Raw genomic sequence first — 144,179 nt, 5'->3', positions numbered from 1 at the left:
TCTTCCTAAGCTCCTGCCCCGTGCAGATCGCCAATAGGAAATAGCTGCCGTGAGCTCCCGTAGTCTCTCGAGACTACGAAGGGACTCCTCACAGCCATTTCCTATTGGCAATCTACACGGGGCAGGAGTGTAGGAAGATCGCTCCTGCCCCAAAAGCCTGCTAGACCACCAGGGGTTTGGGGGGCTTTACTATCTATTAATGCACTTCTTCCCTTTTTTCCCGCACATTCATGTTGTGTTTTTTTATACACTCCACATTTTTTATAATTTTTATAATTATATTGTAAGTCTCTTACCCACTCCCCACCCCCTTTTTACAAAAGAGTAGCACATTTTTTAGTGTCGGCAACGGCGGTAACAACTCGGACGCTCATAGGAATTGTATGACCGTCTGAGCTGTTACGATGGCGGCCATCACTAAAAATGATAGCGTGGCTTTGTAAAGGAATGGGTTAGATATTTTTATGATTGGTGGGATAACAAATTTTAATAAAACTTGGAAACTTCTGGTAGACATATTGGGAATGGAGATAATTGGAATTGTTGCAGGCTCTGATGCCTTTCACTGAAGTAGCAGAGGATGTTCTAACACACTATCATTCAAACAGTCATACTATGATTTTAACAAACAATAATCATTTGGATACTATAAAATATTGGTCATCACACAAAAATAAAAACACAGCTGTTCTAAGGACTATTAATTTGAACAGAAGAATAAGATGGAGGCAAAACCTAAATGTCTCAGTAAATGTTAAAACTAAATTTAAAGACTAGCTATATGTGCTTATTTGACATGTAATTCTTTGTTGTAAGTTACTAAAGAAATGTATCATATTCAATTTTAGTTACCTCCTTTTATCAAGCCGCGTTAGGGGTTTTTTTTATCACTGGCCGCTGCAGTAAAAGCTCCGACACTCATAGGAATTCTTTGAGCGTCTGAGCTTTTACCGCAGCAGCTGGCAATATCAAAACCCTAACGCGGCTTGATAGAAGGGGGCCTAAGAGAGATAAACATTTTGATTTGTATTTGTTAATCTATCCTACATAAAGCAAATAGCTCTAATGTGGTTGGCTAAACTACCAGTTTCATATTGTTGGAAAAAAATGTTTTGACTCTAGGATACGATAGTAGGCAATTGTTCTAATATCTGGGGTGAAAAATCGCAACATAACCAAACACAAAGCGGTGACTGCTTGTTCAGTTCTACATGTCTTCCCTCATCACTACTGAGCTCTGTAGGGATAGAGCAAAAGGTGATTTAGCTGGAACTCTATCAGGATCAGAAGATAACTGTATTCAGGGAAAGCAAATGAAACATGTACTAATTGCATTTCATAGGTTCTTCAGAAAGAGGAAGACAGGCAACAATATCTGGAAAAAGTAAAATAAGCTGGGAAAAGTTATCAGAAAAGCATAGATGCAAACGGAAGAGAAAATAGCCAAAATAGTAAAATGAAGCAAAAGATTTTTTTTGATGGAAAGAAGTGCAAACATAGTATAAGATTCAAAGTTAAAAGGATGAGATGAAAAAAGAATTGCTTAATAAATGTTTCTGTTTGGTGTTCACTGAAAAGGCCCGAAAATATGATCACAGAAGACAAGACACAGTACGAACAGATAAAAGGCACAACTCAAAAGTTTTTCAGAAGACTGTGCTCATGAAGAACTAGCTAAATTAAAAGTAGACAAAACCATGGGGCTAAATTGGATATATTCAAGGGTACTGATGGAACTCAAGGAAATACTGGCAGCTCCACTGTGTGACCTTATCAAGGTTACTCACCACAGAAGCTGGGAACTATAGAGTAGTCAGCCTGATGTCAGGTAATAAGGATAGTGCAGTTTCTGGAATCCAATAGATTACAGGATCCGTATGGGTGTCCCCTGTGTTTCACTGTTTGTAGGCCTGAGGCCTAACCAGGCCAGAAACCATCTTTTCTGAACAATACTGTCATGGCTGCTACAAGACTTCCTGCATCATTAATCTGACTGATATGTCCCAAAGACATGCTAAACATCTGTGTTTTCTCTCTTATATGAAGCCTGTAGGAGATTTACACAGACACAGTAATGAGGTAATTCTTGTTAGCCACCTCATTTAAGAGCCATCCATACCAGCTGTGATAAGAAGCACCATCTGCAAGTGCATGGGCCTCATTATCCAAGACTGTATAATCATCTGTTAGACAAGGAGATATATGGGACCTGATTGGTCCAGAAAAGTCACCTGAGGACCATTGGGGCAGAGCCAATACTGGGCTTTCTGAAAAATTTTCAGGAAGTTAAAAAAAAAAAAAACTTTGTTCAGATGGGGGATTACATCAAGAAATTGTTGTCTGGATGGGAACGTCTGGAAAGAGTAGCACTACAGTGGGCAAAACTGAAAGAACTTATTGTAAGGATGACAAACCTTTTTGTGAGGCAAGTAAGTAAAAGTAAGGAGAGGAAAGCCATTTTGGTTCTCAAAAGTAGTAGCTGAGAAGGTAAAGAATAAGTTAGCTTTCATAAACTACAAAAGATCGTAGAAAGAAGAAGACAGGCAAAAATATTTGGTATAGTTAAGAGAAACTGGTCGAGTAGTCAGGAAAGCAAAGATACAAATGGAAGAAAAAATAGTTGACATGGTAAAACGGGGAGACAAGACATTTTTTTTAGACATATCAGTACTAGAAAGAAGTGCAAAAGTGGCATTGTGAGACTCAAATGTGAAGGGAAGAAATATGTTGAAGCTGATAAAGGCTGAATTGCTTAACAAATATTTTTGTTCTGTGTTCACGGCTGAAGCGCCAGGTGCGGTACTGCAGAAGACAAAAGTGAATAGGGATGGAGGAGTGGTAGACCCTGATCAATTTTCAGAGGGTTGTGTTCATGAGGAGCTAGCTAAATTAAAGGTAGACAAAGTGATGGGGCCGGATGGTGTACATTTCAAATGTTCCCTCCTACCAATCCTAAATTTCTCTGACTCCTTGCTACCTTGCTATATCACTGAAATACATGCTGCATCTCTTTCTTTTTCCATTTTTACCAAACCTCTCTCGGCATTCTAATGTAATTCCTTTTCGGTTCTTACCAACCCTCTCTCAGCACTCTATGTAATTGATATTTGTTACCAATGTACTTGACAATATTTTTCTGTAACATCGCTGTATATGTACAGTCTCTTCACCTGTAAACCACTCTGAACTGCTTGTGGTATTTGCGGTATACAAAAAAAAAATAAAGTTATTATTATTACATCCAAGGGTGCTGATGGAATTTAGGGAAGTTCTGGTGGCTCCGCTGACTGACCTATTCAGTGCTTTTCTAGAGTAAGGAGTGGTACCAGAGGACTGAAGAAGGGAGGATGTAATCCCTCTACACAACAGTGGAAGTAAGGAAGAAGTAGGGAATTACAGGCCAGTAAGTCTGACTTCTCTGGTAATCAAATTAATGGAAACGCTTTTAAAACAAAGAATGGTGAAGTTTCTGGAATCCGATGAATTACAGGGCTGGAGGCAACATGGATTCACTAGAGTAGGTCTTGTCAGACAAATCTGATCAATTTCTTTGACTGGGTGACCAGAGAATTGGATAGATGGAGTGCTCTAGATGTGATATATTTAGATTTTAGCAAAGTCTTTGACATCTAATAAATAAACTGAGTGTACTATTTTAATAACCTTCCTCTGGACCGACTCCTTCCTTTTTTATATCTTTTTGAAGATGCGGCCTCAAGAATTGTACACAATATTCTAAATGAGGTCTCACCAAAGTCTTATTCAGGGACATCAATACCTCCTTTTTCCTACTGGCCATACCTCTCTCTATGCACCCTAGCCTTCACCGTCTCCTTTTCAACCTGTTTGGCCACCTTAAGATCATCACAATCACACCCAAGTACCGCTCTTTGGTCATGCACATAAGTACCGTTCCCTTGGATATTTGCAGCCCAAATACATGACCTTGCATTTCATAGCATTAAATTTTAGCTGCCAAATTCCAGACCATTCTTCAAGCTTCGCCAGGTCTTTCTTCATGTTATTCACACCATCCAGGGTGTCTATTCTATTGGAGATTTTGGCATCATCTGCATAGAGGCAAATCTTACCAGTCTGCTTCTCAGCAATATCGCTTACAAAAATGTTAAAAAGAAAAGGGCCCAAGAACCAAACCTTGAGGCACACCACTGGTAACATCCCTTTCCTTAGCGTGCTCTCTATTGATCACTACTCTCTGTTGTCTTCCACTCAATCAGTTCTTGACCCAGCCATCATTTTGGGACCCATCCCGAGGGCACTCAGTTTATTTATTAGATGTCTGTGTGGAACACTGTCAAAGGCTTTGCTAAAATCTAAATAAACCACATCTAGCGCACTTCCCTCTATCCAATTCTCTGGTCACCCAGTCAAAGAAATTGATCAGATTTGCTAATTATTATTATTCTATAATAAATGATGTATATTTCCACCTTTTGCATATTCCCTCTTTTTGGACAGCCTTGCTGAAGCATTATGACCAAGAAGTACATGTCATACCTCTAGCTAAATGAGACCAGAGTAATTATAGATCTGAGTGATTTTCTGTTAGGATTCATGCACCACTGCATATCCAATGTAGCATGGTATTACGAGAGATAAGCCTTGTCAGTCAAATATGCTCAATTACTTTGAGTGGGTGATGAGAAAGTACGATCAGGAGAGAGCATTAGATGTGGTATAGATTTCAGCAAGACTTTCTATACCATTCTTCATAGGCGACTTAAATGTAAACTGAACACCTTTGGTATAGGCCCTAAAATGATTTGCTAAGTTAGGAGCTGGTTGAGTGGAATATAACAAAAGTGTGATAAATGGAGGTCCTTCTAAGTACAGGGGTGTTACAAGTGATGTGCCAAAGGGATCGGACCTGGTTCTTTTCAACAGTAATGTTAAGTAATATCGGGGATTATGCCAAAATTTGCAACAGAGTAATACCTTGAAGGGTGTGGAAAACATGAAAAGAGATCACCGATACTTGAAGAATGGTCTAAACTTGCAGCTAAGATTTAATACCAAATCATGCAGGGTCATGTATTTGGGCTACAAAAACAAGACAACAGTAAAGGATTAATGTTGGGTTTTACTAAGATGGTGATTTTGAACCAGTCAGGGCCTTCGGCTCCTCCCACTGTATCCCAAGATGCAATGAGAGGGGGAAGCCCTGTCATTTGCAGCACGCAGCCCTGCAGGCAGGAGGGAGTTAGCTTCCATCCTGCCGTTTGCTCTTCTGAAGGTACGGTGGGAGGGGGTTCTGGGAATGTGGGGGGGCAGGAATATTGGGGGATGTGGGGTGGCTGAGATGGGGGAGTTATGGGGATATCAAGGGAATGTGGTGGATGTCAGGAGGCGAGGTGTAGGGCTCCGCGGCTCAGCTGACTCTGGTAGGGGGAATCTCCATTAGCTGAGCCACCAGGAATCCCCGAAACCAGCTCAGCTGATGGGGATTCCTCTGTCTCGATCAGCTGATGGGAAGCCTACAGGTTTTGGTGGGGTTTCTCACTCTTTGGGTGGTAGGAGGGGATTGTAACCACTGGAAGCGTAAGGGAGGGGGTCATGCCTTAAATCTTCCAGTGGTCTTCTTGTCAATTTGGGCATCTTTGTGGAACTTAGACACAACTCAAACATGTCTAACTGCTGGTATCTAAGTTCCTTCTAGGAAAGCTTTGATTATGGCTGGGGTATGACCAGGTTGAAGCCCGATTCCTGCCCATAACACACCTCCCAACATGCCCCTTTGCTCTCTGGAAGCAGAGCAGCTTCGAAGTGCTGCTGCATGTCCAGAAAGTTGTTTTTGATAATCGACACTTGGACATCCCTGCTATTAGGACGTCCAAGTGCCGATTTAGGCTGGTTTTTGGACGTTTTAAAGTTTTGATTATGAGCCCCATAATGTTCACAACTTTAGAGAATAAGACCCAACCAGTGCTGAAGAGCAAAACCTAGAGACCAGTTTTAGTATCTATGATTCCAGGGTTCCAGACGTAGCTCTGGAGCATAGCTTCACCTGAATACTGTTGCCACAAATACACCACAAAAGTAAATTGGAAGGGAACGTAAAGTAGAAGGAAAATCCCTGTGCCATCGCAAATGGAATGCTCATGATGCTACATCTTATCCCTGGTTACAACTCAGTTGAAGGTTCAAAGGAAGAGGAGGAGGAGGAAAGAGCTGAATTAAAACAATACACAGCACTATTTAGGTGGGTTCTGTTTCTATATACTGAAAGAATGGACATTAATATACAAGACTGAATTATGAATACAGAAATAAAATAATCATAACTTGGAACCCAGCATAATTTTTTTCCGCTGCTTTCATAAGCAAATAGAGACAAATTAGATGAGGCTGCACTCATTCGGTAAAACTGACTTGGCTTAAGTAGGGAGTTTTTAAGAGCCATTTTTCCCGTCTTCATGACTTGGCCCTTATGGCTTAATAACACACTATATATAAAAGTGTGTCAGTTCCCTTTGCTCTATCAATGACAACCTCCCTGTTGGTGTTAGCCTACAAAGGTGAAGTAATTGCAAACACTGTAAGCCTGCTGAGAAGTGTATCAGGACCACAGAAAATAATATGCACAGGCACATCACATACAGCTGACTACGTGCTGAGTCGTTGCCTCAGGAAATATTTTCCTACTGAAAGCAAGCTCTTTTGGTGCACCTTCTGATTCAGCACATTTCGCTTAACTGTAAAACTTTAACGTTTATAATGCGTTCCTTGATCATACACTAGGGAATCAAACATTAAAATTGTAAAGATCAAAGTCAAAGCTTTACGAGTACAGCAGTCCATTTCTAAGTCAGGTCTTTCAGGAAAAACAAATGTCTTCCCGTTTCAGAAGTATATTTTCTTGAACTCTATATAACGTGGCTTAAAAGCTGGGTTACAAATGAATGTGGAAAAATATTCAGATGCGTTTCTCTAATGTCTCTCCTGAGTTTTGGGAAAGAAAGACTTGCTTAAACAGTTTAGGTGGAGCTGACCTTGCAGCTTACAAAATGCCAGTGGAGCAGTGGCGTACCTAGCATGTGTGACACCCGGGGCCCATCATTTTTTGGCACCCCCCCCATCTGTACGAAAAACATGATTTTTAGTAACAAGCCACATATCACACATGAGTACCTAGGAAAAGGCAGCATCTTACATACTGCAGTGAGAAGTACAACAGCAATACACCCATTGTAAAACTAAACAAGCCAGACTAGTACAGATCAATCCTGCAGTCAATCCTAACAGAAAACCATGTCTTTCGAACACACAGAACACAGAAAACACCTTCGCCTAGTATGGAATGTCATCACAAAATTACCCCTCCCCCTTTTACAAAACTGTAGTGTGGATTTTAGCCACAGTGGTAACAGTTCTGACGCTCATAAAATTCTGAGCATCAGAGCTGCTACCACCACGGCTGGCGCTAAAAAACGCTCCACAGTTTTGTAAAAGGGGGGGGGGGGGGATAAAATAGAAATACATAGACAAAGGTTAAATTGAACCAGCAAGAAGCTGGACTCTGCATACAGTGCACCACAGAAACAGTGACACATATCTCCTAAAGCAATAAATAAATACAAAATTTTTTCCTACCTTTGTCTTCTCTGGTTTCTGCTTTCCTCATCTTCTTGTTAGTCTCTTCCTTCCATCCACTGTCTGCCATCCCTCTGCCCTTATATGGCATCTTCTCTCCTTCTATGCCCCTTCCAGAAGCTGTATGCCTCCCCCTTCCATCTCTCCTTTCACCCCCATTGGTCTGGTATCTGTCTCCTCTCCTTCCCCCCTGCTCTGGCATTTCTCTCTCCGCTCTCTTCCTCCTGTTCTTCCCTGGTCTTCCTTCTCAATTTATTTTCTGTCTCTGTCTAAATTCTTTTTTACTATTCAGTCCTCAATTTCCCTCTTTCACTGTGTCTACCTATAGCTTGCCACCTCTTTCCCTCACCCCTTCCAGTAACTAACTCTATCCTCTTCCCTCAATCCTGCATGTGCCCTTTTTTTCTTTCTCCTCCCCACTTCCTTCCAGCATCTGCTCCCCCTTTCACTCACATTTCCATTCAGCAGCTGTCCTTCCTCTCCCCTACACTTCCATTCAGTGTCTGTTTCCCTCTCTCTACCCCTTCCATCTACTGTTCACCCTCTATCTCGCCCCTTCCATTCACTGCCCTCTGTGCTTTTTCTATCCAGTGAGCACCCTCTCTCTCTCTCTTCCATATGGCATCTTCCCTCTTTATATGCTCCTTCCATAAACTATCTATCCCATGCCCCTTCTCTCCTTTGTACATGATTGATTTCAACTCTGTCACCTCTCCGTTTTTCTCTCTCTGTCACCATCCCCTCCCCTATGCTCTGGCATCTCTCTCTCTTCTCCTTTCTTTCCTTCCCACCTCACAGTCTGGCATCATCCCTTCCCTGATTCCCTGCATCTCTCTCATTTCCTTTTCTTCCATCTCTCTCTCCCGCTCCATGCTCTGACATCACTTCCTTCCTTTCCCCCTTCCTTTTCCGTTGATCTGGCATACCTTCCTCCTTCCTTCCATGACCTTGCATCTCTTCTTCCCTCCAAGCCCTGGCATCTCCTTTCATTCCCTCCAATTGGGTACAGCAACACTCTCCCCAATTCTCTTCCCCTCTGCTCCCTTTCCTCCTTCTGTCACCCAGGGCTTGGTGTCCTGAACTTCATCGGGCAGCAGCAGCATTCACAATTCACTGCTGTTGCCCGCTTCAGGCCTTCCTCTCTGTCGGGTCCTGTCTTCATGAAAACAGGAAGTAGGCAGGACCCGGCAGTGATGAAGGCCTGAAGCCGGCAACATCAGCGAATTGTAAAAGCTGCTGCTGCCTGAAGAAGGTAATGGCGCCAGGCCTTGGAGCACTGAGGCAGACCGCTTCTCCCCCTCCCAGTTGAACCCCTGCTGACCCTCCTATCTCTCCCCCCCAAGTGAACCTTTCCTACCCTCCCAGCGAGAGCAGCAAACCTCCCTCCAGTGGCTGCTTTGCGGCTTTCTCTTGCCGGTGAAGCGTCACTGATGATGTCATCAGTGACGCGGCAGAGGGAGGAGAAAGCCATGAAGCAGCCGACGCTACTGGAGGGAGGTTTGCTGCTCTTGCTGGGAGGGTGGGAGCGCGATAGGGACCCGGCTGGCTGTGCACCCCCCTAAGGCTGCTCCCTGGGCGGAATTCCCCCCCCCCTTGGTATGCCACTGCAGTGGAGAAAGACTCATGTTTGAATATACTGGGGCTCTAATGTGTAAAAGCTTTCCATGGTAGTAAGAATCGTTAAAGCACTCTTTCTGGCACAGAAATCTGCCCTGCTGATGCACTAAAGAATTCTCCGTTACTGCTACCAATCATCATAGCAGCCACCGAGAATCCTATGTTAATGCATTACAAGGAGCTCATTAGTATTCTAATGAACACTCCCTGTAAAGCACAGCAGGGAAATGTGCTGTTTGCCATAAAAACTTTAACGGCAGTGTTTGAGCTGTCATAGTCTTACTTTCCTGTCAGTGTCTGAGTGCTGATTGGCTCAGGCACTGGCAAGAAAGCAAAGCTATGGCAGCAAACCCTGCCGTTAAATGCTCCAATGCCCTGTAAAAAAATAAAAAAAAGACTCCCACCCACCATCTCCCCTGTCTATGCCCCCCACCCATCTCCCCTTCTGCTGAACCTCCCAACATAAAAAGGCCACCTAATGGTCCAATGGGAACCCCCCCCACACACACACACACGGTCTTATGGGCTGGGACCCCCTCGAGACAATCAGGGCCTTAGGCCCCTCTCAGTGCATCCCAGGAAGCACTGGGAAGGGGGAGGGCCACAATTTTTAAGAGGCGGCCCAAGGCAGGAGGGAATGGGCATTCCTCATGCCATATGGGGGGGGATCCCACTGGACCACCAGGTGGTTTTTTGCTGTTTTGGGGAGTTGGGGATTCAGGGAAGTGGAGTCTTTTTTAATAGACTTAACTGTTGTGCATGCACAATAGCTGCGCCCATTAAAAAAACAAACAGCTGATCGGGGATTTCCTTGCCAGCTCCAAAGCAGCAGGGGAAGATCAGCTGCACCACTGCTTTCCCCTCTGCCAACTGAGAATGGCTGGAGCTGCCATCAGCTGGGCAGAGGGAGAGAATGGCGGAGTTCCTCCCCCTTTTATTCTCTTATGTCAGTCTCCCAGAAATTACTTGCAATTCCATCTTCAGGACATATTTATACTTTACCCGCTTATATTTTCACGGTCACTGCTCTGTCTCTGTGGAACTCTACTCCTAACCATTTACGAGAAGCTGCATCCTTAAAGTATTTCAAATCCAACTTAAAAGCATTCTTGTTTAAAGCTGTCTTTGGGCTCTAACCGTCCTCTTAAGGATGATCTCTCCCTGATTCTTCTCTTTTCTTATAGAATTTAAGTCCCCCCTACCAACTGTGTTTCCCTTTTCTGGTCCTTCCTTTCCTATTAATAATGTAGTTCTACCCTAATTCCTTCTGTCCTGTTACGAGTCTGCTGGTTTTATTTTATGTTTTTAGCCTTGTTACTTACATTGTGTAATCCCTTTTTAGTGTTTTGTAAACCGCTAAGAAGTTATGATTTGGCGGTATAACAAATTTTTAATTAACTTGGAAAGCATAATTTGCATGCTATTATGCAGAGCATTGCCAGTAAAAAAAAAAAAAAATTTGCTCCCACCATGGTATTTTTTTAGTGTGGTGTCGGAGCTTTGTGCATCCTGCCCTGAGTGTTTTTCCTGTTGATGTTTTGCTTTTTCTTTCCTTCCTTAGTGCTGTTCATTTTGGAGTCCTTTGACTAAAGCGCGCTAAGGGCTAATGTGCCTATTATATTCTATGGGTGCGTTAGCGTTCAGTGTGCACTAATATTTAAAGCGTGCTAAAACGGCTGGTGCGCCTGAGTAAAAGGACCCCTTTTTGAACTATTTTTTTCTACTAATTGACTACCTACTCAAAAGTTTTTATTTGGTATTTCAAGTACTGCAATATGTCTCTCCAAGGTGTAAATTCACATTTCACTACAGTTTCACAAATATTGTTGGCAAAAAAAAAATAAAAAATTCTCTGTTTGATGAATCATTCTTAGTGCTAAATTCTAATCATCACTTACATTTTTATCATACTTTCAGTTGTTAATATTACAATATTTAAGTCATCCTTTGGTGTTAATATCATCATATATTACTACAGCCTGTCTGGACCTGTGAAAGCAATGAATATTTTCTATTCTAAAGCAAACAAAAATTACCCTAATGAAATTTCTTGTATGAAAACCTCTGCAAAAGAATTAGTGCAAACAACACATTCCAGACCAATCAGATATTTAAAGTGAAATATAAAAGCATCCCTAAATACTTCCAGTTGCAGTTAATTACACATAGAGCCTATCTGATTCCCTAAGCTTTTTTCTACAGATACAGAATAGGATAAAATCTTTAGTGATTTGGACCCATAGAACACAAAATATGACACACATATTCCCAGTCTAGCATGTAATAAAATTCCAAAAAATTATTACACATAGTAGAACGAATTCATACCTTGAGGACTAACAAGTTGTGTTGCCACCATGGGCATCCTAACCTGCACAGGCTGAAAAGTGGCTTGATGTTTCACAGTACGAGATGTTGATTAGGTTATTTGCTACCATTGGAAAAAAATCAGGAACCTGTTATATTCTGTATTTTCTATGTATAAATATGCCTTGAGGCCCAAATTCTACAAACGGCCTCCTGATTGTAGGCAGCTGTGGGCATCCTACAGCTGTCTAACCAGCCAAACAGGACGCATATTTTCTAAAAAAATGCTCCCCAGGCAGGCCACCTACATTGGAAGCACCTCCAGGAGCCTAGGGAGGTCCGCATGGCTGTCTAAAGCTAGCCGTGGGCATGGTTTGCCCTGGAAGTCGACTTCGGCGAACCTAGGTGGCTGTACACTAGAGAATGACATGGGGAAAAAATCTGTCCCCGTCACTGCACCGTCCCCGGCCCACCATCCTCTGCACCGCCCCATCACCGCCGTTCCCTTAACCGCCCCGTCACCGTCACCGCCATCCCTTTCACCGCCCCGTCACTGCCACTGCCATCCCATTCACCGCCCCGTCACCGTCCCCGTCTAGCACCCATCTTCTTCCCTCCGCTCCCCCATAGTCTGGCATCTGTCTTCTTCCCTTCCAGCGTCTTCTCCCCACTCTGCCTTCCACATTTCCTTTCAGGGTCTGTTCCTCTCTACCCTCTTTCAATGTCTGTTCTATTCCTTTCTACCACCACCCTTCCCTCCCTCCTTTACCATCTGTTCCTTTCTACCACCCTTCTTTCATATCTTCTATCAGCCCCCCCACCATCACTAGCAGTCTCTCTTCTCCCTTACCATGAGCAAATAGAACTTCTGAAAATTGTATTGCTGAGGCATTATTTCTAATACGCCTTTTTTTCCAGATGGATAATGACATCAATTTTATAATTCTTACTGTCTGCTCTGATTTCATTCACAATTTGGTTTGTGTTTTGTACCTGAGGATTCCATGAGGCATTTAACCTTTTCCTGTCTCTTCTGTGATTTCAAGTTGATTCCTTCAATAATGGAGTCTCAAGGCAGTAGCAGTTTTCTATTTTGGGCTCTTTTGACATTGTTTAAGGGATTTCTTGTACATTTGGTGCTGGTCTTCTTTGATGAGGTCACTTCAGAATCTATTTCCAAGGAAGAGAAACTTTTTCCCTTTCACCCCCTCCTTCCTTGTGTGAGCCGGAACACACGGTCCCCGCAAGCAAGTAATTTTATATCATTTTCATTCTATTCATTCATAGAAATTAAAGTCTAGATAATGCCAGTCACATAACAAAACATGATTTTACAAAAATAATTCCCTGCACAGTCAAGCCTGCAAGGATTACTAGATGTCTTTCAGCAGCTCCCCTCCCTCCCTCCCCCTTACCTTTGTGGCCAAGTCAAAATGATCTACCAACAATAAAATTTTAAAAACACAAAGCACGCTGTACGCAGAGAAAATGTTAATTATCATTTATATTCTGCGGGTTTTCAAAGAGGTCAAGGCAGATGACTTTATGCAATGTCACCTCAGTAACAACTATACAAAAATAGACAAATATTCCCCCTCCCTTTTTACTAAACTGCGATAGCGGTTTTTAGTGCAGGGAGCTGCGCTGAATGCCCCACGCTGCTCTCGACGCTCATAGGCTCCCTGCGCTAAAAACCGCTATTGCGTTTTAGTAAAAGGGGGCCATAGTGCAAAATATAGACAGCAGATATAAATTCTCAAAACGGACACATTTTCATCATTAAGTTGAAAATAAAATCATTTTTCCTACCTTTTTGTCTGGTGATTTCATGAGTCTCTGGTCCTTCTGATCCTTCTTCTTTCTTCTCCTGCCCCCCCCCCTCTTTCTTTCTCTCTCCCCTGGCTCCCCTCTTTATTTCTGCCTTTCTTTCTCTCTCCCCCTGGCCTCCCTCTTTATTTCTCTCTCCCCCTGGCCCTCCTCTTTCTTTCTGCCTTTCTTTCTCTCCCCCTTGACCCCCTCTTTATTTCTGCCTTTCTTTCTCTCTCCCCCTGGTCCCCCTCTTTATTTCTGCCTTTCTTTCTCTCTCCCCCTGGCCTCCCTCTTTAATTCTCTCTCCCCCTGGCCCTCCTCTTTCTTTCTGCCTTTCTTTCTCTCCCCCTTGACCCCCTCTTTATTTCTGCCTTTCTTTCTCTCTCCCCCTGGTCCCCCCTCTTTCTTTCTGCCTTTCTTTCTCTCTCCCCTTGACCCCCTCTTTATTTCTGCCTTTCTTTCTCTCTCCCTCTGGCCCCCCTCTTTATTTCTGCCTTTCTTTCTCTCTTCCCCTGGCCTCCCTCTTTATTTCTCTCTCCCCCTCGCCCTCCTCTTTCTTTCTGCCTTTCTCTCCCTCTTGACCCCCTCTTTATTTCTGCCTTTCTTTCTCTCTCTCCCTGCCCCCCCTCTTTATTTTTTCCTTTCTTTCTCTCTCCCCCTAGCCCCCACAAAGCCATCGTGCCAATTTCTCCACTTCCACGATTCTTTCCCTACCCTCACCCCCAAGCCAGCAGCCGATTTCTCCCTGCTCCTTCCCCGATGTCCTGAACTTCATCGGGCAGCAGCAACATTCACAATTCACTGCTGTTGCCCGCTTCAGGCCTTCCTCTCTGTCGGGTCCTGTCTTCATGAAAACAGGAAGTAGGCAGGACCCGGCAGAGAACAAGGCCTGAAGCCGGCAACAGCAGCGAATTGTAAACGCTGCTGCTGCCCGAAGAAGGTAATGGAGCACCGAGGCAGACCGCTTCTCCCCCCTCCCAGCCGAACCCCCGCTGACCCTCCTATCTCCCCCCCCCGTGAACCTTTCCGACCCTCCCAGCGAGAGCAGTAAACCTCCTTCGCGGCTTTCTCCTCCCTCTGCCGCGTCACTGTGACATCATCAGTGATGCGGCAGAGGGAGGAGAAAGCCGATGCTACTAGAGGGAGGTTTGCTGCTTTCGCTGGGAGGGTCGGAAAGGTTCATGGGGGGAGATAGGAGGGTCAGCGGGGGTTCGGCTGGGAGGGGGAGAAGCGGTCTGCCTCGGTGCTTCAAGGCCTGGCGCCATTACCTTTTTCGCCCCCCCCCCCCCCCCCCCCCCCCTTGGTACGCTACTGCTCTCCAGCTCTCCTTAGTTTGCCGGTTTTCTTTTTCGGCGACCGGCACGCTTTTAAAGAGCCGCGCATGCGCGGCTGCTCAAAGTTCAATCTTTTGCTCTGCTGCAACTTCCTGTTTCCAGTTGGGTTAGAGCAGAAGATTGAATACTGAGCAGCCGCGCATGCACGGCTCTTTTGAAAGCATTCCAGTCGCTGAAAAAGAAAGCCGGCAAACTAAGGTGAGGTGGAGAGAGGAAGCTGGTTAAACGATCGAGCCGACGTGCGGGTGGGCGCTGCGGGGACTGCACGATCCTTTATGCCTCACTGCGGTGACAAGACCATTCACCGCTCCACGGGGCGGTGATGGCCTTGTCCCCGTCCCCGCAGAGGCTGCTAATTTTCATTCCCCGTTTTTGGCGGGTTACCCGCGGCTAAACGCAGTAGCCGCGGGTAAACCGCCACCGTGTCATTCTCTACTGTACACGTCTCCCTAGTAGAGTGGAGACACTTACAATGTAGGCCAGCAAAATGCTGGCCTACATTGTAAGTAGACGCGGCCGCTATACTTATCGCGGCAAGGGATGCACCGGGCAGGGGCGTAGGCCTGATTGGCCCATGTGCCTAAGGCCCCACCCATAGGAGGGGTCTTAGGTGCCTGGGCCAATCAGGCCTAGGCCCCTCCCCTACATCCCACAATGCACCGGGAAGTGGCAGGCCCACCTCATTTCGATGGAGACGGGCCTGCCGGCTGGACGGTAGGAAGACCTGTCTGTCCGTCCATCCAACTTTTAAGGTTAGTGGGGATGTTAGCGGGTGGGGGTCATTGCAGGGGGGGAGGTGTTAGCAGGGAGTTCTTTGCAAGGGGGTCTTCCGACAGGCGGGGTTGGGCACCCTACTGTCGGTGATCATCAGGGGCAGGTGGGAGGTCTTCCAAGCAGGAGGGGTTGGGCACCCTCCTGCTGGCGATCATCGGGAAGGGGGGCATCTTCCGGGCAAAAGGGACTGGGCATCCCTCTGCCTCATTCATTGGGGGGGGAGACTGGCAAACGCAGCTGTGGCTGCTATACTTATCACGGCAGGGAGATCCCTTGCCGCGATGTGTAGTGGCCATGTCTACAATAACCTGGTTCTGTAACCGGCGCCTGTACCATGGACATTGGTTACAGAATCTGGTTTATTTTAGGCCCAATACTGTATAGGACGCCTATCAGCTTTTGAGATGGACGTCCTATACAGAATCCAGGCTTATATGTTTATACTGTATATCTGTGCTCTAAATACCATGTGTAGCAATATGTGTAACAGAAAATAGATTTTTGCTTTGTGCTGTAACACGTTTTATTAAACTTCCTCAGATATAAGGAACATTGTTTACACTTACTTTCTGCAAACTTTGTTGTCAATTAAGATGTTTCTTGCATTCATATCTCCTTTAATAGGAATAAACTTATCTGCCAGCAAAGTCTAAATCAAGCTCACCATAACTTAGTTTCTGCTTTGGTATTTATTGCCTAAAAGCCGGATTCTGTAACCGGTGTCTGTCCAAAAGAACACAGGTTACAGAATCCCCCCACCCCACCCCAGCAACTATTGCAGCAGGAGAGATGGCTCATCTCCCCTGCTGTGATCGCCCCCATCCCAAACTGCTGCAATTGACCCCCCCAAACTGCCGTAACAGGAGAGATGTCCAATCTCTCCTGCCGCGATCCACCCCTTCCCCCCCCACACCCAAACCGATATGGGCAGGAGGGAGCCCAACCCCTCCTGCACCGGCAACTCTCCCATGCAATTTGGGCAGGAGGGAGCCCAACCCCTCCTGTCCATTACAAACCCCCCCACGACCGCCCTCCCCCCGACTGGTCCCCACGAACCCAGCGACACCCCCCCCAACCTGCAACGCCCCACCCCTCACCCCCGACACCCCCCTTATCTAAAATCCGTTGGACGGACGGACGGGTCCCAAGCCCGTCCACCCGGCAGGCCTGCCAACCACCGAATGGCGGGCCTTAGGGCCTGATTGGGCCAGGCACCTAAGGCCCTGCCCACATGAGGGGCCTAAGACATCTGGGCCAATTCCTCATAGAGCCCTGAAGAAATGATCCTTACATCATGAAATGTTGGCCATCATCGGGAACATACAACAGAGGTTACTTCCACAAGCTGTGCTGCCGAATTTAAAATCATTAAGCAGCCGAAGCAACCAACAATATCAAAGCCTTTGAAAGTTAAGTCTAATCTAATCTAATCTAATCTAAACCTTAAATTTATATACCACATCATCTCCATGAGTATGGAGCTCGACACGGTTTACAAGAACTTAAAATAGTAGGTAGAGAGGAAGAAAAAAGGATTACATGAACTTATGTGAAGAAGGGGGGGGAAGGATAGTCCAGCTTGCTTTTTTCTGAAGAGAATGTTACTATACTCAACACAGTTGTTAAGAATACATTAGATTAACAAGGGTTTTTGGCTGATGATAGAAGCCTGAGAGAGAGCCAATAGCTCTATCCAGCTTTCTCTCTTAGCCCTGGTGCAGTATTAGCACACTGGGGCTTCTGAGGCCTTTTCCCATAAGCTAACATTTACTTTTTTTAGTTATGTTAAGGTGAAATTCTGGTAAAAAAATATTCAGCAGATCAATCACTAGAGGTTTTTGTGATTTTGAGATAGTTTTCATTGACTCCAGTTCCTCTTTTGTTACAAAGTATCTAAAAGTTTACACACAACTGTATACTGCAGCCGTTTCAGTTGTGAAATAAATTACATTTGCCCTCATTGTACTAATAAGCCTGTAGTAGGTGTTCTCCCAAGGGTAGCAGAAGGAATATTTAGCGATAGGTGATGTCATCAACAGAGTCCCGCATGGCAAGCACTCCCCAGCGTTCTTCTGGAAGTCGCTGGAAGCAGCCTACGACACATGCATGCATCTTTTCACCTGCCATTATCACCCAGGACCAGCTCAGTCCAATGCAATACTATTAGCCAGTAGTTTTACCACTGGTATTACTAGTATTATTAACAAACTCACATAGAAGATAAAGCTTTCATTTGCCAGAGTGAGTCCCTTGCACTGACGCAGCTATACGGCGAAACGCTAGCTAGCTATCGTCGGCAGTGGACCGGAGCATAGTAGAGATGGCACACAGTGATTGAGATCAACAGAGATTTGAATAATTTGACTTGAGCAAAATGTTTATTTAGTTACTTTATTAAGCTACAATTGAAGTGAAAGTAAATATTGCTAGTACACTAAATTAACAGATACAATAAAACCTTGGTTTGCGAGCATAATTCGTTCCAGAAGCATGCTTTGTAATCCAAAGCACTTGAATATCAAAGCGAATTTCCCCATAGGAAATAATGGAAACTCAGATGATTCGTTCCACAACCCAAAAAACTTCAATACAAAATACTATACGCACTTGTATTGCAAGACCTCGCTCATATAGAACAGTCACTACACTCCTGCAGCGTCAAAGGGAGAAGAACCATCGGCTCAGTTGTGATGATGTGATGCGTATATCCTGTATGTGCTCGTATTTTAAGACTTTGCTTGTTTAGAACAGTCACTATACTCTTGCAGTCAGAGAGAGAACCATCGGCTCAGTTGTGATGATGTGATGCGTGTATCCTGTATGTGCTCGTATTTTAAGACTTTGCTTGTTTAGAACAGTCACTATACTCTTGCAGTCAGAGAGAGAACCATCGGCTCAGTTGTGATATGTGTATACTGTAAGTAATTGTATTGCAAGACATTACTTGTATATCAAGTTTAAATTTAATAAAATGTTTTGCTTGTCTTGCAAAACACTTGCAAACCAAGTTACTTGCAATCCAAGGTTTTACTGTATATTGACACAGATAATTGCAAGCGCTAAAATAATTTGTTACTTTGTGTGTTACTGAGACTTGCTTATAATAAGTATTAAGTATATAAAAAGGGGGGTACAAGTGCTGGAAGCCAATGCTTGCCCTGGATTGGTAGCATGGAATGTTGTTGCTATTTGGGTTTTTGCCAGGTACTAGTGACCTGGATTAGCCACCATGAAGACGGGTTACTGAGCTAGATGGACCATTGGTGTGACCCAGTATGGCTATTCTTATGTACTTATAACTTGCCTTTTGAAAATTCAGGACCATTCAACATGGTGGTTATTTCTGCACCTCCTGAAAAAGTCAGCACCATAAAGCCAAGTCCAGACCAAGGGTATTTGATACCCTAAGCCAGGGGTCAGAAACCTTTTTAAAGCAAAGAGCCATTTTATCCTGAATGTTTGATCCAAAGAGCCACAATGGGTAGAGAAGGGGGGGGGGGAGTTTGAGATACGATGTTTAATACTATATGGGTATATATTCATTTAGCACATATAAAATGTGGACAATGTTCAATGTGTGCCATTATGCTAAAGACTGATCAATTTATTCATCCAACCAGGTCTCATTTTGTGACTTCACAATTTTTGACGGACTGTCCATCTTCTTATGTTCTTTATGCGTTAGTTTGCCCTTGTCATCTGGGCAAGATGACATCTCTTTTGATTTCCCACTATATGGCTGCCCATCATAAATTTATGGACTTGTGCTGCTGGGTTCTTGATCATATCCCAATTTCAATTCAGAAAGGAAATACACAAACGTGTTTGTGGCAAATGGAACAAAGATGGATTTTTGATTGGAATACTGTTTCTCCATGGGGGTCTTAATGGTAGCATAGAATGGAATGTTTTTTTTATTAAATAGTCTTTTTTTTTAATTTATTTATAACTTTTCATTGTTACATACCAAGTAAAACACTTGTACAGAAAGTGAAATCGTAAGAATACAACTTTATAATGTGTAAAACACCATTACACCTTAATACAATTACAAAAAGAATATAAGAAAGCCATTTTTTTAAACTAATTCACTCAAGTCTTCAACCTGTGATTCCAAGATTACACAAAGGCAAAGAAATAAAGGGGAAAATACAATAATATAGCAAGATAAGCTATGGATAGTACTGAGGTAGGAACGGCTTCATTAACTATTGAGCACTTGATTTTCCTTCATCTAGTCGAGACTTTGCCAAAAAAGCACTTAATTGTTGAGGTTCAAAGAAAACATATTTAACTGAGCGGTGGCAAATAATACACTTGCAAGGATGTCTTAAGTAAAATGTTGCCCCCAGTGAGGTGACCCCTTGTCTCAAAAGAAGAAATTCTCTACGACGCTTTTGAGTTTCTCTTGAAAGATCTGGAAACTTTTGAATTTTACATCCAAGAAACTTTCTGTTTATTTTTAAAGAAAAGCCTCAACAACCACATTTTATCAATTGAGAGAGCTACTGTTATTATCATCGTAGATGGTATAGCAATGTCTTTAGCTGACATTTCCAAGATTTCTGATACATTTAATGGTGCTTGATCAGTCATTTTTTTCTGTAATTGACTCCCTTCTTTATTAGGCAAATAATACACTTGGGGAAAAGGTGGCAAATTTTCCTCTGGAACTTGCAAAATTTCAACCAGGTATCTCCTAAGCATTTCCCTAGGAGTTACCATTGCTAATCTTGGAAAAATAATTAATCTTGAATTATTATTCTACTAGTCTTATAGCCCGTTACATTAACGGGTTCTAGAATATATGTGTGTGTGTCTCTCTTTATTTCTTTCTCTCTCTCTCTCCTTAGCCGCTTTCTTTCTTTCTGTCTTTCTTTTTCCTTGGCTGTCCATCACCACCCCTTGCCTGCTCCCCCTGTCCATTCTCCCTTCCTTTTACCTCTCCTGTGTCCACCACCACCCCTTCACTGCTCTCCTTATGCAGCAGCAGCCCTTCTCCCTTTGTTTTACCTCCCCCCTGTCAGCACCTCTTTCCTTCTCCCCTTGTCCAGCAGTAGGCGTCCCTTCCTTTTTCTCCCACCCTCCTCCTTCTTATCCCTATGATACACTTACCTTGCTCTGCCCCTGATCAGAGGTTCCCGACAGTCGCCCAGTTGCACCCATTGGAAAAGTTCCTTCTGCCGCATCCCGCACCCCTCCTGACACGACTCCCGCTGTCTTTTCTTTCTGTCTGTCTCTGTCCCTGGCCCCCTTTGTCTGTTTGTCTTTCTGTATATCTCCCTGCCCCTGTGTCTTTCTTCTTTTCTTTCTGTCTCCCTTCCTCCCTCTGTCTGTCCGAAGCAGCATTCCTTCCCCCTCCATTTCCCTTCCCCCACACCAGTTCCCTGTGCACCTGCCCCTGTGTCTTCTTTTCTTTCTCCCTTCCTCCCTCTGTCTGTCTGTCCAAAGCAGCATTCCCTCCTCCTCCATTTTTCTCCCCCCACACCAGTTCCCTGTGCACCTGCCCGTGTCTTTCTTCTTTTCTTTCTGTCTCCCTTCCTCCCTCCGTCTGTCTGTCCAAAGCAGCATTTCCTCCCCCTTCCATTTCCCTCCCCCCACACCAGTTCCCTGTGCCTGTATTAGTGTTTCCTCTACCCCCTTTCCCTTCCTGCAGGCCCGACTACACATGGCGATTTAAGCAGCGTGTCAGCAGTCTTCACATGCTGCTTCGGGTCCTTCTACTGCCCTGATTTACTCTGGCACGTCCGGAGCAAATCAGGGCAGTAGAAGGGCCCGAAGCAGCGTGTGAAGACTGCTGGACACGCTGCTTAAATCGCCAGTCGGGCCCGCGGTAAGGGAAGAGGGGAGGGGCGGCAAATGAGTCGGGTCCTGGGCAGCGGAAAGTTGCTGGGCTCCTCGGTGGGGGCGCTGAGTGGCCGCGATCTCTCTCCTCCCAAACACCCCCCCTCCGCTGGAAGAACGGATATCGGCGGTTACAGCCGCTGGCTTCGGCGTCTTCTATCCACTGCGGCCAACCCTAGCGGAAAGAGGAAGTAGTCAGAGAGGGCGGGCCGCAGTGGACAGAAGACAGCAAAGCCAGCGTTCTCTTGATTTAAAAGCGGGTGAGCCGGCGAGAAGGAGGAGGTGGTGGTTTTGGCAGTGAGTGAGGGCGGGAGGGGGGAGTCGCCGGCTGTGCTGTGCTTTCCCGATCGCAGTGGCGCTGCTGTTGGTGTCAGAGCTCGCCGCCTTTGTGAGGTAATACGCGCGCATGCGCACTCGTGCGGCCACATCCCGACAGAAAAGGGATCAGGGAATACGTTTCGCTACTGCGCATGCGCGGGCTAGCATTTTATTATTTAAGATGCATTATTCTCAAGTGATTCTAGCTTCTTCCTAAGACTCACATTATCCTTAACTGGGGAGTGTTGTACTTGTTTAATAGATGATAAATCCTGGTCAAGCTTTTGAACTAAGGATTTTGAATCAGTCAGGTCCTCTTTTAAAGCCTTGAGCTCCTTAGTATGTTGAATCAATTTAGCTTCAACATATTGGGAATTGGGGCTAATAGTTTTTGTGAAATTTGTAATTAAGCTCCATAAAGACTCCAGAGTCACTTGTGCTGGCTTATCCAAAATTAAAAGTCTTTGCTGAGTATAGAAATGCTCACCCTCAGATGAATCAAGTTTTTGGCTTTGCTCCAGCTGGATGTCTTCACCTCCCATAGCTGAATCTACCTCGGTTTGTTCTGCAGAGACACCCTGAACCAGGGGCTCTGTCTCCAAGCTCTCCAGTGGTAAGCTTCTTGCCTCAGGGAAAGGTTCCTCCCCCATCTCCGGGGTTTCCTCTTCCCCTGGAGAACTGGTAACTCGGGGTAGCGGGGGTGGGGCTGAGCGTAGTATCCGACCCAGGAGAAGCGACTCTGGTCTCGCCATGCCTAGGTGCTCCCAGTGGACTACCTTCCGGCGTCACGGCTGCCGCTCCCTGCATCCATCGCAACAGCTCATCTATGTTGACAAAGGTCGGCATTTTGGGGCGCCGTAAGGCGTTAGCAGCACTCCTGCCTCTCCTCTTCGACATCGGTTAAGGTAAGGCACAGAGGCCTTCAATAGTGGAGCGGCTCAGATGCGTTCCTCTCAGCACTTCTGTGCCGCAGCCATCTTGGTATTAAATAGTCTTTAAGCCCAGTCTTTAAGGTGCTAGAATAGATGTGTGTGTCTGTCTTTCTTTCTTTCTGTCTCTCGCTTTCCTCGGCTGTCCACCACCACTCCTTGCCTGCTCCCCCTGTCCAGCAGCATCTCTTCCCTGTTCCCCCCTGTCCAGCAGCACTTTTTACCTGCTCCTCCTGTCCCTCTTCCCTGGTCCCCCTGTCCAGCAGCACCTCTTCCCGGCTCCCCCGTCCAGCAGCAGTCCTTACCTGCTCCCCCTTTTTGCCGGCTTTCTGGTGTCTTTGAACCGCTGGTGCTCCTCTTCAAAGCAGCCTGCTGAGGTTCGCGGTCGGCTGTAGCGAACCTCGCAGGCCGCTCTGCACGGTCGGTAGCACGTTCCCTCTGATGCAATCTCGTGTGTCAGAGGGAACGTGTTACGGAGGTGCAGAGCGGCCTGCGAAGTTCGCTACAGCCAGCCGTGAATCTCGGAAGGCTGCTTTGAAGAGGAGCAGCGGCGGCGGCAGCGGTTGGTAAGTGAAGGCAGGAGGGGGGAGTCGCTGGCGTGTTCCCTGCCTTCGTGTTCAAAAATGGAATTCGGCACGGACCCAGAGACCACGGTGGCAGGGATCACGCCGTCCTAAGTGTGCATGCGCGCGTAGGATTTTATTATAGAGGATGTTGCATTGATGTGTGCTGGCGTTGCTGGCTTGAAGTTCAAAGATAGGATATAACATACTAAATAATTAAAGGAAGCTGCAAGCTGCTGATTTTGTATTTTATTATTAGTGACATCATCACATTGTAACATAGTAAATGATGGCAGATAAAGACCTGAATGGTCCATCCAGTCTGCCCATTAATTATTCTCATTACAAATACATGATTAAATTAACTTGTCTCTTCTTTGATATTTCTAGGCCATAGACTAAAGTCCACTAGGTATTGTTCTAGGTTCCAACTGCTGAAGTTGCCATCTAAGCTCACTCTAGCCTATCCAACCATCCTGCTGTTTGCAGGATATCTACTGTAAAGTCTGGCTAGTAACGTCCTCATGTGGTACATGCTGACATCACGTTGGAACGCTGCGTCGATGTGTGCAGCGATGGGCATTTCTGGCTTGAAGTTTGAAGAGAAGATACAATATGCTGAACAACTGAAAAAGCTGCAAGCTGCTGATGAGCCTTATGTGGGACATTTTCTTATTCTTTTTTGATTTTGATAAGTTGGTGGTTTGGAGAAAGATATTTGCCAGTGCCCTTGAAACAGCTATATGTGAAACAGGGCCACCGTTGGGTCTGGCTGATGGATCCTTTCTTGGATTAGTAATTGTTCTCCTGTATTTTGAACCTATTTTGGATTAGTTACCATAAACCGAGACCATTGGAATTCCAAGGTTGCTGCGAGAACTCATGGCAGCCATTCAAATAGTGGCTCTGCTCGGGCCACGAATATAGGAAGATCACTCCTGACACAGTTCACTGCTGGACCACCAGGAATTTTAAAGTACGCTTCTTACTAATTGTGGAGGCAGGTGGGAGATTTTAGATCCTTCCATCTTTCTATCTGATGGTACTTGGTGTCATGATATCTGGTCTGATCATTTTACTTATTATTTTAATTTAACCTGGACTCATTTAAAATCTAAACACACGAAAAAAGTAAAAGGTGGGGATTACCGTGACACCAGGCGTGGGCCTTTCTTGTACTTAATGATGATGGCATGTATCGTGGGTTCTCGTATTCTGGCTTGCTTTGAATATGTCATCTGCTCTTGTATAACTTGTGGTATATGTTTTTGTGTTCTTGTATTGTTGACTCCTGGTTGTTTGTGTTCCCTCATTGTTAATCTATAATAATAAAATGCTAGCCGCACATGCGCACTCTCGCCACGTGTTCCCTGAGATCTGATCTGTCGCGCTAAGCGAGAGTGCACATGCGCATTGTACGTCACCAGGCAACAATCGCCTCCACAAGCCCGCTCCCAGCCAGCTGACGATCGCCTCCACAAGCCGGGACTGGGGCACAAAGAGAGCCTCCTGCCACCCCCCCCCCCCCCCCAGAACGAACCGAAAAACGGAGTTGAGAGGAGTCCAGCAACTTGCGATGACCCCGCCGCCCTGGACCCGAGTCCTTTGCCGCCCCACCCTTCCCTTCCCTTCCCACGGACCCGACTATGAACCTGGCGATTCCAGCGTGTGCAGCAGTCTTCACACGCTGCTTCGGGCCCTTCTACTGCCCTGATTTGCTCTGCCGCATCTCTGATGATGTCATCAGGGACGTGCCAGAGTAAATTAGGGCAGTAGAAGAACCCAAAGCAGCGTGTAAAGACTGCTGCACACGCTGGAATCGCCAGGTTCATAGTCGGGACTGTGGGAAGGGAAAGGGGGGGTAGAGGAAACGCTAATGCTGCTGCACAGGGAAGTGGTGCGGGGGGGAGGGAAATGGAGGGGGAGGGAATGCTGCTTTAGACAGACAGACAGACAGAGGGAGGAAGGGAGACAGAAAGAAAAGAAGAAAGACACAGGGGCAGGGAGATACACAGAAAGACAGACAAAGGGGGCCAGGGACAGAGACAGACAGAAAGAAAGACAGCGGGAGGAAGAGAGAGACAGAAATAAAGACAGACAGACATATATTTTAGCCCGTTAATGTAACGGGCTAAAATACTAGTAAACATATTATTATTATTTTTTTTAAAAAAGAACATCTCATAAGGGGTCATATTAATCCAGAGGAATATTGGTCACATTATGAACTGCGAGCAGAGGTAAGAGAAGGGGTTGATTTTTGGGATCACTGGATGAAAACAAGTACATCCATTTTAGATAAAATTGACCCTAAACGAAATAGTAAAAGCTGTTCAAATAAATATAATAAATGGTTTGACATTGAACTTTTAAAAATGAAACAATTAGTAAGACAATTGGAAAGGATCTGGAAAAAAAACGGGAAAATTGCCAGACTGGAACAATTGGAGATCCAATAAAAATCTACAAACAATTGATAAAAGAAAAATGTCAAGCATTTTACTCATCCAAAATTGACTCATCTAATACTAGCTCAAAAGGCATCAATACAAAAGAACTGTTCAACTTGGTTACGGATTTATTTGACACCACATGCTACACTCAGTTTATGCATCATATTAAGCTACTTTAAGCAAATGATTTGGCACAGCATTTTGATTCTAAAATAAAAAATTTAAGAAATAACTGATCGACAAATGACATGCATGAACATCAAATATTTAACATGCAAGGAAATGAAATACCAGCGGATATGATTTGGAGTTCCTTTCAAGATTTAGAATGGAATAATTATATCAAATTATATAACAAGTATATAATGGCCTCTTTTACAAAGCCGCAAGGCAACAGCCCCAAAGCCCTTTAAATCTCTAAGGGCTTCGGGGCCGTTACCGCAGCACAACTGCTAGCGTGGCTTTGTAAAAAACGGCCGTAACTCATATTGCGTTTTGGACTCCTGTCCCCCAGAAATTATGAAAGCAACTCCATTAGATTTTAAACTAAATTTGCTGAATTATTTGATTGATAATTTAATGAATGGAAAATTCCTTACTAATAATGGTCACATTATAATAACTCCAATTAGAGAATGACACGGGGAAAAAATCTGTCCCCGTCACCGCCCCGTCCCCGGCCCACCATCCTCTGCACCGCCCCGTCACCGCCATTCCATTCACCGCCCCGTCACCGTCACTGCCATCCCTTTCACCGCCCCGTCACCGCCACTGCCATCCCATTCACCGCCCCGTCACCGTCCCCGCAGCATCCATATAAGCCTTAGTACTCTAATATTTAGCGTATTCCATTCTTATAAATCAAAGTTCCTGCTGCTGAACTAGAGAAAGAGATGTTCAGCTGGCAGGGCTTTGTTTATAAATTTTTATTAACACAACTAATATACCACCATAATGTTTGCGACAGAGGACAAGTATGCAATAAATGCATTTTGCTGTTTCAATGCCAGTGCTCAGCAGAACAACAGACAGCAATATGGACATTCACCTTATGTAGTACTTTTTTAATATATAAAAATAGGCAAAATTAGTTGCTGTTTTATCATTATATTTTCTTGCCATTATAGTATTCTTCATTGATCATTTTTCTTTTTAAATTCAAAACAAATTCAACCTATCTTGTGTCCCAGCATGAATTCATGTTTCACTCAATTGGCTGTTTCAAGGGAATTAACCCTCCAACTTCCATTTGCAAAAATACCCAATGTTGTTCCTTCTATGAGCAATATTTAAATTATGAGGAACAACATTGGGTATTTTTGCTGAATTGTGTGACACCATTTGGGCTGAACATGAAGATTGAAAATGCCTGGTTAGCCCTGGACAGATGATTTGAACAGCCAGGAGCCTGTCCTGGCCATTTAAATCATTTTGAATATCTAGTCCAATGATAACAGAATTAGGGTGATTATAGAAACATAGAACTTTGTTGATCACTAAAAACAGTGGAGACTAAGGGTCTATCAAGCTCAGCATCCTGTCTTTGACACTGGCCAGTCTTGGTCTTTGGAACTGCCCATTGTGTCAGAAGCAATAGGGATTAAGTGACTTGCCCAGGGTCACAAGGAGTGTAGTGTAGCTCTAACCACTGGATTTAGAAGTTGGCTTCTTTTGGGATCTTTAACTCATCATCGCTAGGACTCGAATCTGAGTCCGTGGCACCTAACATAGAATGGAATTAGTATGGCAAAGTAATGAAGAATGGTCCAGCAGCCCCCACCCTCCCTCCACCTCACCTTATATTCGTTCCGAGTTTGCCGGCTTCCTTTTTCCCTAGCCGCACGCGTTCAAAAAGCCGTGCATTTAGCCAGCTCCCTCCCTCCACCTCACCTTAAATTTCGAGTTTTCCGGCTTCCTTTTTTCCGAGCCGCACGTGTTCAAAAATCCGTGCACGCGCGGCTGCGCGAGTCAATCAAACTTCTCCTCTCCTGCAACTTCCTGTTTCCGGTTGCGTCAGAGGAGAAGATTGATTGACTCACGCAGCCGCGCGTGCACGGATTTTTGAACACGTGCGGCTCGGAAAAAAGGAAGCCGGAAAACTCGAAATTTAAGGTGAGGTGGAGGGAGGGAGCTGGCTAAATGCTACGGGCGGGCGGGCTGCGGGGACCGCGCGATCTTTGATACCTCACTGCAGAGACAAGACCATTCACCGCCCCGCGGGCGGTGAATGGCCTTGTCCCCGTCGCCGCAGCGACTGCTAGTTTTCTTCCCCGTTTTCGGTGGGTGACCCGCGGCTAAAATGCGGTGGCCGCGGGTAAACCGCCACCGTGTCATTCTCTAACTCCAATTCCAAAAAATCGTAAAGAATCATATACTGTAGACCAGTAGCATCCATTCCATTTTTTGTAAAAATCTTGGAAGGATTGGTACATACCCAACTGATTCTTCAAACTTTCGAAAAATAAAAGAACAAGAGGACACTTGGAAAAGTTGAAAGGGGACAGATTCAAAACAAATGTTAGGAAGTTCTTCTTTACCCAACGAGTGGTGGACACCTGGAATGCGCTTCCAGAGGGCGTAATAGGGCAGAGTACAGTACAGGGGTTTAAGAAAGGATTGGACAATTTCCTGCTGGAAAAGGGGATAGAAGGGTATAGATAGAGGATTACTGCACAGGTCCTGGACCTGTTGGGCCACCGCGTGTGCGGACTGCTGGGCACGATGGACCTCTGGTCTGACCCAGCAGAGGCATTGCTTATGTTCTTATGATGGAATATCTTGATCAGCTCTCTCTTTTACATGAAATCTGGTTTTAGACCTTTGTTTAGCACTGAGACAGTAATTGTGGCCATTTTGGATAATTTAGGTTTCTTGTTTAGTAATAATAATAATAATAACTTTATTTTTGTATACCGCAGTACCAGAATAGTTCAGAGCAGTTTACATGACAAGAGACTGTACATCTACAGCGAAATTTACAAATAAGTCAATCAATCAATATAACTTAGCGAGTCGGGAGCAGGCAAGAAGGAGATAGAGAGGTTATAAACAAGTCAATCGGCGTGGCTTAGGAAGTCGGGGCCTTAATGCCCTTATTACACAATTTGATATGAGTTCTGCCTTTGACTTAGGGCTCCTTTTACAAAGGTGCGCTAGCAGTTTTAGCGCATGCTAGAAAGCCATGCGCGCTAGTCGCTACTGCCTTATTATAAGCAGGCAGTAGTTTTTCAGCTAGCGTGTGCTAAAAACGCTAGCGCACCTTTGTAAAAGGAGCCCTTAGTGGACCTTGGGAAACTGTTACAATGCTTGGACGCAATTGGTATCAGAGGAGAGGTGTTAGACTGGTTTTGAGGTTTCCTTATGTCTCGCACCTATCAAGTATGTTTTAACTACGAACTTTCTGATACTTGGAGCAATCCATCTGACGTTCCGCAAGGGTCACCATTATCCCCATTGCTTTTCAACGTTTATGTCATCATTAGGTGTGCAATTGTCCCAGCTGGGGAAAAAATTATTTAGTTACGCAGATGACTTTACAATCATTATCCCATTCGCTACCTCTCTCTCTGAAGTTATTCCTAAGGCAACAGAAGTACTAAATTTGATGGAGCAATGGATAACTGAATTTAGACTGAAGCTTAATTCAGAAAAAACAAAATTTTTTGTAGCTTCGTCACTCCCACTTGATACTAAAACATCACTGTGCATCAATAAACTTGATTACTGTAATATTGCCTATTTAGCAATTTCCCAGAAGAATATGCAGCGATTACAACTGTGCAAAACGCAGCAGTCAGACTAATTTTGGGGTTCAAGAAATTCGATCATGTAACACCTTCCTACCGATTTCTGCACTGGTTGCCAATAGAGGTGTGTGTGAAGTTTAAGTTTGGATGTTTTTGCTTTAAGGTGCTATTTGGTTTAGTCCCTAAATACATAACTGACCTTTTCTCTTTCTCAACCAATAGACATAAGAGAAGCTCACACTTGAATTTTGTTTCTCCACCGGTTAGAGGATGTAAATTTAAAAACCATCATCAACATCTTTTCTCATATCAGGCAGCATTATGGGGTATCTAGGACAATTACTTATGCTTACTAATACTTATGGGGAATTTAGGAGACACCTAAAAACATATCTGTTCCTGAAGTACTTAGATAGCTGATTTGTACAATCTTATTCCACAATAACTGATCTCTAGAGCTGTTAATCACTAGCTTTTACTTTGTTAGTTTTACTTAATTTGTAGCATTTTTAACCATTGTAACCACATAGAACTTCACGGTCCTGCGGTATATAAACTGTTATTATTATTATTAGAGTTGTTAAGAGTCGGCCAGGACAGGAAATGGGAGACATCCCTACTGTCCTGGCCCACCACTTAGACCACCAGGTCTTACAGCAGGCCCAGTGGAGGCCTGCATCAGGTCTGGGAGGGGGGGCGGATGGGCGCTGACCCCCATTTTCGGGCCAATTATTTTTAACTGTAACATTCTGTTACTTTTGTAAGTTACATCTAGCTGTACCAATTGGTACCCATCTGAAGAGCTTACCCAACGCGCTCCTTCTCTCTCTATTTAATAAATTTTACAATTCTTTTTCTTGTTGAATTCCTTGGTTGTGTGGAGTTATTTGGGGACCCTTCTAAGCACTGTGACATTTCCATCAATTTATATTTAGAGGTAATTGTACCACTCCACCACCAGAGGGTCCACAGAGCATCTTTATAGTGAATCTATTTTGTAGATATCTGCTTTCCAGACTTCTTGTCTATCCACAAAGCATAACAATCAAGCAGGGATGTCCCATTGCTTATTGTTGGGCAGTTTGCCAATTGCTTTGAAAGGCTCAAATGTCTAATTACTGCTATTGGTGTATGTGAAGGCTGCAGCTGAGCTCTTTGCTACTGCTTGATGAAAAGTACTACTTCTGCTACCACTCCAGCTCTGTGTGGCCTTAACAGTTTCTCTAATAGGTGTACTGAGGTTCTAGGTTTCACTGCAACATTAACAGTGTCTTTTACTAGGTAGGGTCCTTGTGTGAGTTTTGGAAGTTAGTGCTGTACAGGCAAATTTGCTGTAGGTCCTGAGTGACTTTGTTTTATACAAGTTTGTATTATTTCTAGGGCTTCAAATTTATCATGTTGATAGTGCGATTAATGTGCTGTTTCAATGTGCAACAACATTTTTTTTTTAATCTCAATTAACTCGATTAGTCTTGATTTGCCTGGTCTCCTGCTCCTGTACCAGACCTGCTGCTTTTCTGGGTCTGAAAGGCAGTTGCTGTGTTAGTGGCAGGCAGAAGCTGCCTCTACCAGATCCAGAAATGGGAAGTTACATCAGAGCTTGATGTAACTTCCTGTTTCTGGGTCTGGAAGAGCCAGCCTTCTGCCTATAGCTAATGCTATTTATTTGCTTGGCACAGCAGAAGACTTAAGTAGATCTATTGTCTTTTCCTCCGTTCCAACCCTCCCAACCCCACCCAACCATAAGCATCACTGAGGTATGGCAAGAGCACCCGCCTAAAAATGGCTTGCCAGCCTAGTAGAGAGCAATGGTACTCTTGTCTTCTTCCCATGCAGAGCAGTTCAATGTGGTTTGAGCCATGCATACATTTGTGATTCAAACAACACCCTAAACTGAAACAAAGCCCACATGGCAGGAAGAAGCATCTGCACAGTCTACAAACAAGGCCAGCTTAACAGGCACTGGCTCCACAACTCTGTAAAAGGTGAAAGCTAGCCTTCTGTGCTTTTGCTGTTGTGCATTCTTCCTCTGACTGCCTGTGCTGCAAGAGAACTGCAAAACACGAGAATAGGCACTTCTTGCGAGAAACAGGATGAGCTTGTTCTCATATTTTCCAGTTCTCACATGGCAGAGGCAAAGCCAGAGGAAGGAGCATAGAGCCATGTTTCTCACCTTCTTCAAGCCAAATACCCTCTAAGTCTAACAAATATCATCCAAGTATCCCGGCCTAGGTTCCGCCCCAGACCCCACCCCCATAATAATAGTACTAATTGTAATGCAATTTCTTCCACCCATTTTTCATATACACACAAAATAATCTTAATATATTATGTTTAGCACACTGTATGCACAGAAAATGAAAATTATCATTTATATTCTTTTTTTTTCCAAAGATGTCAAGGTAGATGACATTAAAATATGCAATGCCACCTCAATAACTATAGAAAAATAGACAAATATAGTGCAAGATATAGATAGCAGATATAAATTCTCAAAACTGACACATTTTGATTACTAAATTGAAAATAAAATCATTTTTCCTACTTTTGTTATCTGGCGATTTCATGAGTCTCTGGTTGCACTTCCTTCTGACTGCATTCAATATTTCTTTCTTTCTGCCTTCTGCATGCTTTCTCTCCTCCAGACCTCATTCCCTTCCCCAACCAACATCTGTCTCTGTCACTCCATGAGTCCAACTTTTCTTTCTATCTCCTCATAGAAACATAGAAAGATGACGGCAGATAAGGGCTACAGCTCATCAAGTCTGCCCACACCATTGACTGGCCCCCTTAACTCTACTGACCTGCTCTATCAAGTCAATATCCTAGCGACCCTATTCATTGGTATGACCCTCGCAGTGATCCCACATAGGTATCCCATTTATTCTTGAAGTCTGGGATACTTTATTCTTGAAGTCTTAGCAACATGTTTCCCTCTCTCTCTCTCAATCTCTCTTGAGAGATCCAAGCATCTCTCCCACCCCCTCTACTGCCACATCCAACATGTCTCCCTCTCTCATCTCCTGGATCATGTGCATTTTTCACCACTGCCCAATAGCCTCATGCCCATTTCGCCTTCTATCACCCCTCTCCAGCACAATGCCACATCTCTCCCTCCGTCACTATGTCCAACATTCCTCCCCCTTGCATCCCCTTCAATCTGTCCCTCTGTTCCCTCTCCACCACCATATCCAACATTTCTCCTTCTCATCCTTCTATTCACCATGTATCTCTACCTCACTCCTCTCTATGCCCAATTTTCCTCTTTCTTCCTTTCCCTATGTACACCATCTTTTTCCCTCTCACTCACAAGATTCATGCCCAACAATTCTCCCTTTCTATTCCCTCCCTCCTATGCCCCAAGTTAGTGCCCCCTTCCTCCCTCCTGTACCCCATGTTCATGCCCCCTTCTTTTCTTCTGTGTCTTCAATTTGTGCCCCCCTCCTTGCCTTTGACCCAAAATCATGCTCCTCCCATGTCCCAACGTGCTCCTCCCCCTTTTTCCCTTTGTCCCACATCAAGTCATCTCTCTCCCTTACTTGCTCGAGCTGCACTTGCTCTTTCTGCCTTCAGTGGTATTCGTAGTAGGGGCATGCAGGCAGTAATTCACATGCTGCACGTGGCTGATCCACAAGCCTTCCCTCTGACATCAGAGAGAAGGTTTCCAGGTCAGCTATATGGAGCATGTGAACTGCTGCCTGCGCATCTCTGCAAAGAGAGCCACTGAAGGCAGAAGGAGGTAACTGGGACAACCCCCCCCCCTTCGGCAGATCCAGATGGCTCTGCTCTGACATCGGAGGGAAGCCCTCTAGGTTAGCTTTGGTAGAGGGCGGCAAGGAGGGATCCCCGGCAGCAGCTTGACAGGAGGGTGGAAGGCAGGAAGGAGGGATCCCGGCAGCAGCTTCAACAGGAGAGTGGAGGGCAGGAAAGAGGGATCCCCTGCGGCGGACAGGCAAGCAATATCCTCGATGGTGACCAGTGTTGCATAACCCCAAGCGGCTCCCATACCCCTACGGGTATGCGTACCACATGTTGAGAAACACTAGGATAGAGGGCTAGCTCTTATTCCTGCGAATATCCCCATCTTAGAAACATGACAGCAGATAAAGGCCAAATGGCCCATCTAGTCTGCCCATCCACAGTAACCATTATCTCTTTCTCTCTGCGAGAGATCTCACGTGCCTATCCCAGGCCCTCTTGAATTCAGACACAGTCTCTGCAGAAAGGTGAAACAGGAAGGGCTGGAGTGGTGGTACTGAAAGTGATGTTGAAAGAATTGGGGAGCAGGAATGCTGAGAAAGGCATGCTGGAGCTAGAAGAATATAGGGGGGTTGTATTAAAGGTGATGCAAGGATTGAGAGAATGTGGGCGGTTGAGTACTGAAGGCATGTTGCAACTGAGGAGGGGAGATCTTTTGAAGGACCTGGTTAAAGGGGAAGAGAGATAAGATCACAGAGAGCAGAAAGATAATACTGGAAAAGGGAGGAGGGGCACAGAGGGAGCAATGCTGGTAAACAGCCACAGAGAGGGACAGTGCTGGCAAAGGAGGGAAAGAGAGAGGGGCACACAAGAGCAATGCTGACAATGGGAGAAAGAGAGGGAAAGGCAGAAAAAAAAGATGGCAGGCTTTTTAATTGCATAATTAATCATGAATCAAAATTTGTAATCATGATATTAATTCTGATTACATTTTTAAATCTTTCTGCAGCCCTAATTATATGCCTTTCATTGGATCTAAGAGGGTGCCCTTCAATGAGCAAATTAAAATGTTAGGCTTTACTGTATTTTTGACAATAAACTGAGTTTTTGCATTGATTTGTGGGCATAAACTCAGTTTATTATCAATATATATATTGCTTTTAACTCCTAACCCCCACTCATTTGTAAAGTACCCATGCTTGTGAAACTCCCTAACCCTAACTCCCTAACTTGTCCTGTTTGTGTTTCATTAGACTGTAAACTCTACTGAGCAGGAACTGTCTCTTGAATGTTTTAATGTACAGCGCTGCATGTGAGAAAGGGAGAGAGATTGGGACTTATATACTGCCTTTTTGTAGTTTTACAATCACACTCAAAGTGGTTTACATACAAGTACTTCAAGCATTTTCCCTATCTGTCCCAGTGGGCTCACAATCTATCTAATGTACCTGGGATAGTGGAGGATTAAGTGACTTGGCCAAGGTCACAGGGAGCAGCACAGGGTTTGAACCCACAACCTCAGGATGCTAAGGCTGTAGCTCTAACTACTATACCACACTCTCATCTCTCTAGCACTACAGAAATAAATAGTAGTTTGATCATCTTTTTTGTGCTATATTGTATCAGAGCACTGAGTTATAGTCTCCCTCTTAACATGATTCGCTGTCTTCTCTTTCGTTATTTCCCATCTTAACTATTACTACAGTATATGTCAGTCTTCCTCTCTCATCTCTAAAGTAACTTCAATTAATTCAATCAACTGCAGTCAAATTGCTTCCCAAAGGGATTGCCTTCCTTCCCAAAGGGATTGCCGCGGCGCAGCAGCGGCGCCGATGACTCCGCCCACTCCCCACCACCGGTAGCGTTGACTATAAACTCTCCTGCTTTGCGGCGCACGCCATTCTGTTTTGCACCCTGCTGCCTGCTGCTCTGCCTTCGGCGCGCGCCAAAGGAGCGCACCTAAGGAGCAGGTCCTGCTCCTTTATGCGCTCCTTCATGCAGCTACTTCAAACCCTTGCCCATACCTTCGTTCATTCTCTCCCTTCATACAATACTCCTTTCATCAAAACCTCTTTTAACACACTATCTCAAGTTAGAATCTCTCTTTTTCTATGCTACCTCCTTATTTACTTTTCATCACCCCAAACATCTATCCACCCCAATTCATCATTACCTCTATATTCCAGCCCTAAATTAATGGCTTCCATTCCCACTATATGGGGCCACAGACCCCTAAAATCTTCCCCTCCCCCTAACTTTACTAAAATCCAGCCCAGAAACTATATCACTGTTCCAATTTTCTCTAATTCCAACCTTCTTTCTACTTCACATCACTTCCCCTCCAAATTAAATATAGGTTTGGTTAACGTACGATCCATTAAAAATAAACACCACCTAATACATGATACCATTATCCAATACAACTTTCATATCCTATGTCTTACAGAAATCTGGCTTACTCAGGGAGAGGAGGCATATCTAACCCAAGCATGTCCTATTAATTTCAAGGCAATTTTCCAACCCCGCCCAAATAAAAAGGGAGGAGGAATAGCTATTATTTTCCATACCTCTATTCCTCTTCAGCCTAACACCATCACCTCCTATTCAGACGTTCCTGTAGAATCCCTTCATTTCAATATAAAATACTCCCCCTCTCTTAACTTCCTTCTTATATACCTCCCCCCTCCAGTAACTAGAACTTCGCTTTCTACTCTTATTTCCACTATTTCAGACTTTAATATCTCTTATCCTGATTCTATCATTCTAGGCGACTTCAACATCCACTTTAATATCCCCAACCACCCTAACACTGCAGAACTCTTAACGCTAATCTCTGATCTATCATTATCTCCTCTCATCTCAATGCCCACCCACTCTGCTGGTAATACCATTGACATGATCTTCTGCCCTATTTCCTTATGCAACCTCTTTAAAAACTTTCAATCTTATTCTCTACCTTGGACTGATCACATCTTAATTAACTGGCAAATGGACCTCCCAGAACTTTCATCCTATTCCCAACAAAAAACAAATAAAAATCACTATATCACCAGGAACATTAATAAAATAACTCTTTCCTCTATCCAAAACTCTTTTAATTTAAACCTCAACGACTTTTCTTTACTTTCTATTGACAAACAGTTCTCTCATTGGGAAACCTCAACAAAATCTTTAATTGACTCCCTAGCACCTCAACAAGAAATAAAAATCCATCTCAAACCAGATTCAAAAAAACAACAACCTTGGTATAACAATAAACTTACCCTTCTTCGATCTGTCGAACATAAATGGCGTAAAACACGCCAAAACAACTTTCTCATTCTCTACAAGGAAAAAGCTTCTCAGTACAAAATAACTATACAACAAACCAAAAAAGAATACTATTCCAAGTTAATCTCCTCCACCCGTAATTCTTCATCTCTCTTCAATCTAGTCCAATCTCTTTCAAAATACTCTAAAAAGAAATCCACTCCCTCAACTACACAACCATCTGCCAATGAGTTAGCTCTCTTCTTTGATTCTAAAATCAAAAACATTAGATCATATCTAGGACCTTCCCCCTCTGCTTCTCTTTCTCACACTCCCGACGATTCCTCCCATCTCTCATTCAGCACTTGCTCAAATTTCAAAATGCCGTCTTTAGCTACTCTTCTCCTAATCTTTCAATCTCTAAATACTTCTAATACTCTTATGGAGAGCATTCCCCCTCTACTCCTTAAAAAATACTTTTCCTTTTTTGGTCCATTTATCTGGGAAATGATTTCTAAATCTCTCTCTGATCACCTAGTACCGACTTCCTGGAAAACAGCACTCGTTATTCCAAAATTGAAACAGCACAACCTAGACCCTTCGCTGCCAGAAAATTATCGTCCTATTGCTATCCCCTTATTTCTAAACTTACAGAAAAAATCATTCATACTCAACTTACTGAATTCATTGAAAATACCAATGCCCTTCATCCTTGTCAAACAGGTTTTCGTTCCTCACACTCCACCGAACTGTCACTGCTAGGCCTCATCTCAACTATTCATTACTATCATGAGCACCAAAAATCGGTTCTTCTTATCTCTCTCGACCTCTCCGCAGCCTTCGATACTATTGATCACTCACTTCTTCTTAATAGACTCAAAGACTGCGGTATTATAGGTCCAGCTTTTCAATGGTTCATTTCATACTTTACTGATCGAAGCTTTACAGTGCAGGTAAAGAATGAAATTTCTCAATCCATATCACCGACCTATGGAGTTCCACAAGGATCTATTCTATCCCCACTACTTTTTAACATTTTTCTCTCTCCTCTTCTTACGCTAGCTCAATCTATTGGTTTCACAATCTTTGCCTATGCTGATGACATACAATTACTCCACCCAATCAATACCTCAAATACTTCAGATGTAACAGACATAAACCATAAACTTGACACTATAAATGACTGGTTATATACTAACAAACTTTCTCTCAACATTGATAAATCTTCTGCTTTACTACTCCCAATCAAAAATAGTGAATCTTTACCAGGTAAAATTTCTATCAAATCCACTCCAATACAAATGGAAACAAAAATAAAACTATTAGGAGTCATAATCGATAAATATCTCACCTTTCATGACCAAATCAGTTCAGTCGTACGAATCTGCTTTTTCAAACTTCGTCTAATCCGTTCATTAACCTCAATCTTAGGAATAGAAGCAATTATAATTCTAGTTCACTCCCTCGTTATCTCTCATTTAGATTACTGTAATTCTCTTTATAATGGCCTCCCACAAAAAGAAACCCGTCGTTTACAATTAATACAAAATACGGCAATAAAAATCATTTATAAAATAGGCAAATATGATCACGTCACCCCGCTACTGAAAGAGGCACACTGGTTGACACATCGCATAACCTATAAAATCATTCTGCTTACTTTCAAAATAAACCTCTCACACCAGCCTTTATATCTTTATAAGAAACTCATCCCCCATTATTCTCCACGTACTCTGAGGTCAACAGACCAAAAACTTTTACAAATTCCTTCAATCAAAGAATTCTATTATACCCGGAAAACAAACTTTACAGTTGTCGCCCCAACGCTATGGAATGCTTTACCACAACAACTTAGAGAAGAACAACATCTAGATAATTTCAAGACCAATTTGAAGACATTTTTATTTCGAGATGCTTTTGTCTGTTCTTAGTTCCACCTTTTTCTTCTTCCCTTTTTTTTTTTCTAAATTCTTTCTTTTTCTTCCCCTAATCTTTCGATCTCTTCCTACCTTTTTCCTCTCTATTTCACCCTTTTCCTTATCTTTTCTCTTCTTCATCTGATTGGTTCCAACTTATTTAACCAACCGCTTTAATAAAAGCGATCCTACCCAATATGTTTTTCCCTATCCCCACTATTTCCCTCTCTTCTCCAAAATATGTAACTTCCCCCCCCCCCTTTCCCTCATATCCTCACTTTCATGTTAGTCAAGTTATGTCTTTAATGTTCACCCACTACATTTTATATTTTAAATTTTTTTTTTCTTTTTTCCTCTGTATAAATTTTATTGTGAACCGGCCAGATACTTGGTGATGGTCGGTATATTAAAAAGTTAATAAACTTGAAACTTGCTCTGTAATTCCACTTTGTTCATGTTACCCCTTTATAATGAAAGGATGTTGGCTCCCAGTTTCAGTGTATATAAAATTTAAACTTCTTAGAATGGTCTTCAAACAAAAGACTTCAGACAGCTCCAGATTATATCTCTATATTCATTATGTCCCCACTTTTCTATGCACCTTCCAAAAAGTATGCCTATCTCTTCCCCCTTTCTGTTTTTTTTTGACTAGACATAAATAATTGTTTTTGCATATATTGGTTTTCTTCCCACTGATCTCAAACTTTTGAATCTTCCTTTCCCACTTTAAAAAAAACCCCACCAGACATGGTTTTGTACTTAATTATTACTAGCCTTCTCCTTTATTCACTTTTTGGATTATGTGTTCTATTTTACTTGATGATTTTACCTATTTTAACCTTCCCCTTCCTTTTTTTTTTGTTTTTAATCAAGGCATGGTAGAGGTTTCTACCGCAGCCCGAAGCATTAACTAAATGCTTCAATGTTCACATTTCTATGAACGTGAGAGCAGGGGCTTAGTAAAATGAGGGTTTATTTTGTCTCTTGTCAATTATTTTATTTATTTATCTATACATACAGACTAGAATCCTTAACCCTACTCCTCTGCCCTCCAACCCAGCCAGCAGATTAACCGTTCCCCTTAACTGTATCTATGACATCCTGTTTGTCTGTCTTGGTTGTTTAGATTGTAAGCTCTTTCAAGCAGGGGCTGTTTTCTTCTTCTTTGTGACTCTGTACAACGCTGCGTAGGTCTGGTAGTAGTAGAAGAAACTTTAAACATCCTGGGTTAATAAACCAATCAAAGACAACCTAGGGCACCACGCGCTCTCCCAGAAACGAAAGGATCCGTCAAACACCTCCAAGTTCCAACGTGCGAGACGCCCGGGTTGAAAAAAACAACCCAAGTCTCGCGAGAGGAGGAGGAGCGGCGTATCCCGGCTGCCATTTCGTTCGCGTAAAGAAACATGAAGACGGCCATGTTGGCGTAAGGGAGCGAGCGAGGCAGGAGCGAGAGCGTCGGCGGCCGGTAGCTTGTCCGGATCGCAATCCAGCTCCATCGGCTGGCGGAGCGCCCGGGGACTCTCCAGTCCCCACGCCGGAGGTCGCTATGAGCGGAGGGACGCCTTACATCGGCAGTAAGATCAGCCTGATTTCCAAGGCGGAGATCCGATATGAGGGGATTTTGTACACTATCGACACGGAGAACTCCACCGTGGCGCTGGCCAAAGGTACTGGGCAGAGCGGGGGCTTTTAACGAGGCAATGGCGATACGCGCGTATTGCACACCAATCTTTCTGTGGGACGGGAGGCGGTAGAGAGGGGGCTTCCTCTTGCCCCTTCCCCGGGCAGACCCCCCCCCCCTTTCCACTGTCGCTGTTGTTGAGGGGACATCAAAGGACAGAGGTTGGGTGCGATTTTGCTGAGAGTCCGGGTATTAAAGCTCGAGTTGGGGGGAAGGTGGCCGTGGACTAAAATGTTCTTCGGGCGGGGAGGGTGTATTTGGGCGCGCTCTAACTTTAAATGCGTTGGCGCTTTGGAGCTTGTTCTGTGCGATGCTTCGGTTAAAAAAAGTACGTAGTTTAGGCAGAGCAACCTTGATGCACTTAGGAATTGATGTGTCTGGATGGTGTGCTGCTGATTCGACTTTGGGAAAATATGTTTTAGCGTTCTTCATCTTGGCTATGACGTTGGTACCTATTTTTGTTTCTTTAATGAAGAGGAGCGTCAGTTACACCCCAAAATCGAGGGAAATTAATTAATTAGTACTGTAAGTTTTTTTCATCCTTACCTTCTAGTTCTGTTTGTTTTAACCTTTTCTTTCGTCATCTCCCTTCTGCTTTGCAACCAATTAGAAACATTGTTTTGATTTTCTGGGCTGAAGGTGGCTTGCAATTTCAGTTGAGTTGTTGATAATTTTAGAACAGGTATTTAAGCTGAATCATTCCTTAGTCTGCCAATGTATATTATTTTATTGACGTTAACTTTATTCAGTCCTGCAACTCTATGTTGCTGTACCACTGTTTTGCTGTTCTTAAATATTTGTGCAGCAAGAAGGGCCATTAAAATCAAAATAGGATATTCTGTACGAAGGTTAACTTCATGGGTCCTCAGGTTGCCTAGGATAGTCCAACTCAATGAAAGAACTTAGTTTTGCTGGCTCTTCTGATGATTTTTAAAGGTGGATGTTTGGGGCAGAGATTTTAGAGCGTACCATACTCTCAGAAAGCTTGACCACTAAGAGATGGGATGGGGGATATGTGCCATGCACATCTGCCTCCTTCCCTGCAGCAGCACTGTTTCATTGGCAGTATCTGTTTGCCTTGGGTCCAAACATCTCCTTTGGTGCTGTGGGGCTTATTTGCCAGTGATGCTTTCCATCAATGTAGATCCAACTGGTTCCTATGGGGCCTAGCCTTTGTCACTATAGTATTTTTATTTCCATTGAGTTGGAGGATACCTTGTCTGCTGTTATTTCTCTGCCACAAATGGAACTGGGGTTGGATTCAGCTACCGGAAGGAAAAGTATAGTGAGTTGACATTTGGGGATCCCTATCCTAATGCTTTACTAAATAGAGTACTGACTATAGACATAGTCAGTCATATGATACAACTATCTTTACTTGGTTTTATATCCAGTCCTCCCAGGATAGTTCAGAACGGGTTACAAGTTTACATACATATTAAAGTGATTTATACAAAGTGACAACAAACATGACATGGCAGGACATTGACCAAGATAGCAAAAAAAATATGGTTAACAAAGCATGGTAAAACATAACATGACAAAACATGGTATGGTGAGACATAGCATAATGAGGATAGCATGGCAAACATATAAGTGGGCTAAGTTACTTTATCGAGGTATTGGGAATACCAGAGAATTCATTACCTTCCCTAACAAGGGCTTATTATTTAACTTTAAAGTCTCAAGAAACTCAAAATCAGCATCATAACCATCAGGAAGGTCCCTTAGATGTTACTGCAGTCTTGGAGGAATCCGTCACTGAAACAGCTGTTTCAGCTACTTTACTGATGACTGTTGCTTTATCCCCAGACAAAGATTGGATCCTTAAATTGTTCTTCAAAAATAGATCAAAGGACTTCTTGGGGTTCAAAATACAGATTTTTCCTGATGTTTCGAGAGAAACGCATAAGAAAAGACGAGAGTTTCTAATTTTGAAACCAGGAGTAACCCAATTAGGGGTTGTTTTCTTTTTACGTTACCCCTGCAAGTGTATTATAAGATACCACTATTTAAAATATGTTTTTGTAGACCCTTCTCATTTAGGTAGTTTTCTCTCCCTAAAACGCTTGGAGAATGAAGGTATAACAGCTCCTGCATAATTAAACACGCTTTTTGTTTTAGCAGCAGATATACATATCTTAATTATATTATTATGACTTAGTAATTACTCTTGTCTTACTTCTTGGATCATTTATGAGGACTTGAGTGTATTAAAGAAATGCTTTTCTTACTTTGATGATTTTTGTTTAAAATCTTATGTCTTGGATTACACTTTCTGTACAAGATGTTTAAGCTTGGAAAATAATTTTGAAAATTTAATAAAGAATTAAATGTAAGTAGGCTTCTACACAGAATTTAAATTAGGGGTGACAAATTTTTTAAATTTTATATGGCAAATCCCCTCTATATGATGGAATCAGTTTATTATTAGGTCACGGGTCAGGTTGATAGTATTTCCCAGTATGAAAAATGTTAAAATACATGAAATATTGATTATCCTCATTTTCTTTATCAAGCAGCCTTTTTTTAAATTATTCATTATCTCTAGAAATTCAAAGGAATAAGAATTACCAGGAGTTTAGACAGCTGCTTACAGCACTTATGCATTTGCTGGTCAGTTTTGTATGGCTGAAGTACTTTATTCTGGACTATTGGTCAGATCAGGTGATGCTTTGCACAGTGGGTTCCCTTCACTCCACAGAAGATACATAAGGATGTATCCTAATCTAGTATGTATCAAACCTTTTGTAGGATCTAGCTAGGTACCTGGGTTGGCCACTGTTGGAAACAGAATACTGGGCTTGTTAGACCTTCGGTCTATCCCAGTATTGCAATTCTTATAGTATTTGAAACTGGATTGGTTATAATATTTTTTGGGTTGCTCAATATACAGCCGCCAATCCACGGTGTAATCGATGCGGTGTTGTCTTCTAGCCGACTTCCTCTTCCTCAGTGCTGCAGTGCACAAAGCCTTGGGCAGAGGCTACTATGTGCATCCTGCGCCTGAACCGGAAGCCTTCTCTCTGAAGTTGCAATGTCAGAGGGAAGGCTTCCAGATGAGGCGCAAGGAGCCGCTGCCCACAGCTTTGTGCACTGCAGTAGAGAATGACACAGGGGGAACATCTGTCCCCGTCACCGGACCACCATCCCCTTCACATCCCCTTCACCGCCCCATCCCCACGGTCCCCTTCACGTCCCCATCCCTGCAGCATCCACCCTTTCGCCGCCTCACTGCCCTTCGGCACCCTTCGCGCGTACCGTGCATCTCCCTCCCCCTTACCGTCTCGGCGCGTTTTAAGGTTTCAGACTTGTTAAAAGCCACCGGAGTATTCATGTAGTCGTATGTGTGGCCGGAAGCTTCTCCTCCGACACAACCAGAAGTTGCGTCAGAAGAGATGCTTCTGCCCACGCACGCGTCTGAAACCTTAGAACACGCCGCGAAGGTAAGGGGGAGGGAGGGAGATAGATTCGGGTAGGAAGGAGGGAGGGGGTTGCACGCAATCGGTGACCATGCATGTTCCCTCCCTTAACTGCGGAGACAAGGCCATTTACCGCTCCACAGGGCGGTGGATGGCCTTGTCCCTGTACCTGCAGTGAGCATCTTTCCCCCTCCACCGTTTTGGCAGGTTACCCGCGGCTACTCACGGCTAGCCGTGGGTAACTTTCACCGTGTCATTCTCTACTCTGCAGCACCGAGGAAGAGGGAGCTGATGCAAAAATAAAACAGCCAGGAGGGAGCAGGCCAGAAGGCAAGGCACAACATGGAGGGAGGGAGACAACAATGGTAGGGGAATGATTTTAATTTTTGAATTTAGTGATTGATTTATATTTGCTGTCTGTATTTTGCACTGTTTAGGAAGAAATGCATTTTTCTTTTCTTCTGGGGTTGTACTGCATGCAGAGTCTTGCATCTTAGGGTTTGTTTGTACACTTCTCCCTTTGAATCTGCGGTTTCAGTATTCGGTTATTCGCGATTTTTATTTTTTTAAACAGGAAATGCTGCATTCTGGACCTCCCCGCCTTCCCCCAGGAAGGGCGCCTCTTCGCTCTGTTTTACGAAAGCATCTTTCTAGCGGTGATGTTCTCCGAACCCAGCCAATGAAAAGCTGCACTTCTGCTGCTCACCTTCTCATCCCCTTTTATGCATGTGAAGCTGCGGTGCGCATGCGCTTCTGCTTTCAACCTGCCCTCCCCCACTCCCTTCTATCTTAGCCTATCCAGCATGGAGGATGTCAAGGTTCACGCAAACTGGGAACGAAATACCGGGCTGAGAGCTGAGGCCGAAGACTGCCAGTACTTGTTTGGGAGTTCTCAGTGGCTTTTTCATGTCCAGGTTTATCTCTCTTTCCTTCCTCGGTTTCTTCCTGGTCCACTGCCGATAATCAGCGGCGCGTCTGTTCTTACCGAGTCCAGCGCTGGGATGGGCGAGCCAATGGGCATCTTCAATCAGATAAGGTCCGGGACGCTGGGGGGAAGGCAGGAAGGAGGTGGGGGTGGATCAGAATTGGCCCAAAAGTTATTTTTAAATTTTAAACATTCGTGGGCCGGCTCTGCCCCTAACCCCCGCAAATATTGAGGGATAAGTGTATGTTAGTACTTTTAGTTTTTGGTCCTGTATTTGCATGGGAATATCTGTGTTCTGGTAGGAATGAATATTGAGAAGCATACAGTGTGCTTTGTGTAGTTTAATTTTGTGGTTAACCATTATGCGTTGTTGATTATATTGTGTTTGTGTGTATATGAAAAATGAATGGAAAAAATGGAGTTACAATTAGTACTATTATGTGGGCGGGGTCTGGAGCGGAGATTGGGTGGAGATGGGCGGGGTCTGGCCCATGACCTAGCCCAGTGTACAACTGCCAGTCCGCCGACCAGTGTCGGTCCACAAAATAATTATTTTATTTCCGCCGGTCCATAGGTGTCAAAATGTTGAAGAACACTGCTCTAAAGAGTCTATTAAAAAGAGATATAGGATTACATAAATTTGTAGTTCAAGGGCACAGTCTGATAGTTACAGGCATAGGCAATGCTAAATACATACAGACAACCTGCCTCCATGCAGACAGGGGCAGAACACTTATGCTATGTAGATTATAAGTCCAAGTATCCAGATGCTCAGGGATTGGCTAAGCTAGAATCTTCTGGATTCTCAATCAATACCTTTTTAGAATCTCTCTCTTCCCTATCCAGTGTCTCTGCAGCTTGAGAAAATGTCAGACACCAAAGGCCCCACACACAGTCTGATGTCTCACCCTGCCCACAGCTCTCTGTCACTCTCCAGCCCATTCCTAGGTGTAACTTCAGTAATGGAACAAAGAAAAAGGCAAGAGAGAGGTCCTAACATAGAAACATGATGGCAGATAAAGGCCAAATGGCCCATCTAGTCTGCCCATCCACAGTAACCATTATCTCTCGCTCTTATTAGTCCTTTAAAAATCCGTCCCAACACCGTCCAAGTTTTGGCATGTATATGCCTTCAACAGGGGACACTTGCACTTTCTGCATTGTGTTAAAAGGTTGGGATTAGAGAATGACATGGCGACAGATTTTTTTTCCCCGTCCCATCTCCACGAGTTCTTTTCCTGACTACCCCATTCCTGCAAGCTCCACTCTCATGTGTTTGAGGCTTGTGTGGTTAAGGCAAAGCTTACAGGAATTGGACAGGGACAGCAACGAAACTCACAAGGACGGAGGGAAATTGAGTTCCTGCGGGGATGGGGAAAAATTTGTCCCCGTTTCATTCTGTAGTTGGGATGTTTTCAAATAAAGCCATTTAGAAATGATGGCAGTAAACAAGTCTTCTAAGCTGCAGTGGCAAGCTGCCATCAGCTTGCACTGAGTTTTTACCTGTGACCCCCCCCTCCTGCCCGGGAGTATGTGGCGCAATGGTTGGAGCTACAGGCTCAGCACCCTGGGGTTGTGGGTTCAAACCCCATGCTGCTCCCTGTGACCCTGGGCAAGTCACTTAGTCCTCCATAGCCCCAGGTACGTTAGATCGATTGTGAGCCCTCCATGACAGATAGGGAAAATGTTTGAATACCTGATTATAAAAATAATCTTGCTAGGCGGTATATAAAAACCTAATAAACTTGAAACTTTTGAAAATAGTTACATAAGAACATAAGAATAGCCTTACTGGGTTGGAACATTGGTCCATCTAGTCCAGTAGCCTGTCCTCACAGTGGCCAATCCAGGTTACTAGTACTTGGCGAAACCCCCAAAAGTAGCAACAGTTCATGCTACCGATCCAGGGTAAGCAGTAGTTTTCCCTATGTCTGTCTCAATAACAAACTATGGACTTTTCCTCCAGGAAATTGTCCAAACCTTTCTTAAAACCAGCTTTGTTAACCACTATTATCTTCAGAAGGGACAGGGTGAGACAGAGGGAAAGGTCCAGTGCAGGTCAGAGGTAGCCTGTGTGTAAGACTGCAGTTGGCAATGAAGTAAAGAGAGCGTACTTCTGAAAAGGTACATGGTGGGGAGAAGGAGGCAAGATAAGAGATGCCAGACCATGAGTAGGGAGGCATGGAGAAGGTGTACAGTAGAGAATGACACGGTGATAAAATTCATCACCATTCCCGTCCCCGCGGATAACCGCGGTAAACCATCTTCATGTCATTTTTTAAGGAGAGAGGGAAGAATCAGAGTATGAATGGCCACAACCACTGACCCTTAAGCTTTGCTTTGAAGAATGCTGGTGTAGAAGGACTGAGGCTGAAATAGACACTAAAAAATGACAATTATTTCCCGCGGTTATCCGTGGGGAAGGGAACAGTGATGAATTTTGTCACCGTGTCATTCTCTATGTACAGCATGTCTGTGTTCTTGGGCAGTCCGGATGGAGTGGAGCAGTAGCCTAGTGATTAGTGCAGTAGGCTTTGATCCTGGCAAACTGGGTTCAATTCCAATTGCAGCTCCTTGTGACCTTGGGCAAGACACTTAACCTATTGCCCCAGATACATAACTTAGATTGTGAGCCTACTCAAAATGAATTCTGCTTTAGTTTTAACATTTCCAAGCAAACAGTAGCTTATAAGGAGGGAGTGCATTTTTTCTGATAGTGGGGTGCATGTATGAATCATTAGGAGAGGAGTACATTCCTTTTTTATGTAATTCATACTGTTTAAGAAGAGTGCATATTGCTATGGAAAGAGTGCACACTCTTGACAAATCATTTCAAAAATAAAAAACAGAGCTTAGGGAAAAAAACATACAGCTCTTTGGCCGCCCATCACTAATAGCTTATACACCCCCCCCCCTTTTTTTTTTTTTTTTTAAATTAACCTGTGGTAGAGGTTTTTACTGCAGCCCGGAGTGCTAAATGCTCCTACGCTCATAGGAGCAGTGTCTGAGCATTTAGCACTCCGAGCCGTGGTAGAAACCTCTACCATGGGTTAGTAAAAGGGGAGGGTTTTATTTAGTGACCTTTTATTTTTATGGTTCTTATGTTCTGCTTCCTGCAGTCCCATGAGGGTTCTCTTGACCTGTCATAATTTGGAGCTAAGGCTCTTTGGCTCAGCAGGATGTAACCAAGAATAAACCATTTAAAAATGTGCTGGTTCCTGAAAGAAGAGAATTTGCTAATTGAAAGATTTTATTATTCAGAAAGCTGCATAACATAATGTGACAGTGCTACCTGCCCTTAAGGACACAGACTTGTTCTTTTACTAAAATGTTAGCTTATGTTTATTAAGATTTATAGACTGCACTTCGCTATAACATCAATGTGGTTTACAAAAAATATATAGAAAGGAAAAGAACGCAGTTATAATAAGTAAAAAGATTAAAAACTAAAATAACATTAAAAAAATTAAATAGGACTTCCCATAAATGAAGGAGCTATTATATAGGAGTTAATTGTTTTGCTTTAGTTCAAACCTTTTATCAAACATAAAATAGCTTGCTTTTTGATTTTTTTTTTTTACTGTAAAAAAAAAATCAACATTGAATACAAGTTATATGATTGCATCTTTGGAGCTACTGTATAAACATTATTAAATTATTATAGATTATTTTGTATATGGGGATCGTATTATAGGAAATGATTGAATCACATAATCTCAACAAGATGTAAAGAAATTACAAACTCCTTGGATGAGTGAGTACCGTATTTTCGCGGATATAACGCGCACCTGTGTAAAACGCGCACAGGGGTATAGCGCGCAGAAATCACGATGATATGTACCAAAACTTTTCTATACCGCGCTCAGGCATATAACGCGCATGATGCCCGACGCTCCTTTCGCCCGCCCTGACTTTCCGTGCGCTGTCCCGACTCTCCGTTCACCCCCCTGACTTCCGTGCACTGCCCTGACTTTCCGTGCGCTGTCCCGACTCTCCGTTCACCCCCCCTGACTTTCCGTGCACTGTCCCCCCTTGAAGTCCTGTCCCCCCTTGAAGGTCTGTCCCCATCCTGAAAGCCTGATGCCCCCCCCCGACGTCCGATACATCCCCCCCCCCCCCCGGCAGGACCACTCGCACCCTCACCCCGAAGAACCGCCGACTCCCCAACAATATCGGGCCAGGAGGGAGCCCAAACCCTCCTGGCCACGGCGACCCCCTAACCCCACCCCGCACTACATTACCGGCAGGAGGGATCCCAGGCCCCCCTGCCCCCGACGCAAACCCCCCCCCCCCCCCCCCCCCCCCCCAAGAACCTCCGCCCGTCCCCCAGCCGACCCGCGACCCCCCTGGCCGACCCCCACGACACCCCCACCCCCCTTCCTCGTACCTTTGTGTAGTTGGGCCAGAAGGGAGCCCAAACCCTCCTGGCCACGGCGACCCCCTAACCCCACCCCGCACTACATTACGGGCAGGAGGGATCCCAGGCCCTCCTGCCCTCGACGCAAACCCCCCCCCCCCAACGACCGCCCCCCCCAAGTACCTCCGCCCGTCCCCCAGCCGACCCGCGACCCCCCTGGCCGACCCCCCCACCCCCCTTCCCCGTACCTTTGGAAGTTGGCCGGACAGACGGGAGCCAAACCCGCCTGTCCGGCAGGCAGCCAACGAAGGAATGAGGCCGGATTGGCCCATCCGTCCTAAAGCTCCGCCTACTGGTGGGGCCTAAGGCGCGTGGGCCAATCAGAATAGGCCCTGGAGCCTTAGGTCCCACCTGGGGGCGCGGCCTGAGGCACATGGGCCAAACCCGACCATGTGTCTCAGGCCGCGCCCCCAGGTGGGACCTAAGGCTCCAGGGCCTATTCTGATTGGCCCACGCGCCTTAGGCCCCACCAGTAGGCGGAGCTTTAGGACGGATGGGCCAATCCGGCCTCATTTCTTCGTTGGCTGCCTGCCGGACAGGCGGGTTTGGCTCCCGTCTGTCCGGCCAACTTCCAAAGGTACGGGGAAGGGGGGTGGGGGGTCGTGGGGGTCGGCCAGGGGGGTCGCGGGTCGGCTGGGGGGGCGGTCGGAGGTTCTTGGGGGGGGCGGTCGTTGGAGGGAGGGGGGTTTGCGTCGAGGGCAGGAGGGCCTGGGATCCCTCCTGCCCGTAATGTAGTGCGGGGTGGGGTTAGGGGGTCGCCGTGGCCAGGAGGGTTTGGGCTCCCTTCTGGCCCAACTACACAAAGGTACGGGGAAGGCGGGTGGGGGTGTCGTGGGGGTCGGCCAGGGGGGTCGCGGGTCGGCTGGGGGACGGGCGGAGGTTCTTGGGGGGGGCGGTCGTTGGAGGGAGGGGGGTTTGCGTCGAGGGCAGGAGGGCCTGGGATCCCTCCTGCCCGTAATGTAGTGCGGGGTGGGGGTAGGGGGTCGCCGTGGCCAGGAGGGTTTGGGCTCCCTCCTGGCCCGATATTGTCGGGAAGTCGGCGGTCCTTCGGGGTGGGGGTGCGAGTGGTCCTGCCGGGGGGGGGGATGTATCGGACGTCGGGGAGTCGGCCGGGCAAGAGGGCTTGGGCTCCCTCTTGCTCCGATCGTGGATGCGGGTGGGAGCGCGTGCGAGCGGTCGTTCGGGGTGGGGGTGCGAGCGGTCCTGCTGGGGGGGTGAATCGGGCGTCGGGCGGGGTGGGAACTATGTTTAAAAACTTTTCTATACCGCGCTCAGGCATATAACGCGCGAGGGGTATGCGCGGTACGTAAAATCACGTATAACGCGCGCGTTATATCCGCGAAAATACGGTAAATTGGCACATTTTACTATTCCACTTTGCTTTAAAAATTTTTTACTTGTTAACAGGGATGCACATCGGATGCCCAGATGTGGTAATTTTGTAGTTGCATGTTCTAAACCAGTGATTCTCAAACCTGTCCTGGTAGACCCCCAGCCAGTCAGGTTTTGAGGATATCCGTAGTGAATATACATGAGAGAGATTTGAATATAATGGAAGTGGCAAGTATGCTAATCTGAGAGAGGAGGTGGCAAGACTGAGAAGCATTTGTGACAATGAGGAGGTACATTGATATAAATCAAAATTTATTTTATTGCATAAGCCTTGTGGTTCTATGTGGTTTGCAAAAGAGAAAAACCTGACCAATGTCAGTGAGCTACAATAAGACTGAGGAAGGAGGTAGCAGTGGAATTACAAAGGTGGTTGACGGTATGTTTTTTACAAAGAGGTAGAAAGATTAATGACAAGGGGCTGCCATATAGGTTGGCAACATTGGTAAACTGTAAAGTACAGAGCCTTACAAAGGAGGTATAGCAGATCAGAATCAGTGAGCTATGTCATAGTGACAAGCTAAGTTAGCATTTGAGGTAGTTTCTGAGAATATGTAAGAAGGTCTGCTGAATTTCGGGTAAAGGTGTGTTTTTGGGAACTTCCTAAAGTGCGTGTAAGAGGTAGATGTTTTGACCAGTTGACTCAGTTCTGGATCTTTGGTGGCAGCTTGGTAAGATAGTAGTCTGCTGAGGAATCTTTTTTTGAGTGCAGCCTTTCATTGAGGGGAAGGTGAAGAATGATTGATGTGTGGATCAACCAGGTCCAATGAATTGATTGGTGAGGTAGTTAGGCAGTAGTGGATCATCGGACCTCCCCATTTTTCATTGTAGTTAGGCAGTAGACCATATAGTACTTTGTAAAGAGGCATCCGAATTTGATTAACCGTTCCCCTTAACTGTATCCATGACATCTTGTTTGTCTGTCTTGCCTGTTTAGATTGTAAGCTCTTTCGAGCAAGGACTGTTTTCTTACTCTTTGTGACTCTGTACAGCACTGCATGCGTCTGGTAGCGCTATAGAAATAATTAATAGTAGTAGTAGCAGCACTTGGCCTTCAATTGTCAGCCAATGCAGCTTTTGATAGAACAGAGTTATGTGGTAGAAATTTTTTTAGGTGGGAAATAGAGACAAATTTTTTTCCCCGTCCCCGCGGAAACTAATTTTCCTGTCCCGGCAAGTTCTTTACCTGTCCCTACCATGTTCCCTGCAAGCTCTGTCCTCATCAGCACAAGCCTCAAACACTTTAAAATCATAAGTGTTCGAGGCTTTAAAATAAGTGTTAAGGCAGAGCTTATTACAGGAATGGCACAGTGACAAATCTCACGGGAGCGGGGAAATTGAGTTCTTGCGGGAATGGGGACAAATTTGTCCCTGTGTCATTCTCTAGTTGGAGATTAGTCTGATTGCAGTGTTTTGGATGACACTTAGTTTCCGGAAGTGTCTGCATAGTCCTGCTAGGTAAACAATGTTGGAGTAGTCAAAGATGCTTAGCACTAATGCCTGGACTAAGAGTTGGAATGGTGCCAGTTCAAAGTATTTCCTTATGGACCTGAGTTTCCATAATGTGTTGAAGTCTTTACATACAACATTATCTACTTGGGCTGACATGGATAATTGTCTAGGTGGACACCCAGGATTTTAATTGTAGAGGAGATTGGAAAGTTGGTTCCCCCTCAAGTTGAGGGAGTCCGTTGTGCAGTTGGTGGACAAGGTTATGAAGAATTTTGTTTTATCAGTATTTAGTTTTAGTTTGCAGTGGGCCATCCACTCTTCTATCGTGGACAAAGGTCTTTGATGATTGGGAAGGAAGGAATAGACATTCTAGTTTTTCTTCCAAAAGCCATTCTGATGAGGTTGGCTTTATTCCTGATGGGTTGTATATTGGCTTATGAACATGAGATGGAGAGGTAGTTGATCGCTTGGTAGTCCGTTGATCGTGGCAGAGTGTATATGGTTCTGCCTTTCTGGGTCTAGAGTATGTGATTTTGTTTCTCTGGTTGTGTATAGTATGGTTTGAACTGGTTTTGCGATGACCTCATGACAGTCTATGATGGTTCTGAATGTTGGTGTTGTCCAGTATATATGTTGGGTCTTGTGATCGTGCAGTGGACTGGTATTTGCTTGACAAAAGGTAGTCCATCCCAAGCTGCCATACCAAGTGAGGTAGAGCAGGATAATAGTCAGCCACCCCATGCTTGAGGATTGGTTGGATGGTTCCTTTCAGGGATGATGGGGAGTGGAGTTCTACTCCTTGGTCCTCCCAGTGTCCAGTTGTCTCTTGGTGAATATGGATAGCCCTAGTTTGAAATTTGAAAAGTTTTTGATAGAGTTGCCTATTCTTCAGGAGGGTTGGTGTGAGGGATTTCCATGTTGGCCCAATTCCATGGCTCTCCCAGCTTCCAGCAGTGTCCTTTGAGATTGCTCCTGATTTGTAGCGGAATTGCTGTAGTGGCTTTTTTGTGGCTCTATCAGTAAACTATAATTTTATATGTACACACTTTCTCTCTTTCAGAATGCTCTTCAGTTACCGAATTGCTGACTTAAACCTAAAAATGTCATGTAGTCATCTCGGAAACACTAATAACATATCTTAATCTAAGTACAGTAGTTTGTATTACTCACTGTTGTCTTGGTCCATACAAAGGGGCCTGCCTGTCATGCGGCCCTGTAAGGCCGTTGAGAGGCCTGAAGAAGGTAGGCGGGGCCTCATCTGTGTGGTGCTCTGCTCCGGTGGGGAGAGAAGAGATGAGCCGGTTCCTTTCTCTTCTTTCTGCTGGGGCTTGTGTGTGTTGGGTGCCTGGTGCAATTTTAGTTTGCTGGGCCGTTAGGAGGCCTGAAGAAATGGTTCATGAGGCATCAAAGATTTCCAGCAGTGGGGGAAGAAGAGACTGTGCTGAGGGAAGACAGCTGGACTCAGATTATGGAACCCTGCAAGATTGGTACTGTGACTCCATGCGCCCTTGAACTGAAGAACCGGTATGCAGCCCTGGATGTGGAGGAGATGAGAGCACCCCAGGGAGAGGAAGGACCAAAGCTTGAAATTCCAAAATTTACTGGATCCATGACCACTAGGAGGCGTAAGGCTATTATGTTCTTATGAAGGGATCTGTACTGGGACTAGTGCTATTTAACTTATTTATAAATGATCTGAAAATTGGAACAACGAGTGAGGTGATTAAATTTGCAGATGACACTAAACTGTTCAAAGTTGTTAAAACGCATGTGGATTGTGAAAACTTGCAGGCAGACCTTAGGAAATTGGAAGACTGGGCATCCAAGTGGCAGATGAAATTTAATGTGGACAAATGTAAAGTGATGCACATTGGGAAGGATAATCTGAATCACAGTTACTGGATGCTAAGGTCCACCTTGGGGGTTAGTGCCCAAGAAAAGGATCTGGGTATCATTGTAGACAATACGATGAAACCTTCCGCCTAATGTGTGGCGGCAGCCAATAAAGCAAACAGGATGCTGGGAATTATTAAAAAGGGATGGTTAACAAGACCAAGAATGTCATAATGCTCCTGTATTGCTCCATGGTGCGACCTCATTTGGAGTATTGCATTTAATTCTGGTCTTCTTATCTCAAGAAAGATATAGTGGCGCTAGAAAAGGTTCAAAGAAGAGCGACCAAGATGGTAAAGGGGATGGAACTCTTCTCGTATGAGGAAAAACTAAAATGATTAGGGCTCTTCAGCTTTGAAAAGAGACGACTGAGAGGAGATATAATTGAAGTCTACAAAATCCTGAGTGGAGTAGAATGGGTACAAGTGGATCGATTTTTTTTCACTGTCAAAAATTACAAAAACTAGGGGACACTCGATGAAGTTACAGGGAAATACTTTTAAAACCAATAGGAAGAAATTTTTTTTCACTCGAAGAATAGTTAAGCTCTGGAACGCGTTGCCTGAGGATGTGGTAAGAGCCAGAATAGTGTAGCTGGTTTTAAGAAAGGTTTGGAAGAGTTCCTGGAGGAAAATTCCATAGTCTGTTATTGACAAAGACATAGGGGAAGCCACTGTTTGCCCTGTATTGGTAGTATGGAATATTGCTACACCTTAGGTTTTGGCCAGTTACTAGTGACCTGGATTGGCCACCGTGAGAACGGGCTACTGGGCTTGATGGACCATTGGTCTGAGCCAGTAAGGCTGTTCTTATGTTCTAAGGTAGTGATAGTTGGCGATCCCTTCTATGGGGTACAGAAGCGTCCATCCGCAGACCAAACATGATGACCCAGGCGGTATGCTTGATGCCAGAATCCGAGATGTTATGGAGAGCGTCAAGACTCTTCAAGCCTGATGGCTATTATCTGATGCTGCTCATCCATGTTGGCACTAATTATACTGCTAGGTACCCCGTGAACGTATTAAAAGTGACTTTGTGACTCTGGGAGAGACGGTGAAGTAGTCGGGTGCACAGATGGTATTCTTGTCCATCCTTCCTGTCGAGAGTATAGGCCAGAGCAGAGAAGCTCGCATCCTGGAGACAAATACGCGGATGATGTCATCGAGAGCGTTTTGGCTTCCTGGATCATGGGCTGATTTTCCAAGGGCTGCTGAGCAGGGATGGTATGCATCTATCAAAGAAGGGAAGAAGTGTCTTTGGAAACAGGCTGGCTAATCTACTGAAGAGGGCTTTAAACTAGAGCATGTTGATCAAAGCCCCTGGGTGAGTATAAGCCCTCGGGTAAGTAAATCACTGAATACATCTATATGGATGGGAAAAGGAAGCAGTGTCTGCAAAGCAGTATACACTTCCCCCTCACCATTTGTGGTTTCGGCAATCGCGATTTCACATATTCGCGATTTTTTGGGGCGGGGGAAAAAAAGAAAAAAAACCCCACAGTTTAGCCTTCTCCCCGGCGTCCCGGCCTTACCTAGTGGTCTAGCAGGCTTTCGGGGCAGGAGCGATCTTCCTACACTCCTGCCCCGTGTAGATCGCCAATAGGAAATGGCTGTGGGGAGTTCCCGTCGTAGTCTCGAGAGACTATGGGAACTCATGGCAGCTATTTCCTATTTGCGATCTGCACGGGGCAGGAGCGTAGGAAGATCGCTCCTGCCCCAAAAGCCCGCTAGACCACCAGATAAGGCCGGGAGGGAGGCGGGGGTGGGTCAGAGCCGGACCAGAAGATATTCGCGGTATTTCACCATTCGCGGTCCGGCTCTCCCCTATCCCCCGCGAATCCGGAGGGAGAAGTGTATACTAATTCTCAAAGTATGGATCTAGAAGCTGTGATGGAAGAAGAGGAGTTGGATATAGTTGTGATCACGGAGACCTATGACTGGGATGTAGTTATTCCGGGCTATAATCTGTTCAGGAAAAACAGGGTAGGAAGAAAAGGAGGGGGGAGGGAGTAGCGTTATATGTTAAAGATCTTATTAAAGACACACAATTGCCAGATCTACTGGGCAAGGAAGGAACACCTACACACATTGCATAGAAGTGCTATGCATCTGTATACCTACTTTTTATGTGCACATACCCCCAGACAATTTTTTTATAAGTTCTCACTTGAAATTAAGAAGCAATATTTTACAAGCTTGTGTCACTTCATGTAATTATCCCTGATGCCACAATTCTAACACCTTAATTAAACATTTTTTACTTAGTTCGTTCCTTTGGAACAGAAGATCGACCAACAGATAGACCTATACCACCTCGTGATGAAGTCTTTGAATACATTATATTCCGTGGCAGTGACATCAAAGATTTAACTGTTTGTGAGCCACCAAAACCACAATGTTCCCTGCCGCAGGACCCAGCCATTGTTCAGGTAAGATGGGATAGAACACTAGTCTACCTTTCTGGTATGTTGCTGTTCTCACTTCCATTTTAACAGGAATGTATTTATAAGTGGGAAAATGCCAATTACACGGAAGATTCTTCTTATATTAGCAAAGAAGCTCATGTGGTCTTCAGATTGTGAAATAAAAAACAGAGGATGGCTCTTGACATAAGGGAGCCTGAACTAGTTGAAATCCAAAGAGCCTTCACAATGTAAGATGAAAGACTTTAATTACAAATAAAAATAATAATGAATTAATTATAATAATATTAAAAACCCAACACTGCCATGTTTCAGGTAAACTGCCTGCATCGGGGGGTTCATAAAACTTCATAAAATCCATGAATCTTCAATCAAAAGGAATACATCAGGGGTGTCCAATGTCAGTCCTCGAGGGCCGCAATCCAGTCGGGTTTTCAGGATTTCCCCAATGAATATGCATGAGATCTATTAGCATACAATGAAAGCAGTGCATGCAAATAGATCTCATGAATATTCATTAGGGAAATCTTGAAAACCCGACTGGACTGCGGCCCTCGAGGACCGACATTGGACACCCCTGGAATACATGAACAATAAATGTATACAGGCAGTCCCCAGGTTAAGAACAAGTCAAGTTTTTTTTAAACCGTTCTTAAGTTAAATTTGTATGTAACTCGGGTCCTGTACAATACACAGTCTATAAAAACATTAAAAGAAACAGTTTTCAAAATAAAATACTGTAGTTTAAATAGAAAAGATAGGTTTACACTTTTTGTTCTTCATCAGTCCCACTGTTTCCTCTCTACCACCACATTCAACATTCTCCCTCTCATCACTCTCCCCCGTGCATCTGTACCTTATGCCTCTCCCACCACAATGTCCAATATTTCTGTCTCCCTCCTGATGCCCAACAATTCACCTACTTTCTTCATTTCCCCATGTGCACCATCTCTTTCCCTCTCACTCAGACACCCATGCCCAACAGTTCTTCCTTTCTATTCCCTCCCCACCTCAGCATCTTTCCCTCACTTTCTCCATTCTTCCATTCTGTGTCCCATGTTCATGCTCCCTCCCTCCTTTCTTCCATCTTGTCTGAAGCTTGTGCCCCCTCTCTTCCTTCTGTTTCCCAACGTGACCCTGCTTCTCCATTCCTATGCCAATGCAGTCCCTCTTCCTTCCTGTCCCAACGTAACCCTCTTCCTCCCTTCTGTGTTTCAACGTGTGCCCCTTGTCATCCCCCCTCCATTCCACATCCCAAATTTGTGCCTCCCGCACTTACCTCCTCTTGCTGGCTCCCTCCTCCCATCCGCACTTCTGTTGTCAAAGCCGCAAGCAGTAGCTCCAGTATGTGGTCTCCTGGCCTTGCAAAGCTCGTGCATGCAGCCTGCTGACCCGGAAGCCTTCCTGCTGACTGACTGTCAGAGGAAAGGCTTCCGGGTAAGCGAGCCTTATGCATGAGCCTTGCAAGGCCAGGGGACCACGTGCTGGAGCCACCGCTTGCATCTTAGAGAATTGCACAGGGGACAGAAATCCCACCCGTCCCGGCGAGGAATTCCTCCGTCCCTGTCCATCCCCCCATAAAAGTTACCTGTCCCCCATAAAAAGCAGCAATTACTTCAGAATGTTTTGATTTTTTTTTATAAAGCTTATCATACATACAGAACGCAACCTCCCTACCCCTCACACTGGCCCACTTGCTTCCTTGTCACCATCACCACACTCTCCCTACCTCTGATCCTGTCACCATCATCTCTGTACCCCCTTATGCCTGTTCCTGTCACCAGATTCTCTCCCTTCCCCTTCACCCCATCCAGCCTGCCACTTCACTCTCCCTACCTCTCTCTGCCCAAGGTGGAAGGCTTTCAAGTTGGCTGGCCTGTCTGCCACCTTATTCTCTAGCCACCTGTCAACCCATGCTCCATGTCACCATTGCCTCATTCTCTCTACCCCTCATGATGGTCGTCACCTATTCTTTATGCTAGTTCTCATATTAGCCATACTGCCTGGTTACTTGTCTCTATCTTGTGCCCCCCCCCCCCGCCCTCCTCTCCCTGTCACCTCACTCTCCCTTCATGCTAGCTCTCACTCTTTCTTCTCTTCACCCTGGCCTGCTTGTCACTTCCTCTCCCTTCCCCCTAGCTGTCCCGCACAAGCCCACCCCTGCCTAACCTGTGGGCCAAATTGACTCTCCTCTTTTTCCTCCCCCACCTGTCACATGCATGCCAAGTCCCAGCACCCACCAAGCCTTTCCCCCTCCCCCACCCCACTTACCTGACCTTAGCAGCACCAGTAAGCTCCTGCCAAGTGGTTTGGCAGGGGGAGTAGGCCCTCTCCCAGCCAGCCACCCCAGTGCCCAGGAGCTGCAGCTAGAGAATGACATGGGGAAAAAAATCTGTCCCCGTCCTCGTCCCACCATCCTCTGCACCGCCCCATCACCGCCACTGCCATCCTATTCACTGCCCCGTCACCATCCCCGCAGCATCCATATAAGCCTTAGTACTGTAATATTTAGCTTATTCCTTTCTTATAAATCAAAGTTCCTGCTGCTGAACTAGAGAAAGAGATGTTCAGCTGGCAGGGCTTTGTTTATAAATTTTTACCAACACAGCTAATATACTACTTTATCCTAAAATAAATATAATTTTTTTTTTCTACCTTTGTTGTCTAGTTTCTGCTTTCCACATCTTCTCATTCAATTCCTTCCATCCACTGTGTGTCTTCTCTCTGCGTCTTCCATTTGCTGTTACTGTGCCTCTTCCTTCACCCCCCCCCCTCGTCTAGCACTCATCTTCTTCCCTCCGCTCCCCCATAGTCTGGCATCTGTCTTCTTCCCTTCCAGCATCTTCTCCCCACTCTGTCTTCCACATTTCCCTTCACCCTCCTTCAATGTCTGTTCTATTCCTTTCCACCACCACCCTTCCCTCCCTCCTTTACCATCTGTTCCTTTCTACCACCCTTCAGCTCCTCTCGCGTGGCCTATCTATCTACCTTCCTCACCTTGAAGCTTCTTTGGTATGAGTGCGATAAATAAATTGAAGGAGATATCATCCACAGCTAAGACCAGGGCTAGTTGATGAGGAGTAGATAGGGAGAAAGCACCCAAGGTGGTTGTGGACGAAGGCTTAGGATGCCATTGTCTAAGGAAGTTTACTTGCAAATGAGCCCCAGAAAGCAGAAGGGACCCTCTACTTCCTGTGCCAGCATTTCCTGTTCCAGCATTTCCTTCACCAGCCCAAACTCAAAGGAGCTTCTTGAGCTCCCTCCGGAGTTTTCACCCATTGAAAATCCATCATTCCCCCCACTCTCTACTTCCTAGCACTGATTTCTCACACAGAAGGAAGGGGCCAAAAGCCTCACCTTGAATTGGACTTGAGAGCAAGGAAGCGGGGCGAGGCTGCTCCTTGGCCAACCTGCCCTCTTTTTCCGCGCTCTTTCTTCTCGGTTGCACTTTGCCGCCCTCCTCTTCGTTTGCGCAACTGAACACGACTTTGCTGCCAGAAGCGTTGATGACGATGAGCAGACCGGCTTTCCTCGACTCGTCCTCTCCTCTCCTTTAGGCCGGTGCAGGGTCTTTGCTGGAGGCCGCGTCCGGCTCCTCCTTCGGGGCGCCCTCGTGCAGGTGCATTATGTCGGTGATGTGGTTCAAGAAGAGCCTGAAGCGGGGGCTGTGGTGCTGCTGCACGAGCCGGGCGTAGGCATTCTTCTGGGGAGGGGGCGGTGGATCCATGGGGGAGGGGCGCCCGTCACTCTCACACCAATGAGGCCATTTTCCTCGGGCGCTTGGACCTGAACCCATCGGCCTCCCGGGCCAGAACCTGCCTGTCGCCGGCTGCTCAGTGTTCAATCTTCTGCTCTACTGCAACTTCCTGTTTCCGGTTGCGTCAGAGCAAAAGATTGAACACTGAACAGCCACGCGTGCGCGGCTCTTTGAAAGCGTGCAGGTTGCCGAAAAGGAAAGCCTGCAAACTAAGGTGAGGTGAAGGGATGGAGCTGGCTAAACGCTACGATCGATCGACGGGGCGGTGAATGGCCTTGTCCCCGTCCCCGCAGCGACTGCTATTTTTCTTTCCCCGTTTCGGCGGGTTACCTGCGGCTAAATGTGGTTAGCCGCAGGGAACCGCCACCGTGTCATTCTCTAGCTGCAGCCACCTTCACCATGCCAGCGGGGAGCTATGGAGGGGGAGGTTCAAGGTTCTGGCCTGACCCGTCCTGCCTCACCGAGATCCTTCCCTTCTCCAGACCCAGTGCCCACACTTACCCCGGCGCAACTTTGGCCAGCTCAGGGCAGAACGAAACTGGGAGCCAGAGAGCCATCCCGCTCCTCGCTCGGGTGGCTGCAGAAAGGCAACAGAAAGTGAAGCGCCGCAGCTCCCCAGCAGCAGCAACTCAGTCGCAGGCTCTCCCTCCTCTGGAGCTCATCATGTAGGCCAGGGGTGCCCACACTTTTTGGTCTTGTGAGCTACTTTTAAAATGACCAAGTCAAAATGATCTACCAACAATAAAATTTAAAAAAACACAAAGCACACTGTATGCAGAGAAAATGTTAAATTATTTATATTCTGGGTTTTTTTTCAAAGAGGTCACGGCAGATGACTTTATGCAATGTCGCCTCAGTAACAACTATACAAAATTAGACAAATATACCCCCTCCTTTTTTACTAATCCACAATAGTGTTTTTTATCGCAGGAAGCTTCGCTGAATGCCCGTCGCTGCTCCCGATGCTCATAGGCTCCCTGCGCTAAAAACGCTATTGCAAAATATAGATAGCAGATATAAATTCTTAAAACGGACACATTTTGATCACTAAATTGAAAATAAAATCATTTTTCCTACCTTTGTTGCCTCGTGATTTCATGAGTGGTTGCACTTTCTTCTTCTGACTGTCCAACTTTTTCTTCCTCTCTCCCTGCCCCTCCCCTTTCTTTTTATTTATTTCTTTTTCTTTCTCTCTCCCTGTCCCCCCTGTCTGTCTTTCTGTCCCCGTCTTTCTTTCTTTGTCTTTTTTTTTTCTCCCTAAGCCGAGGCTAAATTGGAGCTTCCACCACAGTCATTTACAATAAACTTTTTTTCCTTCTTTTTTTATTTTTTCCAAACCAATAGAAGTTGGAAAGAATTGTACAAAAGAGGTTGAGAAATGTCTCTCTCTTTGCCTGTCTGACTGAGGGCAAAATAACAGAAAATTTAACAGAATAAGGTGAAACTGGCATGTGGGAAAAATGATAAAAAGATACATTGATTTTGAAAATGGGCCAAAACAGACGTAGGGTTCCAAAGAAATAAGCCCTCCCTCCCTTAAAAAAAAAGGTTCAGTGCATTTCAAAGGGAGAAGCAGTTCCAGGTCCTATAGCACAGACACTTGCATACATACTGTACATAGCAGTTAGGCAAGTCCTCCTTTCTGCTGTTTCTCCCTATTTTCTAATCTACCAACGCTCCAAACTGCCCTTACTTTGAAATTATTCCCCACCGCTGCCCTACCTCCATCAAAATGCCCCACCTGATAAAATGAAGCCCCAGTAACTGACTCATCACTCCCAAAACTTCCCTTTCAACCCAACAAATACTTCCCTCTACAACAGCCGCAAACACAAAAAATATCCCCCACTGCACTATCGCTCAGCAACTTAAACTCAGCCTGCTAAACAACCTCCCCGCCGTTGTCTGTGAACAGGCCCTCACAAGCTACCATTGCCGCTGAGTTCTCCCTGTTCCCCGACGCTGTAACAGACCAGCAGCCTTCCTCCCGACGTCAATTCTGACGTCTGAGAGGAAGTTCCGGGCCAACTAGGCAGCGATTGGCTGGCCTGGAACTTCCTCTCTGAAGGCTGGTGTGCCTGGCACTTCTGCAGTCTGGCCTGTTACCGCGTTGGGGAACGGGGAGAATGCAATCGCGGAGCCCAGGATGGGCTCCGCGATTGACTCGTGTTGCCTTTAGAAACATAGAAAGGTGATGGCAGAAAAGGGCTACAGCCCCATCAAGTCTGCCCACTCTACTGACCCACCCCATTAAGTCTGAGTGCTGCTCAACCCACGTAGGGATCCCACGTGGATGTCCCATTTATTCTTCAAGTCGAGCACGCTTGTGGCCTTGATTACCTGCACCGGAAGTTTGTTCCAGTGATCAAACCAGCGATCTACTGGTCTATCAACCTTTTAGGCACCCCTGACTTAGGCAGTAAGCTCAGCACAGGCACATATTGGTTCAGCGGCAGCATAATGGGTCAATCACAAACAACCTTAGAACTCTGAGTTCGTTAGCCCATTGTGCTGCAACTGAACCAATGTGTGCCTGTGTTGAGCTTACTGCCTACGTGATGAGCTTCATGCCTACATGACATGCTGCTGATTTGTCGTGACTCGGAGCTCAGCGTGGCGCCGGATTGGAAATAAGGTAGGCCTCCTGTCGGGAAGATAGGAACCCCAGTTCCATCCTTGTGGGAGTCCCATGGACCTTAGAGGGATCCCCATGGGAGTCCTATGGACCTATGGGGATCCCCGTTCCCATGCAGATCTCTATTGCAGCTTTGACAACAGAAGTGCGGTTAGGAGGAGGGAGCTGGCAAGGGGAGGTAAACACAGGAGACATGAATTTGGGGTGTGGAACAGAGGGGGACGACAAGGGGTGCATTGGAACACAGAAGGGAAGAGGTGAGTCGCATTTGGACAGGAAGGGCGGGACAAGGGGCGCGTTGACACAGGAAGGGAGAAGCAGTACCCTGGTTTGTAAGTACGAGTTTGACGTAAGTTGAGTGTTCTTAAACCGGGGGCTGCCTGTACCTTATAATGCTTATTTCCTTGTCATCGGCAGCAGATGAATCCAGAGACTTGTGGATTATGACCATCTACCAGCAGGTGGAGATAGCATTAAAATGAGCCTTAAAACACTTTCTAAAAAAAGAATACATATCCCTTTTTTAAATATTCATAAAGTCCCATAATTGTTAAGAGAGATCAGAAATGATTATCAGTTTAGCTCAGTGATATTTACTGAACTATGTAATATCTGTTAAATGTAAATCTGTACACAGCAGGCCCCTTGAGTTTGGGACTGCTTCTGGCTGCTATAGTCCACGACAGGACTCTGGTAATGGTACCATGGCTGAGTGCCCACATGAACTTTTCAGAAAGCAATTTTGTCTTGATGGGCTCCTTCCTTTCAGGACTTTGAAGTGTGGCTTGCCCTTCTTGATTCCCTTCTGAGCAGCCTGCTATTCATGGGACAAACCAGTTCATCTCAGTGGAGAGTCATGCTGGACTATCCCAACTGGGTGGTAGGGAGCACAGATAATGTGTCTGGTTTGCAGGAGGGCTTCCATTTCCTCGTGTAATTTGCTCAGATCTCTGGTCAACAATGAAGGCATCCTTGCCCATTAATCCTCTGGAGAGTAGATCCATTCACTTAGTGAACTTCCTCACCTTGTTGAAGGCCAAGGCAATCCCAGGTCTGGACAGTAGCTTATATCAACAAGCAAAAAGGAACCTGGAGAGTGGCAGTAATGTAGGCCAATTGGGCAAAATTGTGCAGATGGGTAGAATGGAATCTTGTGCTCTTGGTAGTGTACATTGCAGGGTTAGCTAGCATGCAAGCAAACTTTCTCAGCTTGGAATATTTTCTTCAGGAGTAAGACCTTCATGAAAATTTAGGTGACGACCCCTTCTCAACTCCCCATTGGCGTCTCAGGGCCCTTCTGTAGGTGGCAAAATGGAAGGTGTAATTGAGAACTCGGGAAGCCATCATCGAGTTCTGGTAGATGCGCCTCCCGAACTTATCCATGGTCCTCCCTTCTCGGCCCGGGGGCACCGAGGCATATACCTGGGACGGATGAGATCGCTTGAGGGAGGACTCGACCAACAGTGACTGATGGGAGAGCTGGGAGCCCTCAAATCCCTTATGGTGCACTGTGCGATACCTGGTATCCAGTTTGGCAGGAATGGAGTACGGTGTTTCAAAACAGCGCATGAACGTCTGGTCGAGGAGCTTGTGTAGAGGCAGGCGAAGAGACTCAGCAGGAGGATGAGGCAGATGCATGGTATCAAGGTACTCCTTGGAGTAGCGGGAACCCGAGTCCAAGGTGATGTCGATCATCCGCCGCAGAAAAGATGAAAAAGACAGCTGGTCCGCCAACACAGGACGCTGAGACGGACTCGATGAAGTCAAGGCCTCCTGATCCAAGGAGAAATGGGATCTACAAGGAGAGAACGACCTGATGGTATCCTCGAACTCCGGGCCCGGAGGAGGCGAGACATCTGAAGATGAATACACCATACGAGGAAGCTTCTTCTGAGGCGAGACGGTAGAATGTCTGGACGAATGCCTTGAAGAATGCCTGGAGCGGCGCCCCTCACTCCGTCTCGAAGGAGATCTGGAACGACGATGTGAAGATGGCTCCGCAGAGGCCTCCAACGAGTAGATGGAGCTGGAGGCTGTAGAGCGAAGGAGGATGGGTCGACGCCTCTCGAGCAGCATTCCACGGGTCGAGAGACGGCTTGGCAGGCAAGGGGCTCCGGAAGAAATCCTCCTGATGACGCACAGGGCTTCGGCTCCTCGGAGGCAAATCCTAATTGTCTCCGTCCGAGGCGGGGATGGGTTCCAGAGGCGGCATCTCACCAAGCGAAGCGCGCCTCGATGAACTTGCAGCCAAACGCCGAGCCTCCTCGCCTAGCTCGGAGAGACATGCAGTCACTGTCTCACCAGACATCACTCGATTTTTGAGGGGGGTGCTCAGACTGTGTCTCCCACTGCGTAGGCTGTTCCTGTCTTGGGACCTTAATGTTATTCTGAAGGATCTGTCTTGGGCTCCTTGTGAACCCCTTCCAGATGCAACCCTTTTGGGGACCATGTTTGTGGTTGGAATTGTCTGGGCAAGGCAGATATCAGAGTTACAGGCCATCCTGTAGAGCACTTTTTCCTCAGATTCACGAAGTCTGGTGTTTCTCTATGGATGGTACCGTCTTTTCTACCAAATGTCATTTCTGCCTTACATGTCATTCAGGAAATAGGACAGAATTTTGTGGAAGCTGGATATGCAGAGAGTCCTTCTGGAAAGGACTAATGATTCCCGGCTAGCTGACCACCTTTTTTGTACTAACCAGCCAATTAAGATGAGACAAACCAGTTTCAAAGGCTTTGTTTGCCAGATGGATTTGCATGGCAATTTCGTCCTCCTACATTGCCTGCGGTAAACAGCCCCCTTTCTCGATTACAGCACATTCAACTAGAGTGTGGCTGCTTCTAGTTGAATGTGCTGTAATCGAGATAGTGTGGCTGCTTCTTGAGCAGAGTCCCAATCTGTTTCATCTGTTTCCGCCTTGAACCGCAAGGTAATGGCGGAATAGAAATCTCTAATGTAATGTAATCTGATTAAATTTGTAGAGCAGCTACTTGGTCTATTCTTCACACCCCTATGAGGTCCTACAAAGTGGATGTGGCGACTCAAGAGGATGCTGCTTTTGGGTCCTCGGTACTCCCTTCCTGGCACTGCTTTGATAAATCAGCTGTGGTTCAGAATCCTATGTCTTTGCTACAGAATGAAAGATTAGGTTCTTACCTTGCTAACTTCTTTTTGTTAGAAGACATAGGATTCTGTACGGCCCACCCTGTGCAGACCTTTGATTCGCCTGATTTCTGCTTTTGACATTGCTGCTGTCTGTCTTGGGGATCTCTTCTCTTGTTTCTAAGATATAGCAGAGACAAAACTACAGGAATGAGTGCTCCTATTCCCTTTCTCCTTTTGAGTTTTGTTGTTTTTTTTTCTGGTTCCTTCTAGTTGCACTTAGCAGGTTGGTTCCTAACTACTCGTGCTAACATTATTGTTCAGTGTTGATTGTTGTTAATCATTGTTCCTTTGTCATAAGTTACAGAGCAAGACAGAATAGTGGTTTGTTGCCAGGCAAGTTCCCCGTACCCCTCCTTCTAATTTCTTTTGTTTAAGTGAAGTTCAAATGCTTTGGGACTAACTGAAGAGGGAGTTGTTCTCCACTGCAGAAGGGGAGGAGTTCAGAATTTTTGATCGACACCCTTCTGCAGATTCACGAGTAATGGGAAAAAAAACAGCTATTTTACAGAATCCTATGTCTTCTAACAGAAAGAAGATTAGCAAAGTTAGAACCTAATCTTTCATTCCTTGAATTATGTCAAGGTCAAGATGGTTCTGTACTTGGGTAGTCTTCCCTTGTTGAACAGATATTCCAGCCATTTTGGCCTTTTTGCAAGGTTCAAGCGGCAGCACTGGCCAGCCGAAGGAAGGTGGATAGTTCTCAGTTGTGGTCCACCTGGATGTAATGTAGTTTTATGTACAGTCAAATTGATCCATTCCCAAATCTGAATTATCCATTTTGCTTTCTATCCTCCTTCAGTCCTGTATGAATCAGCATCTCTCTGAACCCCCCCTCCCCCCACCCACCCAATGGTCCTCCAGTTGAATCTGGTAGCTCTTCCTTTTTCTTCCTTTCCTACACACCCTTCCTCACTGCAGTCCTTGCTTTGTTTTCTGTTCACACAGTGAGCTTTTCCTCTGGGATGTCACAGGAAGTTGCATCAGAAGAGGTGGCAGGACACACCAGAGGAAAGGCTCCCGATGCAGCTCAAGGTTGCCTTTGTGAATCAGAAACAAAGATGAGAGAAAAGAGTGGTAGCTGAGGATATTTGTTAGGCTACAACATGGTTGTCTCTCTCTTTTAGTGCCTCAAGCTTGTGTCTGGGCCAGTCGAATGGGCGACCTTGAAGGAGGACTGTTTCTTTCTCTACCCTGTGGGATAAGAGATTTGATAAGTCCTATAGATCTTAGCAGGTCTAGAAAGATAAAGAATGTGAAATTTTATTCTTACCTATTAATATCCTGCTAGATTGGTCCTTGACAGTTGTCTGCTGGACATTCTCTGATCCTCTTCCCTGTGGAATGGTGTTTAGTTTTATGCTTAATTCTTTTCTGTTATGTGTGCTGCCTTGGCATACAGCCAAAAACCTTCCAGTATACTAATTTTTCCTTATAGTGAAGATGTCATAAGAATCTTCAAGTTCTTTTCTGGTAAGGGGATGTGACACACAGATCTGAACAGGTTTAGCAGCATTCAAGAAAAGGAAATTTACAGGTAGGGTAAACTTCACTTTGTATGCTTTTGGAATATGAGGTATATATTGTAGACCTTTTTTATTACTATATCACTTCACTGCTCTGACTCATGAGTAGGAGTATCTCAGGGGTGTCACTTGATTTATGTAGCTTGAGGGTGATAACTGAGAAATATCCAAAGATTTCATAAAACCTGAAATGAATGGAGCTAGTTTTAAATGCATGAAATGGTTTGCTAGTCCTACTTTAGGAAGTATTACTGTGCATTTTCTAACATATACCTTCTGAGGCTTGAGGGACAAAACATTTTCTCATGATTGACTAGTATCATGTCTTGCTAGTGAATTTATATTGGTTAAAGCTTGGGAAATCTTTGATTGCTCCTCCTTTCTTTTTTTTCTTTCTTCCAGTCTTCTCTAGGATCCTCTTCGTCTTCCTCCTTCCAGTCTGTGGGTTCCTACGGTCCTTTTGGAAGAATGCCTGCATACAGCCAGTTCAGTCCCAGCCCGCTAGTGGGGCAGCAATTTGGTGCCGTGGGAGTTGGTATGTGTGTGTGTACTTATGACTTTATTTTTTGCTTTCATTTAAATTACAGTGGATAAACAAGGTTTCTAAAACTCAACAACTGTTCTTCCAGGAGCTTTCTTTGTTGAAAACTATAGGCTAGTAGTGGTAGTAGTATATACGGGTGATTATAAACTGTGCCTGTATTGATGACGAACTTTTGCCTCTGGCGACTAGAAGATTCTATACTGCTAGAGGAGCAAGGTTTGATATTTTATGTGTTGGGTCTCGGAGTTGTTATTCTAATCATCTGTACTTTTGTCTTGAAGCTCTTCAAAGCAGTACTGTCATCTAAAATAAAACCCTGCATACCTAGGGGAAAGCTCATTAATGCAAAAGTCATACAGACACGCAAGCTTGTTTGCTTTTGTTTCACAGAAGTGCAGAGTATTTTTATAAGGGAATCTTGTACATTGGTATCTGTCACCTGGAAGACTTTCTTACCCTGCTATAGAAATAATTGTTACAGCACCTTAGCTAGAATAGATTTTTAATACTTCAAACCCTTTTAATTCCATAGTTATAGAAACATGACGGCAGATAAAGGCCAAATGGCCTATCTAGTCTGCCCATCCACAGTAACCATTATCTCTTTCCCCCTCTCTCAGAGATCCCACGTGCTTATCCCAGGCCCTCTTGAATTCGGACACACTCTGTTTCCACCACCTCTTCCCTCTTCTGGAAGATTGTTCCACGCATCTACCACCCTTTCTGTAAAAAAAGCATTTCCTCAGATTACTCTGAAGCCTATCACCTCTGAACTTCATCCTATGCCCTCTCATTGCAGAATTTCCTTTCAAATGAAAGAGACTCGACTCGTGCACATTTATATTATGTAGGTATTTAAACCGTCTTATCATATCTCCCCTCTCCCGCCTTTCCTCCAAAGTATACAAATTGAGATCTTTAAGTCTGTCCCCATACTCCTTATCACGAAGACCACACACCATTTTAGTAGCCATCTCTGGACCGACTCCATCCTTTTTATATCTTTTTGAAGGTACGGCCTCCAGAATTGTACACAATTTTCTAAATGAGGTCTCACCAGAGTCTTTTTCCTACTGGCCATACCTCTCCCTATGCAACCAAGCATCCTTCTAGCTTTTGCTGTCATCTTTTCAACCTGTTTGGCCACCTCAGATCATCACATACAATCACATCCAAGTCCCGCTCTTCCATCGTGCACATAACCTCTTCACCCCCTATACTGTGCCGTTTTCTCTGGATTTTGCAGCCCAAATGCATGACCTTGCATTTCTTAGTATTAAATTTTAGCTGCCAAATTTCAGACTATTTCTTCAAGCTTCGCCAGATCTTTCTTCATGTTATTCACACCATCTGGCGTGTCTACTCTATTGCAGATTTTGGTATCATCCGCAAAGAGGCAAATCTTACCCGACAACCCTTCAGCAATATCATTTTGTAAAAATGTTAAAAAGAACAGACCCAAGAACAGAACCTTGAGGCACACCACTGGTAACACCCCTTTCCTCAGAGTGCTCTCCATTGATCACTACCCTCTGTCGCATTCCACTCAATCAGTTCCTGACCCAGCCTGTCACTTTGGAACCCATCCCAAGGGCACTCAGTTTATTTATCGGACGTCTATGTGGAACACTGTCAAAGGCTTTGCTAAAATCTAAATGCACCACATCTAGCGCACATCCTCTATCCAATTCTCTGGTCACCCAGTCAAAGAAATTGATCAGATTTGTCTGACAAGACCTACCTCTAGTCAATCCATGTTGCCTCCAGTCCTGTAATCCACAGGATTCCAGAAACTTGACCATTCTCTGTTTTAAAAGCGTTTCCATTAATTTGCTTACCACAGAAGTCAGACTTACCAGCCTGTAATTCCCTACTTCTTCCTTACTTCCATTTTTGTGGAGAGGGATCACAGAAAAATAGTTTGCATGGGTGTACCTTGGAGTTAAGCAAGTGACCCTTCTCATCCTGATAGACTAGTCTAGACTAGTGCTTCCCAATTCAGGAAAAAAAATTTCAATTCGATTTTCCTGACGTCAGAGGAGGGGTGGGACCCCAGTAGAGAGAAGACAGCTTGGAAGATCCGACGGCAGCTTGCAAAGATCGCTAATGCTAGCGATCTTATGCAGGCTGATTAAATGAGGTAAATCGATGCCGGGAGGCCAGGGGGAAAGCTGGACAGAAGCACTGACATTCCCCACTCCCCCTCTAAAGAAGGAGCAGCAGCAGCAGCCGGCTAGCAAGAGGCAGCGCTGCCGATCCTGCTTTAGGGGGCAAGGGAGGAGGGTCAGATACCAAAACAGGAGGCCAATTTTTTTTTTGGGGGGGGGGGGCTTTTGAATCGATTCGAGCCAATTCACCCGAAATGAATCGGTGAATCTATTCGAATCGGGCAGCACTAGTCTAGACTAATGAGCTATGTTTCTCTATTGGTAAATGGAGGTAGAGGACCTGGAACTTTTTCCAGTGATTACAGCAGCAGTATAAGGAGGAATGGTTGTAGCCCTGAAATTTGCTGCCATTCTCTGCTTCCAGCAGATGGATGTAGCAAGGACTGGTGGTACAGATTTCTTTTCCTCAGTTCTTTCTGCAGCTGCAGCTTATGTTTTGGCTGTGGCTTGCTTGCCAATGAGGTCACTTGTCATTTTGGATGCCCTGGGTCTTTTCTATCCCTCTCTTCCTCATCCCCACACTGGCCTTCCTTAAAGTTGTCTTTCACTGCCAGTGGCAGTTGTGCACATAAGCTGCCCAGAGCCTTCCCTCTCATGCAGCTTACTGTTCTGCAATGTCAGGATGTGTTGGAGGGCTGGCCACAGACAGCTTATGTGCATGGCTGCTGCTGCTGCTAGTATAAGTTTAGGGAATCAGGAGGGGTTGAGGGGGGTGCAAGACCACAGGGGGACATTTGACCACATCTTAAGAAAATGGAGCAAATTTTGGACAGTGTGGAATACCATACTTGGACTTTTATGGTAATATGTATTCTATTTGCGAAGCATAGTGTACTCCATCAGACTGAGGTTCTACTCTGGATCAGGTTTTATGTCCTTTAGAAGGTGCTGAAAAGCTCAGCGGGGTTTAAAAAAGGCTTGAATAATTTCCTGAAAGAGAAGACCATGGGCCATTATTGAGATGGCTTGGGGAAATCCACTTCTTATTCCTAGGATAAGCAGCATGAAATCTGTTTTACTACTTGGGATCTAGCTAGGTACTTGAGACCTGGGTTGGCCACTGTTGGAAACAGAATACTGGGCTTGATGGACCTCCTTCATCTGTCCCAATATGGCAGTTCTTACACTTTTATACTCCTAACACTTTCCCTGGATATCTGTAGTGTCTTAGCAGTTGTTTGGGTTTTTTGTGTTTTGGTTTTTTTTAGCATTCACCGATCTGCCAAAATCAGGTCATGGACATGGTCAACAATTTCAGGAGTTGACACCGTTTGAGGCTTCCCAGACCTTGCTGCATCTTTGACCTCAAAATCCCCACCCTAAAAGTTTGCAATCACTTCACTGTGGAGTATGATGGGCATTTGTCATTCAGTTTTTGCATCAGTGTTTGCATCATACATTCATGGATTTCCTTTGGGGTTTTCTTCTTCAGAATAGGAACTTCATGACAGCTCAGAGTTCCACACTTGAAAATTCCACACTTTTCATTGACATGGTTCAATTAGTGATCTGAAATGTCAAGACATACCACTGCGATTCTGCAAATTGACTCTTTGTAAAATAAAATAGCACACTTTTCAGCTGCAGTGGCAAAATAATGCTCAGAATTTAGGAAGTTGGTTGGGCTGAGAACTTTTCACCACCCCCTTGTAATTGATACTAGCATATGTATTTTAATTTCAGCTCTTTCAGATGTAAATGGTAACTATTTTTTTGTTGAGCTTTATAGCATAACAATGTATTCCTGTCCTTAATCATTGAATTATTAAATTTTATAAGAGCAATTTAATTCTTACTGGGAAAAGCTTTCAAGACTAAATTAGTGTATTATATGGATAGAGTGCAGATAATTTCATTTAAGTTCTACCTCCTTTTTTTTTTTTTTTTTTTTTTTTTTTTAAAGCAGGTAGTTCTTTGACATCCTTTGGAACAGAAACATCAAGCAGTGCTGCAATGTCCCAAAGTAGTACAGTTGTTTCAAATTTTACCCCTGATGCACGGTCTTTAAAAACACAGTTATCTCAAGGTATGTTTTTCTTCAACTCCTTGCATGCTACAAAAGCAATTTTTGCTACAAGTAAAAGCATGTGTTGGTGGGAGGAGGGCCATGTTATGAGACACGAAAACCTTTTCCCATTTTTAAAAGATGCCAGAAATGAATCACTAGTTAGTGATCTGATACTGCTGCAAGAAAATGTTGTGGCGGCCATGTCATTTCATATCTCTTAACTTTTTTCCTCCTGAGGAGATATAAAGGAGGGTCTTAGGAGGGTAGGGTTTTGAGCCATTGCTTGCTTTTTTATTTTATTTTTTTCAGATTCACGTCACTTTTTAAAATACAAGTGGGATGCGACTCTTCATTCCTGTCTATTCCCAACTTGTTTTCCGCAAAAGCTTATAGGAATTAGGTTGTGAGAAATGGAAAGAATGAGTAAGGAATATCTTGTTAACAGCCTAATACAGCTGCCTAGATCATTCAGCAAAATTGCTGTTGCCTGTTGCTTAATTTACATAATTTATCTGGTAAAATGTTGGTCATTACATTTTGACACACCAAGCCTGAAACCTGACCATTTTCACTGAAAAGTTTAATTTGCAGGGTGTTAGTTACAAAGTGGCAATGAGTAATTTGGGGGTTAGTGAACTTACCATGTAAAGGTGGTTTAAGTCCTACATGTCAATCCTGATAACTTTATGTACAGTTTTCCTTGCAGGTTGATGATACATTCTGTCAGCTAGTACAAAGATAGGCTGGAACTACATTATGAATATATGCTATAAGTATAATGGAACTAATTTAAACTATAAAATACCCAAATGTCTCAGGCTCTTTGAGGCCCTGCTAGTTGAATGTAAGAGCAGCAATAAACACACAACATCAGTTATGGCTTGGAAAAGTGGAAATGGCTCACTCTAGGGCAGGGGTGTCAAACTCAATCACATAAGGGACCGGGAGTCGTGGGCCGAATTGTTTTATTAAGATACTTATGGGTCCTTTTATTAAGGTATGCTAACCGATTTAGCGCATGCTAAATGCACACCTTAATAAAAGGACCCCTTAGTTTTAGTAGAATTATAAGGTTACAACTTCTCCAACCCCACACCAGCTCTGTGATGTAAACAAAATAAATTTTAAAAATACTTCCTCTCTCTTTTAGGTCCTAGTTCACGCGTGCTGTCTAACACCAGCTCTGGCAGGATACACATTTCAAATCTGACATATTATAATCACAAAACAGAAAATAAATTTTTTTTTCTACCTTTGTTGTCTGATCATTATTCAAATCCATGTTGGTCCCAGGCTCTGGTTGTCGCTTGTCAGAGTCTTCTTCCCATTTGTCTTTTTCTTCTTTCTCTGTTAACCATCCGTCTTCCATCTCTGTCCTCCCCTTTCGATTCCCTTCCCTCCCCCAGAGGTCTTGCATCCCCAGATCCACCATCTCTCCTTTTCTGAATTACCCTTTCATCCAGCATCTCTCCCTCCTCCTCCACCCCAGGGTCCATGATCTCTCCCTTTCTCTTCCCAACTACCCTCCTATCCATTATCTCTGTCCCCCCTTCCACACTATCCCTTGTGTCAAATTTCTCTCCCTTTCTGTTCCTTCCCTCCCTCCATCCCATAGTCCACCATCTCTCTCCCTCTCCTCTGTTTTTAGACTCATTATTTCTCCCCCTCTCCCACCCTCAGCCTGGCATATGCACGCCTGTTTGGACCCCTTCTTCCCTCACTCTGTGTACTTCTACACCAGGGCCCACTGCCGCCTCCCTCCCTCTGTATTTCTACACCAGGGCCGGTCCAGCCCCTGCCCCGAAGGTCTGCATCTTCTTTCTAACGCGGTCTCACCGTCAAACAGCCTGCAGAGGATCACTAGTGCTGTAGAGATCCTAAGCAGGCTGCAGAGGTCGACGGCAATCTTCTTAGGATTGCTACAGCACCGACAATCCTCTGCAGGCTGTTTGAAGGTGAGACCATGAGGGAGGGAAGGACAGAGGGCCAAATCACTGGCCACGTTTGACACCTCTGTTCTAGGGCAATGGTCTTCATTGCAAGGCCTGCAAACTGATGGCACACTCTTTGGGCCACAGGCAGCGTGAGTGAAGTAAACATACTGCCTTTGTTAGCCCCAGAAGCTTTCCCTTTGCTAAAGCTTCCTACCACAGAGGCAGCTTGTTTACTTCACTCATGCTGCCTACAGCACTAGGAAAAAAGGGTAGAAAAAAGTGTCTGACTCCACTGGGGGGAGGGAGAGGGTACAACAGAGATACTGGACTCTGGAGATGGGGAGGAAAGGTTAAGAAAATGCTAGACCTCTGTGGAAAGAAAGGACAGGGGAGGACAGCAGTGCAAGATCATGGGAGGGGGATGGGAAGGAAAGGGGAGAGAGATGACAGATTGCAAGGAGAGGGGGGAGAGATGGGACCACTGGGCAGGAAGGAGGGAGATGGACCCCTGGACCACGAGAAGGGGGAAGGGAAGGAGGTGAGCTTTAGAGCTAAATTCTTGTACAATCCCACTTTATTCTTGGACAAGTTGGGTTATGTACCCCATCTTGTAGAAGCTTCATTTATATATGTTTGAACCTCCTCTCTTATCTCAAGACTGCCCTCTGAATTCCAGTTATCTAACTATAAGTAAGACTGTAGGAGCTAGTCTTTTCTGCTCATGTTTATTTTTTCTCTAACTTCAGTATTTTTGTGGCTTCATGTTCTCGTGCTGAAGAGGTTCCCCTGCAGGGACAGCTCTGGCTGCGGGAGATTGGAAACTTTACTGGAAAAGTCTCTCTTTCCAGGGGGCTGGCTGTTTTTTGCAGTGCACCCACCTCGACAGCCTGCATTCATAGATCAGGGCTCGAGGACCGTTCCCTTGAGAATGTTGCTCACCCCAGGTTTGTCCGCTGGTGGGTTTGAACACAGGCTGTGTAGTTCCGTGGAGGTGTATCCGGGATTGGAGCCGACTGCGTTCCTCCACCTGATCACATGCATGGCGTTTACGGGTGTGGTGCCTAAAGTCCTCAAATCCTCTGAGAGCTCCAAGACTGAGACTGCCTGTTCACGTGCGTGGCATTTCCAGGTGTGGTGGAGGTCTCCGTCTTAAGTGTTGTGCCCAAGAGGCTGTCCAGGTTCCAAAGCTTGTTGAGGCAGAGGATCTCCCTGTAAACTGTTACAGCTTCTGTCTTGCAGCTCCCAGTACATAGCATTGCACAGTGAGTATAAGGCTTGACAACCTGTGAGATTATTTGGGGGGGAGGGGGAAACCTCTGCTTTTTAAGTTTAAGGGTTTGGGGAATAAGCCCTAGGTCCCACCACCCCCAAAATCCTAAAATCGCTGTGTTTGTTTTGTTTATGGTTTTTTTTTTTGGGGGGGGGGGTTCTCAGGCAGTTATATTAGTAAAATAGCTCCTGCAGCAACAAGCTTTGTTTTTGCAAGAAAACACATCAGATAGACCCCTTGGGGCAGGATACTTTGGATTCATTCCTAATTTGCGGTGTATAGCTGACGGGCGAGGATCTGTGTTTCACATGCAATGCGTGGGGGAAGTGGCATTGACTTTAGATGCCCATCCCCCCCGGTCCCTTTGGGGGGTTCTACCACTCGGGCCATCCATGGGTAGTCCAAAAAAACAAAAATGGGCCTGGAGCGCAGCACAAGTGCATTCCTAGTGAAACGTAGCCACGATTCTGCACCTAAAGCCCGCAAATACTCAAAGAGCTGTAGCCATCCCTCAGGATCTGGGTTTCCCCCCCAGAATTTATTAGTATGCTCTTTTAGGCTTACTTAGTAAAGAAAAGTTTGCCAAATCTGCCTCATTGAAGAAGGTACTTGTTTCACGAGTCCATTTAGCTTGTCTACATAAAGGGCTGTGTGTCCAGATAGAGCTTGTATAATAAAGCTGACTTTGTGTGTTCTATCTCCACCTGTTGGTTGATGGACATAATTATCCCGCTTGTTCTGGGATAATGTGAAGAACTAATAGAAAGAAAATTTATCAGGTAAGACCTAATTTCTCCTTGGCCAAGGTCCTACTTGGAAGGGGATACAGGAGGGAAGAATGTGTACACCCTTTCAGAGGTTTGTTTGTTTGTTGTTGTTGTTGTTTCAGCCCAGGTACTGACCCCAGTTCCTCTTCTGGAGAATGCATCCAGACAATAATGAGAAGTAAAAGTATAAACTGAAGACCAAGTAACAGCTTTGCAGATTTCCTCAATAGATGTAGATCTCAGGAAAGCCACAGAGGCTGCCATAGCTCGAACCTTATGGGCCGTGACAGAACCTTCCAGTGACAGTCCAGTCTGAGCATAACAAAACGAGATGAAGGCGGCAAGCCAGTTGGAAATCTTTCATTTAGAAACAGGATGACCCAACTTATTGGGATCAAAAGAGAGAAAAAGTTGGGAAGAAGAGCGGTGAGGCTTGGTGCGGTCTAAATAGTAAGCCAAAGTACGCTTACAGTCCAAAAGAATGTAAAGCCTGTTCTCTGAAATGAGAATGAGGTTTAGGAAAAAAGACAGGTAAGACAATGGACTGATTAAGATGAAAGTCAGAGACTACTTTAGGGAGAAACTTCGGATGAATACGAAGAACTACCTTGTCATGATGAAAAACAGTGAAAGGGGGGTCTGCCACTAGTGCATGCAACTCACTGACCCTCCTGGCAGGTGAGAGCAATAAGGAAGACCACTTTCCAAGTAAGAAATTTGAGATGAGCTGTAGCCATAGGTTCAAACGGAGGCTTCATCAAAGAAGAAAGGACCACATTGAGGTCCCAAACAGGAGGAGGCTTAAGGGGTGGTTTCACATTAAAGAGTCCCCGCATGCACCTAGAAACCAAAGGATGAGCCGTGAGAGGTTTTTCGTGAACTGGCTCGTGAAAAGCTGTAATCGCACTAAGGTGGACCCTGATGGATGAAGATTTGAGACCAGAGTCGGATAAAGAGAGCAGATAATCCACCACAAGCTCTACTGCGAAGGAAGATGGATCACGATGATGCAGTGAGCACCAGGAAGAAAACAGAGTCCACTTCTGTTGATAACACTGGAGAGTGGTCGGTTTCCTGGAAGCATCAAGAATATGACGAACAGGCTGAGAAAGAAGTGTTTGAGCTGAGCTCAGCCTGAGAGAAACCAAGCTGTCAGGTGTAGAGATTGCAGGTTGGGATGTAGAAGGGATTGCTGATGCTGAGTAAGTAGAGTAGGAAATACTGGAAGAAGGATGGGCTCCCTGGAACTGAGTCGAAGAAGGGAGAACCAATGTTGCCTGGGCCACCGTGGAGCTATGAGAATCATGGTGGCTGAGTCCCTCTTGAGATTGAACAGGGTTCTCAAGAGGAGAGGCAGAGGAGGAAAGGCATATAGGAACCGATCTGTCCAATCGAGGAGAAACGCATCTGCCGCCAGGCAGTGAGGGAAGTAAAGCCTGGAGCAAAATAGGGGCAGTTGATGATTGTGAGGGGTTGCAAAGCGGTCCACTTGAGGAGTGCTCCACTGAGCAAAGACGGACTGGAGAGTGGCAGGATCGAGCGTCCATTCGTGAGGTAGAAGGATTCTGCTGAGGTTGTCCGCTAACTAATTCTGCTCTCCTTGAATATAGACAGCTTTCAGGAACAGATTGCGAGCTGTCGCCCAAGACCAAATCCTCTGGGCCTCCTGACATAACAGGAGAGAGCCTGTCCCTTCCTGTTTGTTGATGTAGTACATGGCTACCTGATTGTCTGTGCAAAGAAGGAGTACTTGGGAGCAGAGAAGATGCTGAAACGCTTTGAGGGCATAAAACCATCGCTCTGAGTTCCAGGAAATTGATGTGATGTTTCCGTTCTTGGGCAGTCCAAAGACCCTGAGTTTGAAGATGGTCTATATGTGCTCCCCAGGCATACGGGGAAGTATCTATGGTAATGACCTTGTGATGAGGAGGCAGGTGAAACAGAAGGCCTCTGGAAAGATTGGAGGATTGAGCCACCAATGTAGAGACTGTCGAAGAGACAATGTTACAGATATGTGTCGTGAACATGGATCTGTCGCCTGGGACCACTGAGTGGCTAAGGTCCACTGAGGAGTATGCAGGTGAAGACGTGCCAGGGGGGTAACATGAACCGTCGAAGCCATGTGACCTAAGAGAACCATCATGTGTTTGGCAGAGATGGTATAGAGTTGGCACCTGTTGACAGAGATGACGGAGGGTCTGGAGACGATCGGATGGAAGGAATGCCCTCATGAGAATGGTGTCCAGAAGTGCTCCAATGAACTGAAGTCGTTGAGTGGGGATGAGATGCGACTTTGGATAATTGATCTCGAACCCCAGAAGTTGAAGAAAAGAGATTGTCTGGTGGAAAAGAGATTGTCTGGTTCGTTGCATGGACCACTTGCCGAGATGACTGAGCTGTGATCAACCAGTCGTCCAGGTAAGGAAAAACCTGGAGACCGCAGACAAGCGGCCACCACAATGAGACACTTGGTGAATACCCTGGGTGAGGATGCTAGTCCGAAAGGAAGTACCTTGTATTGGTAATGACGGCGGTTGATCAAGAATCTGAGGTACCGTCTGGAAGTCAGATGAATAGGGATATGTGTGTATGCCTCCTTGAGGTCTAGGGAGCATAGCCAGTCACCCTGAGTGAGAAGAGGATAAAGGGTGGCCAGGGAGAGCATTTTGAATTTCTGCTTGACCAAACATTTGTTGAGATCCCTGAGATCCAAGATGGGTCTGAGATCTCCGGTCTTTTTGGGGACTAGAAAATACCGGGAGTAAAATCCCTGTTATCTCTGATCTAGAGGAACTTCCTCGATAGCATTCAGTAGAAGAAGAGATTGGACTTCCTGTAACAGTAGAGAGGACTGAGAAGGGTGCAAAGCAGACTCTTTTGGAGGACTGTCTGGAGGAAGAGTCTCTGAAAATGGAGAGAGAACCGTGACGAATGATGGTGAGAACCCAATAGTCTGAGGTGATGAGTTCCTAACGGTTGAGAAAAAATTGAAGACGTCCCCCTATGGGCTGAGGAAGAGGAGAAGAAGGGGGAAGACTGGCTATGTCCGTAGAAGCATGTCAAAAAGGCTGAGCAGCTTTAGGCTGAACAGCTGGCTTTATGGGTTACTGGCTGCTGCTGATGTTGGCGTTGCCTGCGAGGCTGGGGACGGGAAGGCTGGAGAGGACGAGCAGTATAACGGCATTGATAAGAAGACTGCTGTCTAAAAGGACGAATAGGCGGGGGTTTCTTCTTGTTCTTAAGTAAAGTGTCCCACCGAGTCTCATGAGCAGATCATTTCTGTGTAGTAGAATCGAGAGATTCGCCAAACAGTTCATCACCCAGGCAAAGGGCATTGGTGATTCACATCTAATTCAGAAACCCGAAGCCAAGCCAAACGCCTCATGGCGACAGCCATAGCAGTAGCCCTGGAAGTCAGCTCAAAGGTGTCGTAGATGGAGCTGACCAGAAACTTCCGAAGTTGGAACAAACTGAAAATGTGTTGCTGGAAAAGAGGGAGCTTACACTCAGGAAGATAGGTCTGAAACGTAGAAACCTGCTGAATTAAATGTTTCAGGTAAAAGGAAAAATGAAAGGCACAGTTACTAGACCGATTGGCAAGCATAGCATTTTGGTATAAATGCTTGCCAAAGCGATCCATAGCCTTACCCTCTCTGCCAGGAGGGACAGATGCATACACACTAGCCCCTGCAGACTTCTTTAGTGTAGACTTGACAAGGAGAGATTCATGAGGCAGTTGAGGCTTGTCAAACCCTGGGATAGGAATAACTTTATAAAAGGTGTCAAGCTTACATGGGGCTCCAGGAATAGTCAAAGGAGTCTCAAGATTTTTGTAAAAAGTTTCCCGTAGAATGTCGTGAAGGGGTAACTTGAGAAATTCCTTAGGAGGTTGGTCGAAGTCCATTCCAAGGGAATAGAAAGCTGTCGAGGGGTCAACACGGGTGGACTTCCGCACCGACTTGCCCAACCGTACTGAATCGGTACCAGGGGAAGGAAGATGTCGAGTCAAGTCAACTCCAAAAGCGGTACCGGAGCTGTGGAGACCAAAGCAACCCTATGGTGTGATACTCTCGGTTCCGCCGATAACACTGGCATGGATACCGAAGAAGCAGCATGAAGCGGTGCCGATAGCGCTGTAGCCGACAATACAGGCTCATTAGGAATCGGTACCAAAGGCTCAAACCGAACAGGCACTGGAAGGTTCGGTGTCAAGAGAGCAGGATGGAGTTGCTGTAACTGGTCTTTCAATTGGACTTGCAATACGATCGTCCAAGGATGGCACCGGTACTGCTTTTTTCTTCTGCGGTAACTTAGGTGCCGCTCTGCGCTCCGGCGAGGAGGAGGCCGATGAAGAGGCACTCAGCTCGATGGGAGCGGAGCGTTTCCTAGAGCGCCTCGAGGTCTGCAGGACTTGGCTCACTGCTAAATCGACCTGAAGGCCTGCCAGGGTAGGGGAAGGCTTCTTAGCCGGCTTACCTGGAGGATGCGACACTGAAGAAGGTTCTAGCGGTGCCAAAGGCGGCGGCACCGATTTTGATGAGGTAGCCGACGTCGGAGTGGATGTCGAGGGACCCTCCTTCTCGGCACAGAAGAGTAGCTTTTGTTGAAGCTGACGATTCTTCAAAGTACGCTTTTGAAGCGAAGCACAACGGGTGCAAGACGACGCCCTATGATCCGGACCCAAGCACTGGAGACACCAATTGTGTGGGTCGGTCAAAGAAATAGGGCGAGCACACCGCTGACACTTCTTAAAACCCAATTGAGGGGGCATGAAGGGAAAGACAGCCGCCGCAAAATCGAAAGTCGAGGCTTCGATTTTGCCAACAGGCCCCGCCAGGGCCGGTTGAAAAAACAAGTTAAAAATGTATTTATTTATTTATTTTTACTGTAAGTGAAAAGAATTGAAGAAAAAAAGGAGAAGTAAAAAAATTTCAAAAAAACGCGCGAGCTGGAAGGCAAGGAAAAAAGTTTCAACAGCCGTTGAAAAAGACGTGACTTCTTAGCTCCACGGAAGCTAAGAAACTGGGGACCGCGCGCCTCCGTCAGGCGGGAAGGCACATGCGCGGTGCGGCCTAGCTAAAACTTTCTAAATTCTTAGAGTGCAATCACTCTAAAATTGTCCGTACCGGGGCTCCGTTGGTGCCGTCACCCATCTGTTAAGAATATGCTGCCTGCTTGTCCTGGGATAACTGATATTCTAATCACAAAATAGAAAATAAAATTATTTTTTTCTACCTTTTTGTTGTCTTGTCATTTTATTCTTCAAATCATGTTGGTCTCAGGTGCTGGTCTCTTTTCTTTTTTGGCTGAGTCTCCTGACCATTTGACATTTCTTCTTTTTTCCATGCTCACCATCCATCTTCTATCTCTATGTATGTATTGTTCCCCGTGTTCAGCATATCCCTTCTCTGTCTCCTATCTTCCTGCTTTCATCATCTCGACATTCCATGATCCCCTCCCCCTGTATACAGTATCACTCCTCTATGTCCCCCCTATCCAGCATCTTCCTTCTGCGTTCTTATTCTCCCCCATGTCTAGCCATCTTCTCTCTCTGTCCATATACCCTCATGTCTAGCAGACCTTAGGAAATTGAAAGACTGGGCGTCCAAGTGGCAGATGAAATTTAATGTGGACAAATGCAAAGTGATTCCCATTGGGAAGAATAACCCAAATCAGTTACCAGATGCTAGGATCCACCTTGGGGAGAGGGGGGTGTTAGTGCCCAAGAAAAGGATCTGGGTGTCATAGTAGACAATACGATGAAACCGCCCGCCCAATGTGTGGCGGTGGCCAAAAAAAGCAAACAGTATGCTAGGAATTATTAAAAAGAGATGGTTAACAAGACTAAGAATTTTATAATGCCCCTGTATCGCTCCATGATGCGACCTCATCTGGAGTTATGCGTTCAATTCTGGTCTCTTTATCTCAAGTTATATTATCACTAGAAAAGGTTCAAAGAAGTGCAACCAAGATGATAAAAGGGATGGAACTCTCCTCATGAGAGAAGACTAAAAAGTTAGGGCTCAAACTGAGCTGAGGAGAGATATGATTGAAGTCTACAAAATCCTGAGTGGAGTAGAACAGGTACAAGTGAATCGATCTTTCACGCCATCAAAAATTACAAAGACTAGGGGACACTCGTGAAGTTACAGGGAAATACTTTTTTAAAACCAATAGGAGGAAATATTTTTTCACTCAGAATAGTTAAGCTCTGGAATGCATTGCTAAAGGTTGTGATAAGAGCGAACTGCGTAGCTGGTTTTAAGAAAGGTTTGGACAATTTCCTGGAGGAAAAGTCCATAGTCTGTTGTTGAGACAGACATGGGGGAAGCCACTGCTTGCCCTGGATCAGTAGCATGGAATGCTGCTACTCCTTGGGTTTTGACCAGGTACTAGTGATCTGGATTGGCCACCTTGAGAACAGGCTACTGGGCTTGATGGACCATTGGTCTGACCCAGTAAGGCTATTATCCCAGGACAAGCAGGCAGCATATTCTTGACTGATGGGTGACGACACCGACGGAGCCCCAGTACGGACAATTTTAGAGTGATTGCACTCTAAGAACTTAGAAAGTTCTAGCTAGGTCACACCGCGCATGCGCGAGTGCCTTCCCGCCCGACGAAGGCGCGCGGTCCCCAGTTTCTTAGTTTCCGCGGAGCTAAGAAGACGCGTGTTTCCAACGGCTGTTGGACTCTCTTTTTTCGCCTTCCCGCTCGCGTATTTTTTCTCATGAATTTCTTCACGTTTTATTATTTTCTTATTTTCTAAAAAAAAAAAAAGTATTTTTTTCGACTTTTTTCGGTCGGCCTCGGTCTTCGATTTTGCTACGGCCGTTTTTCCCTTCATGCCCCCTTCACAGGGTTTTAAAAAGTGTCAACGGTGTGCACGCCCTATCTCTTTATCCGACCCGCACAAGTGGTGCCTTCAGTGTTTGGGTCCGGACCATAGGGCAGAAACGTGCACCCGCTGTAGTTCTCTTCAAAAGAGAACTTTGAAGAATCGACAAATTCAACAGCGGATTCTTTTCGGTGCCGCTATGGAAGTCCCACCGGCATCGACTCCGGCAATTTCCTCTAAATCGACACCGGTGGTTTCGACACCGCAAGATTTATCGTCGGTGTCGCAACCTGTAGGTAAGCCGGCTAAGAAGCCATCCCCTACTGTTCTTGGCCCGCCAGTCGAACAAGCAGTGAGCCAAGTCCTGCAGACTGCGCGCCGGCCCCGCAAACGCTCCGCTCCCATAGAAGTCACTGCCTCTTCATCGGCATCGACTTCGCCTGAGCGTCGAGCTGCACCGCAGGTACTGAGCAAGAAAAAAGCGGTACCGGTGCCATCGGGACCGTCTCTGGATGAGCGTATAGCATCCATCCTTCAGGTCCAGCTTAAGGAGCAATTACAACACCTGCTCCCGGCTCCAAACCTTCCGATGTCGGTTCCCACTGAGCCTGCGGTACCGATCGTCGACCAGCCTATGTTGTCGGCATCGACGTTATCAGCACCGCTTAAATCTGCCTCTTCCATCTCTATGCCTATTTTATCGGCAGAACCAAAGTCTCTTCAATGTACGGCTCACTCGGCCTCTGATCCGGTACCGCTCTCTGACACCCGTCCTGCTTTACAGTCACCGGGTACGGTGTCGATGCGTTCAGGCAAATCGGTACGCAAAACCAGGCATACCGAATCCTCTACTCCTCTGTCTCAGGGCCGTCTTCCATCGGTACGTGACCCTGATCTATGGGACAACTCCGATGATCCCCTTGGTACCAAGGAGGATTTTTCATCGGATGAGGCTGACCCATCGGTGCAGGATCCTGCTAGTAAGCCAGAGCACTCTTCTTTCACTAAATTTCTGAGGGAAATGTTAGACACCCTTTCTCTCCCCTTGGAGTCTGATTCTAAAAAGTCAAAAGCATTCCTGGAAGCTTTAGACTTTGACCAACCTCCCAAAGAGTTTTTAAAGTTACCCCTTCATGATATATTAAGGGAAACTTTTTACAAAAATCTGGAAACTCCTCTCACTATTCCAGGAGCTCCAAGGAAATTGGAATCACTTTATAAAGTTATTCCTATTCCAGGGTTTGACAAACCTCAGCTTCCACATGAGTCTTTGCTGGTGGAGTCAACCCTAAAAAAATCTGTAGGCTGTAGTGTGTATGCCTCTGTCCCTCCTGGCAGAGAGGGCAAGGCCATGGACAAATTTGGTAAACGACTTTACCAAAATGCTATGTTGGCCAACCGTTCAGGTAACTATGCGTTTCACTTCTCCTTTTACCTGAAACATCTTATCCAGCAGATGGCCACTTTTCAGAAATATATTCCTGACCGCAAGCTCTCTGCTTTTCAGCAATGCACTGCTAGTCTCTTGCAGCTCAGGAAGTTTATGGTCCGTTCCATCTATGACACTTTTGAACTGACATCCCGAGCTACTGCTATGTCTGTAGCGATGAGACGATTGGCATGGCTTCGCGTCTCAGACCTTGATGTGAACCACCAGGACCGCCTTGCCAATGCTCCCTGCCTGGGTGATGAGCTGTTTGGTGAATCTCTGGATACCACCACTCAGAAGCTTTCTGCCCATGAGACGATGTGGGATACCTTATTGAAAAACAAAAAGAAATCCCCTCCTCCTCGTCCTTTTAGACAGCAGACGTTGTATCAGAGGCGTTTTTCTGCTCGGCCAATTCAGCCTCATCCTCCTCGGCCTCAGAGGCAACGGCAACAGCAACAACAGGCTCGCCAACAACAGCCGCCTGCCATAAAGCCTGTTGCTCAGCCTAAACCGACTCAGCCCTTTTGACTCGCTTCTCCAGGGCATTGCCAGTCTTCCTCCCTCATGTCCTCTTCCACAGCCTATAGGAGGTCGACTAAACATTTTTCTGACTCGATGGGAAGTAATCACCACCAACCAGTGGGTGCTCTCTATCATAGCCCACGGCTACTCCCTCAATTTTCAGACTCCTCCGCCGTTAGGCCTGCCAAAAGAGTCTGCTTCCAACAAGTCTCAGTCCCTCCTTCTAGTTCAAGAGGTCCAATCCCTCCTTCTTCTCAATGCCATCGAAGAAGTTCCTCCAGATCAACGAGGTCAGGGATTTTACTCCAGGTACTTTCTAGTTCCCAAAAAGACCGGAGACCTCAGACCTTTATTAGATCTCAGAGATCTCAACAAATGTTTGGTCAAGGAGAAGTTCAAAATGCTCTCTCTTGCCACCCTCTACCCTCTTCTCTCTCAGGGCGACTGGCTATGCTCCCTCGATCTAAAAGAGGCTTACACACATATTCCTATTCATCTGACGTCCAGGCAATATCTACGCTTTCTCATCAATCAAAATCATTATCAGTACAAGGTGCTACCCTTCGGTCTGGCCTCCTCTCCCAGGGTCTTCACCAAGTGTCTGATTGTGGTAGCAGCCTATCTCCGCTCTCACAATTTTCAAGTCTTCCCTTATCTGGACGACTGGCTGATCAAGGCTCATTCTCCTCAGGTGGTTCTGCTTGCCACCAACCAGACCATTCACTTCCTTCAACTGTTGGGTTTCGAAATCAATCTACCCAAGTCGCACCTCATTCCAACCCAGCGACTTCAATTCATTGGAGCCATTCTGGACACTGTTCTGATGAGGGCGTTTCTTCCACCCACCCATCCTTCATCTCTGTCGACAGGTGTTTCAACAGATGACCATCTCTGCCAATCACATGATGGTGCTCTTGGGGCACATGGCTTCCACAGTACATGTCACCCCCTTCGCACGTCTCCACCTGCGTACTCCTCAATGGACTCTAGCGACCCAGTGGTCACAAGCGATGGATCCTTGCTCACAACACATATCTGTGACCTTGTCTCTTCGACAGTTGCTTCTTTGGTGGTTGACATCTTCAAATCTATCCAGAGGTCTACTGTTCCATCTACCTCCTCATCATTTCGTGATCACCACAGACGCATCCCCTTATGCCTGGGGAGCTCACATGAACGAATTCCAAACTCAGGGGTTTTGGACTGCCCAGGAAAAGAAACACCACATCAATTTCCTGGAACTACGAGCAATGTTTCATGCCATCAAGGCATTTCAACATCTTCTCTTTCCTCAAGTACTACTCATTTCCACAGACAATCAAGTTGCAATGTACTACATCAACAAACAGGGAGGGACGGGCTCTTGCCTGTTGTGTCAGGAAGCCCAACGGATTTGGTCTTGGGCGACAGCTCGTCATTTATTCCTGAAGGCTGTCTACATTCAAGGGGAGCAGAATTCCTTAGCAGACAATCTCAGCAGAATTCTCCAACCTCACGAATGGACTCTCGACCCCTTGACTCTCCAGTCCATTTTCGCTCAATGGGGCACTCCTCAAGTGGACCTTTTTGCAGCTCCTCACAATTATCAGCTGCCCCTGTTTTGCTCCAGACTCTACTCTCCTCACTGTCTGGCACCCGATGCATTTCTCCTGGATTGGACCAATCTCTTCCTATATGCATTTCCTCCTCTACCGCTCATGCTGCGGACATTGTTCAAGCTCAGGAGGGAACAAGCCACCATGATTCTCATCGCCCCACGGTGGCCCAGGCAACATTGGTTCTCCCTTCTACTTCAACTCAGTTTCAGGGAACCCATACTTCTTCCACTGTTTCCTTCTCTGCTTACTCAGCATCAGCAGACCCTACTGCATCCCAACTTACAGTCTCTGCACCTGACAGCTTGGTATCTCTCGGGCTGACTTCGGCTCATTCACTCCTTTCTCAGCCTGTCCATTCTATCATTGATGCTTCCAGGAAACCGGCCACGCTTCAGTGTTATCAACAGAAGTGGTCTCGGTTTTCTTCCTTGTGCCTCTTACATCACCATAATCCCATGTCTCTAGCAGTGGGACTGGTGTTGGACTATCTTCTTTCCTTGTCTGACTCTGGTCTCAAATCTACTTCTATCAGAGTTCATCTTAGTGCCATTGCTGCCTTTCATGAGCCAATTCATGGAAAACCCCTCTCGGCTCATCCTTTGGTTTCTAGGTTCATGAGGGGCCTTTTCAATCTGAAACCACCTCTCAAGCCCCCTCCTGTGGTTTGGGATCTCAATGTGGTTCTTTCCGCTTTAATGAAGCCTCCTTTTGAACCTTTGGCCACAGCACATTTCAAATTTCTCACTTGGAAAGTGGTCTTCCTTATAGCTCTCACTTCTGCCAGGAGGGTCAGTGAGTTACATGCACTAGTGGCCGATCCACCTTTCACTGTTTTTCACCACGATAAGATGGTTCTACGTACACACCCAAAGTTTCTCCCTAAGGTTGTGTCTGACTTTCATCTTAATCAGTCCATAGTCCTACCTGTATTTTTTCCGAAGCCTCATTCTCATCCAGGTGAACAGGCTTTGCATACCTTGGATTGTAAACGTGCTTTGGCTTACTATCTTGAACGCACTAAACCTCACAGATCATCTCCTCAACTGTTTTTGTCCTTTGATCCTAACAAGTTGGGTCATCCTGTATCTAAACGCACTCTATCCAATTGGCTTGCTGCTTGCGTTTCATTCTGTTATGCTCAGTCGGGCCTGACATTGGAAGGTTCTGTCACGGGCCACAAAGTTAGAGCTATGGCAGCGTCTGTAGCTTTCCTCCGCTCCACTTCCATTGAGGAAATCTGCAAGGCTGCTACTTGGTCCTCAGTTCATACTTTTACATCTCACTATTGTCTGGATGCATTCTCCAGACGGGATGGACACTTCGGCCAATCTGTTTTACAACATTTGTTTTCCTAATGGCCAACCTTCCCTCCATCCCTCTTTTTGTTAGCTTGGAGGTCATCCATCAGTCAAGAATATGCTGCCTGCTTGTCCTGGGATAAAGCACAGTTACTTACCGTAACAGGTGTTATCCAGGGACAGCAGGCAGATATTCTTGCATCCCTCCCACCTCCCCGGGTTGGCTTCTTAGCTGGCTTATACTAACTGGGGACCGCGCGCCTTCGTCGGGCGGGAAGGCACTCGCGCACGCGCGGTGCGGCCTAGCTAAAACTTTCTAAGTTCTTAGAGTGCAATCACTCTAAAATTGTCCGTACCGGGGCTCCGTCGGTGCCGTCACCCATCAGTCAAGAATATCTGCCTGCTGTCCCTGGATAACACCTTTTACGGTAAGTAACTGTGCTTTCTTATGTTCTTATTACCCCTCTGTATCCATATACCACCCCCATGCAGCATTCCCCTCTTTTTGTGTATCTCCCTGTGTCCAGCTTCTCCCTTCTTACTTACACCAATGTGTCTCACACTCTCTTTCTTTCCTCCCTCCCTTCGCTATGTTCAATATTTCACTCACTCTTCCTTCATCTCTTTGATTCAGCTTTTCTCTTTCCCTTCCCTCTCTTCCTCCTTGCAGCTCCTGCACCTCTCTCCCTTCCCTCTAGCCTGCCAGATCAGATCCAGCACCTGTATCCCTTTCCTTCAGCTCTAGCCAGTCCAGCAGCACAAGCAACTCTCTCCCCTTCACGGGTGCAGCAGCAACCCCCCTCCCTAGCACCCACTCTCTCGCTCACAATTGTGGGTCAAAACCAGTAGGGAAAAAAAACTGTGACTCCCCAGGGTCAGCCCATTTGCACCTTCTTGCCCCAGGCCTTCCAGCCTCTTAGAAGCTTTGTGGACGAAGAGGCAACATCGCAGACGGAGGCTTGCTCCGGATCCTTCCGATGTAAAGTTACATTGGAAGGAGGGAGCCGACCGGAAGAAGGTCCCGGAGCAAGCTTATGATATTGCCTCTTTATCCACAAAGTTTTCAAGAGGCTAGTAGGCCTGGGGCGGGAGGCACAAAGGGACTGACCAAGGGGAGTCACAGGTGGGTTCCCCCCCCCTTCTTTCAGTTTTGACCCACGATCGGGTGTGAAGGGAAGCTGTTGGACCTACGATAGGGAGGGTAAGCTGCTGGCCAGGAGGGGTGTGGAGGGAGGCAACTCGTGGCAAACTACGGGGACAAGGACATTTACCACTCTGTGGGTCAGTGAAAAGTCTTGTTCCTGTACTTTCGACAAAACAGCTGATTTTCTTTCCCCAATCCTGTGGGTTTGCTGCAGCTAGCCATGGGAAACAGTCCCTGTGTCATTCTCTAATACCTATTTGAGAGTATGGGGTGGGTGGAATATATGTGTGTCTGTCTTTATTTATTTCTTTCTCTCTCTGTCTCCTTAGCCGCTTTTTCCTGTCCATTCTCCCTTATTTTTACCTCCCCTGTGTCCACCACCACCCCTTCACTGCTCCCCTTATCCAGCAGCAGCCCTTCTCCCTTTGTTTTACCTCCCCCCTGTCCATCAGCACCTCTTCCTGCTCCCCCTGTCCAGCAGTAAGCCTCCCTTCATTTTTCCCCCGTGTCCATCATCACCTCTTCCTGCTCCCTCTGTCCAGCAGTAGGCCTCCCTTCATTTCCCCACCTGTCCATCATCATCTCTTCCTGCTCCCCATGTTCAGCAGTAGGCCTCCCTTCATTCCCCCCCCCCCCCCCCCCGTGTCCATCATCACCTCTTCCTGCTCATGTTCAGCAGTAGGCCTCCCTTCATTTCCCCCCCCCCTGTGTCCATCAGTACCTCTTCCTGCTCCCCCTGTCCAACAATAGGCCTCTCTTCATTTTCCCCCCCTGTCCATCAGCACCTCTTCCTGCTCCCCCTGTCCAGCAGTAGACCTCCCTTCATTTTTCCCCCCCTGTCCATCAGCACCTCTTCCTGTTCCCCCTGTCAAGCAATAAGCCTCCCTTCCTTTTTCCCCCCCTGTCCATCATCACCTCTTCCTGCTCCCTCTGTCCAGCAATAGGCCTCCCTTCATTTCCCCCCCTGTCCATCAGTACCCCTTCCTGCTCCCCCTGTCCACGGGAGTTAGTACAGGGCCGGTGTCTGCCATTCTTCCCAGAGTCCTTGCGCCCCCTCCCCCCCTTCCCTTCCCACGGACCTGACTACCTACCCGGCGATTCAAGCAGCGTGTGCACCAGTCTTCACACGCTGCTTCGGGTCCTTCTACTGCCCTGATTTACTCTGGCACGTCCCTGATGACATCATCAGAGAAGCGGCAGAGCAAATCAGGGAAGTAGAAGGGCCCGAACCAGCGTGTGAAGACTGGTGCACACGCTGCTTGAATCGCCAAGGTAGACGGATCCGCGGGAAGGGGGGTGAGCGGAAAAGGACACGGACTCCTGTGGTCTGTCGCGGAGGGTGGTCAGGCTCCATTTCAGCCGCAGGGAAGGCTCACTGCTCCAGCTCCTTACCCTTCCGCAGCCCAGGCCAGGCCTCCCGCACTTTCTCAGCGGCCCGGCTCGCTCGGTTGTGTGTTTTTTTTTACTCCGCTTCCTGCATTCGCTGCTCTCAGTGACGTAATAAGCGCTCATGCTTACTTGTCTTTGCCACATCCCGACAGAAAAGGGATCAGGGAACAAGCGAGGCAAGTGCGTATATATATATATATATATATATATATATATATATATATATATATATATATATATATATATATATATATATATTAGTATCTCCTATGGGGTATATATATATATATTTTAGTATCTCCTAAGGGGTATATATATATATATTTTAGTATCTCCTATGTTTGAAGAGTTGTATTGCTTTCTGCTTTTGTATTCTTAAAATTCAATAAAAATGTTGAACTTAATCTTCATCTCACTTTTTTTATGAGGAGGATGCAGTTACCTTAGAAGTGTGAGATTTGAATTTACAGTCTAAAGGAGGAGAATGAAATTATTTAGCCAAAACACATGTATGTTGTAATGTTTCACATTTTCATGCTTCTCATGCAAAGAGTAATTACAAACTGGATATACATTTATTCCCAGAGTGACGGACTAGGATGTTTTTATCTTTTGCAGAGAAAAATAAGCATTCTGCTCTTTCCTAAGATGCACTTTTTAACTTTTAAAGATTTTATTTGTTCAGTAAACGATTATCAAGACAAAAATTGACTTTCTAATGAAAGCCCTATATGTATAACTTAACTCCAATTAGAGCAGAAGTCACATTCTTGAGAGTTCTGTTTGGATATACAGGAATCCGTACTGTAGCTGTTGATTCCCATTTCCTGCTGACTGCAGAAAGATATCTTTAAAAACTTGAAACTCCTCCCTTTCTGCAATGGAGCACAGCACCCTCCTCAATTATTCCTTCTGCAAGTGAACTCAAGGTATATTTTGCTCTGGTTTTCTTTTCTTTTTTTTCTTGCTTCAAAACTGCTTGTTTTTGCAAGAGACTGCCTCTGATGGATGCCCCCAGGCTTTTTTAAACCCGGTTCCTGCGTTGGTTGTACAGAGTTGCTGGTTGAGGAATGGCCGTGTTCCACGTGCCACAGGAGGAAGGGGTGGGAGCTTTGGACTCTGCCCCAGTCAGTCCTCCAAGGCTTTGGAAATCCCAGAAAAACCAGTCTAAGGGTAAAAAATCCTGCTCAGATGAAACTAGCATCAATGAGGCAAAATGCAACTGTGTAGTGGTGGAAGATGCTTCTCTTTTCCAATCTAGAGTTACCAAGGAGCCTCAGTCATTCGATGCAAGGCTCTCAGATTTTGTCAGCCTTTTATGGAAGCCTATTTAAGGGGACTGGGAAGCACTGTGCTACCTACTGATGCGCTTACTCCACCTAAGAGAGATCCTTCTCCCATACAGGTGGCCCCGCCTCATACCATGCTGGCTCCCAGTGTCGGTGACCCTTCAGAGCAGGGATGATTGGAAGTCCTTTATCATGCCTTTGTTTTTTGGGGCTCTTCAGCGATGGTGGATGATGTAGGATCCCTTTTGGGGTCCTGTATCCAGGGGGCAGGTGTGGCGGTGGATCACAGTGATGATCCCTCCATCTGTCTTCTTTTTAGGTCAGCTTTAGTCTTCCATGTCATTTCTGACATCCTAGCTATACTGAAGTGTGATACATAGCCTTCCACCTCACTGCTTTGTCATGTGCGACAGTAATACAGAGACAAATTCTTTTCCTGTTCACCCAGATCTTACTTTTTTGGTCATTGACCAATGAGAAACTCCTGAAGGCTCACTTAAGGTGGCCAAAGCTATGTCATGGCTCTGGACTTCCAATAGTTGTTTGTCCAACTGAAGATAATAATAATAACTTTATTTTGTATACCGCCATACCCAGCGAGTTCTAGGCGGTTCACAGCAGTTAATAAGATTACACACGAAAAATAACATTGGAATTAACAATTTTTTGGAATGTACATGTTGTTGAAGTTCACAGGAATTTAACAATTTTTTAGAGAGTTCAGGTCAATGAAGTCGACATAAAATACCATCAGTAGGAATATAATACAAGGAATATACAAGGAATATAGTACATGGAATATTCAAGAGTGTACAATAGTTTTTTTTTGTTTTTGTTTTTACAGGGAAAAAACATACCGGTTAGGGAAGTTAATTGGTTTGGAGGGTACCTTGGGGGGGAAGGTGGAGGTTCAAGTGTATTGAAGGGAGTAGAAGCCGCGAATGGGAGTGTTAGGGATTCTGTCCGTGGAATAAGTGAGTTTTGAGTTTTTTTCTGAAGTCCAGGTAAGTGGGGGTGTCAAGTATTATTTGGGCAAGCCATGAGTTTAGTTTGGCCGCCTGGAAGGAGAAGGTTTTGTCAGGGAATCGTTTGAGAGGACATAGTTTTAGGGAGGGGAAGGCGAACAGATGAATTCTGTGAGTTCTTATTGTTGTGATTTAATTTAAAATGGGGGATGAGGTAGCTTGGGGATAGACCAAACACCGTTTTGAAGCGGTGAGTACTGTTCAAGCATGCGAACTTGAACAGTACTCTGGATTCAAATGGCAGCCAGTGCAGTTTATGGTAGAAAGGGGTGATATGTTCCCATTTGTTTAGGCCAAATATAAGGCGGACGGCAGTGTTCTGAATCAGTTTTAGTCTCCTGGTGGTTTTCTTCATGGCGCCTAGGTAAATGATGTTGCAGTAATGGACTCCGCAGTGGCATATCTCCCTTCCTAGTGAAGATGGAGTGATACCAAAGGATGCACAGGACCGTAGCATATCAATCTCCTGGAACTGAGAGCCATTCGGTTGGCCTTGCTGCTGTTGCAGTCTTTCCTGTCAGGGAAAGCAATTGGGGTGTTTTCAGACAAAGCTACTGTGATGTCTTGCGTAAACACAGGGTGGCAATAGGAGCACTGCCCTTCACCTGGAAGCTCAGATGTTATTCCGGTGGGCAGAACTTCACTTGCAAGCTCTCTGCTGCCCACATAGCAGGGGTAGAGAATGTCCAAGCTGACTTTCTCAGCCAGCAGACTGGATCCCGGAGAGTGGCCTCTGTCTCAAAAGGCTTCTTCTCTAATAGTTCAGACTTGGGGCAAACCGGGCATGAATCTCATGGCCATGACCAGCTAGGAGAAAGGATGCAGACCCGCATGGGAGGACTGCTGCTCCCAGGCCATTCTCAGAGTGCCTGTGGAGTCAACCTGCTTTGTGACCCTTCAGGAGTGCATGGTCTGTCCCCCTGTGAGCAGCTTGCCTGCTGATTTTATCAGAGGCTTGAGTGCATGCTCTATGACCCCTGAGCAAGAACCCTAGGGATATCGGAGCTGTGAGGAATCCAGGTAGGAAGTCTGTGAAGGTCTTAGCAATTTTAGAGGCAGAAATCATTTCCCGCAGCCAGACTGATTCAGAGAAACAGCCACCACAAGTCACAGTGAGTAACTCATTCCCTATGGGGAACATTGGGGGGGGGGGTCTGAAGGTTTAAGTTTAAGTGGTTTCTGGATTTCTGCTGGGAAGCAACCACCTACTTCTCATGCAGCACATTGTATGAGAGCTGTAGTGACCTCCTGGGCAGAATTGCCTGGTGAAATCTGCAGAGATTCTACTTGGGATACTCTGCACACCTTTACAAAGTTCTAGAGAGTGGATGTCGCCTTTGGGTCCTCGGTTCTGCGGGCAGGCTCATCTGTCCCTTCCTAGCCATATGGTACTGCTTTGGTACATCAGGTACAGTACACACTCCTGTGTATCCGCAACAGAATGACAGATTAGGTTTTTACTTCATTAATCTGGGTTCTGTTAGGATGCACAGGAGTCTGTACTACCCCCCTCTCTGGGGGCCACCGTGGGAGCGGACTGTTGGGCACGATGGACCACTGGTCTGACCCAGCAGCAGCAATTCTTAGGTTCTTATTGGTTTTGATTTGCCTAATTTCTGCCTCGGGCTTTGCCGGTGTCTATCTTGGAACCTCTTCTACTGTACCTAGGATTAAGAAATGTTGTGTTTCAGGTCCTAAGGGTTTCCCTTTCTCTTTCCTTTTGGGAAGGTCCTTTAGCCCCTGCTTGTTATCCTTAGCAGATTGGCTCTAAGCTACTCATATGAGTGCTTTATTGTTCTTTGCTTCCTTGTTACATGTTTATTAATCATTGTTCTATTTTCTAAGTTCCAGAGCAGAGCAGAATATGTTTATTGTCAGAGGAGCTTCCTGTGCCTCCTCTCTTTTCTTATGTTTCAGTGGCATTTGATTGCTTTGGTACCAATTGAGGGTGATGTACTCCACTGCAGAAGGGGAGGGGTTTCAAATTTTTAGATATATCCTTCTACAGTTAGTGGGAAAAGGGAATCAACAGCTTCAGTATGGATTCCTGTGTATCCTAACAGAACCCAGATTAATGAGGTAAGAACCTAATCTGTCATTGGTATGTCTTCTTTTTTTTTTCATTCTGCAATTGCAGTGTAGAACATATTGCTTTTCAATTTTAGGTCGTACAAGTCCACAGCTGGATGCTTTGCGAAAAAGTCCAACGATGGAGCAAGCGGTACAAACCACCTCAGCGTCTCATATATCAATTTCAGCGCTTGGAGGGAGGAGAAGTCCTGCCCCAGCAAGGTCTTTACAATCTATCAGCCAAAAGAGTGTTGAAGGCCAGGAACAAAGAAGAGGTAGTGTAGATGCCTACTCTTCATTCCTTGATCTTGCTTTCCCTCCTAGAAATTTCAGCCTCTTCCTAAATTGTCTCTGTCTTCAAAGTGTAAATATATAGCTGTTCCCTTGCCCTTCTTTAGAATTATCCTTTATTATAGTGGTATTTTGTGTGAGGAATTGGCTAATATGAAAGATGTCAGGGTTTTTTGGGAAATGGTGCTAGGCTGGACTTGGACATACATACTGTAGTGGTAGCCAGAATTTGTATTGAATTGTGCACATGACCACTATCACAGGGTTTTGGAATTAGTGTATTAGAAAATGATCTGGCCTATGGTGATTGCTCAATCAGATTATTGCACTATCTTTTTTGGGGTGTTTTTTTTTTGTGGGGGGTTTGGTTTTTTTTGTGGGTTTTTTTTAGTCTTTCTGTGAGCAAAAAGATAACTTTAGTAAACACTTCAGCTCACTTGATTTTTATCTAGATATATAAAGGGGAAAGCTTTCCTTCTATTGGAAGGATTTACATTTAATTAAGTCTTGCCTTAGCAGAAATGAATAACCAGTCTTACCATGTAAGGCCCTTTTGGAGATTAGGCTCTTCCTATTGTTAGGGTCAAAGTTACTATGCTGTAGCACTCAATGGATTAAGCTTCCTATGTGGGCAAAGTGTTTGGGTTTTTTTGGGGTTTTTTTAGTAAATGTTGTATAAATACTATTACTCGTGTACACTAGCACAAGTATATCAAGTTATTTTTCTTTATATCGTAAGTATAATACCACTGGTAGTAATATCCAGTGTGGCTTACTAAATGACAAATAACAAATCTGGTTTACAGCAAACACAGTAGTTGATATACCCTACACTTAACCACATAATGTGTACGTTTAAAAATCTCAATCTCTCTCTCCTCTCCCTCTGAATAGCCTCTCACCATGGCTTCAATTGGGCAGGTGTCCAGGAAACCCCTTATTATATACACAGTATGTTCATAGGTAGTAATATCTGTTTCCTGTCGTTGGCTATAGACAAATTAAATGCAGTGCCTTGCTAGCACTTTGATTGGTCCAGACCTTAGAGACGAGAGTGGCCTGACCTTACCATGGACTTGGCATCTACTGTTCAGGACAGTACTTGGATCTGAAGAGTGCAACTTAAGTGCCTTCTGGTTCATGATAGCTTTTTACTTGCAAAGATGGCTAGAACATTTTTGTCAGTTCACTTAATATTCTTTCCATTCTAGACAATTGGGTTATTTCCACATACTCGCATTCTTTGCAGAAGGAATCCACTCCGGATTTTTCACTCTATCTCTGTAATACTTCACTGATTGGTTTAACATCCTCTACAGTCTTTCCTTCTGTAAGCATGTCTGCCTCCCCATATTTTATTGTTTTAAATTCTATGTAATGTCGTCCCCTTTTTGGGTAATTTCACATTTGAAGCAATTTTGGAGCTCTGATTGCTTGAGAATCTACAGACTTCTGTCTGTAGCCGACAAGCCGATCCCTTTTTGGAAACCTGTTAGCCAGTCTGCATAGTTTTTCCTTGGAGCTCAGGGCCATCCCTGAAGTTGTCTGTTATGCAGGGGTCAAGCACAGACTGGCATGCTTAGGGAGTTGAGCAGTGTTCTTCAGCATGCCAGCTGCATTTTCGTGCCTCTGCCCGTCCTGGTGCACATCCAGTGGTCCGCTAGGGTGGAGGCATAGTCAGACAGTGGAGTCAGACTGGCAGCCCGAAGATGAATTTTCTGACAGCATTCCCAGCATTGTGGCAGTGAATTCTACAGCTACTGAGAAGCACTTGACTCCACCTGCACATCTCTATCAGGTCACAGTGAGTATAAGGAGTTGACAGCATGTGAGAGACATCGGGGAAAGTTTAAAAGTGGGGTTTTCTGAGTTTCTGCATGCTCCCCCCCCCTCCTGAAAATTCAAAAATCTTTCTTGGATTTTGGGAAGTGTGAAAAAGATCATGTTTTTGGTACGAATTTGGTGCCAGTGGCCATCTTAGATTATTTATTTTTCTTCTCGCTGCTTCTTCAAAACTTTGATTTTTGCCTGGAAAACTGCTGGGATGGAGTCCTCTTGTGAATTCATGCCAGGATTGCGCAAGTGTAGCGATTTTAGAGTGTCCTTGTGCCACGTGGTGCAGCTGGGGGGGGGGAACTGTAGTGACTGGCTTAGCTTTCCCCCCACAGAAGCAGGTGATCAGACACCCTGCCAGCATGGCGGAGCGGCCTCCATTACTTTCAGGGCTACTAGGCATTGCTGGTTCTTCGGTCAACCTGGCTGCAGTCCCTCTGCAGCCTAAGACACGCAAATTTAAGTCATCTAAAGGTGACTATGCCCAGGAGCCGGATACCTTCTCTAAAATCATGAGGTTTTGTAGTCTGATTTAAAAAAAAAAAAAGAAACACATTCTTTTCCTGAGCAAGCATGTTCTCTTGAGTAGTCTCCTTTCCTTTCCCCCAGGATGTTTTTGGGTGGCTTGGTGCCTTCAGGCATATCCTCGTTTCTGCCTGATCCAGCAGCTGTTTTGCCTGCTCCTGCTCATGATTTGGGGAATCCAGATACTGATCCTGACCTCTCTGATCCATTGTTTGATAGTGCACCTCTTCCCAGATCGGGGGATCAGGGCTTGTGTGCTGGATCTGCAGATCCTTTGAGAGATCCAGGTCCTGGTGGTGATCCTACTGTCCTGTGTTTAATTAAGTTTGCGTCTCTGCCTTATCTTCCTAATCTAATCTAAACCTTAGGTTTGTATACCGCATCATCTCTACATTCGTAAAGCTCGACACGGTTAACAAGAGTGCAAGCATTGAACTTAGTGACTCAGCCTAGTGATGGGGGAGTTGTGTTGAAAGATATGCAGAACCGCCGTGTGGATGTGGTCCTCAAGAAACGTTTTGAAACAGCCAATTTGGGCATCAAAACTGCTATGGAGACATTTTTTAGCGCTCACGCCTGTCTCGGCTGCGCATGCTAGAGACTGATGTGGTGGAGCCTCCTCAACTGCTGATGGCTGGTTAGTGGATGAGTGCTGGCAAAAGTGTCGGCATACTCCATTTCGACCCACCGAATGCTCCGAGTCCACTTTCAACGCGACTTTAGTGAGGCTGTCTTTTAAGGGGCGGTTATTGTTTGCCAAAGACCTGGATGTTCTCATGGATTTGGTATTGGACTGTTGCTGAGAGACCCTGCCTGATAGTAGACCCAGACCCTCCAGAGGTTCTGGGCATTCTCATTTTTGGGGCTCCAGACAGTATGCACATTCCATGTCACAGAGATTTTCCCAGAGCTTCTAAGGTTGGTATGCGGACTACAGGTGTTCTCAACCTTCTTCTGCACATCCAGCAAAACCCTGCCAGAAAGACACCAGGACGCCAAATGCCCCTCTGCAGATAGGGGGCTGGCTCTTGGAGTTTTTGCCTGCCTAGATGCGCATTACAGCAGACTAGTAGGTTTTGGGCATTATTCGATCAGGATACAAAATGGAATTTGCCCAACCTCTGTCAGATTGGTTTGTGGATTCTCCGTCCAGACAACCAGAGAAGGTGCTCGGAGTCCAGGCTACTGTGCAGTGCTTTCTGGATATTCAAGCTAGAGAACTGGTGTCATGTGACCTCTCGGGCTCAAGCAGATACTCTGTATACTTTAGCGTGCCAAAGAAAGGCTTGGAAGATTGGAGGCCTATTCTGGGTCTTCAGCACATAAATGCTGCTCTCATGATTCCCCACTTCCAAATGGAGACCGTGTGTTCTGTCATTGCAGCAGTGGCTCTGGGGGAATTTCTGGCCTCCCTGGATCTTAAGGAGGCGTACATACACATTCCCATATTTCCAGGCCACTGCAAGCTTCTGCGATTTCATGTTCTGGCACAGCATTACAGTTTTTGGCCCTGCCCTTTAGGCTGGCGACAGTGCCTTGGACCTTCACCAAGGTGATAGTGGTGGTGGCAGCTTACCTGAGGAAGACAGGTCTGCAGGTTTACCCATATCTAGACGACTGGTTGATCAGAGCTCCCTCATTGGCCAAGGGACATCACATAGTGGAGCAGGTACTTCAAGTGCTGAAGGACTTGGGCTGGATTGTCATCGTTAGAAAGACTCATCTGCAGCCCACGCAGACATTGGCATACTTGGGAGTCCACTTCGATACAGAATCGCAAACTGTGTGCCCAGGTTTCTCTACTTTTGGAGCGGCTGGCTCCTTTGGTGTGGGATTATCTTCAAGTTCTAGTCTCCATGGTTGCCACACTGGATATGATTTCTTGGGTGAGGGCACACATGCGTCCTTCAGCATGCATTACTCTCTCGCTGGGCGACACACCAAGATGCCTTGCAGATTTGTCTGCCATGGCCTCTAGAGGCTCAAGCAAGCATGGACTGGTGGATTCACCCTCAATCACTCTGCAGGGGTGTACCATTTCTCATTGTCTCCAGGAAGGTGCTTTACTTCTGTAGAAGTTCTGAGCCTGGAAGCAGATTGTTTGACGCGCTGGTGCAGTTCTGGCAGCAGGAGTTTTCTCCTGTCTATTTTTACTCCCGCATTGTTGGTCGACCATGTCCTTCAGAGGATTTTAGTGGTTCTTGGCTGTGTTATTCTGGTGGCTTCAGCTAATTCGTGCAGGCCTGTGGATTGCAGCCTTTGGGTTGAGCGCTTGTTTGACGCACTGGAACAGTTCTGGCAGCAGGAGTTTTCTCCTGTCTTTTTACTCCCATATCGTTGGTTGACCGTGTCCTTAAGAGGATTTTGGTGGTTCTGGGCCGCATTATGCTGGTGGCTTCATCTAGTTTGTGCAGGCCTTTGGGTTGCAACCTTTGGGCTGAGCACTTCTTTCATGCAGAGTCCAGTTACCATGCCAGTTTGAGGCTTTTGCTCTTCCGGCATGGCTCTTGAGCATATGAGATGTTCTGCCCTTGTTGTTGAGACTCTTCTGAAGTCGTCCAGGGGATCGGCATACACTACGATGTAGAAGGTCTTCCAATATTATTGCATCCAAGACCAGATGGATCCGTATTCAGCTCTAATCTCGCTGATGCTCGTCTTTCTTCCTGTGGGAAAAATACTGGCCTTACGGTGGCTTCTCTGCAGGTTCCTGTAGCCGGGCTATCTTACTTAGATCCCGGGACAGTTGGTCCTCTTTGGCAGCTCATCCTGATGTCGCTCAATTCTTGCAGGGGGTTTTTCATGTTAGACGGCTGGTTCTCCATCCTATCCCTGCCTTGGACTTTAGCCTGATGCTGTCTCGCTTTATCTAGGCTCTCTTTGGCCTTCTTTCAGATGTTTCTCTGTTGGATTTGATGCTCTAGGCTGTTTCAGCTTTTCATGTTGCTTGGGCAGTGTGTTTGTCTGCCTTTCTGCTGACAGGTTACTCGACGCAGGACTGCCTATTGTAGCCTCTGGATGTACACAGGGTTCTGCTGCTTGGATGAGAGGTCACTCACGAGTGTCACCTCTCTGACCATCTGTTTGTGCTGAGTGATTCGATTAAGCAGCGTGCTCCTTTTTCTAGGGCCCAGATATCCAGATGGATCTGTAGAGCCAATTTGTCAATCTACATCTTTCTGGAAAATGGTCACTTGTTTCCATCAAGGCGCTTTCTACCAGGAGTGTGGCTTCTTTATGGTTCGAAGCTAGATTTATCCCTCCTGAGATTTGCGGGACAGCAACATGGTTTGTTTGTTTTTTTTCTCTTGCCATGTTTCCATGTTTTACAGAGTGGATGTTGTTGCAAGGCAGGACTCGGCCTTCAGGTCCTCGTTCTTAGGGACTGGCGCAGCAAGCCCACCCTAGCTGTTTGGGGGGGGACTGTTTTTGTACACCCCTATTGTCTAGAATAGGAATAAGCAATTCCGGTTCGCAAGAGCCACAGGCAGCTCAGGTTTTCAGGATATCCACAATAAATTTGAATGAGATAGATTTGCATCTCAAGGAGACAGTGCATGCAAATCCATCTCATACATATTCATTGTGGATATCCTGAAAACCTGACCTGCCTGTGTCTCTCGAGGACCAGAATTGCCTACCCCTGGTCTACAATGTCTCGCCTATTGCACTGGAAAAAGAGATCATGTACCGTATTTTCTCGCATATAACACGCGCGCTATACGTGGTTTTTACGTACCGCGCACACCCTTGCGCGTTATACGCGTGAGCGCGTTGTACAAAATTTTTTTTACATAGTCCCCCCCCCCCCCCCCCCGACGTCCGATTCACCCCCCACCCCCGCAGGACCGCTCGCACGCACGCACCCCCACCCTGAAGGACCGCTCGCACCCCCACAGCCTCCCGACCCCCCCCCCCCCATCATGTAGAAGCTCTTACCGGTGTCCTGCTGCTTCCTCTTGGCGGTCCCGACACCCGACACGATCGGGGAAAGAGGGAGCTCAAGCCCTCTTGCCCCAACCAACCACGGCACCCCCGACATGATCGGGGCAAGAGGGAGCTCAAGCCCTCTTGCCCCCCCTCCCCCCCGACTCCCCGACACGATCGGGGCAAAAGGGAGCCTAAGCCCTCTTGCCCCGCCGACTCCCCGACAATATCGGGCCAGGAGGGAGCCCAAGTTCTCCTGGCCCTGGCGACCCCCCCCCCCCCCCCGCTAGTTGTTCAGACCAGGAGGGAGCCCAAACACTCCTGGCCACGGCGACCCCCTACCCCCACCCCGCACTACATTACGGGCAGGAGGGATCCCAGGCCCTCCTGCCCTCGACGCACACCCCCCTCCCCCCAACGACCGCCCCCCCCCCCCAGCCGACCCGCGACCCCCCTGGCCGACCCCACGACCCCCCCACCCCCTTTCCACGTACCTTTGTGTAGTTGGCCGGACAGACAGGAGTCAAACCCGCCTGTCCGGCAGGCAGCCAACGACAGAATGAGGCCGGATTGGCCCATCCGTCCCAAAGCTCCGCCTACTGGTGGGGCCTAAGGCGCCTGGGCCAATCAGAATAGGCCCGGGAGCCTTAGGTCCCACCTGGGGGCGGGGCCTGAGGCACATGGGCCCAACCACATAGGCCAGGGAGGTCGCGGATCGGCTGGGGGGGCGGTCATTGGGGGGAGGGGGGTTTGCGTCGAGGGCAGGAGGGCCTGGGATCTCTCCTGCCCGTAATGTAGTGGGGGGAGGGGGTCGCCGTGGCCAGGAGGGTTTGGGCTCCCTCCTGGCCCGAACAACTAGCGGGGAGGGGGGGTCGCCAGGGCCAGGAGGACTTGGGCTCCCTCCTGGCCCGATATTGTCGGGGAGTTGGGGAGTCGTCGGGGTAAGAGGGCTTGGGCTCCCTTTTGCCCGATGTGTCGGGGAGTCGGGGGGGGGCAAGAGAGCTTGAGCTCCCTCTTGCCCCGATCGTGTCGGGGGTGCCGCGGATGGCTGGGGCAAGAGGGCTTGAGCTCCCTCTTGCCCCGATCGTGTCGGGGAGTCGGGACCGCCAAGAGGAAGCAGCAGGACACCGGTAGGAGCTTCTACATGATGGGGGGGGGGTCGGGAGGCTGTGGGGGTGCGAGCGTTCTTTCAGGGTGGGGGTGCGGGTGGGAGTGCATGCGAGCGGTCCTTCGGGGTGTGGTGCGAGCGGTCCTGCGAGGGGGGGTGGTGAATCGGACGTCGGGGAGGGGGGGCATCAGGTTTTCAGGGTGGGGACAGGACTTCAAGGGGGAGAGGAGAGTCGGGGCGGGCGAAAGGAGAGTCAGAGTGGCCAGAGGAGAGTCGGGGCGGGTGAAAGGAGAGTCGGGCAGCGACGGGAGAGTTGGGCAGCATGCGCGGTATACGGGTGTGCGCGGTATATAAAAATTTCTGTTCATAAATTTGTGTTTTTCGCGCGCTATACCCGTGTGCGCGTTTTACACGGGTGCGCGTTACCTATGTGAAAATACGGTACTTCCCTGGTAAGATCTTTTCCAGTAGATAGGTGAGACATTCTAGACTTCCTACCCTGACTTGACCTGGGCCTGTTTACAGTTTGTCTGTTTAATAATAATAATAACTGTATTTTTCTATACCGCCAGCACCCAAAAAGTTCTAGAGGGTTCACAGAATGAGAGGACTGAACATTCCAGTGATGATACAAGCACACAGAAAAGCAGTACAATATTTCAATAGTGAAAATACAATAAGAAACTGACAGTCATCAATAAATTAACAAATTCTTTGAACAAATAGGTCTGAACCAATTTTCTAAAGATGCAGATTGTTGAATCAGGTCATCTAACCATACTTGAACTTTACCTGCTTGATAAGCCAAAGATCGATCAAAATATTTTTTATAACAGCAATTTTTGGGATTAGGAAAAGTAAATAAACCAGTACGTCGAGTAGGCTTAGTCGAACAGTACCATTCAAAATGAGAGAGGAGATATAGCGGAGCTAATCCAAATAACATATTATAGAAAATACAAGCAAATTTGAAAAGTACTCTTGCTTCCTTTGGCAACCAGAGCAGCTGACGGTAGTAAGAGCTGACATTTTCCTGGGGGGGTTTTTGTTTGGTTTTTTTAAATCTGAAAATTAAACGGACGCTCTATTTTGGATTAGCCTTAATCTTTCCAAGATGGTTTTATAAGCTCCCAAATCGATTATATTGCAATAGTCAAGAATAGATAAAATTAATGCTTGAACTAGTAATCTGAAAGAAGCAGGGTCAAAATATTTTTTGATAGAACGCAACTTCATAATGCAAAAAAACATTTCTTTACAAGCATATCAGTATGCTCCCCCAGAGTTAAATGGCGGTCAAGTACGATTCCTAAAATTTTAAGAGACAAAAACTATTGGCTATTCTTGTCCTCTTAAATAGAGAATTTTATCCTTAATTTTATCGTTGGGACTAGCCAAAAAGAATCTAGTTTTTCAATGTTTAGCTTAAATTTAAATTCAATGGTCCATTGTTCAATCTGATTTAGGATAAAAGTAATCAGATTTTTTATTTCAGTGGTAAAAGAAATGACTGGTATTAGTATTGTGATGTCATCAGCATAAATGTGAAAGATTACATTTAAGTTTTGTAAAAGATTGGCCAAGGAAGAAACAGATGTTGAACAAAGTGGATGATAATGGTGAACCTTGAGGTATCCCACAAGGGTTACTCCAAGAATTGGAGTACTGACCATTGCTACAGACTTGATACGATCTTTTTTTCCAAGAAACCCTGAAACCAGTCTCTAACTTTTCCAAGCTGCTTCTTGGAGGCCTCTCAGTCCTTGAGGACTGGGAAGAATTTATTTCTGTGATCATTTTCTTGGGGAATTGTGCTTCGCTTCTTTGGAGCCTGTGTTGGTGGATAATGTTACTGTTTCATTACTTTCAGCAGAACACTTTGTTTACATGTGTCTATACTTCACATAGGTGGTAGCCTCTCGGTGCTTGGGTACTGACTGTAGAGAGTGCTAAACTGATCATTGAAGTACTACAGAGGCAGAGTGAAAAATCCAGAGTGGATTCCTTCTGCAGAGTATGCAAGTATGGGGAAATAACTCTTATTGTTTAGAATGTTTCACCTATCTACTGGAAAAAAGCTTTCCAGGGTAAATACATAATCTCTCTTTCTAAGCTCTAAAATCCTAGTTCAGAGGCTTCAACTCATAATTCATTGTCTTAACACCTCTCATCCACTCAAGAGTGAAAGAGTAGCCTAATGGTTAGTGCAATGGGCTGAAACCCTGGGGAACTGGATTTGATTTCCTCTGCAGTTTTATGTGACTCCCGGCAAGTCATTTAATCCTCCATTGTCTCAAGTGCAAAACTTAGATTGTGAGCCTGCTAGGGACAGAGAGTACTTGCATATGCAAACCATTTTCTAGTGCAATAGATGTGTCATTCTAGATCAGGGTGTCAAACTCAATCACATAAGAGGCTAAAATCCTAAACCATAGGCTGTCGTGGGCCAAATTTTTTTTATTAAGATACTTAGGGGTCCACTAAATGAGCACCTTAATAAAATCACCCCTTAGTCATAGTAGAAGTATAGGGTTACAACCTCTCCTGACATAAGAACATAACAGCTGCCATACTGGGACAGACCGAAGGTCCATCAAGCCCAGTATCCTCCTTCCAATAGTGGACAACCCAAGTCCCCAAATGTACACTTAGCACTTCATCCTTCTCTGGACTTTGATAATGCTTCTCAATGATATCACTTTGAGGCAATAGTCAACTTGGCTGATGCCTTCCGGCGGGCAAGTCTCGCAGCCGCCATGCTGTGCTCCCGACACTCTACTGCCGCTCGTGGTTGCCTGCACTCTCCCGGCTGCTGTTGCCATTTGGGTCCGCATTGTACTCCCAGCTGCCTCGTCCCTGCAGCGGGCCATCTTAATTGCAAATGTTAAATTGTCTGGCATGCCAGATTTGGCCCAAGGGCCAGGGTTTGACACGTCTGTTCTAGATGGATGGGTAATATACCCACACTCACGAGCCATGTATAAGGAATCTACTCCAGTTTATGAATCCCTCCTCCTCTACCAGAGGGCTCTGATGCTCCCTTCAGTTTTTCCTTTTGCATGAGAGCCAGAAGGAGTCTTTCTAATATTCTCTCTCAGGGTGGGGGGGTGTTGGCAGCATTTGTTGCTCAGAACTCAGATTAAGGTCTGCAGCTGATAGGCCAATGCCTCTGTGGTATCTGTTAGCTAGCCTGCAGAAACTTTAATGGAGCTTGAGGGTCCAGTCCCTTAATAGCTTTGCTCATCTTCTGGCTTGCAGGGGTGAGCATAGGCTATCAAGCATAGAGGGCTCAGTGGAGCTCTGTATTTTGCCAGTTGCATTTCGCCGCCTCCCTTTTTTGTGTGTGTGGGTCATTGGGGGTTAGAAGCTCAGTCAGACTGCAGTCCGACTGGCAGCCTGAAGATTCACCATTGGAGGAGTGGTCTGCTTGAGGCAGTGATTTCTTTTCCCAGATCCAGTTACTTTAGGAATTGAGGCAGCCTACAGCACATATCCAGCACAGGTAACAGTGAGTAAGGCTATTAGACTATGGAAGATCGGGAGGGGGGGGGGGGAGGAGATCTTTAAAATACCTTTTTTCAGGTTTCTGTCCCTTCCCTTAAAATTCCCCACCTCCAGAATCGCAAAACTGCTGTTTTTTTTTGTTTTAGTTGAGGTGTTTTGAAGCCATTTTTTGGTGCCAAAATGCTGTCGCTATGGCCCTCTTAGATTTCCCAATTTTTACTTTTTTTTTTAAGTTCTCCAGAACCTTTAGATCGCCTAGTTTTGTCTCAAAACTGGCAGGGATGGAGTCCTCAGGCTCCATTACCCCTAATTCATGCCAGGTTTGCGCTGGATGGGTGCTCAAAGAGCACCCTACGCCACGTGCTGCACAGCACATGAAGTGGGGCAGGAGCGGCTAGCTTAGCCTCCCCTTTGCTCTCTAGAGCTGAAGAACAGTCGAGGGTTTATTGGTTGTAGTTGATCCCTTGCTAAGCCCCAGAATGGCGGTCATCTTAAGCGCAGGAGTGTGGATGCTGTGGAGTTTGAGACTTAGCTAGTCAGAGACTTAACGTTCTAATACACCATTTTCTCCGGAATTTGTCAATCTTATGAGGAGAGCTTATCAGGATGGATGAGATCCCCAGGGGAAGTCTGGCAGCGCATCAGGAGGTGCACAAGGGGCCTTGGATTCCCAGGGCGTCTACCTATCAGAGGCTGGCCAGGATCCAATGGGTCTTTCCAAGGGTCTATCTCTATATCTTTACTGTCACAGAGCAAGCCCTCCCTGTTAGGAGATGTAGGGTTACAGGCAAGTGTGAGTGCTTAAGATACAGTGGTGGCCCTTGATCAAGAGGATGACCCCAATGGTCCTTCGGATGTTCAGACTCTCAGCTCTGCTAGAGCTTATTGCTGAACCTTTGCGGTTAAACTTGGACTCCCAGCAGGTCCCTTCTGCTCTATAATGAGCAGAGTCGGAGCCCAATCTTCTTCATTTTCCTGGCATCCTGATTTTAGCATTGCATTGGGATGCTTCTGAAGGGCTCCTTAAAGTAGCCAAGACAATGGCTCTGCTGTATCCAATGGCACAGGAGTGTCGTCGGATGTTTGCTCAGCCCAAGGTAGTTTCCTTGGTAGTGCAGGTAACCAAATGCATATCCCTACCAAGTGAGGGAGACATGGTATTAAAAGATATGCAGGATCACAGAATGGATATGATTCTTAAATGACAATTCAAAGCACTAGCCTTGGAAATCAAAGCAGCTGCAGCAGCTTCCTTTGTGACACATGCCTGTTACACCAGGTTGTGGGGGCTTGAGCTGCCGGAGGACAAACCTTTGCCCCAGTTCTTATGAGCAAGAGTATATTATGTAGCTGATGCTCTCTACGACTCAAGATCAAGAACAAAGTTTCAGCTGCTTCGATCTCAGCCTACAGAATGCTCTGGGTCGGGCAATGGCGAGAGATTCCACCTCCAAGACTACCCTCAGCAGTCTTCTTTCAAGGGACAAATGTTCAGAAGGGACTGGATGATCTCTTGACCAGCGTGGCAGATTGTTGACCAAAAACTGTACCTGAGCGCAGACTGTGAAACCTCTTGAGGTTCTGGGCAGTCTAATTTTTGTGGCTCCAGGTGTTTTCAGAAGTACTCAGGGGGGATCCTCCTCTCAAGATCCTTCCAGACAGAGATTATCAGGGTCTAGGCGGAGCCAAGCCTCCGGTTCTCATTCTGCTTCAACCTCCAAGAAAGCACAATGCCAGATCTGGAGGAGTTCCCCTGAAGATAGGGGGACAGCTCTAAGTATGCAGAGGCCTGTGTTAAAATCTCATTAGACCATTGGGTGCTGGAGATCATTAACAGCGGTTGCAAGATTTAATTTCTCCAGCCCTGAACAGACTGGTTTGAGGACACCCTGGCAGGGCACCAGAGAATGCAAGCAAGGTTGTGGCTACAATTCAGAGGTTGTTAGATATTCAGGCCATAGAAACTGTGCTGCCTGAAGATTTGAGCTCAGGCAGATACTTGGAAGACATTCAGAGTCTTACACATCAGTGCAGCACTGAAAGTTCCACATTTTCATATGGAAACATACAATTAGTCATAGCGATGATGGTGACAAGGGAATTTCTGGCACCTCTGGATATGACAGAGGGCTACCTGCATATTCCCATATTTCTGGAACACACAAAGTTCCTGAGATTTTATGTCCTGGAGAACCATTACCAGTTCTCAACTCTTCCCTTTGAACTGGCAACAGCACTTTGCACATTCACCAAGGTGATGGTGGTAGCCACCCATCTGCACAGTACAGGCTTTCAGGTTCATCCATATCTGGATGACTGACTGATTAGAGGAAGGAGAACCAAGCAGTGACTCATATGGTCCGGATCCTGCAGAGTCTAGGTTGGATAGTGAATTTTGAAAGAGCCAACTGGTTCCGTCCCAATCCCTGGAATACCTGGAAGGCTTCTTCAACATGGCAGAAGGTCGTGTCTATCTTCCAGAGGCATGCAAACAAAAGCTTTGCACCCAGATAATGAGCTTGTTGGCAAAACCAGCACTGTCTGCATTGCACGACCTCCAAATTCTAGGCTCCATGGCAGCCATGTGGATGAAGGCTTGTATGCATTCTATCCAGAGTGCATTGCTATCATGGTGATCACCTCAGTCTGACTCTGCAGATGCCTCTGCCGTAGACTCTGGAAACCTGGATCAGTTTGGACTGGAGGCTCCTCCCATAGGCATTAAGTAGCATGCCCCTCAAAATCGCTTTGTGGATAATTGTGACAATAGATGCCAGCCTGTTCGGCTGGAGGGCTCACTGCAACAGACATCTGATCCAGGGGTGTTGGTTGGTTTCCCAAATGAAGTGGTTGATCAACAGATTGGAACTTTGAACCATTTGATTGGAGTTGCAGAGGCTGGAGAAGAGTCTGGAGAGACAAGTGGTAGAGTCTTCTCGGACAATGCTACTGTAGTAGTATATGTCTGTTGCCAAGGAGGCACCAAGGGTGCACAGCTGAATCTGGAGGCCTGCTTACTCTTAGGTGAGCTGCGTTTTCATCTTCAGGCTCTTTCAGTGGTGCATGTAGTGGGAGTGGACAATGTCCAAGCCGATTTTTCTCATCAGACACTGAATTCGAGAGAATGGATGCTGTCCCAACTGCCTTCCAATTCATTGTTCGTCGCTGGGGTCACCCAATGTTCGATCTGATGGCAACAGCAAGAAACAAGAAAGCAGACCAGTTCTTCAGTCAGAGATCCGAGCCTGGAAGCACAGGTCTGGTTGCTCTGGTCCAACAGTGGCCAAAGAATAAGCTTTTGTGCATGTTTCCTCTGTGGCCCATGATAGACCAGATACACAAAATTGTAAGCCATTGGAGAAAAGTCATTCTCGTAGCCATGCAGACTGTGGTATGCAGATCTAATGTGTCTTCAGAGGGATGTAAGTCTCGGGCTGTGAATTCAGCCAGACCTTTTTCACAGGGGCCAGTGGTCATAGAAGATACGGATAGCTTTGCGTTTACGGCATGTGAGTACACAGCGTTCTACTCTGCTCAGAACCAAAAGCCAACGACGGTCTCTGCTTACCCAAGGCTTGGGAAACATTTCATTTCTGGTGCATTAAAGAGAAAGAGGAGCCATTCTCTGCCCCAATCTCTGTAGAGTGGGCTTTCCTCCAGGCTAGCCTTGACAAGGGTCTTGCAGTGTGCGAGTCAAAGTGGCAGGACTCTCTTGTGTCAGGGCTCGAGTACATAAGGATTCATTAACATCTCATCTGGACAAAGCTAGATACCTAAAGGGAGTGCTGTGGCTCAAGCCCCTGGTAAAACATCTGTTTCCATTATGAAACCTTAACGTGGTTTTGCAAGGCCTCAGTCAGGCCCCATTCAGGCTACTGAAGGAAGTATTATTGATGGGTTTTTCTCATGGCTATTACCTCAGCTAGAAGCATCTCGAAGCTACAGGCTTGCTCTTGCAGAGAGCTTTTACTCAAGATCAGAGGCCGGAGTTTCTTTGCACACTGTTCCCATCTTTTTTGCTGAAGGTTCTTTTGGCTTTCCATGTCAACCAAGAGGTCAGATTGCTGGCATTCCAGTCTACAGGTTCTAAGAAGGACCAGACTCTGGAAAAACTTGGATGTGAGGAGAGTGCTTCTACAATACCTTGAGGTTATCAACAAGCTCAGGCTGTGTGACCATCTGTTTGTGCTTACTAGTCAGACTCAATGTGGCACACCGGCTTCCAAAACCACGATTTCCAGATGGATCCAAGGAGCCATTCCATCAATGTATTGCCTGTGGAAGAGTCACCAGTCCCCATGAAGGCACATTTGAATAGAAGCATGGCTGCTTTGTTGTTGGAAGCTTGGGTAGTCTCCCCCCAAGTAGATTTGTAGAGCAGTGACTTGGTCCACTCTACATACATTTTCCAAGTTTTACAGAGTGGGTGTAACAGCAAGGAAGGACACTGCCTTTAGATCCTCAGAGTTATGAGCCAGCACAGTGGTCCCATCCTAGATTTGTGGGACTGCTTTTGTATATCCCATCCATCCAGAATGATACACCTATTGCAGTAAGAAAAGAGATTAGGTTCTTACCTTGCTAATATCTTTTCTAGTTAGATAGGTGTGTCATTCTGGAACCCATCCCTGTCAGTTATCTCCTGTGCCTGCCTACTGTTTCAATCAGAAATTTCAAGTCCAAACTGAAATTTGGATGTCAGGGACCTTAATGGTATAAAGAATAATATATTGCTATAACACATTGGGAGCTATAATACGCTTGAGCTCCATAAATATTTGTTTGGCATGCTTGTTTTGATTGTTCAGTGTTTAACATGTTATAATTTCAGAACAGAGTTGTAGTTCAGGGAGTTTCCCCATACCCCCTCTGCATATGATTCAATATAGGGCCTTGGTACAAACTGAAGGTAGTTGCAGAGTCGTGTAGTGAAGGAAGAGGGATTCAAAAGCTGGAGTGGATTCCTTTTGCATGGCTTGCGAGCATGGGGATATTACCCATACGTCCTAAATCATGGATCTCAAAGTCCCTCCTTGAGGGCCGCAATCCAGTCGGGTTTTTAGGATTTCCCCAATGAATATGAATTGAAAGCAGTGCATGCACATAGATCTCATACATATTCATTGTTGAAATCCTGAAAACCCGACTGGATTGCGGCCCTCAAGGAGGGACTTTGAGACCCTTGTCCTAAATGATACACCTATCTACTAGAAAAGATATTAGCAAGGTAAGAACCTAATCTCTTTTTGGTTGTATCGCAGGAAGGAAATCAAATCTGACCCTTTACTCTCTACCATAACACTACAGCAGTGTTTCGCAAACTTTGTTGAGCTGTGGCACATTAGATGTAGTGGTTGCGGCTCGAAGCATCTGGAAGTGTGCTGATGTCGACGAGGTGACATTATGCGCATGCATGACGTCATCACGTCAAATGCCTGCATATGCACGAAGGCCCTACATATGGGCCCTGAGCCACCAGTGGGTGGAAGACGCACGGAAAGGAGAGGCACTGGCACCAGTTATTTGCCTACAGGATGTGCCTCTCACCATGAGAGGCACGTCCTGTAGGCAGTCAGCCGGCGCCTCTCCTTCCCAGCATCTTGAGGCATAGTTTGCGATACACTGCAATACAGGATAAGAGCTGGTATTTACTCAGTCGGTAGTTGAGATCCAGCTAGGGTACATTTTGTTGATAGTGTCTTGTATGGTGCTTAAACATTTAGTCAGTGGTCTTTATTTGCCTTCATTTTTCTATCTATTCTGCCCAACCATGCCATCCACTATATCCCTTCTTCCTTAGAGATCCAACATATTTGTTCCAAGCTGTCTTGAATTAGATATACTCTTCATCTCCATCACTCCACCTGGAGACGGTTCCGAGCAGTCACCACCTTTTCTGTGTAAACCCAGTTCTTGACTATGGAGTAGGAAGGGCACTTATTCCTTAATGTAACTGACATATCATTGTAAGTTTGTTTGGCAGTGTTTCCTTGTAGAAAAGATATTTCATCACTGTTTGGCACTCTTTTATAGTGAAATTTGTTTTGCAACATTTTCACTTCAGACCAAAAAAAAAAATAATAATAATCAGGTTACAATTATGAAATTTAGGTCATACACATACGAAGCAATAAACTTTGATGTGATGAAAGTATTAGTCTAAAAGTAGGCAAAATAGAAAAGGCCATTTACTTATAAGCACTTTTTCACTTTGTCACTTTTTCAGGGCCAGCAGAATGCAGAAAGTATGTAGGAAGGGCACTACATACCTTGCTTATAACTGCACCAGGCTTGCATTGCTGTGTCCTGCCTCTTCTCATGGAAGGAGATCAAAGGGGGCAGGACGTAGCAGCATTTGAGTATAGGACTGCGGAAAAAGGCCTCACATTAGCACCGAGATAGGGTGGCAGGCCCTAGAGGCCCTCAGCCTGTAGATTCAGGAAGGCATTGGTAACCCTAGTTCCAGGCCTATATTTTTGTACAACATAACTTGTCTCTTTTTTCCAGGCGATATACACAGAATGTCAAGATCAGAAGCAGAGCAAGCTAAAAATGAAAACAAAGATTCAAGTAAGAGGCAAACAGGTAAAGGAAGCTTTTTCTTTTATTTCCCTGTTAGTAGATAATTGGTTGTTCATGGACGTCTGTACTTAATGTATTTGCTTATTCTAGTGCAAAAGGCATACAAGTCCTGAGCCAGTGGGTTATTCATCTTCTAGTTGTGAAGAAGGCATCTACATTTTTTTTTCTTTCTTGGCTTTGCCTCCTGCATCACAGGGCTGTGCTGTAGCCCTCCCCCCCCCCCCCCCCCCCCCCAGTTTCTCCTTCTACACACGAGTTGGAATGTGTCTTTCTGATCTGCTCCAATTCTAGTTTATTATTTTCAGGTTTTTATCTGGATTTTGAGGCTTCTCGGTGCTCCAGAGGTCCCCATTGTTACCTGGCCAGCTCTGCCTGGAAGAAAACACAGACTCTGGATCAGAAGTCTATCGTTGAGAGGGCAACCCTTTTACCTGGGTTCCTTGGGCTTTTTCTCAGGGTCTGATTGACAGATTGAAGACAGAAGCATTTGGATTTTGTTAACATGCTTGTCTGAGGGAGGATTCTTCTCCATATCCCAGCTATTGTTTTCACCATTCTCTGTTTTAAAAGCATTTCCATTAATTTGCTTACCACAGAAGTCAGACTTACTGACTTCCCTATTTCCTCCTTACTTCCACTATTGTGTAGAGGGACCACATCCACCCTTCTCCAGTCCTCTGGTACCACTTCTGACTCTAGAGAAGCATTGAAAAGGTCGGTCAGTGGAGCAGCCAAAACTTCCTAAGTTCCTTCATAACTATTCAAGACTTGTGAGGATAGGGCCAAATTTTTTCCCCCACTTCATTCTCTAATCAGAGCTTCATCCAATGCTGAAAGCAATTGTGCCAGTTTCCTTACTGCTATAGGACCTAGGTTGGATCATTTCAGATGAGCCACCTGAAGCTGACACAATCCCTAGGTTACTTGGGGATCCGTTTCAGTGGTAGGCTGTGGTTTTCTTCCAGAGCCTTGCAGATTGAAGCTAAGATGGAGATCCTGGCAAGGCAAGCTCCTACAGCTTGGTACTTATCTATAGGTGCTGGCATCAATAGTAGCAACTATAGAGATTCTTCCTTGGGCGAAACTTTGTCTCTGCCCTCTCTGACATGCTATTTTCCTGCTGGTCTGCACAGATGAATTCTCTCCATATGCTGATGACCTGGATGGTGTAGGCATGTCAAGTTTGAATTGGTTGCTCCAGCCAGAGTCAGTGTCCAAATGCTTGTCTTTATGCATGTTCTCTTCAATGATCCTGATGACAGATGCAAACTCCAAAGGAAATTCATGAATTTATGATGCAAACATTGAATGACACATGTCCATCATACTCCACAGTGAAGAAGTGGTGTGCATCCCATTCAGGGCAGATGGTTGCCCTCTCTGAGAGAATAGTCACAGACTGGAGCTGCAGGCCATCCATCTAGCACTGCAGTCATTGGAGAACACCCTAGGAGGCAAAGCGGTCAGTTTTTAGACATTGCCACAGCTAAATCATACGTCAGCAACCAGGTAAGCACCAAGAGTGCTCCGTTGAGACTGCAGGCCCAGTTGTCCACTTAGAGGCTCTATCAACAACACATTTGATGGGAATGGATGATGTGCAGGCAGACTATCACAGCCAGCAGCCCTGAGACTTGGGGGAGTAGTCTTTGGCCCAGAAGGCCTTTGACAGCATTGTGAGGCGTCCAGTGTTCGATCTGTTGGCATCATTAGCCAACAAGAAAGTCTTTAGATTATTCAGCTGAAGTTCAAACCGGGAAGCACCAGCATGGGTGCTCTAGTACAAACTTGTCCAGAGAGAGGGGTGTTGTACAGGTTTCCCCCATGATGGGTAGGATCATTTGAAGAATAGTGACTACCTAGGGTTGATAATTAGGGTTGCTCCAGATTGATCACATCAACTGTGGTATGTGGAGCTGGTTAGGCTACAGAGGGACAGGTGTCTCAAATTGCCATTTTGTCCAACTATTCTGTCACAGGGTCCAATTGCCCTGGGGGGTTTCGATTTGCTTAGACCTATGACATGGCACTTGTGCGTGTGGCCTTACTACAGAAGGCCTACTTAGAGGAGATCATAGCTACCCTCCTAAAGATTATGTGACCGACAGCTGTCACAGACTATGCTAAGGCTTAGAAAAAGTTTCAGCACTGGTGTGCTAAGCAGAATGTGGAACTCTTTTAGGCTTTGATATCCGTGGTCCTTGCATGTATTCTGGAGAGCTCGAGAAGGGCCTGACAGTTCTATCAATGTGCAGGTGGTAGGCTTCTCACATCTTTTGGCTTGAGTGGAGAATGTTCTTTGGCTTTCCATCCCAATGTAGCCAGGTTTTTGAAGGGAGCATTGCGACTGCATCCTGCTGTCTTGACAGCCGTGCCTGATGCGGAATCTTAATATTATGTTGCAGGACCTCAGTAAGGCTCCGTTCAAGCCCTTACAGGAGGAGCTGCTGATGGATCTTAAAGTTACAAGGGAGTGCTGAAAACTTCTCAGCCCAACCAACTTCCTAAATTCTGAGCATTATTTTACCACTGCAAATTAGTACCCACGTTACACTTTGTACAATACATTCACACTAGAATTGGCTTCACTTTTATTTCATTTGTCACACCGAGCACATCTACAGTACACACTCTTTTCCATTCATCATATTTATTCTTCAGGTAATACTCCCTCATTTCTCACTAGGACCCTTAAAGAAGATGTTTTAATCGAAACGCAGACCGTATTGGGTCCTCGTTTCTCCAGAACAAAGATGGAACACTTTTAAAACAATGTTTTATTGATTCAATTAAGTGCCTGCTCAAGTATATCTGCAGTTTTCGGGGATTTTTTGGTTTTAACAGTGGAATTCTTATTGAGATATAGCTTTTTGTTTGATACTATAACTATGTCAAAATATTTCCTTGGTTATTTAAACAAATGAAACATGGTGATCTACAACTTTTTATGATCCAGTCAATGGAACTAATATGGATTTTCATTTTTTGAAACTGGCGTATGTAAAAAGTCTCAAAAGTAGGTAAAAAAAAAAAATGGACGTGCTAAAACTGTTAAGTTTAGCCTTCTGTGGCTCCTGTAATAATGATGCTCTATACCTGTAAAATTTTGTCTATTTTATTGTGACATGACTTCTCAAATATATGATTTCAACTTATAAGCTAATCTCATTACTTTACAATTTCACTTTAAATTTTGTGTGTTTTCATAAAATGTCAAAAATGGGGTGTTTTCAACGAGCTTTTGCAAAAAGGAAATCTAGAAAGATGTTTGAATCAGCTTTATTAGAAATGGCATGCTTCAAACCCCTTGAGAAAGCTGATTTTGTTTTTCAGTGCCAGCAAACAATGCCTGAAAATAAGTATCAAAGGTCATAAAAGTTTCTATGATAATGGCATACATTAACATCCAAATATGGTTCAATTTGTACTTGTTATATGTCTGTTCTTTTGCATTTTTATAAGGAAAATATTTGTTGTATGTTGTAATTGTATGTGTTGGCCCATGGTAGCATTGCCATTACCAGTTCAAGAAATTTGAATCGGCGAGGTCACACCTGATAGCCGTGCAATAAGAATTATGGATGGGTCTCTTGTTTCAGGTTCCCAAGCCTGCAGTCTGTTTCTTCATTGAGGTTCCAAAGCCTTCAGTGGGTATCTCTGGTTACCAAGCCATTGATTGGGCAGCTTAACTTAGGTTCTCAAATCTAAAGTGGGTATCTTCTATTGGTTCCCAAGCCGAAGTTCTGACTGTCTTTATTCCTTCATTGCATTTTATTGAATTTACAGGCCACATTTGCCAAAATAGTTTCTGAAAGCTGATATCGCTCAGATGATGTAACCAATAGAGCAGAGAGCATGGAAATGAGTTGTTTCAGCACCCAGCAAATGTTTTGTCTTTCAGGCGCTAGTAAGGTCCTAACCTGAAAGTTGTACCGGTATCGTCCCTCTAAATTGGTCTCCCTGTGGCACACGCTGAAGGAGCGTGCTAAAGGAGCAGATAATGCTCCTTTGTGCACTCCTGAGGGCGCATATAAAATGCTAAACACATGTTTCTCCTACCAACTCTTCTAATTATATCTATTTCTCTAACATTCTTCTCCCTCCTGGGAATTTTAGTACAAACACACTCACATATTCTGACTATATGGGGACATCGCCCTCCCCCATTCACAAATTGCACTCCTAATACTCACAATTCATCAAATTTACAAACTATCCCTACAACAAACTCCCAAAATTTCTCTCAATACTATGTTACTAACACTCTCTCGCCTTCGGGCTTAACACAAGATTATTAAGAAAGAAACATCTCATTAAAGATATTATTTTACAACATAAACTTTCCCTTCTTTGTCTAACAGAAACATGGCTCTTGGATGGCGAAGAAGCATACCTTAAGCAGGCCTGCCCACCCGGATTCACATTCTTCTCTATTAATCGCAACGGAAAAAAAGGTGGGGGTCTAGCAATAATTTACCATCTTTCACATAACCTCCAACAGGGACAATCATCTGTTAATCATTCTTTTGAAATATTACAATTCAATCTGAAATCAAACTCGTCACTAAACTTTCTACTTACGTATCTTCCTCCCCCATCACAAAAGATACTTTAACCATCTTAGAATCCATCATTTTTACCACTGCACTTTGTGCAAATCCAGCCATACTAGGTGACTTCAACATACATTTTGATGACACCACGCATCCCTTTACATACGACCTAATATCAATCGAAGATCTAAATCTACCAACCCATTCTGCAGGTCAAATAATAGATATGATCTTTGCTCCTAAACCTTGTAGCGATCTGCTCTTATTTAATACTAACACCTTCCTTCCATGGACTGACCACTCACTGATAACTATCTCATTTAAGCCAGTACTCATCCAGAAAACCACAAAGACTAAAACTTACAATTATAGAGATTTAAGTAAAATTGAAGAAAGTCGTATACTAATTTAAGCTAAACATAGATCATTTAAATACTCTCAATAAATGAACAAAATAATTTATGGGAAATTACCACTAAAACACTACAAGAAGACATTGTCCCAATCCAACATATCACAACTAATGACAATGCTAAAGGAACTCTATGGTACACAGCAGAATTAAAACTACTTAAAAGATAACTTCAAGCAGCAGAGAGAAAATGGAGGCATGAAAAATCCTTACACTCGTTAAATGTATACAAAGAAAAAGCCAATTACTATAATCAATAATTTCTGCTAAAAAGAAATATTGCACTAAACAGATTAACAAGGCACAAAACATGCTATTCTTCAATCCCTTACTACAAACAATAAACAATACCCCATCACCTGTGATAGTCCTCAAACTCAAGAACTAGCTCTACTTCAATAATAAAATAGAACAATTACAAGCTAAGCTAGCTAATGGTACAACTTGTACGCCAACAGATCCCTCATCCGACATCCAAAATCTACCATTAAGTAAACTCTCCACGTTTACCATACCAACCACTTATGAAATCAAAAAAACAAATGCAAAACATGAACATAAAAGGATCATCACATGAGAGCATTCCCTCTGTACTTCTAAAATGATGCTTCACGATCTTTGGACCCTTTATCCAAAGTATGCTAAAAAAAAAAAACAGTCTTTAGAAAGGCACACTACAGACGCAGGGGAATCGTCAATAATCTATCCAAAAATCAAAGATTACAAATCTTCAACATTCAAATTCTCAAATTACCATCCAATATCCAACTTCCCTTTTTTGGCAAAACTCACTGAAAAAATAATGTTTAAACAGCTATACGATTTTGTAGAAAAAAACCAAATATACTTCACCAAAATCATACTGGGTTCAGAAAAAAACACTCCACAGAACACTTTCTTGATGGGTCTTACTAAATCGATTCTCAACTATTTAGACCAAAGGAAAACGGTTTTACTAATATCACTTAATCTCTTAGCTGCCTTCGACACCATTGACCATCAGCTTCTTCTCAGTAGGCGAGCTTCCATAGGCCTAACTGACACAGTTCTCGATTGATTTACCTCATTTTTCTCAAACAGAAAATCCAGTCATAATCTGACAATTTTCCTCAGACTACTTCAAACAAGACTGGCATACCTCAAGGGTCTATACTCTCACCTCTTCTCTTTAACATCTTTACATCTCCCCTTACAATCGCACATTTGATCGGGTTCACAGTATACACTTACACCGATGACATCCATCTACTACACCCGATTAACCGACCAACAGGACATTCTAGATATCAATACTAAACTGGAAAAGATTAACCAATGGCTTCTTAGTAATATGTTATTCTTAAACCCCTCAAAATCAAATGAGATGATCTTTTCCTGGAATAGCAATGAACATCTTATCTCCCCTATGTCTCAAATCCATTCCGATAAAATTATCTAATTCTGTTAAAGTCCTTGGTGTCATTTGGCATCATAATTGATAAACTGACCTTTCATTTACAAATTAGTTCAGTTGTCAAAAAATGCTTCTATAAATTAAGAATGATCAGATCAATTTCCAATCTTCTAGAGCCGCCATCCCTTAATATTCTTCTACACTCGTTAGTAATTTTGCAAATTAGACTATTGTAATTCATTATATCACGGAATCACTCAAAAAGAACTTCAAAGATTAAAAATTATCCACAACACCATTATCAAATTAATATATAAAGCAAAAAAATTTGATCATGTCACACCCCTTCTAATAAAATCACATTGGTTACCAATCACTCACAGAATTACCTATAAAATCTTATTGCTTGCATTCAAAACAAAAATCTCACATACACCTGGCTTTATTGATAGATTACTTGCCCCCTACTGTTCTTCAAGAACACTACGATCCAGCAATCAATTTCTCTTAAATGTTCCATCCTTACGACATCTAGTCTGACACCACCCGGAAATGATTTTTTTCCGTTACCGCTCCCACCCACTGGAATTCACTACCACTTTACTTACGCGAGGAGAAAAACTTAGATAAATGTAAAACAAACTTAAAAAGCATTTCTATTTAGAGATGCATATGACCTGTGATCCCCCTCTCCCTCAGACCACCAGCAACTCCACTGAATCTCTAATAAAGGAAGAGCATAGCCTCCCCTCCCTATTGTTATACCCATCTTCATCTTTCTTTACTATTACAATTGTAGTTCTACCTCCCTTTCCCATTTATTTTAGTATGTCATGTTTTTATAATTTTATTCACAAAGTAATGTATACCGCTTAGACAATTTTTTTAAGCGGTATATCAAATTTTAATAAACTTGAAACTTGTCAGTAAAATTAATTAGCAGGGCCATGTGAGTGCATAAACTTTATTGAGGTATTATTTTCTTTCATCAATACTTTAATAATGTTGCCAATCCACCAATTATTATCATAAATGCAAGCAATATAATCAGGGAGCAGTTGTGGTATTCTCAAGCTTGGCATTGTAGTGTCCTTATTGGAAGTTCTAGCCTTGAAGTAAGTAATATCATTTGACCCTTTGCTCATATGAAAGGTGTTTGAGTTGAGTGGTACAAATTGATGATGATCTCTAGTTCCAGCTATTTTGCTGCTTTCTTGCCATCTTAAAATTTCTTGTTTTCATCAATTTCTTCTATGTGAATAAATGTGTATTTAATTCAATATATGTTTTTGTAACAGAAATTGAATAGGTCTTTTGATGTCAATATTTGGTCATTCATAGTAACATAGTAAATGACAGCAGATAAAGATCTGAATGATCCATCCAGTCTGCCCATTATTCTCATTAAAAATATATGATTAAATTAATTTGTCTCTTTGATATTTCTGGGCCATAGACTAAAGTCCATCTGGTATTGTCCTAGGTTCCAGCTGCTGAAGTTGCCATCTAAGCTCACTCCATCCATCCCATTGTTTGCAGGATATCTACTGTAAAGTCTGGCCAGTAACATCCTCATGTTTGAAGTTAGTGGAGTTCCCATTGATGCCTTTCCTAGCCCACCTTATACCAAATCACCATATATGACACAAACCATACAAGTCTGTCCAATACCGGCCTTAGTTCTTTAATTTATTCCATTTCTTTTCTACTTAAAGATCCTCTGTGTTTATCCCAGCTTTTTTAAATTCCATCACTATTTTCCTCTCCACCACCTCCCTTGGGAGGATATGCTAGGCATCCACTACCCTCTCCATGAAAAATAATTTCCTAACATTACTCCTAAGTCTTCCTCCCCACAATCTCAAGTTATGCCCTCTGGTTTTTCCATTTTCCCTTTTCTGTAAAAATTTGGTTCTATATTAATACCTTTCAAGTATTTCAATGTCTGTATCATATCTCCCCTGTCCCTCTTCTCCTTCAGAGTATACATGTTTAGGTCTTCCAGTCTCTTCTCGTACTACTTTTGGTTCAAACCTCTTATCATTTTTGTCACCTTCCTCTGGACTGCTTCAAGTCTTTTTTTATCCTTTGCCAAATACGGCCTCTAAAACCGAACACAATACTCCAATTGTGGCCTCACCAATGACCTGGGGCATTAATACCTCCCTTCTTCTGCTGGTTATTCCTCCTTCTATACAGCCTAGCATCCTTCTGTCTACAGCTACTGCCTTATCACACTGTTTAGATGCCTTTAGATCCTCAGACACACATACCCCAAGGGCCCTTGCTCCAAACGTGCTTAACAGCCTCTCACCTTCCAGCACAAACTGTTCCCTTGGATTTCTATCCCCGAAATGCAACACTGCATTTATTTGCATTGAATTTTAGTTGCTAGATGTTGGATCATTCTTCTAACTTTTGCAGATCCTTCTTCATGTTTTCCACTCCCTGTGGGGCGTCCATTCTGTTACAAATTATGGTATCATCCACAAAAAGGCTAACCTAACCCTTCAACAATGTGACTCACAAACATATTGAACAGAATTGGTCCCAGCACAGATTCTTGAGGCACTCCACTACTCACCTTCCCTCCTCCAAGTGAATTCCATTAACCACCACCCTCTGGCGACTGCTATCAACCAGTTTATAATCCAGTTTACCACCCTGGGTCCCAACCTCAGCCCATGGAGTTTATTCAAGAGCCTTATATGAGGAGCTGTCAAAGGCTTTGCTAAAATCTAAGTAAATTACATTTAGTGCATGTCCTTGATCCAGTTCTCTGGTCACCCAGTCAAAGAATTCAATCAGATTAATTTGGCATGATTTACCTTTAGTAAACCCATGTTGCCTTGGATCTTGTAATCCATTAGTTTCTAAGAATTTCACTATCCTTTCCTTCAGCAAAGTTTTCAGTATTTTTCCAATAACTGAAGTGAGGCTTACCGGTCTGTAGTTTCCCGCTTCATCACTTCATCCTCTCTTCTCCAGTCCTGCGGAACCTCTCCCATCTCTAAAGATTACCGAACAACTCTTAAGAGCAGCAGAAGAAAGATTATAGCCTGGTATGTTTGCATCCCATCCATGGGAATCACTGAACCAGGTCTCTATGATCGCTACGATATCAAGGTCTGCCTCTAACATTGGAGCTTACGAATCGATTTTTCTTGCCTGGACTGCAAGCATTTGTGGTCATTGCTTTCCAGTTACTTTTCTGTGGCAATTTCATTTTTTGTCTAGTTTTAATCTCACTGCCTGTTGCCTTGCTAAGAAGGGTATCACTAATATTGTTGTGTACATTGCTTTCTTTACTACTGATGCATCTTGACCTTTGCTGGGTGTGGCCACCGTAAGTGTCCTGCCACCACCACCTTCTAGTTTAAATGCATCAGTATTTCTCAACAAGGATTCTTTACCTGTCATAGTAATGCAGCCCATTATTACAATATAGTCTCTTGTTTTTCCATGTATTTCCCCATCCTCCTATGTACCTAAAGCCTTCTTGACACCAGGCTCTGAGCCACCTATTGATCTCTTTATTCGATGATCTTTGAAGGCTAGCTTTAGTGCTAATCTTGTTCTGCCAGTTCTGTCATAAGGTGATTTTCCATAACTTGTACAAAAAAACAAAAATTCCATTGTGCTTCAATGTTGAAATCATTTTTATGATTGTACAGGTTGACACAATTTTTGTCTTTTTTGTATTGAGAAGCTGAGCCATCACTAAAATAGTAGATTCTGTTAACTTTTGTCTTCAAAACAATCAGCTTTTGAATAAATACATGAACGCATATTGAGTCATGTTGCATGTGATCTGTGATTATGCAAATGTTTGACTTGTATGGTATGCGCTTTATCAATGTAGTAAGCAATGAAGAGATATAATATAGCATGTAAATTTTCCCAGTGAAAGATGTGTCTCGCATCTTGTACAACAAACAAGTGATTTTCAGCAAAATCCATCAGAACGATCAATTTGCTTTCTTCTAAATTGGCTTTCAAGGATTTCAAGTATTCACTTTGAAATGAAGTAGTAACTTGTCAGCTTCTAGATTTTTGCAAGTTTGTCAATTAAAATCATCCAATGTTTGATTGTTTCTAGTGTTTTGTGATCTACTGCTTTGATTTGTTCGATTCATCCAGATCCCAATCTTTGAATGTTTCTTCCAAATAAACTCTGTTCTTCCTTGCTGGGACACTTTTTGTCATCATTGTAGCATGCAATCTTTGTAGGTCAAATTGCAAACAGTTTTTTTAAGTACTTTGTAATTGTCTTTGATATTTGTGCCTTTAAAACATGAGCTTGATGTTCTTATTTGTCACACTATGCCATATACATCTCTTTTAGATTGCTCAACAGCAGCCGCTTTTGTTTTTGACTCCATCAACTCAAACAAAAATGCAGTCTTTCTTGCCAGGGCACATTCTGCTGAATTTGTAATCTTCATAAAATTGTCATAAAATGTCGACTAATTCTAGGCAATTGCTTGCTAACTTTTGCATCGAGCAGAACAGATACCCTGCTCTTCCTTGATTTTTCGGGTCATCTTTACCATACGTTCTGGATCTCCAAACACTAATGATATAGCTTTCATTGATCAACTTCTTAGAGCCAAAGTCAGTATTTGATTGCTTTTTTTTTTTTTTTTTTTCAATCTTTCGAATATTCCAATTTTTTCTTCATTTCTTCAGTTGGGTCAATGTAATGTTGACATAAGACACATTCTGTGGTTTGACTAGACTGTCCAACATCCTGAGCTGCTAGTCCAGTGGCTAAAGTTACCTTGTGCGTGCATTAGTACATTTTGTACTCGTTCCATTTTTTTGTTTTGTATAACCCACTTTATCTCAATTACTCACTTTTGGAAATTTCAAAGGAGATTCCACTGTTGCAGATAAGCTTTGGTTAATTGTGGCAGCAGAAGTTGTCCATTTTGAAGTCATCGGAAGATTAAGATGCAACTACAGCTTTACATTTAGGGCAAATTTTCTGACCCAGTTTAGTGTTTGTTTTTGTCAGTTGATTCAATTTTTCAGCCATTTTGAGATCAACTTTCAAAAGTCCCCTTTTAATGAGGAGATTTTACTTTCTTAAACAGCATCTTTTGCATCATCTCATATTTTTTGAGGTACGTTGCTTTGTGATGCAAGCAGATTTGATCATCCAAGAGATTTCTTTCTGACCACTGAATAAGTAGTGTCTTGTCATCTGCTATTCTTTGGTATACTGATTTTGAGCCCAACCTTTTTGCAATAAAATAAGCTGTGAAACTTTGACTTTTTTCTTCCAACGATGCATGTTGCTAACGAAGAACCATCATCGCAACCCAATCAGTTTCCATTATGAATTAATTGATAACATAAATTTGTATTTATCTAAACAAGAAAGAATTATTGAAAATAGAGTAGACCTTGAGGATAAAAAGGAATTGTCTCAATAATACTGTCTACCTAGTACAAATGGTAGTAAAGCAGTATGCTAAACTAATGCACTGCAAAATAAATCAAAAGCAGCACTATGCTAAACCTGTGTACTGCTTGCTAAATTTATTGAATTGATGTCAGCTGTTGTGTCAAACATATATAGCATTATACATTTCTATAGGTATCAAACGTTGAGATATGCTACAAGTCTCTACAATGGCTTGTTTAAACTTTGACCCTTATTTATCTGCTGGCGTTGAAAAACAAAACTATCTTTTTCATAGGGTTTGAAACATACTCTTTCTAATAGGTCATTTGAAAATTTTTCTAGATTTTAAAATTTTTATAAAAGCTGGTTAAAAATATCAAATTGTATATTTGAGAACAAAGTCATGCCACAATATAGACAAAATTTTACAGAAATAGCTTCATTATTACAGGAGCCACAGAAGGCTGAACTTGGAAATTTTTTTAGCGTGTCCATATTTTTGGCCCACTTTGAGGCTTTTTACATGTCCGTTTCAAAAAAAAAGAAAATCTATATTAGTTCAATTCATCAGATCGTCTAGTTTCTTTTGTTTTGCTTATATAAACCAAGGAAATATTTTGATTCAAAGTTGTGAAAATTTTGCAAAGATACTATACATCTCCACAAGTATTCCACTGGTGAATCTTAAACTTTACCAAAGTTAGTTTGAGTCATGTGAGAGTCAGCATACAAAGTTTCATCAAACTCCGTGGTGGTAAGTTGGGCACTTTCTGAAGTTAGACCACTTTAACATGGAGTGGCCCCATTGGTAGTCCATTCTGTAGAGCACTCTAAGAGCAACTGTTAACAAGAATATTTGGATTCTGTTAGTCAAAAGCCAATCTCAACATATGTCAGCTAAATGTGCAGCATGGAAAGAGTTGTATTAATCTTTGTGGATTTTCACTGTCTGAATTTTGCTCTGTCACTCCTGTCCTTAACTCTTGAGTTGGACTAGGGTTGCTTTCTTCACGAATAATCATAATTTGTATTTGATGATCCTGGAACTACTATAATCTCATGTTTCTGGTTATAACTCTTAATTCTGCAGCTTCAGGTGGGCCATCAGTAAGAAGAGGCCGTGGTGGACATCGTGGTGGTAGAGGAAGATTTGGTATTAGAAGGGATGGACCAATGAAATTTGAAAAGGACTTTGACTTTGAAAGTGCTAATGCACAGTTCAACAAGGAAGAAATTGACCGAGAATTTCACAGTAAATTGAAATTGAAAGGTAAGGTCTCTCCTCCCCTCTCCCCTGCATTTCAGTGCAGCAAAAAATCTGCATCTCCATAACTGAGAAGTTGTCGTACAATTTTAGAAGTTTTATTTTCTTTGCACTCCTTTAATGTGAAAATTTCATATATTGACTTGAAATAACTGACATTTACTTAGATTTGAGCTTAACCTGTTTGGTCAAAGTAACTTTAATGTGAAATTCTGAATGTAAAAAACTGGAATGCAGAAATTAATGACCATAATGTGTTTGTGTGCTTCCTAGCTTCAAATGTGTGTGTTTAACATTAGTGTTTGTTGCCTTAACTGTATTAAAGCCATGTACTGTTATAGCTGAGCAACACCCAATGATAATCTCAAATTCAGTCCTCGGGATACACCAAGCCAGTCGGGTTTTCAGGATACTCTATGACAGGGGTGTCCAACCTTTTGGCTTCCCTGGGCCGCATTGGCCGAAAAAAATGTTTCTGGGGCCGCACAACCATGCAACACTACAGCAAGACAGAGGAGGGAGCTAGCAAGATGGTAAACACCCGAGGGCAGCAGAGGAAAACACTGCATCACCCTCAACTGGGGCCACATAAAATACTTCACGGGGCCGCATGCAGCCCTCAGGCCGCAGGTTGGACACCCCTGCTCTATGATAACTATGCATGAGAGATTTACATGCAATGGAAGCAGTGCATGCAGTCTCTCTCATACATGTTTGTTGTGAATATCTTGAAAAGTAGACTGGGTTGAGAACCTTTTGAAGTACATGATCACTCTACTGTTAGTCGTTTCTGTAATGCTCCAGAACATACTCAGCACTGTACAGATACACAAGAGAGAGTTTATCCCATGTTGCTAAAAGCTTAAGTGGGGTTATCCCAGGACAGCAGGCAGCTATTCTCACTAATGGGTAACGTGATCCAACAGAGCCCTGATGCGGACGCCTCACAAGCAGTATTGCTTGAAGAAACTCAAAGTTTTGAGTCGCCCGCACCGCGCATGCGCAAGTGCCTTCCCGTCCAACGCAGGGTGCGTCTCCTCAGTTCTTACTTTTCCACGGAGCCGAGAAGTCCGTCTTCGACTCTCTGCATGAAGTATTTTCACTTGTGCCTTCTAAAGTCCGCGGTTTTGGGTTATTTTTCTCTTAATCGCAATCAGTCTCCTCTCGGCCGTCTATCTCGGTGAGACACATGATGGTTCTTCTGGGTCATATGGCTTCCACAGTACATGTGACTCCTTTTGCCAGACTTCACCTCAGAATTCCTCAGTGGACCCTGGCATCTCAATGGATGCAAGTTTCCGACCCTCTGACTCATCACATCCAGGTCACTCCTGCTCTGCTACAGTCTCTGCGCTGGTGGATGCTCTCTTCCAATCTATCCAGAGGCTTACTTTTTCATACACACTCCCATCAGAAGGTTCTCACGACAGATTCTTCGACTTACGCTTGGGGGGCTCATCTAGATGGTCTCTGTACTCAAGGTTATTGGACCAGTGCGGATCGTCAGTGCCACATCAATCTGCTGGAACTCGGGGCGATTTTCCATGCTCTCAGTGCTTTTCAGCATCTACTTCGCAATCATTTAGTCCTCATTCGCACGGACAATCAAGTCGCCATGTATTATGTCAATAAGCAGGGAGGCACGGGATCTGCCTCCCTCTGTCAGGAAGCTCTGAAAGTTTGGGATTGGGCAATTCGCCACCACACCTTACTCAAAGCTGTCTACATTCAGGGGGCGGACAATGCCTTGGCGGACAACTTGAGTCGTCTTCTACAGCCTCACGAATGGACTCTCCATTCCACGCCCCTTCATCACATCTCTCTGTGGATAACGCCTCAGATAGACCTTTTTGCAGCCCCCTCCCCCCAACTACAAACTGCCTCAGTTGGATCTACACTCCTCATCGCCTCGAGGCAGATGCTTTTCTTCTGGACTGGATGAATCTCTTTCTATATGCGTTTCCTCCGTTTCCCCTAATTCAAAAGACGCTGGTCAAGCTGAAGTCCAACCACGCCACCATGATTCTGGTTGCTCCTCGGTGGCCCAGACAACCCTGGTACTCCCTCTTTCTTCAACTCAGCAGCAGGGAGCCATACCTTCTACCAGTTTTTCCCTCTCTGCTAACCTCTCTACTTCATCCCAACCTGCAGTCTCTCCACTTGACAGCTTGGTTCCTCTCAACATAGCTCCTCTATAGTTTTCTCAATCTGTGAGGGATGTTTTGGAAGCTTCACGGAAGCCTACTACTAGACAATGCTATCACCAAAAATGGACTAGATTTTCTGCTTGGTGTTTTTCTCATCATAAGGAGCCTCAACTTTTCCTCCTTATCTTCAATTTTGGACTATCTGTTGCACCTTTCTCAGTCTGGTCTCAAGTCCACCTCGATCCGAGTCCACCTTAGTGCAATTGCTGCTTTCCATCAGCCTATTGAAGGGAAACCTCTCTCTGCTCATCCTTCAGATTCATGAAAGGACTCTTCAATGTCAAACCTCCTCTCATACCGCCTCCTGTGGTTTGGGACCTCAATATTGTTCTTACTCACCTGATGAAACCTCCATTTGAACCAATGAACAAAGCTCATCTGAAGTATCTCACTTGGAAAGTGGTGTTTCTCATTGGCCTCACTTCTGCTCGACGAGTCAAGTGTTGGTTGCGGACCCACCTTTTACTGTGTTCCATCATGACAGTTGAGGAGGGTTCTTGTCTTCTGTTCTGCAATTGATTTTTTATTTTCATGTTTTAATCCGAAGTGCGAGGCTTCACGGTGCCTCAGAAGTTCCCAGGATTTTATCCCAGGACAAGCAGGCAGCGTATTCTCACATGTGGGTGACATTATCTACGGAGCCCCGGTTTGGAAGGTCCCAAAATTCGCAACTGCATATGCCCGAGTACCTTCCCACCCGATGTAGGAGCGCAGCCCCTCAGTTCATTAAACCAGCAAAGAAGCCAACCAGGGGAGGTGGGTGGGTTGTGAAAATATCTGCCTGCTATCCCTGGATAATACCTGTTAATGGTATGTAACTGTGCTTTATCCCAGGACAAGCGCAAGATTATGGCGGTATAGAAAAAATAAAGTTATTATTATTATTATCAAGACAGTTTTCCTGGTAGCTATTGCCTTGGCAAGAAGGGTTTCGTAGCTTCAGGCTCTTATGTTCCTCAGATTTATGGAGGCGGATATATCTCTACGCACGGTGCTTTCCTTTCTCCCGAAGATGGTGTCAGTGTTCCATGTTGATCAGGAAGTCTGACTGCCTTCGTTCCAGGCTACAGGTATAAAGAAAAAGGACAAAATTCTGTAGCCACTGGATGTAAGGATAGTTCCTCTCCATTATCATGAAGTGACAAATTAATTTTTTTTAAATAAATAAAATAAAATTTTGTCTTTCAGATCATATTTTTGTGCTTACCAGTCCTGGCAGATTAAGAGAGCCTGCATCTAAGGCTTCTATTTCCAGATGGATGTAGTAAGCAGCTGCCAGTCTCATTGAAGACACATTCACCAAGTGTGGCACTTCATGGATAGAATCCCCGGTAGTTCGCCCGAGGAGATTTGTAGGGCAGCTACATGGTCCACTCTTCATACTTTCACAAAATTTTACAGGGTGGATGTGACTGCACAAATAGACACCACTTTTGAGTCCTTGGTGCTAGCAGCAGGCTAATCTGCCCTACCCTAGACTAAGCGGACAACTTTGTTACGTCCCACTGGTCTAGACTCGAGTTCCTTTTGCACTGGAAGGGAAAATGAGGTTCTTACACCCCCCCTGTCAGATTTCAATTTTGCCTGCTTCCTGTGTCACAAATGCTTGCCTTGGAGTAGCCAGGAGAGTATGAAGATTATTTTTGGGCTATCCAGCAAGTTTAATAAGTGATGCAATAGCTCACTATGACAATGTCTGTGGGAAAGCCTATAATAACTATATAAATACTAGTGCTGGTTGTACTCGAGTAGGTGGCTTGTTTGGGTCCACCTTGTTGGTATTAAGTTCATGGGGTTTAATTGTCTTTGTTGCAGAGCAGAAAAGACTTGACTTGATCAGGGAGTTCTCCATGCCCTCCTTGTTGTTTCTCTTCTTTTAGGGGTAATCAACTGCTTTGGTACTAATTGAGAAAATGGGGACTGCCTACTGACACAAGGAGGCGGAGCTGAAAAGCTGTAGACGATTCTTTCTGCAAAAACTTGTGGGGTAGAGGTCAAAAATGATATTCCTTTATACTGAAAAGAAGATTATCAAGATAATCATCCCTTATGTATTCATGACATTTTCCTACAATTGCTGTGTCCTTTACTCTGAATATACGGTACAACCTTGAACTGTATCAACAGGAGAAGTATTTTTAAACTACCTTTATTTCTATAGGGTTTCTTTCTTTGGCGAGAGAGGGAACTTGCATTTGTTGTTGTTTTGATATTGAGTGATTGAGGGATAATTAATTATGCGTACTTCATGGACATTTAAATTTCTTCATCTTGCATGAGCATCATTTTAGACACTGCCCATAACTGGACAATGTTTTTCTGATTTCTAGATGAGAAACCAGAGAAACCGGTTAATGGAGAAGATAAGGGTGACTCAGGGGTTGATACCCAGAACAGTGAAGGAAACGCTGATGAGGAGGATCCACTTGGACCCAACTGCTACTATGATAAAACCAAATCTTTCTTTGATAACATTTCCTGTGATGATAATAGGTAAAACCTTAATCTAATACTTGATGATTTTAACTGTGCACTTTTAAAACTGATTCAACCTACATATTGAATGGCGTGATCTCTGAAGGTCTGTTTTGCTTTTTCTTTCCTTCTGGTTGAAAGACACAGCTATCTTTGTAGACTTGCAACTGTACAACAGTGAGATATTCCAAACTACTACTCAGCTTGGATCCTCATCAGTTTTTTAGATATGTCTTGTCCTTATTCCTACTCGGCTATTCCTCTTTTTTTTAAAAAAAAATTTCAATAATCCCGTGGTGCAAATAAAATTGTAAAAGTGATGAAAGCCCCCCACCCCCGGACCTGTTGCAGGCTTACACCGGGCCTGCCGTTAGATCTGATGGTTGAGCAGTGGGCCAGGACAGGAGGGATCTCTGCCATCTCCTGTTCCGGCCGACTCTTAACAATTCTCACCTCCCTCCCGCCTCTCCAATTAGTAAAAATGTGTACCTCTAAAATCCCTGCTGGTCCAGCTGTGAACCGGGACTGGAACGATCTTCCTACACTCCTGTCCTGTGCAGAGCCACTATATGAATGGCTGCTGTGAGTTCCCGTAGTCTTGTGAGGTTGCTACAAGAACTCACAAGAGCCATTCATATAGTGGCTTTGCACAGGGCTGGAGCGTAGGAAGATCTCTCCAGTCCCGGTTCACCGCTGTACCACAAGGGATTTTAAAGGTATGCTTTTTTATTAATCAGGGAGGCAGTTGTTGAGTGGGAGGGATCCATCCTGTCCCGGCCCACCGTTGGACCACCAGGGCTTACGGCAGTCCTGGTGGAGACCTGCAAGGCATTGGGAGAGAGAGAGAACAGAGTGCTGAGCAGGGGGGGATGGATGCATATCAGGGCAGAGCACTTGAATATAAACACATATCCTTCCCCAGGTTTATACTCTAGTTAACCTTTTTTCTCTCTTTATTTATTTATTTATTTTTTTTTGGGGGGGGGGGGGGGGTAAGATTACCTTGATTTATATTCGAGTATATAAAGTAATAAGTTCTAGAAAATTGTCTAGATGTTGGAGGCCCTCTCTCTCTAGCAAGAGCAACTGAAATACTTTTAAATGAAGACATATTTAGGAGAATGTATATATTGTGATATGTTAAATGGAGACCTGTATTGAAGCATGTTTTTTGTCTCCTCACTGTAGAGAACGGAGACAGACGTGGGCTGAAGAAAGGAGACTAAATGCAGAGACATTTGGACTTCCATTGCGTTCTAATAGAGGTCGTGGTGGATACAGGAGCAGAGGTGGAATGGGGTTCCGTGGCAGCCGAGGTCGTGGAGGTGGAAGAGGTGGCTTTCCTCCCCCACGAGGCTTCCGTGGGGGTTTTAGAGGAGGACGTGGAGGCAGGGAGTTTGCAGACTTTGAATACAGGGTAAATCATGCAAAAAAATACTCCTCTTTCTTCCCTTCTTATTACATAGTTTTGAAAGCAATACATTGCAACCTTGATTCAAGTGAAATGCTCTCCCCAATTTATTCAGTTTATTGGTAAATACTAAGTGCAGTCTGTTAAATACAGCTTTTAATTCCATTTTTGTGTGACATTTACTGACTTTTTCTCAAAGCCTGAGCTTCAAGAGATGCTGATAAACTCATCAGTGTACGAGTGCTTGGTTTTTAACAAAAATGACTTTCTAATTTTGAAAGGAGTGTTTTTGTTAGGCTGCCATCCAGAAACATTTCATTCATTCAAGCATGTTCTGGATACAAACACTGGTTGGATATAATCTGGCTTTTGAGTTGTTCTAATTCCTGGGTATGAATAAGATCAAAGGAATACTTACCAAATGCTGTGGAGTTAAAAGCGGAAACAAGTCAGAGTCTTTAAAAATGTATCAACTCTGCTTCAAAATAAAAACTTACAAAGTTATATGTGGTAAATTTATCATTTTATATTTATCACTTTAGTAGATATGGATACTCTTTCAAAGCACTTAGACATACAAAGTACCATAGATTTCTATGGTATGTTGTGTTTAAGTGCTTTGAAAATGAGCCCCATAGTATCTGAATATTTCATGGGGTGTCCTAATTTTTTCACATGACTGTATGTACTATATTTATCTTTGTTCTGCCTCAAAAGCACTGGTAAACATAAACATTAAAAAACACACATTTATATTTATCAGTACTTTAGATCCAGAACAAAAATACACACGCACACTGTACAAGGGGATCTTCAAAAAGTTTCCACACTTATATTTTTAAATAATAATAAATATCTCAAACAAAATACATCGCTTTTCCACTGGTGAGCCGGCTTGCCTGACTAACCAGTCACGTGACACATTCTATGATACACCCTCTTACCACTTCTCCCACCCAACCATTTCCCACAAAAATATGAAAGTACGGAAACTTTTTAAACCTTGATATATACATTTCTTAAGAAATATTTACATATCGATGTCAAATCTTTTTTTTTTAGAAAAGAAAGTGATGTAATTGCAGCTAAACAACAAAAATTTTCCTTGATTTACTCATAAAACTAAAGATATCCACAAAAATATGTATTCTAACTGAGAAATAAATTAGCGTTACCCGCCCCTTGGCTGAAATAAATGCAGTGGGACGCTTCTTGTAGCCATCTACCAGTCTCTGACAACGGTCTAAGGAAAGTTCGGCCCTCTCCTCAATGCAGAATTCTTTCAGCTGTGAGATGTTTGGGTTTCTTGCATGTACAGTCCATTTCAAATCAACCCACAACATCTCAATGGGATTAAGATCAGGGCTTTGACTCGGCCACTCCAGGACTCTCCATTAGTTTTCAGCCAGTCTTTGGTGGATTTACTGGTGTGTTGCAGGGATTAGTTGTTCAGCTTTAATTTTCTTACAGATGGTCTCGTGTTCATCAAGCATCCTCTGATACACAGTAGAATTCATGGTGGATTCTATGATGGTGGGCTGGCCAGGTCCTGCTGCAGCAAAGCATGACACTTCCACCTCCATGCTTTACAGTTAAAAATTATTTTCCTGGAATGCTGTGTACGTCAAAACATGTCCTCTTTTCTGGTGTCCAAATAATTTAATTTTAGACTCATCTTTCCATAGAACACTATTCCAGAAGTCCTGGTGTTTGTCTACGTTATCTCTGGCAAACTTCTGTCTGGCCTTGATGTTTCTCTTAGAGAGCAAAGGTCCTTGCACACCTCCCATGCAAGTTAAATTTCTTTAGCACTCTCCAGACCAGTAGAGGTTAATCTTTACAAATGGGTATATATCCAATCATGACCAGCAGGTGGAGACTGAAAACAAAACTGTGGGACAGTATATAATATACTCCCTTCTCTATTTACCTCAGTCTTCTTTCAGTCTCCAGCAGGTGTTGATGTGATCTGTACCCATCTCCCTTGGTAGGGCTGTTGGAATTTGTTTAGGGGGTTTATAGTCCCTGTTTTTGGCCGGACGGAGCTTGGGCGGGCTCTGTTTGGGGGTCTGTCCGACCTCGGGGGGTGTCAAACCCGGCGGGTCTCAAGCGGGGTCCCTCCCCCCACTTCCTCCACCTCCCCACATTTTTTTAGAGGAGCCTCAGCAGTAAGCCTTGCCCCCTAAATCAAGCAAGGCATATTGCTTCGAGAGCCTGTGGAGTCTGTTCTGTAAAAAAAAAAAAATAATAAAAAATCCTGAGGTAGTGCCGGTCTGCAGGGTTGCTTCCCTGTCAGTTTACTGTATTTTATTGTATTTTTGCACTAACCGGCACTTTTTCTCCTAGCTAGGTCGCGTATGGAGCCATTGTGCCCTTCTCCGGGGGAGTGGGACACGATTTGGTCCAACCGCGAGGCACTCGTGGCCAGCCTGAACTCGGCGGTTTGGGCCGGTGAGGTGATGGAGCTCCGTCGGCAGCGGCTGCAGGCGCCCAGAGCTCCCCGCCGATGGTGCCTCACGAATTGGCTGGGAGCAGTGGGGAAGCCCGGTCTTCCCCAACCGCCCATGGAGGGATTCCCAGAAGGATTCCCTCTCAGCTAATTTTTTGACAGCTGATGCCGACTTGCCTGTTTTAGCGGCTGGGACTGTTCAGAATACTTAACTTTCCTAAATTTCTGGCAATGTCTCCTAGAGACCTATTTAATAAATTTCGAAAGGAAATGTTTAAATACCCTGAGTCTGGACTTCCACCTCTACATAAGATATATTAACCCAGGACAAGCAGGCAGCATATTCTCACATGTGGGTGACATCATCTACGGAGCCCCAGCGCGGACAGCTTTTCAAGCTTGCAAGGATGCACCACGCTTGTGCATGCCTTCCTGCCCACTAGAGGGCGCATCCCCACCTCGTGGTCCTCAGTTCTGTTTCTTCCGTGGAGCCAGAAGCCCTGTTGATTTTGTGCTCCGTACCTTTTTGCCTTCTGCCACCGCGGCTGGGTTATTTTTCTCGGTCGCTGTGCGTTGTTTATTATTTTCTTTCGTCGCATGTTTGAAATCCGTCAAAATAAAAAAAAAAAGTTTTCGTTCGGCTCCGGGGGCTCCCGGGAGCCGCGGCCGCGGGACCTCGTTCGTTCCCGGCCGTTTTTTGTGTTCATGTCCCGTCCCTTGACGGGCTTTAAAAAGTGCACCCGGTGCGATCGGTTACTTTCTATCACCGATCCCCACCGGTGGTGCTTGGTTTGCTTGGGTGCGGATCACCTGACTGACTCCTGCACTCGGTGCTGCACGTTCCAACCTAGAGCTCTCTGCCGCCGCCGCGCCCGCATGGCGGAGCCCTTCAGTGTGGACCCCGCGGCGGGGAAGGCCTCGGCCTTGACCTCGGCCTCAACGCCCTCGACCTCGCCGCGGATGCCTTCCTCGTCGAAGCCTGCGTCCTCGAAGCCGACCCTGGGTAAGTCCCCGCTTCCTTCCTCTACTCCAGGGTCTTCGAAGAAGCTATCCTCGGGCTCCTCGACGGGGGCGGGTGGGTCGTCCTTGGCCCCGCCCCGGGCGTCGAAGTCGGGTGCCCCGCGGGAATACTCGATACCGAGGTCGCCCTCGAGGGAGCACCCGCCGTCCACGGACATGCCGTCCATGATGGCCGTTCCCGTATTTCAGGACATGCTCCGAGCGCTTATCGCCTCGGAGCTGTCCTGCACTTTGGCACACCTGCAGCCGGCTTCGTCCTCGGCGGCCTCGGCCCCGACCTCGGTACCAGTGATGGTCCCGGCCTCGACCCCGACCTTGCCCTCGACCTCAGTAGTCGACCAGCCTGAGCGGAGTGTGCGGCCTCGGGACAAGGTGCGCCGGGTTCGCCGGATTTCCTCTTCCTCGTCGAGGTCCTCCCACGGATCCTCACCCTCGGGTCGGCCTTGGGCGAAGCACCGGGCCCGGAAGCCCAAGCGCCATCGAGGGTCGCCCCGGCGGCGCGGTCGCTCCTCGCTGACCCGGGGAGCGAAGACTCTGAGGGTCTTGGAGCTCCGCCTGGATAATCCGAGGCTTTTGCGTTCCTCTGCGGGGAAGGGATCGAGGGACTCCTCCCCGAGGAGGTTGGAGCTCGCCTCGGTGCCTCGTACCCCAGGGACTTCTCCGAGGGGTTCTTCGGGGCATCGGAGATCCCCGACCCCGACGAAGTCTTTTGGTGTGGCTTCCTGGGGCTCGGAGTCTGGCATCGGCCGGGAACCCAGTACTCCCGTGAGGCTTCCCCGTCTTTCTTGGCGGCTCGGGCCTCTCGATCTCCTTCCCCTCCCTCGAGGCCCTCTTCATTCTCGAGGTTTGTTATTGATATGGGGAAGGCCTTGGACCTCGACCTTTTGTCAGGGTCCCAATATTCGAAGGAGTTTCTGGAGGAACAGGATTTGCCATCTCCCCCACGGGAGTCTCCGCGTCTGCCCTTGAACAAGATCCTTCATCAGACATTCTTGCGGAACTTGGACTCCCCTTATGCTGTCACGGCGGTCCCCTCGAAAATGGAGTCGAAGTACTGCACGGTCCCCTGTAAGGGCTTCGAAAAGGCGCAGTTGTCCCACCAGTCTTTGCTGGTGGAGTCGGCTTTGAAGAAATCTCAGCCTTCTCGAGTCACCGCAGCGGTCCCGCCCAGACGGGAGGGGCGGACCCTGGATAAGTTTGGGCGCCGCCTCTACCACAATTCGATGATGGCTAACCGTGTGCTTAACTATGCTTTCACCTTCTCTTCCTATCTGCGGCAGATGGTGAAGGCGATGCCCCGTTATCACGGGGTCATGCCGGATTCGCATAAGAGTGACTGGCAAGTTCATGAACACCTTGTCCCAGCTGCGCCTGTATTTTTTTCATGCCATCTATGACGCCTTTGAGTTGTCATCCCGGGTCTCCGCCTTTGCGGTGGCTATGCGCCGTCTAGCGTGGCTGCTCACAGTGGATATGAACCCGAATTTGCAGGAGCGCCTGGCCAATTTGCCGTGTGTGGGCTCGGAACTTTTTGATGAGCCCCTGGAGGCGGCTACTAAACGCCTAGCCGAGCATGAGCGCTCTATCGCCTCCTTGGTCCGTCCCAAACCCAGGGTGGCGAATCCAAAGCCGTACAGACCTCCGCCGCTGCGCTACCCGCAGAAGTCTACGCCGGCGTTCTCTAGGCCTCCTCCCCGGTGTCCCCCTCAGCAGGCCAGGGCGTCACACCAGAAGCCTCAGGCGCCCGGGGCGTCCAAGCCGGCGCCGTCTTTTTGACGCGCTGAGCGGATGGGGGCGGGCCCCCTCCGCGCTGTCACCGAACCCGCTTCCCATCGGGGGCCGGTTACGGACCTTTTATTCGGCCTGGACTCTGATCACTTCGGACGCTTGGGTACTCCGTGTCATCTCGGAGGGTTACTCCCTAAACTTCATGACTATGCCACCGGACAATCCACCCGGCACATCTCTTTCCAACCGAGCCCAGCTTCCTCTTCTCCTCTCGGAAGCCAGGGCCTTGTTGAGCCTTCGGGCGGTGGAGCCGGTACCCCCCGTACAACGGGGACAGGGGTTTTATTCCCGTTACTTTTTGGTCCCAAAGAAGACCGGGGACTTACGCCCCATTTTGGACCTCCGGAAGCTCAACAAGTTCCTTGTCCGGGAGAAGTTCCGTATGTTATCGCTTCCGGTCCTGTACCCTCTGTTGGAAGAAGGGGACTGGATGTGCTCCCTGGACCTGAAGGAAGCTTATACTCATGTTCCGGTGCATCCCGCCTTCCGCAAGTTTCTACGGTTCCAGGTGGGGGAGTTGCACCTTCAATATCGGGTCCTCCCCTTTGGCTTGGCTTCGTCCCCTCGAGTCTTCACGAAGTGTATGGTGGTAGTCGCGGCAGCCCTGAGATCTCGGGGGCTGCAGGTATTTCCCTACCTGGACAATTGGCTGATCAAGGCATCTTCCAGGGAGGGGGTTATCTCAGCGACCCAACAGACTATCGTCTTCCTTCAACGTCTGGGGTTCGAAGTGAACTTTCCCAAGTCCCAACTGTGCCCTGCTCAATCCCTTCAGTTTATCGGGGCTGTGCTGGACACGGTTCGTCTTCATGCGTTCCTCCCTCCTCCGAGGTTGGAGGCTCTGCTTCGACTGAGCCGTCAGATTTCGCTGCAGCACTCTGTATCGGCGCAACGTCTGATGATACTTCTCGGCCACATGGCGTCGACGGTTCATGTTACACCGTTTGCCCGCTTGCACCTGAGGCTTCCTCAGTGGACCTTGGCCTCCCAGTGGCGTCAGGATCGGGACCCGGTCTCCTTTCCTGTAACAGTGACTCCTTCCTTGAGACGCTCGCTCCGTTGGTGGACCAACTCTTCCAATCTTTCCGGGGGTTTGCTCTTTCTCGTCCCTCCGCATCACAAGGTCCTGACCACGGACTCTTCGGAGTACGCGTGGGGTGCTCAAGGCAGAGGAGGAGGACCGTCTTTGTCACATCAATGTTTTAGAGCTTCGTGCCATTTTTCTGGCGGCTCGAGCATTCTGCCACCTCCTCCATGATCAGATAGTCCTTGTACGGACGGACAATCAGGTGGCGATGTACTATGTGAACAAACAGGGGGGAACGGGCTCTTGGTCCCTGTGCCGGGAGGCCCTACGCCTTTGGGAATGGGCGGTCTCTCAGAACATCTTCCTTCGGGCGGTTTACATTTAGGGAGAGAGGAACTGTCTGGCCGACAAACTCAGTCGTCTTCTCCAACCGCACGAGTAGTCGCTCAACTCCCGAGTGCTGCACGAGGTCTTCGACCGTTGGGAGACTCCTCAAGTGGATCTGTTTGCCTCACCGGAGACTCACAAACTGCCCCTCTATTGTTCTCGGATGTACTCCCGGGACCGTCTCGAGGCCGATGCCTTCCTTCTCGACTGGGGAGGGAGGTTCCTTTATGCGTTCCCTCCTTTTCCTCTGATCTTGAGAACGTTGGTTCATCTCAAATCGACCGGGGCCACTATGATTCTCGTTGGCCTCGTCAGCACTGGTTCTCCCTGCTTCTTCAACTCAGTGTCAGGGAGCCTCTAATACTGCCTGTTTTTCCCTCTCTGCTGTCTCAGAGTCGGGGTTCGCTGTTGCATCCCAATCTTCAGTCTCTGCATCTGACTGCTTGGTTCCTTTCCCCTTGACTTCGGTTCTGGTTTCTCAGTCTGTGAGTGAGGTTTTGGAAGCCTCGCGTAAGGTTTCGACTCGGCTTTGTTATTCTCAGACATGGACCAGATTTTCATCATGGTGTTCCTCGCAACATCTGGATCCGTGTTCGGTTCCGGTGTCTTCGGTTCTGGAATATTTGTTGCATTTGTCCCAGTCTGGCCTGAAGACGACTTCCATTCGGGTGCATCTCAGTGCTATTACTGCTTTCCATCGGCATCTCAAGGGTCGGCCTCTCTCTCTTCATCCTCTGGTTACTCGTTTCATGAGAGGTCTTTTGAATGTTCATCCTCCTCTGAAACCTCCTCCTGTGGTTTGGGATCTTAATGTGGTTCTGGCTCAACTGATGAAGCCTCCTTTTGAGCCTCTTGCCAAATCTCATCTTAAGTTTCTCACTTGGAAGGTGATCTTTCTGATTGCACTCACCTCCGCTAGGCGGGTTAGTGAGTTGCAGGCTTTGGTTGCGGACCCACCTTTTACTGTGTTCCATCATGACAAGGTGGTTCTTCGCACCCATCCTAAATTTTTACCTAAGGTTGTGTCTGATTTCCACCTTAATCAGTCCATTGTTCTTCCGGTGTTTTTTCCGAAGCCCCACTCTCATCCTGGCGAGGTGGCGCTTCACACGCTTGACTGTAAGAGGGCGTTGGCTTTTTATCTCCAACGCACTAAGTCTCATCGGAGACTTTTGTCCTTCGATCCTAATCGGTTGGGCCATCCTGTTTCCAAGCGCACCTTGTCCAACTGGTTAGCTGCTTGTATCTCTTTTTGCTACGCTCAGGCTGGTCTCCCGCTCCTTGGTCGAGTCACGGAGCATAAGGTCCGGGCTATGGCAGCCTCTGTTGCTTTCCTCTGGTCTACTCCGGTCGAGGACATCTGTAAGGCTGCCACTTGGTCTTCGGTTCATACTTTCACCTCCCACTACTGTCTGGACACTTTGTCCAGAAGCGACGGCCGGTTTGGCCAGTCGGTTTTGCGTAACCTGTTTTCCTAAATTGCCATCCTCCCACCTGCCCTTTTTTGGTTGGCTTGGAGGTCACCCACATGTGAGAATATGCTGCCTGCTTGTCCTGGGATAAAGCACAGTTACTTACCGTAACAGGTGTTATCCAGGGACAGCAGGCAGATATTCTCACAACCCGCCCTCCTCCCCGGGGATGGCTTCTTTGCTGGCTATGGAACTGAGGACCACGAGGTGGGGATGCGCCCTCTAGTGGGCAGGAAGGCATACACATGCGTGGTGCAGCCTAGCAAGCTTGAAACTTCAAACAAGTTTGCTTGAAAAGCTGTCCGCGCTGGGGCTCCGTAGATGACGTCACCCACATGTGAGAATATCTGCCTGCTGTCCCTGGATAACACCTGTTACGGTAAGTAACTGTGCTTTTCCTTCCTTCCAATATCTAAGAAGGTTTCACAACCTGAGGCGTACCTGATTCAGCGAGTGTAATGGACTTAACAAGAATATTGGAAACTTCAGTGGATGAAGCCATCTCATATTCTACACTTCTGGTGACTTTTGTCTTTCAACAAGACAAAGAGGCACTTCTTAGGCTCTTTTTTAGGCTTAAGAGGTGACCTTTATGGATTCAAAGATTTATATGTTCCCAGATGCTTCAAAGATAACACAGACTAAAAGGAAAGGGTTCCTGCAATTCCGTACTGTCTTTGGATGCTAAATTTTAACTTAGACACCCCTGTAAATGTTTGATCCTTTTGGATCAACATTCTTATACCTTTTTTGACCTTCCTCAGTTACGGTTTTTCCTTGAGGGAAAAGGAATAATCCCTCCCAGTACCTCCATGCGGACTAGTCCTTAATAATTTAGAAGATGTACACTGCACTATTGATATGGTTAATTTGTGTATTACCTTGATATCTATCAGATCCCATGATCGAATATGTATTGCTTCTCCTAAATTGTGGACTTACTTTTAGAGAGAGTGTTTAATCCTTAGGGAATATATTTTATTTTATTTTCTTGTTTAACTATGTGTAATCTCTCCTTTTTCCTTTATTATATATCTATAAATTGAATATACATATATAAAAAAGATTTGACGTCGATATGTGAACATTTCTTAAGAAAGAACTGAATATTTCATGGGGTGTCATTTTTTTTACATGACTATATATATCTATATGTGTGTGTGAGACCCAATGAGCAAAAAGTACTGAAGGCTATATGTTTGGAAAAACAACTTTTCATTTTTGAAAGTGTTGTGTACTATAAGGTCAGTAGAATAGGATAATGCATTTTTTTTTTTCAGAGCTTTAATGTTTTCATATTCTACAGCCTAAAAACTGAAGGTACTGAAATTTCTGGGGTAGGGTTTTATTAATTGATAAACATTCCTTGTTTTTGCTGAGCAGGTTATATATATCTTTGTCCTGGGTCTAAAGTACTGGAAAATTAAGATATGTTTACCAGAACCTTAGATCCAGAACAAAAAAATTTAAAGCCTAATATCATTTGGAGTCAAATGGTAGAAAAATAGGATTTGAAGTCTGAAGGTTTGGTGTACCAACTCCATAGTCCTGGTTTGAAAGTGAATTTTGCATTTAATTGGTGGATACAGTAGTTTACACCCAGAGAAAGCATAGATCTGCAAATTTTTGCCTTCCTGGGGATTCCCATTGTGAATTTTTAGGTAATTGGAAGAAAGTTGCACTCGAAGGACCTGTGGTAGCTTTTAACCCAAGCAAAGCTGACATTGAATTGGGAACCTTGTCTGTGGTGTGATCTGATTAGGAGGAGGGCAATTATGAATTTCAAATGTATTATAACTAAATGATAAAGGTTAGTCTCTTAAAAGGCAAGTAATATTTTCTTTCCCATTTTCCTTCCAGAAAGACAACAAAGTAGCTGCATAGTCTACAAGGAAGCTGTTACTAGGTGAACATTTTCAGTCTTCATGGACGGTCCAGAGAATTAGTTTCTTTGCAAACAATGAAGAAGTTTTGATTTTATTCTATATTCGTCACCAGCACTGGGGTTTAGCTGCTTAACTTTACATAGTGAAAGGCAGTTAAGTACATTTTTTTAAAAAATGGCCATTTTTGTCAAAGTTGAGCATTAAATATATTTGAAATAGCAGAAGGATGAGTAAACTATTTCTTATGTATAGTTAAAATGAAAAAAAAAATTAACAGTATTTCAGTGGAGCTTAAAAGTATTTTTCCATAACTAAGGATTTTTTTCTTAATAAATTGTATTTGATAATTGCTCAGAATTAGATAATTGTATGCAGAAGGCCGTCAATACTGTGAGTTTTGATCCACTGAAAATTGTTTTGGGAAATACTGTAATATTCCTATTGAGATTCTGTCCTTTGGATGCCAGGTAGTAGAGAACTTCCTTTTGTGAGTCACCTGTGTATACATACAGTAAATACTGTTTCTTAGGCAAAGGAACATTTTTTTTATATAGCTGTAAAATTCCATTGTATCCCATTGCCAAAGAAACACATTAAGAACTTTGTATAGCTGTATAAAAAGCAATTAATTTTTTTTAAAGAAGAAAACCTTTTTAGTCAGCAGATCTACTGTTGCAGGATTTGAGATGCTAAAGAACATGGACTGAGTGGGAACATTTTTCTTCTAACATTTTGAGCTTGTGAATTTTGTTTCATTTAATATTTGGATAAGTGATGGAAGTTTAGGAATGTTCCATGTATACAAAACTGGATTTCTTTTTTCACAGCAAAAACTTCAGCCTGTAATTTTGGTCCAAATTAAGAATAACTTTCAAATAGGAACAGTAGTATAAAGTTGTGTTCTCATATAAAATAGTTATCTCTATTTAGTGTTCAAAAGCTCTTTTAATGGGATCAGGCGTATGAATATAGATGTTCTTTGGCCTTGCCTGGAAGAAAACAAAGTTAACATGGTCTCCACTTGTCTCTCTCTTGCAGTTTTACTTTTGTTGTAATACATATGTGTATTACATTTAATATAAGAAATGTCTTAATGTTTGAGGTTGCTTGCGTTTCGGTAGATGAGGTTGGTGAGCGAGCAGGCTTGTTCTCAAACTGCAGCACACAGTAAAAGACTTGATACAGAGTGTTAACTTTAAATTGCTAGGAAAACTTCTGGATGCATTAAAAGTTTATACAGGATGGTCATCTTGGTCATTAAGGTTTGAAGGCCACAGGGCAAAAAGGGATCCAAAGATAAGATGTTTGGGGGGGGGGTTGATTTTTTTGCTTCATTAAACCTTATCCTCAAAGTGTTCAGTACATAAGCTCTGGAGAGCTACGCAGTTGGAAGCTTGGGAATATTTAAAAATGAATTTTATCTTTGCATAGAACTACCAGAAATGATCTGAATCTTTTTTTTCTAATTGGTTTCTTTTATAAAGGTTTGCAGCTATAGCTCTTAGTTCTTATAAATGGCGTTTTATTTGCAACTGCGCCTTATGAGGATGTGTAAATCATGATACTGAACATCTCTTGAGTTTCTGAACATAAAGGCAAGTGTTGTGTTTTGTAATGAGCATGTACACTGTCAATGGAATGTCCTAGGTCTATTTAAACCAGACAACCTGTAAATAATACCAGTGATGCTGCAAAAATCTTGAGTTGATGCATTTTCCTTTAGTCTTTAGGTAACTAATCAGGGTGTTTAATACCTGAACCTCGGAGCAGCATGGTGTACCTTACTGTGTGAAAGTGAGGCTTTTATTCTGCGGCAGAATAAAACAGTTCAATAAAATGTAGTCTTTTGTGCCTTTCTTTTAAGTTGTGATAGCAATATTCCATGACTTTCTTTTCCTACTTTGTTTTGCTGATGCATGTACACAGATAGCTTTTTTTGCTGCCTGCCCTGGAAATGTATGCCCCATTGCTCTAGTGAGGTACACCTTTCCAGTATAAAATGCTGGAAAGTAAGAGAGCTTTCAGGAAATGAGGCATACACAGGATTAAAGTAAATGTGAGAAACAGCGTCTTAAATTTAGATTTGTCTTCCAACTGCTATTTTTTCTTCAGTAAATCACTATGTGGAGATAAATGTGCGAGAGGGGAACCCCTGAATCTAGAATTTACTGTCTACATCTGATTAGGTACTTTGGAGTGGAGGGGGACCTAAAAGCATGGTACAGATTGTAATGTTTGTTGTTTTATTTTAGGCAGCAATAGGTAGGGGCATGTTATATTACTAATGTTAGCAGTGTTGTGGTAGCGGCCTTTGCTAAACTTGTGTTTCCTAACACTTTGCTGTGAAGAGCTATAAACTCTGTACAGCAGTTAGATAACTATATTATTTTGGGGGATGTTCCAGTTGGGTTAGCACAGATCTGGTATTGCAAAGAAAGTAGGAAATGGAGAAGCCAGATGGCAGTACATATTGAGAGATGGACCCTTCTGTTTGATTTGGTTTGTTTCTGACAAAGGAACAGGCCACTTGTAAAGAGCAGGGTTATTATATGGTTTCTTCTGCTTTGTATTTTTGCAGTAAGGAAGGCTGCGGCAGGGTTATATCTAAGCCCTCTTGTAGTTTGGAAGTTAAAGCAGTTTTAGGACCCTGTCAAAACAATTTTACTGCTGTATTAAATGGAAGCTTTAACTCAGCTTTATACTTTATTGGGAGGGGGGGTACAACCAAAATGCTTTTCTATAAATTATAACCAAACACTGAATGATTTCTAGCAAAATGGAATTTTAAACCAAAACATTTAACTTTAATACAGTTCTCAACATCTAGTATTTGCTGTTTTACAATCTTTAACATGCTCTTATTAAAATTCTGTGTTTGCATTTAATCATAAATATTTGTTTCTGCATTAAAATTTGAGAATCTAGGAAGGTTTTATATTAGCTTAAACTCAACTTCTTAGCTCACAAGCAAAATTTGAAGAGAGGACACCCCTCCTCCCAGTGCCAGTAAAAGTTGCACACTGTGTTGCAAATGGAATGGGTGTTTGTCAGGAACCCAGAAATTGGGGAATTGGGTACAGAGTGGCACTATGGTAGGGAGGAATT

The 144,179-nt window shown here is 45.1% G+C and overlaps 1 protein-coding gene across 4 annotated transcripts; it reads left to right on the top strand.

The window, feature by feature from the left end:
- Positions 1-39,493: 39,493 nt before the first annotated feature.
- On the top strand, positions 39,494-142,911 carry LSM14A (LSM14A mRNA processing body assembly factor). Of its 4 annotated transcripts, none has more exons than XM_033941808.1 (11): positions 39,494-39,839; positions 55,616-55,779; positions 67,257-67,389; positions 71,470-71,592; positions 94,246-94,425; positions 111,846-111,923; positions 116,282-116,374; positions 124,779-124,958; positions 129,490-129,652; positions 130,823-131,051; positions 141,049-142,911. In XM_033941808.1, exons 1-11 carry the CDS (start codon positions 39,719-39,721, stop codon positions 141,070-141,072), a joined length of 1,488 nt encoding a protein of 495 aa, XP_033797699.1. In that variant the 5' UTR covers positions 39,494-39,718; the 3' UTR covers positions 141,073-142,911. The 4 variants fall into 4 exon arrangements, with proteins under 4 accessions (XP_033797699.1, XP_033797696.1, XP_033797698.1 ...); XM_033941805.1 differs by having other exon boundaries at positions 39,581-39,839; positions 71,473-71,592; XM_033941807.1 differs by lacking the exon at positions 116,282-116,374 and having other exon boundaries at positions 39,581-39,839; positions 71,473-71,592.
- Positions 142,912-144,179: the final 1,268 nt, after the last annotated feature.

This window comes from Geotrypetes seraphini, chromosome 4, assembly GCF_902459505.1.
Source record: "Geotrypetes seraphini chromosome 4, aGeoSer1.1, whole genome shotgun sequence".
Taxonomy (NCBI): Eukaryota; Metazoa; Chordata; class Amphibia; order Gymnophiona; family Dermophiidae; genus Geotrypetes; species Geotrypetes seraphini.
The sequence above is the reverse complement of the archived record's forward strand: the minus strand, read 5'-3'. Positions and strand labels throughout refer to the sequence as shown.

Bases quoted from the DNA above. Each gene is read 5' to 3' on its own strand.
- LSM14A (XM_033941808.1), top strand. From the start codon at position 39,719: ATGAGCGGAGGGACGCCTTACATCGGCAGTAAGATCAGCCTGATTTCC. The intron at 67,390-71,469 runs GTATGTGTGTGT...TTTTTTTTAAAG, and splicing joins ATTTGGTGCCGTGGGAGTTG to CAGGTAGTTCTTTGACATCC. The intron at 116,375-124,778 runs GTGGGGGTCTAG...TTAATTCTGCAG, and splicing joins TAATCGCAACGGAAAAAAAG to CTTCAGGTGGGCCATCAGTA.